Raw genomic sequence first — 135,166 nt, forward strand, 5'->3', positions numbered from 1 at the left:
TCACCACCGAGGTCAGGAAAGGTGGTTACATCATGAGAAGATGCATAGTTAGGACGAACTCAAGCACCCTGCTCATTACCACCAAGGCCACAGAAAAGCGATTACAGCATGTGGAAAAACATCTCTTCTCAGTAACTAAGCCACTTTAGTTCAACATACAGAAACACAGAGAATAATAATGTTCGTCCATCAATTTTCCTTCACACAGACAAAATTAGATAGAGGTAGTTCATGACAACAGATACATCATTGCCTGGAATTCAAGACGATTCAACCAGGCCTTTCGTGAGGCATATCATGAGGAAATAATGTGAAACCCAATCTGGTTGGGGATACAAGTCAGGCTGGTCATTGTATGGGTCATAGTCACCTGAAGATGCATGCTTGTCAACTAAGAGGAGTTGTTCAGACTGCAATGATTTGTATGTCCAAAAGCTACGCATAACTGGTGGGCAATATCTAGGCATGTGGGGTCCACCTGCTAGTCACCATCCAGCCTATGGCAGTAGTCAGTCAATTAATTATGTGGTATTGGGTATTTTCTATAGAAGTCTTTTTATGCCAAAGGCACTTAGTCCTGTCGCCTAAATCAGCTAGGTATCGTATGCTACTGTATGTGTAGTCAGAATGTATTCTTTCAGCTGCCACCATGTGATTGGTATTATCAGTCAATATGTTATGAACCCAGGTGGCATGGTGGTGTAGTGGTTAGTGCTGTTGCCTCACAGCAAGAAGGTCCGGGTTCGAGCCCCGTGGCCGGCGAGGGCCTTTCTGTGTGGAGTTTGCATGTTCTCCCTGTGTCCGCGTGGGTTTCCTCCGGGTGCTCCGTTTTCCCCCACAGTCCAAAGACATGCAGGTTAGGTTAACTGGTGACTCTAAATTGACCGTAGGTGTGAATGTGAGTGTGAATGGTTGTCTGTGTCTATGTGTCAGCCCTGTGATGACCTGGCGACTTGTCCAGGGTGAACCCCGCCTTTCACCCGTAGTCAGCTGGGATAGGCTCCAGCTTGCCTGCGACCCTGTAGAACAGGATAAAGCAGCTAGAGATAATGAGATGAGATGTTATGAACTCAGTTAACAGTTTGATCTATCTTATCTTTCCAGCTGAGAAGTCTGCCACATAGAGTACCTGTGGTGCCAGACACTGCTCCTGTAATACATGTATTAATCTCTGTCACTGGACAAGCTACCAAATGCTACTTATATTGTATCACATGTGAGGTTCATAGTTAAGTACAGAATGAAGAATGTGTTGGAATGTACAGTCTGTCATGTGGCTGTGTGTGTGGATGTGTCGTTGCTCATGTTCGTTGGTCCCTCTAAGGGCCTCTTGATAGCAGAGGGTCCACTCACAGTGCGATGAGGCCCCCTGAGAGCTTCTTGAATGCTGTCTTAATCTCCTTCCTGTACCAGGCCCTCCTAGTGCTGCTTGTCTGTTGGTTCAGGTACTCTTCTGCAGTGGCTGGCATGTACCCACGTGGCTCTGTTGTCCACCTTTACAGCTGACTGTGTGGTGAGCAGCACTTGGGATGGTCCCATCCACCTGGGCTTGTTCCACTTCATCCTTCTGAAGTCCTTTATCACCACCCAGTCACCCAGCGCCGGAACTGGTAAGGCTGCCCTCACCTGTTTGTGAATATTTATTCAGAGCAGAAGAGAGGGTTGCACAGTAATTCAACGTCACATCATCACATAAGGACATGTCAGGGCATCCTGATGTAATGGGACCTATCCCTGTGTTTGGGGGTATTCCAAACAATATCTCAAAGGGGCTCAAACCATGCTTTGGTCTTTCTCTCATTCTCATCTGCATTAATACTATGGGTAGGACCTTTGTCCACCCTAGTCCTGTTTCAGCACAGCATTTGTTCAGTTTATTCTTCAATGTCCCATTCTCCCTTTCTACCGCTCCTCCACTAGCAGGGTGGTATGCATAATGTTGTCTTAAGTCTATTCCCAGATAGTTACCCCCAATTGTTTTAATGCCTGGCTTATAAATGGCATGCCATTATCACTGGAAATCTTCCTTGGAATGCCCCATTGGGGAAAGATATCTCATAGGATGGCCTTGGCTACCGCATCTGAGTCCTGTTTGCTGTACAAAAAACTTCTATCCACTTGGAGAACATATCAACCATCACCAAGCAATACCTTTTCCCCTCACTAGGTGAGAATTCAATGAAGTCTGTTTGTAGATGGTCAAAGGGGCTATCTAGGGTTGGGTGCATGGCCTGCTCTAATTTTAGCACTCATCCTACATTGTGTTGCACACAAACAAGACATTTTTGACAAAAATTTTGAGAGTCATTAGAGAATCCTTTAGTGAACCAATGCTTTGTTACTGCTGCTATCATTCTCCCTTTTGACACATGGTCTTTCCTGTGTGTCAACTTAGCATAATATGGAAACATGTATTTTGGGAAACAAGGTCAACCGTCTGGGCTTGCCCAAACCTCATCTTTAATACTACACCCTTCTTTCCACCACGCAGCCTTTTCCTCTGCTGTGGCCTGCTGCTGGAGGTCAGAAACCTGTAAGGGAGGTGTAGAAGGGTTAGTTGAAAGCATTAATGAAGTTGGGGTCCTTGTGGCTGCCTGTTTTGCTGCTGCCTCAGGTTGTGCATTACCTAGAGAGACTGGCTCAGATTTGTTAGTATGTGCATCGCACTTGCATATAACAAGAGCAGATGGGAGTAGGAAAGCATCCAGCAGGTCAAAAACAAGCTTGTGGTGGGCTATGTGTGTGCCTGAGCTGGTCAGGAAGTTTCTATGTTTCCAGATTGTGCCAAAGTCATGTACTACACCAAAGGCATATCTGCTATCTGTGTAGATAGTGGCCGATTTACCTGTTGCATGTTTACATGCTTCTATCAAGGCACATCGCTCTGCTGCTTGAGCTGACAAATGACCAGGTAATGCTCCCACTGTGATTAATACTTTATCTGTAACTACAGCATAGCCCACTTGATTTTTACCTGTTTCTGGGTGTCATGATGCTGGCCCATCCCCATACAGAATCATGTCTGGATTTATGAATGGTTCATCCTTGAGGTTCAACCTTGGGGAACATAATTGTAAGTTTAAAATAACAAAACATAATTGTAAAATTAAAACATAATTGTAAAACGCAAGTGCCACACAGTCATGTGGTTCACCGTCTTCCTCTGTAGGGAGCAAAGTAGCGGGCTTAAGGACAGTACAACATTCTACTGTTATGTTTGGCATGTCAAGCAGGACCGTGTTATATCTTAGCCACTATTGTGTTGACAAGTGTGAAGTTTTCTGCTTCTGCTAGAACATGGAGACTGACGGAGGGCAGAGCTCGGAGTGAGTACAAATGAGTCCAGGCTCTTTTTGAGCATTTGGTTGTAAATGTTGGGTGACTCACAATACCCTTGGCACAGACATGTGAAGGTGTAAGCCTTGCCATCAAATATAAATGCAAACCAGTATTGACTGTCTTTGTGTACTGGAATGCTGGAAAATGCATTTGCTAGGTCCACTACTGGAAACCATCTACTATCAGGTGGCACTTGACCTAGAATGGAGTAGGGGTTCAGAAAATCTGGTGCACGCTGTCTGACAGCTGTGTTCACTGCTTGTAAGTCTTGTACAAAATGACACTCAACAGGCTGGGGAGGTTTTCTGGCTTTCTTTACAAGAAATATAGGAGTGCGCACTGGTGAGTCTGGGCAAGGGATAATTACTCCTGTCTGCAACAGAGACTCAAAGACAGGCCTGACGCCTTGTATGGCCTCTGGATTTAATGGGTATTATGTCTGACTAGGTCTAAAATCTGACTTGGGATTTATCACAACTGGTTCAGCATGCTTCATTAAACCTATGGCCCAGAGCTCTGGTGGAATCTCTACCAGCCTAGGATGGACTTGGGCTAGGGAGATGTCTCCTGGAACACTTGCAAAAGCCTCCACTGTGTGCGTGGAGAGCTCTATGTTGCGCTGTACATGTACTAGCATAGAGAGAGATTGTTTACAGACATCCTTTTCTGGATTATAAAATACAGAAGGATCTGTTGTACTAACCCAATGGGAGGCTTTCTTACTCACACACCCTCAAAGCCAATGTCCCACCTCCTTCCATGGGACTGCCTCTCGTTTGGCTAAAGAAATGTGAGACGTGGACGATGGAATATCAAACAGCTCCTTTTGGCAGCACTTAGGGAATTTGGTTATGCCTTCCAATTGAATCCAGGCACAAATGTCTGTGCAGTGCTGTAATTCAACAGAACATGCACAATATTCTTTTGACCAGTATAATTATCTAAGGCAAATACATTCTTGCTCGCAGGTGCCTTTAAACCATACTCTCTCATATGCAGCATCCTTTCCATCATGCACGTGGGCTGTGCAGTGAAGGTCCATATGTTCCATATAGTCAACATCATGTGCTACAACTCTGTCATGAGCTTGCTGTACAAGGTATTGAGTTACATTAGTTAAAGTGTCTGTACAGATCTTCCACTCATATGCATAAACAGGGAGCATTTGTTCATGTAAAAAACACACATCAAAGTGGTATGTGTCACTGTAATGCCCTCTGGGGATGATGTAAGAACCAAGCCATACTTGCACATTAAGTCTCACCCTAGTAAATTAACTGGGCAGGAAGAGGAGATCAGCAATGAGTGCTCCACCTCCTGTTCATCTTCATCCTGACATGACACAGGTTTTGAGAACCTTTCTATGACTGAATGGCCTGTTGCCCCAATTGTGCAAATTGATCAAGAACTTAGTTCAAATGGTAAATGCAATTCTCCCTGTTTAATGACTGAATGGGTAGTTTCTGAATCTACCAGGAAATTAAACTTATTTCCCTTTATTGTCAATGGCATGCATGGAAGCTGAATAAATGTGAAAGCTGCATATTTAAGGAAAGATAAATTTTCATCACCTTGCTGCGTTTGGAGGTCATGCAGCTGTCTAATGTTGTCTGTGTGACTAGGCTGGGTTGTATGTTCCTGCATAATGTGAAACTACCTGATTGGTTTTGTGTTGTGGGTTACCTCCTCTGTTCTCAGCCACCTCTCCATCCCTGTCCCCCGCCCATCAGTCAGCTTTGGGTTGCTCTGCCATACATCCTCTCACAAAGTGTCCCATCTTCCCACAGTTGTAACACACCAGATCAGATCTGTTAACTCTTCCTCTGCCTCCTCCTCTACCAGGTCTGCCTCTAGGGATGTTTTGGCCTTGCCCTACACCGTGCATCGACATGTCAGGTTGCCCTCCTTGGAACATGGCCAGAGTTGCACAAAAGATCAACAGCTCTTCCCCAAACTTCCTTCCTCCCACTTCACGCATGTTGGTGAGGTGTGTCACGCTTTCCTTGATATCTGCCAGAGTCCATGGGTGGTGAACCAGCATAGGCCCATCTGTCCCTGCCACTTCCACCATCTGCATGTTCAACGCCTTGTCGCTATCATCCTCTGTATGTGACCCTGCTGTGTGCTCTTTAGCCTTTCTCTGTTTCCTTGTCATCAGTGGCAATGGCTTACTTTGATGAGGTGTTGTGGGGCGGTCCTTTTATCTGGGTGGTGGACCTGTGACCTTTGCCAGGTTTGGGTAGAGTGGGCACTGTGTTGGAGCCTGCGGGGGAGGTGCACTGGGCATAGGCAACATGAGGACTGGGGCTCCTCCCTTCGTTACTGGTGGTGTTGTACCAGTAAGTGTTGGGTACTTCTCATCTGGCTGTGGTGGTCATCCTTTTAGTGGGGCGGAGTTGAGGTCAGGATCAGCCTGCAACTTAGAACACTGAGATACAGAAGAAAGCCTTACCTGTCATTTTTCTCTCTGATGTGCCTCACTCTGCCACTCTCCAAACGCTTTCCAGTTCGCTAAAAATACCTGGTCTCCCCCCCCCCCCTTCTTATCGAAAGCCTTTTTTAAGCCTTCCAACTGCCTCACACCAAAACTTCCCTTTTTGGGAAACCCACATTCTTTTACCCAAAATATCAAACTGTGCTATAGAGTCTTCCCCATAAGAAACTCTCATGAACGTTATGCTAGGACTATCATATGAACAATCCGAGCACCTTATCGTGTGCCATGCTGTGTCTTCGGTGCCTTTGTTATAGCCTTTGTTGAACCCATTTTACTTCAAATTACTTGACTCTTTGTTACAGAGGGAAAATCTTATTACAACTGCATGCATCGAATAATGAAATGAAACTTGCATTCACAGTATATAAAACTTGCACCACCTATGCTACGTACACACACACAGGAAATCTCTCACTCTCGCAGTACAAATCGCGCACACACACACACACACACACACACACACACACACACACACCGGAAATCTCTCACTCTCATGGTGCAACTCACGTGCGTGCACACACACACACACACACACACACACACACACAGAGTGCCTTGCTACTGTGTGTGAGAAGAAAGCGAAGAGATCAGAGTAGACAAAGGAGAGCACACCGGTGTATATAGGACAAGCCTGGTTTTCTTATTATCTGTGTAGGAACAATTTAACATGTCATGGGCGATGTTCAGTGACCGGGAGTCAATGGCAGACCTGTCTTTTGCTGGCAACTACCCGTCACAAGTTACGCCATTACCCAGTACAGCCAAACTACCTCTTTCGTTAATTTGACCAACTTGCCGAACTCTCTCTTTCATTAGTTTAACCAACTTGTCGTAGTTCCATAAGATATACCCATTGGTATAAATCCTTAGTTTTCTCAAGAACTAAGGGAAACTTAATCCTCGGCTGTCGCGGAGGTCGAAGTTCCCAGAACTTCTATCTTAGAAACCCAGTTTCTAAATCATTGACTCCTCACTGATACATCTTTGCCATGACACAGACATTAAACTTCACTGATCAGTAATTTCAGTACTCCTTTAATTTTGTAAACTTTAAATAAGATCAAACAGAATTAGTGGTTCCTACCTATTTAATGGTGGACTGCAGCATTTCCTGTCTCTGGGCAGCAAAGGGCGCGCCGCCTCCTCTCTGAAGAATACGAGGTTAAGGGTAAAAGTTTATTTCTCCATGAGCGTCCTCCGGTCTGCTTGCCACCCAGAAGACTGCAGAAGTCGTGCAGCCCACCCAGGGATGCCAAGATTTGTCATGGAAAAATGACAAACAGCAACATTAGTGTATGGTTTTATTAAACTAACTACATTAATTTAATAACTCCCACCGTAAAGGGTGTTCTTAACTGATGAAACAGTGTCAAACTCAAGCTCGGACATCCGATGACTGTCTTCCACGTGTTTATTTTTCCATAAGCATACACCTGAACAGTAACCGTGCTGTTCGCCAGGTAATCAACTGAAATGACACAAAATGAATCAAAGCCACAATATTAATGACACGGACATATTATCTACTGTACAATCTGCATACATTAACATAACTATAGTATTCAACATAAATTGTAATCACATTGTATACATCTCTTAACTCACCAGCTTAGCTTCACCAGTCAAAACAATGGCATACTTTCAAAAGAAGATCTGGCAGGTTACTACATCCGCCCCAAATAACCTATAGGGGGGATTGCTACCACAAGAGGTCACTATGAAATTAAACAAATGTGGGATAACTTCACACCTCCCACTTGGGCTACTTGTCCTTTACCAAGTAGGCCACAATAACTATTATTAATACAACAATGTAATACACAGAATATGCAAAACCTCTCGGGTGACAAAATAAAGAAACAGCATATAACTGTTCAGTAAAACAGATTCAGTGTAAGTCCCATATTCAAGTGTCCATAGTTCTAGCACCTCTTCTGTATCCAGGGGAGCAAGTGAACCCCCCTCCTGCTCCTCTACTGGCAGTAACACCACCAGCCTCCTGATGTCCCTGTGTAGGATCGTGGAAGGACACGGCTCCTTGTCCTTCCTTGCTTGGGACAGGCCAATGGGGCGGCTATGACAAATCCTCACTTGGACGTCTCGGACAACACCCTTATCATCTGGACATGACTCCTCAACACGCCCCAGCCTGAATTGACCCCGGAGGACGTTTTGGTCCGCAACCCATACCAGGTCTCCGATGGTTACATTCCTGGCAGGGGCATGCCACTTCTGCTGAATGAACAGGTGAGGTCCAGCCAACTGGCTCCAACGTCTCCAAAACTTATCCACCTCCACCTGGACTGCTCGCAGTTGACTGAACGGGTAGGTAGGGAATTCAAAACCCTGGGTGTCACCTCTGGGCCCCACTCGACCCAACAGCAACGAGTTTGGTGTCACAATGTCCACAGTCTCCTCCTGAACCTGAGCTCTGGCTCCGATCGGCCTCTCATTGGAAAGGTTTGCGGCCAGGTAGAGGAGGGTTTGGAACTCCAGGATGGTCAAGTCACCCTCCTCACCAACACTGCTCAAAGATCTCTTCAACACGCGTACAGCTGCCTCCGCTGCCCCATTCCGATGTGGTGACTCCGCTGGATTAAACTCCCACACCCAGTCAGTCCCAGCCACAACCGCTCTCCTCTGGACTTTCCTTTTGTTGATATCTGCCAGGAAGCTGTAGAGATCCTCCAGCGCAGGTCTGGCCCCCATGAAGTTGGTGCCCTGGTCAGACCAGAGCTTTTTTGGATGACCCCTGAGGGCAGTAAATCGCTGGCAAGTTTTGAGAAAGCCCTCAGTCGACAGGTCCTCAACCAAATCTGCATGGATCGTTCTCGAGGCCATACAACTAAAGACCACACCCCAGACCTTCTTCTTTGTGCGCCGCCTCACAATGTCCCTGACTGTGTATGGACCGAACAGGTCCAGCGTTGTATACTCAAAAGGAGCTGCTGGCCCGGTGCAAACAGAAGGGAGATCACTCATTACTTGAGAGCATAACTTGGCTCTGCACTTCCGACAATGTATACATGAGTCCATGACTTTGCGAGCGACTCTAGGGCCTTGCATCACCCAGGCTCTTTTCCTCATCTGAAGGAGGGTGCCGTCTCCCTCATGGCCACCTGGGCGATACAACCTTATCGCCCATGTTCACCTGTACCACAGCGTAGTCCTCAATATCATCCGCCAGAGAGTCTCTCCACAGGAAGCGATGGACATGCACCTCCTCATCCTCTAACCACACCGAGTTGTACATCTTGGACACATCTCCAACCGCCGTGTGCTCCCCCTCCCGGAAACGGAGCAGGACCGCCTGGATGGGGTTCAAGACGTCTGGGCCCTCCAGAAGGATGCCATTCAGGCTAACACCCCTGAATTCCCAACTGCTGTCCCAAACTAGTCTTACTGGAGTGGAGACAGAATGTGGGTTGGGTGCTGTTAGGTGATTCACCCACCACACAGCTCCGTTCCAACTGTCCATCGCAGCCCTGAAAAGTTTGATCGCAGCCCCCCTGGCTACCATGTCATGCACCTGCCTCGCATAAGCCTCCTTCCACCTTGGATCCCTCTCAAGGTGCTTCTCTGATTTCAGAAATGCCGCCTTGACAGCTTCGCGGTTGTTTGGCAGGGTAGCAGCGTTCTCTTTCCAGGGGTACTGGGCATCCCAGTGGGGTTTGTCACTGTGGTTGTCATTTAACTTGAAGGTCAAACCTCCCCTGATGATCTCTAACTCTCGCTCGTCAGCAAGTGACATCTCCTTCCCCCCAGGGGTGCACTTTCTGCAATGTCACCCACCGCACTTAGGGTCACAGGTGACTGGAGGGTGGAGTCAGGGAAGGTAAATGGCAGAATCACTGCACCTGATGTTGATTAACGTGTGTTTGCATGTCTTCCCCAGTGACTGCGCCCTATTTAAGGAGAGAGCGAGAGCAGAGGAGGAGCTCTCTCCCCAACCAGACACCTGATGTGTGTGTGTGTGTGTGTGTGTGTGTGTGTGTGTGTGTGTGTGTGTATGAGAAAGTGCAAAAGACAACTGAAAAGTATCAAAATAAACAAGAGTTACAAAACTCAGTTCTGGCCTGCTGTCTTCTGTGCTCCTCCCACTCCTACAAGCTGCTACAGTGGTGCTGAAACCCAGGACTGGAGCACAGAACAGCCCCATGGAGTCCTCCCCTTTCACCGACCTGGTCCACGCCCTCGCCACGGCCCAGCAGAGCTAGCACCAGGCACTAGTCACCCTCTGGAAGGAGCAAGAGCAACAGTTCGAGGCCCTGGTGTTGGCACAGCAGGAAGATCGACAGGCGTTCCGGCACCTCCTCACGTCGGCAGGGTCCACCACCTCCACCGCCGCGGGCCCTTCCCCCCCCACCCTAACAAAGATGGGCCCACATGATGACCCTGAGGCCTTCCTCACGCTCTTCAAGCAGGTAGCAGAGGCCTCGGGCTGGCTGGTGGAACAGCGCGTGGCACGCCTCCTCCCCCTGCTAACAAGTGAGGCACAGCTGGCCGCGCTACAGCTCCCCTCTGACCGCCGGCTGATCTACGCGGACCTCCGCCGGGCCGTCCTCCAGCATGTGGGGTGCACCCCTGAACAGCAGCAACAGCACTTCCGTGCTCTGTGCTTGGAGGAAGTCGGCCAGCCATTTGCATTTGGCCAGCAACTCCGGGACGCCTGCTGGTGGTGGTTGAGGGCCGACAACCGCGACGCCGAGGGAATCGATCAGGTGGTACTGGAGCAGTTCATCGCTCGCCTACCAGCAGGAACTGCAGAGTGGGTCCAGTGCCACTGCCCGGCGTCGCTGGATCACGCCATTGAGCTGGCAGAGGACCATTTGGCAGCTGTCCTGATGGCAGGACAGCAGCAATTGCGGCCTGCCCGAGGCCCAAGACCAAAAAGGGGGTGAGACAGTTCCTGGGGCTGGCTGGCTATTATCGTAGGTTTATACCTAATTGTTCGGACGTCACCAGCCCGCTGACTGATCTCACTAAAAAGGGGGCACCAGATCCAGTCCAGTGGATGGAGCAATGCCAGTGGGCTTTCTCTGAGGTGAAGGCTGCACGGTGTGGGAGGCCATTGTTACACTCCCCTGACTTTTCTCTCCCTTTTATGTTACAGACAGATGCGTCAGACAGAGGGCTGGGGGCTGTTTTGCCCCAGAAGGTGGAGGGGGAGGACCGCCCAGTGCTGTACATCAGTAGGAAGCACATTGTATACATCTCTTAACTCACCAGCTCAGCTTCACCAGTCAAAACAATGGCATACTTTCAAAAGAAGATCCGGCAGGTTACTACATCTGCCCCAAATAACCTACAGGGGGGATTGCTACCACAAGAGGTCGCTATGAAATTAAACAAATGTGGGATAACTTCACAATTAGTCTCATCCTTTTGCAAGTGAAAGAAGGTTTATTGCAGAAATGGATATGTAGTGATGAGGGTTCAGCACACCACTCATACTGTCCCTTTGTTCTCAAATCTATATACACACTCTTTACTACATAAAAAGGAGACATCTATTGCATTACATGCCCTGATCATGCTCAGGGAGTGTGATCAGCTCTCAAGCTGATTGGTTCTCCTCTAATCACTGGCTTGCATGCACATCTGCTATGCACATCTGCTACGCACGTAATGAGCATGATAAGATGAACATGTTTCAGTACAGAATGTTCTAAGCCATTAGTCCTTGAAGAGGCAACACTCAGTGAAAAGGAAAATTACAAAACAGTATGACACTAAAATTTACTCAATTCCTCCTTTTATCATGTAAATGAGAACACAATATTAAATCTATAATACTGTCATATAGGGTTCACCTACTGGTTAAAGCAGTATGACACTAAAATTTACTCTACAATGTGCAGAGGAGAGTGGGTGCAGACTGACAATGAAAGCCAAGACGAGAGACTGGAATCAGAGTCGATAAACAAGCAAGGGTTGGGCGATCTGCGAATAACACAGGGAAGATAAGGCAAAGAGTGAACATGTGAGAGAGGAAGCAAAAGGGTCAGAAATACAAGAAGCAGTCAGAAGAACCAAGGCTTGGTATGTACTGAGCAGGCAGAATAATACTTTGCACTGGAGTGTTTGTTTGGGGAGCTTAAATAGAGGGACAGGTGATTAAGGAAATGAGATACAGCTGAGTTTCAGTAAGCTGGAGACAGAACGCACTGTGTGTCTTGGGAGATGTAGTTTGGAGTGTCCATGTTCGTAGTTTGTTCTTTCTCAGCGGGTTTACTGACAGTCTGAAAGACTGAAAGTGCATGTGGTGTAAATCAAATGGTGCTAACCCTCCAAAAATCCATTTTAATTCCATCTTGTAATGCAACAAAACAGGACAAACACCAAGGGGGATGAATACTTTTGCAAGACACTGTAGACAGCCAGTAATTTGGCACAGGTGCACCTCATCATACATTACCTACTGGTTCAACCTGACTCCTCACTGTTCACAGCCAATGCTTGACCACACCCTCACTGCCACATGGTTCCACTGCCCGACTCCAGCTGGGGAGCCAGCTGGCTTGCAGCTGACTCCTCCCCAGCAGGAGAGGTAATCTGCCACCATCATCTGTGGCCCCAGCCTGTGAAGCACCTCAAATTTAAAGGGTTGAAGGCCCAGATACCAACGAGTGATCCACGCATTGGCATCCTTCATGTGGTGGAGCCACTGGAGTGGGGCATGCTTGGAACAGAGACCGAATGGGCATCCAAGCAGGTAGTACCAGAGAGTGAGGACCACCCACTTGATTGCCAGACACCCCTTTTCCACAGTGCTGTACTTTGACTCTCGAATGGAGAGCTTGCAGCTGATGTACAGCACAGGGTGCTCCTCCCTCTCCACTACCTGGGACAAAATGGCCCCCAGCCCTCTGTCCCACTCGTTGCCCCCTTTTTAGTGAGGTCAGTCAGCAGGCTGGTGATGTCCCATAAGTTAAGCACAAACTGCTGATAATAGCCAGCCAGCCCCAGGAACTGCCTCACCCTCTATTTGGTCTTAGGTCTTGGGCAGGCCGCAATCACTGCAAGCTTATCAATTTGGAGCTGTACCTGCCCATGACCTAAGTGGAAGCCCAGATACCATAATTCCACCCATCCAATTGCGCACGCTTTTGGGTTTGCTGTGAGCCCAGCATGCCTCAGCAACCTCAGGACTGCCCTGATATGTTGTAAAGGCCACTCCCAATCATTACTATAAGCTCCTACTGGCATAGGAGTTATGGGGTTCATGTTGACACAGGGAGCAGGAGGTAGTTGTAATGAGTCAAGTCAAGTTTATTTGTATAGCGCTTTTAACAATAAACATTGTCGCAAAGCAGCTTTACAGAATTTGAACGACTTAAAACATGAGCTAATTTTATCCCTAATCTATCCCCAATGATGAAGCCTGTGGCGACGGTGGCAAGGAAAAACTCCCTCAGACGACATGAGGAAGAAACCTCGAGAGGAACCAGACTCAAAAGGGAACCCATCCTCATTTGGGCAAAAACAGACAGCATGACTATAACATTAACAGTTTTAACATGAAGTCAGTTTCGTTGATGTAACTCTTCATTGATGGAAACTTGAGTGCAAAACTGTTCATGACAACTGCAATCCTAAAGGTTAGCAAGTCAACTGTAGTCCTCAGCCATAAAAGCATTATTGTAAGAGTCCAGAGTGTTCTCCAAGTGTGACTTTCAACTGTCTTCATGGGGCCATCCTCCACAGGAGCAATGCGATGAGACTCCAACCAGACACAGGGCACCAGGATGGATCAAGCAGGTCCAAGGAGCAGAAGAGGTCAGCATCTCGATCCCAGGACCGACATGTAACTCAGAGGGACAGATTTTTTGGGGGGGGGAGACGGAGAGAAAACACAGGTTGTTAGATATGCCCAATGTCACCTGAATAAGTGTAGGCAATGTCTAAAAATAACAAGTATTAAGTCTGTGTCATAGGCTTGCAGAGACGAGAGTCCTGACATCAGGCATAATACACAACAATGGCATGTTAATATGGTTAAAAAATATCATGACCTGCTCTGGCTGGATGCTTGAATGGGTGATGGGTGCACACTCCTCAGCAATGAGACAGTTGGAATTATAGATCAGAGCGAGTGCAGGCAGATGCAGATGGGACCCTTAGGGCTAGCCAAGACAATTCAGTTACATTTCACCGGGTCTGGGACATGCGACAGAATGTCTGACGGCCGATTCCCTGCAGGCTATGATAGCCAGTCGAGGTCTCCACCCTCTCCACCAAAAGATTTCCTGTTGACTCCATGTAACTCAGAGGGACAGATTTGGGGGGAGGGGGGAGAGAGGGAGAGAAAACACAGATTGTTAGGTATGCCCAATGTAACCTTGTAACGGTGTTACCCAAGGTTCAAGTATAAATTTAGTTTGGGTGCCAGGCAGGCCCAAAATCCTGCCACTTAACTAAAAGTAACCATCGCCAGCAATAATAAGACAATAACAAAAAGTAGGTTTTAAACATGCATATTCTGTTTACTTATTCACAAAAAAAATAATGGCATCAATACAACTCCATAATGTTCAACACACTTATACTCCCAATATGGCAAAAGGGGCATGAAAAACAAACAAAAATGTCATGTAAACCCAGTGTTCGTGTGTGTGTGTGTTTGGGCTTGTATGTTTGTGAATGTTAGTGTGTGTAGAGGGAGAGAGAGTGTTTGTAGTTCCAGTAGTGCTTGGTAAACGAGCAGCAAGGGGCGTGTGGGTTTAACTCACAGTTCTGGAGCTGGCTGTGTAAACAGGACTGTCCTGGATCCGAAGCTTCAACAGACCTTAGCCATCTGCTTCCCGCATCAGCTTGAAGTAGCTATTAGCCCCTCTCACCTGTGGCTTGCGATGTTCCTCCGTCACGGAAATCTTGCTTGGGTCGGCTTGCAATCTCGGCCGCAAATTTCGTCATCGGCAACAATGTACAAGTATTCCACTTGGTTTAGCTTCCACTCCAGAATCGCACCTTCATGCTTTGCTTGCACAGGAACCAAACGGAGCTCTGCACTGCTCTGCTGCGCTACACTCCCTCCCTAGCTACGGATGCAGCATAGTGACATTTTAAAGCAAGCGCTTCGTCAACCACGCGTGACCACTCCCCCAATCAGCGTTCACAGGTGTTGCATGTTGTGTGATGAAACAATGTTAATGAGGTGAGTGCTGTGTCGTGTTAGTGTGCTTTGAAGGTGACAGTCACAGGGAAAAATGTTATGTCTCAGGGGCAGAATGTATTTCGCCACATTCCCCCCCTCCATGGGAAGACAACCCATGGTTGGCAAGAGACAGGAGACTAAGTGAAGCAGAGAAAGTCTTCATCATCGGAGTCATCCTCAAAGACTTTAGACAGTGCCTCCATTTCCTGTCTCTCAATCTCAGCTGCTGTGGGAAAGCAGGGTTTGAGGTTGTTGACATGGACATTGCTCAGGTCTTCCCCAGAGTCTTCCCGTACCACCTCAAAGTTCACAGGGGCCAACTGCCGCAAGACTCTGTCGGGTCCCTTCCACTTTGGTGCCAGCTTTGCAGAAAAGTGTTTGGCCTTAGATGACTGAGCATGGTTGCACACCCACACTCTGTCCTTAGGTACGTACTGAACTTCTTTTCTGTTCTTGTTGTAGTTCCTAAGTTGTCTTGCCTTTGCTTTCTTACTGCTAATGTGTGCTTTCTTTTGCAGGTCTTTAGGTGTCGCACAACATCATATCCGGCGTCGTCGGGGTAAGGTTTTGTCCTCTGAGGAGGAGTTTGTCCATGGGACTACACAGCTTTCTCCCAAGGTGCAGCTCAGCAGGAGTAGTCCCAGTTATCTCAAGAACAGCGGAGTTGAGGGCAAATCGGAATTCAGGTAAGTATTGGTCCCATTTTCGATGGTTATCTGAGACAATAATCGACGAGGACAAGTAGATATTCATGTCTGTCTGGACTGCGGGGTAGAGGTCCCATGAGGTCAACTCCAAGCATCTCACTGGGATAGCTCACAGTGGTTTGTTGGAGTTTCCCACATGGCTTCTGGTTGTCTCCTTTGCGTGTCTGGCAAACTGTACAGGCACGAACATAGCTCCGCACTTCTTCCCACATCTTAGGCCAGAAAGCCACGTTGTGAATACGTTTGCAGGTCTTGAACATACCTTGGTGTCCACACCAGGGGGAGTCATGGTATGCTGCCAGGAGTGGAGGTATTAGTGTCTTTGGTATCCACACATGAAAGTGATGCTTCTTGTCATCGTCATCCAGCTTGATCATTCTGTAAAGCAGGTCATCAACCACGGCGTAGTTCTCTCCGACGTCTTCACAGCCTTCAGCCAGATCTTTCATGATTTTCTCTATCTGGGGGTCTTTGTGCTGTTCCTCCCACAAGGTCATGGTGGAGAAGGGAAAATCTTGTGGTTCCTTTTGGCTCACAGCCAACAGGCATGAAGGCCCCACAGGACATCGAGAAAGGGCATCCGGTGCTACATTGAGTTTCCCTTTGCGGTATTCAATGATAAAGTTGAACTTCTGGAGGTGAAGGGCCCAACGGAGATGACTGGAGGTCTTGGTGCTGCTGAATACCCACTGCAAGGAGGCATGGTCAGTCACTACTGTGAACAGTTTGGGTTCCAGGTAGTGCTGCCATTTTTCCAGCGCCCAGATGACCGCGAGACATTCCTTCTCCATCACAGAGTAGTTCCTTTCAGCCTTGTTTAAACTTCTGCTTGCAAAAGCAATGACCTCTTCATGGCCGATCCCCTTCTTTTGTGCCAAGATGGCACCAAGCCCCAAGTCACTGGCGTCTGTGTAGATGAAGAAAGGAAGTTCTAGGTCAGGATGACCAAGGACAGGAGGAGACATAAGGTGGTCTTTTTAAGGTTTGAAAAGCTTTCTCACACTTCTCATCCCACTGGAAGACACGGCCTTTCTTCTTGAGAGTGCTGAGTGGTTCTGCGATTTGAGAGAATCCAAGTACAAACCGGTGGTACCATCCTGCAAGGCCAAGGAATCTCTGCACCTCCTTGATCGTTGTTGGAGCCAGGTAAGCCTTGATGGCCTCCACCTTCATGGGGTCTGCAGTGGTGCCTTGGGCGGAGATGACATGGCCCAGGTACTTTATCTCCTTCATGCAGAACTTGGACTTTTTCAGGTTCAAGGTGAGTCCTGCTGCTTGAAGCTTTTCCAGAATGGCATGAAGGTCTTGGAAATGACATTGGATGGATGGTGAGTAGATCACAATATCATCTAGGTACACTAGACACACTTTTCCTTTAAGCTCAGCCAACACCAGATCCATTAAGCATTGGAAACTGTCTGGGGTGTTTTTGAGTCCAAAAGGCATGACTCTGAACTGGAAAATGCCCATGTGGGTCACAAAAGCTGTCTTGGCCACACTTGTGGTGTCCATGGTGACCTGCCAATAGACACTGTTTAGGTCTAGAGTGGAGAAGACAGTGGAGCCGGCAAGTGACTCTAGAAGTTCATTGATGTTGGGCAGTGGGTATGCGTCGGTGTGGCAGCGGGGGCGTGGTCAAGCGCCGGTCTGTGACAGGAGGGTGGAGCCGGGGAAGGTGAGTGGCAGAATCGCGACACCTGAGGATAATTAACCTGTGTTTGTGTGTGTGTTTTCCCAGTAACCGCTCCCTATTTAAGGAGGCAGAGAGAGAGGAGAGGGAGCGCAACCCGGGACCAGACGAGTGTGTGTGTGTGTGTGAATGAATAAACGTATAACTAAGATTTTGAGACTGAAAAGTTATAAGAATAAATCACCTTGTCTGCCTCCAAACGCTGTCCTGCCGTCCTCTGTGCTCCACCCACACTCAATACGCGCTACAGTGGTGCCGAAACCCGGGAACAGGTGGAGCACCAACACAGCAGCCCCATGGAATCCTCCCCGTTCACGGACTTGGTCCACGCCCTCGCCACGGCTCAGCAGAGCCAGCACCAGGCACTTGTCACGCTCCGAAAGGAGCAGGAGCGCCGCTTCGAAGCCCTGGTGCTGGCCCAGCAGGAAGATCGAGAGGCGTTCCGGCGTCTCCTCGCGTCGGCGGGGTCCACCAGCGCCCCGGCCGCGGGCCCGTCTCCCCTCACCGTGACCAAGATGGGCCCGCAGGACGACCCCGAGGCTTTCATCACATTGTTCGAACAGGTCGCCGAAGCCTCGGGGTGGCCGATGGAGCAGCGCGCGGCGCGCCTCCTCCCCATCCTGACGGGAGAGGCGCAGCTGGCCGCGCTACAGCTCCCCGCCGATCGCAGGCTGGCCTACGCCGACCTTCGCCGGGCTGTCCTCCAGCGCGTGGGGCGCACGCCGGAGCAGCAGCGCCAGCGCTTCCGCGCGCTGCGGATGGAGGAAGTCGGCAGCCCGTTCGCGTTCGGCCAGCAGCTCCGGGACGCCTGCTGGCGGTGGCTGAGGGCCGAAGATCGCGACGCCGAGGGAATCATCGACCAGGTGGCGCTGGAACAGTTCATCGCCCGCTTACCAGCTGGAACCGCGGAGTGGGTCCAGTGCCACCGCCCGGCGTCGCTGGATCAGGCCGTGGGACTGGCGGAGGATCATCTGGCGGCTGTTCCTGCAGCAGGACAGCGGACGACAGCATCTTCTTTCTCCTCTTCTCTCTCTCTTTCTCCCCCCCCTCCTCCCGTGTCCCGTCCTCGCCCCATTCCCCCACCGCGGAGGCGGGGGCCGGCTCCACCTCAGCCGGCCCGCCGCACCCGTGGTGCCCTCCCGTTTCTCCCTTCTGTGTCTGTCTCTCCCCCCCCTCAGGTGAGTGAGCCCCAGAACACAGCTGCAGAGGGAAGGCCCGGGCCGGTTTGCTGGTGCTGCGGGGATCCGGGCCACCTGCAGCAACAGTGTGCAGCGATGGAAGTGGGGGCGGTGGTGCGGATCCCCGACGCGCCAGAGGCTGCCCTCGATCGGGCCGGAGCGTATCGCATACCGGTAAGTGTACAAGGGGCTACATATCAGGCGTTGGTGGATTCAGGTTGCAATCAGACCTCAATCCGCCAAAGCCTGGTGCAAGGCGAGGCATTGGGGGGAGCACAAGGGGTGAAGGTGTTGTGTGTGCACGGGGATATTCACAGCTACCCGTTGGTGTTGGTCCACATACATTTCAGAGGGGAGAAATCGATAGTGAAGGCGGCGGTTAATCCTCGCCTTACCCACTCTTTGATCTTGGGGACTGATTGGCCGGGATTTCGGGGTTTAATGGCACGCCTAATAAAGAGTGGGTCCTGCCGGTTAACAGGGGAGGGTCCCGGTGTCGCTTTGGCTGGAGCTGCGGTCGCAGAGCCGTCTACGTCATCTCCGCGACAGAGTGAGGAGCCACCGGCCCCTCCTCTTTCTATTGGGGAATCCCTCGCGGATTTCCCACTGGAACAATCGCGAGACGAGACTCTGCGACACGCGTTTGACCAAGTGAGAGTAATCGATGGTCAGACGCTCCCGCCGGGCGCCACCCCGTCCTTCCCCTATTTTGCCATTTTGAAGGATAGGTTATACCGAGTGACGCAGGACACTCAGACGAAAGAGCGAGTCACCCAATTGCTAATTCCAAAGAGCCGCCGGGAATTGGTATTTCAGGCGGCTCACTTTAATCCCATGGCTGGACACCTCGGGCAAGATAAGACACTCGCCCGGATAATGGCCCGGTTCTATTGGCCGGGGATTCGCGGCGACGTCCGTAAGTGGTGTACGGCGTGCCGCGAATGCCAGTTAGTAAATCCAGCGGCCATTCCAAAAGCGCCCTTGCGCCCCCTACCATTAATCGAGACCCCGTTCGAAAGGATTGGGATGGATCTCGTCGGGCCATTAGATCGGTCAACATGAGGGTACCGCTTTATATTGGTTCTGGTGGACTATGCAACGCGATACCCGGAAGCGGTGCCTCTTCGCAATATCTCAGCACGCAGTATTGCGGAGGCCCTCTTCCACGTTATCTCCCGGGTTGGAATCCCGAAAGAGATTCTGACTGACCAGGGCACCTCGTTTATGTCACGAACACTGAGCGAACTGTATGGGCTACTGGGTATTAAGCCGATCCGCACCAGCGTTTATCACCCACAGACGGACGGTTTAGTTGAACGGTTCAACCGCACCCTCAAGAATATTATCAAAAAATTCGTAAGTGAGGACGCACGTAACTGGGATAAGTGGCTCGAACCCTTGTTGTTTGCAGTGCGAGAGGTCCCCCAAGCCTCCACGGGGTTCTCCCCGTTTGAATTATTATATGGGTGTAAGCCGCGCGGCATCTTAGATGTACTGCGGGAAAATTGGGAGGAGGGACCTTCACCGAGCAAAAACGAAATTCAGTACGTTATGGATCTGCGCGCAAAACTCCACACTCTCACCCACCTAACTCAGGAGAATTTGCGGCAGGCCCAGGAACGGCAAGCCCGCCTGTACAACAAGGGCACGCGCCTTAGAGAGTTCACTCCGGGAGATAAGGTACTCGTCCTGTTGCCCACGTCGAGCTCCAAATTAATCGCCAAGTGGCAAGGACCCTTTGAGGTAACACGGCGAGTCGGGGACGTCGACTATGAGGTTAGGCGAACGGACAGGGAGGGGGCGCTACAGATCTACCACCTCAATCTGCTGAAACTTTGGAACGAGGAGGTCCCCGTGGCGTTGGTGTCGGTAGTTCCGGAGAAGGCGGAGCTGGGGCCGGAGGTCCAAAAAGGGTCATTGGCATCGCGTACCTCTCCGGTCCCCTGTGGAGACCACCTCTCCCCGACCCAACTCACGGAGGTCGCCCAGTTGCAGGCCGAGTTTTCGGATGTGTTCTCGCCCCTGCCCGGTCGCACTAACCTCATAGAACACCACATAGAGACGCCCCCGGGGGTGGTAGTGCGGAGCCGTCCTTATAGATTACCCGAACACAAAAAAAAGGTGGTTCGGGAAGAACTTCAGGCCATGCTCGAAATGGGCATCGTCGAGGAGTCCCACAGTGACTGGAGCAGCCCGGTGGTCTTGGTTCCCAAGGCCGACGGCTCGGTCCGGTTCTGTGTGGACTATAGAAAAGTCAACGCGGTGTCTAAATTTGATGCGTACCCAATGCCTCGTATTGATGAGCTGCTCGATCGACTAGGCACGGCTCGCTTTTACTCGACACTGGATTTGACGAAGGGATATTGGCAGATCCCCTTGACTCCATTATCCCGGGAAAAAACGGCCTTTTCCACACCGTTCGGCTTACACCAGTTCGTCACACTTCCTTTTGGGCTGTTTGGGGCGCCCGCTACGTTTCAGCGGCTGATGGACAGGGTCCTCCGGCCCCATGCCACCTATGCCGCCGCTTACCTAGATGATATCATCATTTATAGTAATGATTGGCAGCGGCACCTACAACACCTGAGGGCCGTCCTTAGGTCGCTGAGGCGGGCGGGACTCACTGCCAACCCGAAGAAGTGTGCGATTGGGCGGGTGGAAGTACGGTATCTGGGCTTCCACTTGGGCAACGGGCAGGTGCGTCCCCAAATTAATAAGACGGCAGCGATTGCGGCCTGCCCGAGGCCCAAGACCAAAAAGGGGGTGAGGCAGTTCCTGGGGCTGGCTGGCTACTATCGTAGGTTTATACCTAATTATTCGGACGTCACCAGCCCGCTGACTGACCTCACTAAAAAGGGGGCGCCAGATCCGGTCCAGTGGACGGAGCAGTGCCAGCGGGCTTTCTCTGAGGTAAAGGCTGCACTGTGTGGGGGGCCACTTTTACACTCCCCTGACTTCTCTCTCCCTTTTGTGTTGCAGACCGATGCGTCGGACAGAGGGCTGGGGGCCGTTTTGTCCCAGCAGGTGGAGGGGGAGGACCGCCCAGTCCTGTATATCAGCCGGAAGCTGTCGGTGCGTGAGGGGCGCTACAGCACCATTGAAAAAGAGTGCCTGGCGATTAAGTGGGCGGTCCTCGCCCTCCGTTACTACCTGCTGGGGCGCTCTTTCACTCTCTGTTCGGACCACGCGCCCCTCCAGTGGCTCCACCGCATGAAGGATGCCAACGCGCGGATCACCCGTTGGTATCTGGCACTCCAACCCTTCAACTTCAAGGTGGTCCACAGGCCGGGGGCGCAGATGGTCGTGGCGGACTTCCTCTCCCGTCGAGGGGGGGGGGGAGTCGGCTGCCGGCCGGACGAGCGCCCGGCCTGAGTCGGGCGGTGGGGGTATGTGGCAGCGGGGGCGTGGTCAAGCGCCGGTCTGTGACAGGAGGGTGGAGCCGGGGAAGGTGAGTGGCAGAATCGCGACACCTGAGGATAATTAACCTGTGTTTGTGTGTGTGTTTTCCCAGTAACCGCTCCCTATTTAAGGAGGCAGAGAGAGAGGAGAGGGAGCGCAACCCGGGACCAGACGAGTGTGTGTGTGTGTGTGTGTGTGAATGAATAAACGTATAACTAAGATTTTGAGACTGAAAAGTTATAAGAATAAATCACCTTGTCTGCCTCCAAACGCTGTCCTGCCGTCCTCTGTGCTCCACCCACACTCAATACGCGCTACAGTCGGTTTCTGTGACTGCATTTAACTTTCTGTAATCAACACAGAACCTAAATGTTCCACATTTCTTTGGGACAAGGATGACTGGTGAGGTCCACCTGGAGTAAGATTGTTCGATCACACCTTGATCAAGCATGTCCTTCAGATGCTGCTCCATGACTTGACGTTTTTGCGCAGACATCCTGTAGGGTTTTTGCTTGATTGGCACTCCACTGGTGGTATGGATGTGGTGCTTTAACACGTCAGTCCTTCCTGGCTTCAAAGAACATAGATCTGGTTTGGACTCCAGAAGCTGTCTAAGACCAGCCTTCTCCCACTCTTTCACCTCAGCATTCTCTACTGCAAGATCAATGTAGTCTTGAGCAGTGAGTGCCACAGGCTGTGGGGGCAAGCAAGGAGGGGATATGCAATTAAGAGTAGCCCCGAGTGGTGCAGTGTAAAGGGTGGTTTGTTGATCATTCTGCTGGAACAGATATCTCTCTGGTCTCCCCTTGAAACTGTACTGACAGTCAGCTGCATGGATTTGCAGTCTGCTGTGAAATAAGTAATTGAGGCCAAGAACTGCTTTGTAGGCCAAAGCTTTTGGGGACAGGACTGCCACCTCATACGTGCATGAAACCTCACCCAAGTTGACGGTTACTTCAGCCTTTCCAAAGGGTGTCTCAGTCTCTCCATTAGCGAGGAAGAGAGGTCCACTTGTCCAAGGCTCCAGGTCTTCCTTGGGCCTTTTGAGAGCTTTCCAGACCTGTTTGTGGATGAGTGTGTATCTTGCCCCAGTATCAATGATAGCCCTGCCATTCCAAGGTCCGATGTTGACTGTGACTACCAGCTGTTGGGGAATATTGAAGGTGCTTCCTGGTGTTGTGGTAGACATACCTTTGATCTGGTTCTTTGAACTCTTTGTAGTGGTAAGGTTGATGTTGCCATTGCCCTGCTGTGCTGGCTTAGATGGTTGAGACGTGTTCTTGGGATGGTGTTGTGTGGACTGACGGCCTCCAGGAGATGGTTGGTATTGAGGGCAAGAGCCAGGTGGATGTTGACCTTTACAGCGGCAGCACATAATAGAAGGCGTGTCCAAGTCTGTAGATTTGGGAGTGTTTCTCTGTGCACTTTTGTCATGTGTACCATGCTGCGTTTCATACAAGGACTGTTATTCTAAGTCTTTTTCCATCTGATGGCCGAGCTTCACCAACTCTTCAACATTCTGAGCCCGACCCCGTAGGTAGGTAGCCAGCCGTGGTTTATTATTTTTTAGAATGAGCTTCACTATCTCAGCCTCAGTGATAGTGGGTTTCCATTGTTTACAAAGGGCACGGTGAGAGAAGGCAAAATCACGGATGGACTTATTTTCTTTCTGCCATCGGTTTCGTACTTGGTCCGTGAGCTCCTCTTCGTAATCATCAGACAGGAACGCTGACAGAAACTTTTTCTGGAACTGGGCCCAGGTAAGGACCTCAGTCATGGCAATCTCCCACCAATCTCTAGCTGTGCCGTGCAGGACAGTTCAGAAGGTAGCCAGAATCTCTGCATCAGACAGAGGGTGAATGGCTAGAAAGTCACGGCACTTAGAGAGGTAAAGGACAGGGTCTGGATCGTCGCTTGCCTTGCCAAAGGTAGGAAATGACAGTTTTAGAACTTTTAGATGACCAGACTTTGTTCCAGTAGGTGGCATGGTGGGCATGAAGCTGGAGTGGCTGGGCAGTGAAGCTGGAGTGGCTGTAGCTGTAGTGTATGGGGTTACTGATGGCCTCATGCCAGTAAGAGGAGATGTGGTTGCGATGTGTTGCTCAATCTTTTTCTCTAACTCTGTTCTCTTGTTGGTAAGTATGTTGTACTCATTTGTTGTGTGTGCTGGTAGATGTCCTAAAGATGTGTTTATTTGGTTGGTAATTCTAACACAGCTGTCCATGTTCTGTGACAGGTGTCCACAGTCTGCTGCAACAGCCCTCCTCTGGGACAAGATCTCCTGCTGTACCTCTGCCTGTAACTGTTCGACCATGAAACGGATTTCTTCCAGTTGTGTAATACTTTGGTTTTTAACTTCTTCTGTGATAATGGTTTTAATGGCCTTCGGCAACTTATCGCATTCATTCTCTGTTTTCTGTGTACTAGCTGTGAGTGCTGCACTGAGTTTTGCGAATTCTGTTTTTGCCGTTTCAGACATTACCTCCAACTTGGCCTCCAAGTGAAAGCGGCTCCTGGCCACTAGTTTATTGACCTTGCCAAGTTGAGCGTCCTGTTGTTCCAGTTTCTGAAATATCAGGGCCCAGTTGTCAGGAGTTTTTAGCGCCAGTGCGCCGAGCTTTCGTGCTGGTGTTGGGAGCTCCATAGGCAAGTCACGCTGCACTGAGGTGTCTGAAGACCATGATGGAGAAGTTTCCAAATCCATATCTAATGGAGAGGCAGCTGCGGCCTGAGTGTAGTCCGAACCAGTAGTCTGTAGTGCAGCTGTTAGCAGGTTGGACGGCTCAGCAGTCAATGAAGTGGGCACTGTAGACACAGTAGGCAGCTGGTCTGCAGTAGCAGTACCAAGAAGTCCAGGGCTAGTGAGAATGAAAGAGGCATCGCTATGCCAAGGAGGATGGAGGAACACCCGATGCTCAACTTGAGGTGTGCTTATGTCAGGTGGTGAGGTCTGTGTGGCTCTCACATTCTGACATTGCAGCTTTAGACAGCTCACCATGCACTAAAGGTTGTGTTATTGATTATTAAATGATGTAAAAAATGATGTTGAAATGTTTGTGTTTTTGTGAGTCTGTATGTTTGTAGCAAAATGTGCCCCACTTGAAAAGTAACAAGTTACACAGCTACCAAAGAGACATGTAAACACAATAGGGAAATACCCAGGCAATTATCATACAAAGAAAATTCAGCAGTGTGATAAAAATTCAACACAGACCTGAGCACAGGTTCAAAACACCAATATCAGCACAGTATCAGTGATAACACAGCATAGCAGTGATGGCACAGCATAGCATACACACCATCAATACAGCGCTCAATTCAACAGTAGGGTTTTTTTTTTTCACTTTTTTAAGTGTCCCACAAGTCCAAAAAGTCCAAAGAGCAGTCACTAAGTGCTACTTAAGTCCACAACAGAGTTCGTGTTCCAAAGAATGTTATTTTTCTCCTTGTGTGTGTTTCTGTATGTGATGCAAGTATGTGCACGCGCTTGTGTGTGCACGAGTAGTGTATATGAATGTAGGAGTTCGCAGTAAGCGAGACAGGGGAATCAAATGCTCATTTCAGTTAAATTACAGTTCATGTCCCTGTTTGGGTGCCAATTCTGTAACGGTGTTACCCAAGGTTTAAGTATAAATTTAGTTCGGGTGCCAGGCAGGCCCAAAATCCTGCCACTTAACTAAAAGTAACCACCGCCAGCAATAATAAGACAATAACAAAAAGTAGGTTTTAAACGTGCATATTCTGTTTACTTATTCACAAAAAAAATAATGGCATCAATACAACTCCATAATGTTCAACACACTTATGCTCCCAATACGGTGAAAGGGGCATGAAAAACAAACAAAAATGTCATGTAAACCCAGTGTTCATGTGTGGGTGTGTGTGTTTGGGCTTGTATGTTTGTGAATGTTAGTGTGTGTAGAGGGAGAGAGAGCGTTTGTAGTTCCAGTAGTGCTTGGTAAACAAGCAGCAAGGGCCGTGTGGATTTAACTCACAGTTCTGGAGCTGGCTGTGTAAACAGGACTGTCCTGGATCCGAAGCTTCAACAGACCTTAGCCATCTGCTTCCCACATCGGCTTGAAGTAGCTATTAGTCCCTCTCACCTGTGGCTTGTGATGTTCCTCCGACACAAAAATCTTGCTTGGGTCGGCTTGCAATCTCGTTTCCCTCTACCACTGTAGGAATGTTCTGAGCCCTGTGTTGCAAGGTCCTAATGACCCCCAATTTGTGTTCCAGTGGGTGGTGTGAGTCAAAAAGTAGGTACTAGTCTGTGTGTGTGGGTTTCCAGTAGACCTCGATGCTAAGGCTTCTGTCTTGTCTAACGTGTACACCACAATCCAAGAAGGTTAGATCATTCCCACTGACGTCCTCCCGAGTGAAATCTTTTCACCTGCATTCCCACCATAGAAGCAGTCGAATCTGTTAGAAAATGACTCCTTCAAGACTGCACCTTACTGGATAGAATGAACCTCACCACGGACCAGATTTGCACCCTGCTTGACCTCTGCCTGACCACCACCTATTTCCAGTTTAATGAAAGTTTCTACAGACAGAAGCATGGATGCGCCATGGGCTCACTGCTGTCCCCTATTGTGGCCAATCTATACATGGAGAAAGTGGAACATAAAGCTTTGACCACTTTTTCAGGAGTTGCTCCCAGCCACTGGTTCAGATATGTGGCAGATCACAGAATCCAGGGACACATGTCTGCCCGGGGGCATTTTGAGTTATTGACAGATTCAGAAAGTACAGTTTCTAAGCTTTCCAATGATGCCTTCCATGTGGAGATCTGACAATATTTGAATAATGTGTGGCCTTTTGAAAGTGTATACTTCTTAAAACAGAAAAGGGAGAAAATCGCCCTCAAAGTTTTCCATCTCAGTTACTCTGGGTGTAGGGCGGGCACATAATGCTGCTCATTTGCATGATATTAAGGAAAGCCCTACCCACTATGAGCTAGCACGATACTACTTTCATGTAAACAAAGATCACCACGTCAATTTTCCTTCCATGCAAAGTATGCCCAACACAATTATGAAGTACAAAAATAAGTCCTAAAGTATACTTTAACGTTTTGTGGTTGAAAAATTACTCACACCGTAAGAAAGAAAGATAGCATGATGATGACACAACTAACACAACACTAGTTTCATGTAAAGCCTCGGTCACAACCGGCCGTACAGTACGCGCTCCTACGGCCGGTCTACATGCAAAAAATGCAAGAAATGCACGGAGAGCGAGCAAGAAACGCATGAGAGCGCGCGTGTGATGTGTTGATTTTCAAGCCGCAGACCAGCCGCAGAGGTTCTTTGTCATGTCAAACAAACTCTATGGGCGCTTACATTTTTTTCAGGTTGCAAGACAAACTTACAGCCAACGGGCGTCTTTCTCCGTGAACAAAAAAAAAAAAAAAAACGCAGCGATTTGGGAAACGCCAAAAATCACACGGCCAAAAAATCGTACGTCCGGTTGTGACCTAGGCTTAACCAAACCACAACACTCTCCGTTACATGCAAAAATAACCACACAGCCTTAGATTAATAAACTCACCCCATCAGAAAGAGAAACGGCGCCTTGCACACACCAATGCCTCCGATGGAATGTAATCCTAGAACGGTCCGTGTATCATCCAATCATTCAAGTATTCCATTCAATCTGGAAAACGAGGTTGCGTTTTTTTTGTTAGAAATGGTTATCTCCGATGTAAATACCAAGTGTCTGTTTGCTTCGCGGTGTTTGCTCCTCTGCGCTCTGTTTAGCTTCCGCATTCCATAGTGAAATCACACGCCTGTATGCAGGTTAAGTAGCCATGCGCTCAACTCGGATCATACAGCTGATTCGCGGAAAAACAAAAAAAAACAAATGACTTTAAATCATCATGTGAATGGCCCATATGGTAATTTACCCACACCCCCTAGCAGGCTACAGTCCTGACAAAAAAGAGACAATTTGCAACAAAAAATTTATGCTCTTCCAACAAAACAATCTATTATTTGAAATACTGATTGCATTCTTCAAGATCTCAACTTGCACATGATGGAAAAAAACAAAAATCACAAATTTCGAACAAAAATGCTTCTTTTGCGATTATCTCGGATTCGTTTCGGCCGACATGTGTCCCTGGATTTGGTGAGCGGTCGTATATGTGGATGACACCTGGGTTAAAATCAAAACCCATGAGGTGGAAGCCTTCTCTAAGCACATCAATGCAGTGGATATCAACATCAATTTCACTCGGGAGGACGTCAGTGGGAATAATCTAGCCTTCTTGGATTGTGATGCACACATTAGACAAGACAGAAGCCTTAGCATCGAGGTCTACCGGAAACCCACACACACAGACCAGTACCTACTTTTTGACTCGCACCACTCACTGGAACACAAATTGGGGGTCATTAGGACCTTGCAACACAGGGCTCAGAACATTCCTACAATGGTAGAGGGAAAAGAGAAGGAGCAGAATCACATCAAGAAAGCACTTCAGAACTGTGGGTATCCCAACTGGGCTTTCTTCAAGAGCAGAAAAACATAACGGACAAGGAGGATAACAGGAACAAACTGTTAGGGTTTTGCTGGGGATCGAACCCAGGTCGCTGGTGTAGTGATCCAGCAAACCCGCACTAGGCCACCAGGGGAATGACTCAAGTGCAGAGTAGTGAGGTGAAAGTAGAGTAGAAAAACAGTTTACTTACGATATTTACAATCCAGGGCAAAAACAAAAGTATAATCCAAATGCTCAGAAGATAACCGGGAAATAACCAAAAGTTCAAAGAAACAAAGAGCCCAAAAACCAGAAAAGAAGAGGCAAAAATACAAACGCTCAGAGGATCCAAAAATGGTAAACACAAAGTCCAAAAAAAGTCCAAAAGAAAGCAAAGTACAAAAACCACAAAGGCACAGGCGAAGAACACGGAACAGAGGTTACTGGAGCTAAACATAACAGCACAAAGACTCCGTGACTAGGGACCAAACTGAGGGAGTATTTATACACAAACTAAATAGGACACAGGTGACAATAATGAGGACTAGGCGGGGCACAAAACAAAGGCACATGGCTGTCAAAACAAAAACACAAAACACAGAAACAGTGGCGGCCTCTAGAAGCCAAAACAAACATGACAAGATAAGGAAAAAACAGCGGCCTCTAGAGGCCAAAACAGTTCCAGTCCTAACACAAACACAAGGAGGATAACAGGAACAAATACAAGAACATTGTCATTCCCTACATTTCTGGTCTATCTGAGAAACTCAGGAGGATCTTCTACAAACACAACATTCCGGTACATTTCAGACCCAGTAACACCCTGAAGCAGAAACTGGTCCATCCTAAGGATAGAATAGCCAGACACAAACAGGACAATGTAGTGTATGCAAGTCAGTGCAGTGAGGAATGCACGGCCTCATATATTGTGGAAACAAAACAACTGCTTCACAGGCGCATGGCTCAACACAGGAGAGCCAGTTCCTCAGGCCAGGACTCTGCTGTCTATCTTCAGCTTAACAACAAAGGACACTCATTTCAGGATTGCAACGTACGCCTTTTAGCCAGAGAAGGCCGTTGGTATGAGCAAGGAGTTAAAGAAGCCATTTTTGTCAACCTGGAATGGCCATCACTGAACAGAGGTGGTGGTCGAAGACATCATTTATCAGCCACCTACAATGCAGTCCTTAGCACACTTCCCAGCTGACTATGGATGAAAGGCAGGGTACACCCTGGACAGGTCACCAGGTCATCACAGGGCTGACACATAGACACAGACAACCATTCACACTCACATCTATGGTCAATTTAGAATCACCAGTTAACCTAACCTGCATATCTTTGGACTGTGGGGGAAACCGGAGCACCCAGAGGAAACCCATGCGGTCACGGGGAGAACATGCAAACTCCGCACAGAACGGCCCTCGCCGGCCACAGGGCTCGAACCTGGACCTTCTTGCTGTGAGGCGACAGCGCTAACCACTACACCACCGTGCCGCCCACTTTACATGTAAGAGATCTAATATTTAATCGCCCCACCTTTAGATCAAAAGTGCTGGCAGCTGTACAGTTAGCATGACCTAATTTAATATTGATTAAGTTACTGGAACAAACTCTCTGAGTATTTCTATAGTTCAGGGAACAGACACAGTCTCGATGTAGTGGACCCTGAGTGACGACTCTGTGCCGCTAGCAGACAATTGGTTTAGCCTGTTCATCTGCTCCCTGTCCTTGGCTCTGGATTGTCAGAAATTAACTAGACCTGTTCTGAGACTACTGTATGACCTATGCTGCAAGAAATGAGAGCAGCACCTTCCCAAGTGGGATGGATACCATCCCGCCCTAACAGGCCAGCAGTCCCCTCAAAATTAGCCCAATTATCTATAAAGCCCACACTGTTTTCAGAGCACTACCTGGACAACCAGCAGTTTAGCGACCATAACCTGCTGTAAGCTACATCACCACGCCGCACTGGGATGGGGCCAGAGCATACTACAGCATCGGGCATCGCTTTTGCTAATTTAAACACCTCTACAAAGTTACTTTTAGTAACTTTAGACTGACAGTGTATATATCATTAGCTCCTGCATGGATAACTATCTTTGAGAACCTGTGCTTGCCTAGGACCCTAAGATTACCTGCTATGTCTGGAGCTCTGGCTCCCAGTATACACCTGACTAAAGCTGCTGGTGTCCCTAAAGGCTGAGCTAATTTCACGTGCCGTATGATAGAGTCCCCTATAACCAGAGCTCTTTCAGGTTTCTCAGTGGGTGCATCACTAAGGAGAGCAAACCTGTTTGACACATGAAGTGGAGAGGAGTGGTGCTCCCGTGGGCAAGCCTCAGCAGTAGCTTTGGCTCGACACTTATGCCGCTGAGTCGTCACCCATTCATCCTGCTGTGAGGGTTCTAATGCCGGAGTTGGGGGATTACTAACTCCACCTAGGGCATCCAGACTTTCCCCTACAGAAACTACACTGTTCTCATTCTCACTGGCCTTCTCTATAGCTGGGATACGAGCTTCTAAAACTGCAATCTTCTTTGTCAGAGAGCTAACTAATCTGCACTTTTCACAAATAAAGCTGTCACTAGCGACAGAGGAAGAATGACTAAACATCCTGCACTCAGCACACTGAACAAGCTGAAGGTGTGCCATGATGAAGAGATTCACATACCTTAATCAAAGATCTGTTGATATTAAAGCAGATCTGATGTGGATGGCCTCCGCTTGTGGTCTTTATGCAGGAGCAGAAAAAAGAAAGCTTCCAGTCTTGGTGTTCTTCCGAAATAAAAAAAACACAGAAAAACGAAAGCGAAAGTGCCATCCATCCATCTTCTACCGCTTATTCAGATCTGGGTCGTGGGGGCAGCAGCCTAAGCAGAGCAGCCCAGACTTCCCTCTCACCAGCCACCTCCACCAGCTCTTCCGGGGGAATACTGAGGCATTCCCAGGCCAGCCAAAAGATGTAATCTCTCCAGTGTGTCCTGGGTCTGCCCCGGGGTCTCCTCCTGGTGGGGCATGCCCAGAAAACCTCCCTTGGGAGGCATCCAGGGGGCATCCTAACAAGGTGCCCGCACCACCTCAACTGACTCCTTTCGATGTGGAAGAACAGCAGTTCTACTCCGAGTCTCTCCCAAATGACCAAGCTTCTCACCCTGTCTCTAAGGGAGAGCCCAGCCACCCTGCGGAGAAAACTCATTTCTACCGCTTGTATCCGCGATCTCATTCTTTTGGTCACTACCCATAACTTGTGACCATAGGTGAGAGTGGGAACGTAGATGGACCAGTAAATTGAGAGCTTTGCCTTTTGGCTCAGCTCTCTCTTTACCACAACAGACTGGTTTAGTGTCTGCATCACTGCTGACACTGCCCCGATCCGTCTGTCCAACTCCCACTCCCCCTTACCCTCACTCGTGAACAAAACCCTGAGATACTTAAACTCCTCCACTTTAGGTAGCAACTCCCCCCTGACCTGGAGTAGGCACTCCACCCATTTCCAGCTAAGCGCTATGGCCACGGACTTGGAGGTGCTGATCCTCATCCCAGCTGCTTCACACTCAGCTGCAAACCATCCCAGCGCATGCTGTAAGTCACAGATTGATGAAGCCAACAGGACTACATCACCTGCAAAAAGCAGAGACATGATCCTGATGCGGGGCGGCACGGTGGTGTAGTGGTTAGCGCTGTCGCCTCACAGCAAGAAGGTCTGGGTTCCAGCCCCATGGCTGGTGAGGGCCTTTCTGTGTGGAGTTTGCATGTTCTCCCCATGTCTGCGTGGGTTTCCTCTGGGTGCTCCGGTTTCCCCCACAGTCCAAAGACATGCAGGTTAGGTTAACTGGTGACTCTAAATTGACCGTAGGTGTGAATGTGAGTGTGAATGGTTGTCTGTGTCTATGTGTCAGCCCTGTGATGGCCTGGCAACTTGTCCAGGGTGTATACCACCTTTGGCCCATAGTCAGCTGGGATAGGCTCCAGCTTGCCTGTGACCCTGTAGAACAGGATAAAGTGGCTAGAGATAATGAGATGAGATGAGATGAGATGAGATGAGATGAGATGATCCTGATACCACCAAACCAGACACCCTCCACCCCTTGGCTGTGCCTACAAATTCTGTCCATAAATGTTATGAACAGAACTGGTGACAAAGGACAGCCCTGGCAGAGTCCAACATGCACCAGGAACGAGTCCGACTTACTGCCAGCAATGTGAACCAAACTCCTGCTCCAGTTATACAGGGACCGAATGGCCTGCAGTAATGGGCCCTGAACCCCATACTCCCGAAGCACCCCCCACAGGGCACCACGAGGGACACAGTCATAAGCCTTCTCCAGGTCTACAAAACACATGTAGACCAATTGGGCAAACTCCCATGCACCCTCCAGTACCCTTGCAAGGGTAAAGAGCTGGTCCAGTGTTCCACGACCAGGATGAAAACTGCATTGTTCCTCCTAATCCGAGGTTCGACTATCGACTGGACTCTCCTCTCCAGCACCCCAGCATAGGCTTTCCCAGGGAGGCTGAGAAGTGTGATCCCCCTATAGTTGGAACACAGTCTCTGGTCCCCCTTTTTAAAAAGGGTGACCACCACCCCAGTCTGCTAATCCAGAGGCACTGTCCTTGACCTCCACGCAAAGTTGAAAAGGCATGCCAGCCAAGACAGCCCAACAACATCCAGTGCCTTCAGGAACTCAGGACGAATCTCATCCACCCCGGAGCCCGGCCAGCGAGGAGCATTTTAACCACCTCGGCAACCTCAGCCCCTGTGATGGGCGAGTCCTTCCAAGTACCTTCAGACTCTACGTCCTCCTCAGACAACATGAAGATGGGATTTAGGAGATCCTCAAAGTATTCCTTCCACTGTTGGATGATGTCCTCGGTTGAGATCAACAGCACTCCATCCTTGCTGTAACAGTAGGGACAGAGCACTGTTTTCCTTTCCTGAGCCACCAGATGGTTTGCCAGAATCTCTTCGAGGCTGACCGAAAGTCACTTTCCATGGCCTCACCAAACTCCTCCCACACCCGAGTTTTTGCTTCAGTGACTGCCAGAGCCGCATTCTGCTTGGCCCATCGGTATCAGTCAGCTGCCTCTGGAGACCCACAGGCTAAACAAGCCCTATAGGACTCCTTCTTCAGCTTGATGGCTCCCCTCACTACAGGTGTCCACCAGTGGGTTCGGGGATTACCACTACGACAGGCACCAACAACCTTGCAGCCACAGCTCTGCATGGCTGCCTCAGCAATGGAAGTGTGGAACATGGTCCACTCGGACTCAATGTCCCCATCCTCTCCTGGTATGCAGTTGAAGCTCTGCCAGATGTGACAGTTGAAGATCCGACAGACAGGAGCCTCCGCCAGATGTTCCCAGCATATCCTCACTACTTGTTTGGGCCTGCCCAGCCTGTCTGGCCTCCTGCCCTGCCATCTGATCCAGCTCGCCACCAGGTAGTGATCAGTTGACAGCTCTGCTCCTTTCTTCACCCAAGTGTCCAAGGTATATGGTAGTAGATCAGGTGAAACAACTCCAAAGTCAATCATTGATCTGCGGCCTAGGGTGTCCTTGTGCCACGTGCACTTATGGACACGCTTATGCTCGAACATGGTGTTTGTTATGGCCAAACTGTGCATGGCACAAAAGTCCAACACCTGAACACCACTCAGGTTCAGATCAGGCAGACCGTTCCTCCCAATCACACCCCTCCAGGTCTCACTGTCATTGCCCACGTGAGCATTGAAGTCCCCCAGTAAAACAATGGAGTCCCCTCATGGTGCACTGTCTAGCACCCCACTCAAGGACTCCAAGAAGGCCGGGTACTCCGAACTACCATTTGGCACATAAGCGCAAATGATAGTCAGAGTCCATTCCCCGACCTGAAGGTGCAGGGAAACAACCCTCTCATTCACTGGGGAGAACTCCGATGTTAGCGCCCCAAACTGGGGGGCTACCAATAGCCCCACCCCTGCCCGGCGCTGCTCACCCTTGGCAACTCCAGCATAGAAGAGAATCCAACCCCTCTCCAGGAAATTGGTTCCAGAGCCCAAGCTATGCACTGAGGTGAGCCCAACTACAGTATATCTATTCGTACCGCTCAACCTCAAACACAAGCTCAGGCTCCTTTCCACCAGAGAGGTGACATTCCATGTCCCAAAAGCCAGTTTTGTCAGCTGGGGATAAGTACGCCAGGGCCTCCGCCTTTGGCTGCCACCTGATCTACAGTGCACTGGACCCTTATGGCATGTTCTGCAGGTGGTGGGTCCACAGGAGGGTGGTTCCATGTTGCTCATTTGGGCTGGGCCCAGCCAGGCCCCACAGATATAGGCCTGGCCACCAGGCATTCGCTGACGAGCCTCTTCCCCAGGTCTGCCTCCAGGGTGGTCCCTGGTCTGGGCGAGGGTACTCAGATACCTGTTTTTTCTTTAATAAGGGCCCTTTTTGAACCACTCTTCATCTGACCTCTCATCTAGGACCTGTTTGCCTTGGGAGACCCTACCAGGGGCAATTGCCCTGACAACATAGCTCCTAGAATCCCTGAGGCACTCAAACCCCTCCACCACATTAAGGTGGCAATTCAAGGAGGGGAAACCCTTTCGCCCCCCTGTGAGGGAGTTTCACTGACTAGCTAGCTTAACTTTAAACCACTATGATGGCACAGCATATGTTCATTTTGTGAATTCACATTTCTATCTTTGGTAATGGCATTAGATATTGTCAGTGTTGGGGCAATAATACAACGATGCATTGAAGGAAAATGTACTTTTAATACTTAAGTATTTTTAAAAGCAAGTACTTCAGTACTTTAACTTTTTTATTTTATTTTTCAGTACTTTTACAATGCAATTATACAAACACCAACCCTAACCCTCCCACCCCCCAAGGGTACCTATACACACACAGACAAACAAAAACAAACAAACAAACAAACAAACAAACAATAAATAAATAAATAAATATAAAATAAAATTTAATTAAATAAAATAAAAAAGGGTGCTCGTTTATGAAACAAAATTTAACCTTCTATAACAAATCCTATATATTTTTGTTAATGAATGACTATAGTTGTGTAATCAAGAGAAGGATAAATTGTCTACAAATTGTAGAAAAAGAATTGTGAAATTTATCAGAGGATTTACCCCGGAATACCTTAGTTTTTCCAGGGGCAAAAAAGCAAGGACTTCTTTTACCCAACAAAAGAAAGATGGGGGACTGGCAGACTTCCATTGCTGCAGGATAAGTCTCCTAGCTAAAAGTGACGCAAATGCAATGGCACATGCTTGGGATGTGGAGATCTGAATATCACCAGCGGTTACACCAAACACAGCAGTGATCGGGTCCAGTGGGATGGACCTGCCATGTAAAAACCTCAAATATCTGAGTCCAGAAGTTTGTCAGTGCTGGATATGACCAAAACATATGCCCAGTAGTAGCTCTGCCCTGTTGACATCTCAGACAATTTGGGTCAGTATCTGGATAAATGGCAGCCAACCAATCCCTAGAGAGATGTAGCCTGTGTAGGATCTTAAATTGTATCAGACTATGTCTGAGACACAGAGATGTATGAATGAAATCTAGGCTTCCCTCCCAGGTCTGTGCTGAGATTTGGACACCAAGGTCCTGTTCCCAGGCACATCTAGTCTTCTCTGTTGAAGGCATCTCATCTCATCTCATTATCTCTAGCCGCTTTATCCTGTTCTACAGGGTCGCAGGCAAGCTGGAGCCTATCGCAGCTGACTACAGGCGAAAGGCGGGATACACCCTGGACAAATCGCCAGGTCATCACAGGGCTGACACATAGACACAGACAACCATTCACACTCACATTCACACCTACGGTCAATTTAGAGTCACCAGTTAACCTAACCTGCATGTCTTTGGACTGTGGGGGATACCGGAGCACCCGGAGGAAACCCACGCGGACACGGGGAGAACATACAACCTCCACACAGAAAGGCCCTTGCCAGCCACGGGGTTTGAACCCAGTCCTTCTTGCTGTGAGGCGACAGCGCAAACCACTACACCACCGTGCCGCCTGTTGAAGGCATACTGAAATTAAAAATGACATTGTATACAAAAGAAATATTGCCCTTAAGTGTTGGATCTTGCCCCAGTATTCTGTCAAGCAAATCATTATCAGACTAGAAAAGCGCTCAGAGGGCGCAGACCTCCACCAAGAATCCTTTCAAAAAAATCCGGGATCGAGAAGGTGATCCGGATCACTGCCAAAATTTAATGGATTGTTACTTGTGCCCAGTCACACCTCTGGAAAAAATTTCAGAGCAATCTGTTCATAACTTTTTCCGTAATGTTGCTAACAGACAAACCAACAAACAACCAAACCAACGCTACCTAAAACATAACCTCCTTGGCGGAGGTAATAAATGTGGGAATGGATAGTATTCTCTGGCAAAACTACGTGCCTGTACAGTGCCTTGCAAAAGTATTCATACTCCTTGAACTTTTTCACATTTTTCCACCTTACAACCATGAACTTAAAAGTTTTTTATTGAGATTTTATGTGATAGACCAACACAGAGTAGCACATAATTGTGAAATGAAACAAAAATGATAAATGGTCTTCAAAATTTTAAACAAATAAAAATCTGAAAAATGTGATGTGCATTAGTATTCAGCCCTTCTGCGTCAATACTTTGTAGAGCCACCTTTTGCTGCAATTACAGCTGCAAGTCTTTTGTGGTATGTCTCTACCAGCTTTGCACATCTAGACACTGAAATTTTTGCCCATTCTTCTTTGCAAAATAGCTCAAGCTCAGCCAGATTGGATGGAGAGCGTCTGTGAACAGCAATTTTCAAGTCTTGCCACAGATGCTCAATGGGATTTAGGTCTGGACTTTGACTGGGCCATTCTGACACATGAATATTCTTTGATCTAAACCATTCCATTGTAGCTCTGGCTGTATGTTTAGGGTCATTGTCTTGCTGGAAGGTGAATCTCCTTCCCAGTCTCAAGTCTTTTGTAGCCTCCAACAGGTTTTCTTCCAGGATTGTTCTGTATTTAGCGCCATCCATCTTCCCATCAACTTTGGCCAGCTTCCCTGTCCCTGCTGAAGAAAAGCATCCCCATAGCATGATGCTGCCACCACCATGTTTCACAGTGGGGATGGTGTGTGCAGGGTGATGGGCAGTGTAAGGCCCAATCCCAATTCTAATTTCTACCCCTCCCCCTTCCCCTCCCCCTCCCCCTTGGCCCTTCCCCTTGAAACTGAGCTACAAGGGATAGGGCTTGAAATTCAACCCCTACGTATTGGGATAGCCCTTCAACGATCGCATACGTCATCGCGTACCTCCGTCAGCGTTTACGTTAGCAAAACGCGACCAAATGCATCATTGGCTGCGACCAGCCGCTACAGTCAGAGCCAGAACCAGAAATCTCTGCTGGCAGGGTGTGATTTGTTAACTAACACCACTGAATGGGATATCTTTGGTGCTTCGTGCACCACATCCGACAGAATGAGGTGTCAGAACACTCATGTAAACAATAAAAGTGAGAATAACAGAACAAAACGTACGCAGTCAAGCAACCGAAAACAATACTCACTCCCAAAGCTTTTTAGCAGCAGCTTGGATTTCAGAAATCGCTGCTCATTCTCAGCTCGAAAGCGAATCAAGCGGCGTGTTTCCTCTGGATAACAACTTAAAACACGTAAATAATGGAGAAAATACATTTATGACAATCTTTCGCCGCGGGAACCGCCATCTTTCTGAAATCCGCATGAAATCTCGCTGAAATCCACATGGCATTGTGGGAAATCACTCAAACCCCTTCGTTCTGAGTCAGCTCCAGGAAAATCTCTGTTTGGAGGGGTACAGAAGCCCTACCCCTTCCCCTACCCCTCCGCGTTAACTGGGATTGGGATACCCCTACCCCTTCATGTGAACACGCAAAATGGAGGGGAAGGGCCAAGGGGTTGGTCCAAGGGGTGAAATGGGATTCGGCCTTAGTTTTCCGCCACACATAGCACTTTGCATTTAGGCCAAGAAGTTCAACTTTGGTCTCATCTGACCAAAGCACCTTCTTCCACATGTTTGCTGTGTCCCCTACAGTACATGGCTTCTTATGCCTGTCTTTCAACAATGGCTTTCTTCTTGCCACTCTTCCAAAAAGGCCAGATTTGTGGAGTGTACAACTTATAGTTGTCCTGTGCACAGATTCTCCCACCTGAGCTGTGGATTTCTGCAGCTCCTCCAGAGTGATCATGGGCCTCTTGGCTGCTTCTCTGCCCAGTGCTCTCCTTGCTTGCTCTGTCAGTTTAGGTGGACGGCCATTTCTTGGTAGGTTTGCAGTTGTGCCATACTTTTTCCATTTTTGAATGATGGATTGAACAGTGTTTCTTGAGATGTTCAGAGCTTGGGATATTTTTTTATAACCTAACCCTGCTTTAAACTTCTCCAGAACTTTATCCCTGACCTGTCTGGTGAGTTCTTTGGTCTTCATGATGCTGTTTGTTCTTCAGTGTTCTCTAACAAACCACTGAGGCCTTCACAGAACAAGTGTATTTATGCTGAGAGTAAATTACACACAGTAGGACTCTATTAACTAATTAGACGACTTCTGAAGGCAATTGAATGCACTGGATTGTATTTAGAGGTATCAGAGTACAGGGGGCTGAATACTAATGCACACCACATTTTTCAGATTTTTATGTGTTTAAAATTTTGAAGACCATTTATCATTTTCGTTTCACTTCACAATTATGTGCTACTCTGTGTTGGTCTATCACATAAAATCTCAATAAAAAACTTTTAAGTTCGTGGTTGTAAGGTAGAAAAATGTGAAAAAGTTCAAGGGGTATGAATACTTTTGCAAGGCACTGTAGATAGCTGAAGAAGTGAGCCTGAGGTAATGTGAAATTTTTATGTAGAGTCTCAAATGAAATGAAGGTGTTGCTTATAAATAAGTCTTTGAAAAATACTATGCCTCTATCATACCAAGAGTGAAAAGCTGAACTGAATTGTGCAGCAGGGAAAATATCATTATGGATCAAGGGCATAAAGCCGCTTGTGTGAGTAAGATTAAAGTGTTTCCACATTGATGCCATATTCTGAGAGAATGTTTTGTCACAGGGTTGGAAAAAGAGTCATTCGATTTTTTCGAAAAAGAAGTACAAAGGCTAGGTATTGGTGAAAAGGAGGAATGGATTTATATTTCCATAGCAACCCAAGTAGGGCTTTGCCCTGATCTAAATGATGTAATCCAATAGGATAATTTAGAGAGATTGGCTGCCCAATAATATAACATGAAGTTGGGAAGTGCAAGTCCACCAACTGATGTATGCATCTCTAAAATAGACCTTCTTGCTCTCGGGACAGATTTGTTCCAAATAAATGAGGAAATATGTGAATTCAGATCTTTAAAAAAGGACATGGGGAGAAACAGTGGTAGCATTTGAAAAACATACAAAAAATTGAGGAAGAACTGTCATTTTCACAGTATTAACATGGCCTGCAAGAGAAATGGGCAAAGCAGACCACCGCTTCAGGTTAAGTTTCATATTTTCAAGGAGTTTTTTGAAGTTAGCCTCATATAAATTTTTGTAAGAGCGTGTGACAACAATACCAAGGTATGTGAAGGATTCTCTGTCTAATCTAAATGGACAAGTGCTATGATTAAGGTTATGCACCAAACAAGTAATGGGAAAAATGACACTTTTGGAAAAATTCAACTTGTAACCAGATAACTTTTTAACATCATTGAGTATATGAGCAATATAAGGTAAGGGTGTTGTAGGGTTAGAGAGATACAAAAGCAAATCATCAGTGTAGAGTGAGACCTTGTGAGCAAAGCCACCCCAACAATGCCAGGCACTTTGTCATCAGCTCTGAGTGCTATTGCCAGAGGTTCAATTGCTAAGTTAAACAAGAAAGGTGACAAACAGCAGCCCTGCTTCACCCCATGCTGAAGAAAAAAGAAATTCAAATTTATGAAGTTTGTGCACACAGCTGCCTGTGGAGTACTGTAAGTTAGGCTTATCCATGAAAGAAATGTCGGGCCAAAACCAAATCTATTAAGCACCTCAAAGAGGAATGACCATTCAATGTGGTCAAAAGCCTTTTCATCATCTAGGGAAAGAAGAACTTCTGGTGTATCTAAAGAATGATTAGAGTAAAGTATGCTGAGAAGACGCTGCCTGTTGAAAAAGGATTGCCTACCAGGTATGAAACCCGTTTGATCAGGAGAAATGAGATCAGAAATTATAGATTCCAGTCGGCGTGCCAAGACTTTAGTAAGGATTTTGTAGTCATAGCAAAGGAGGCTTATTGGACGGTATCCACTGCATTCTAGGGGGTCTTTTCCCTTCTTTAGTAGGACTGTTATAATAGCCTGATTCATTGTTTCTGGCATTCTCTTTTGGGATAAGATGTCTGTGTATAGAAGACATAGAATAGGTGATAATTTGTTGGAAAAACCTTTGTAAAATTCAATTTAAATCCCATCAGGGCTTGCTGCTTTACCGCTTTGTAAAGAGCTCATGGCTTGTAAGATTTCCTGGCATGTTATGGGGGCATCAATTAAAGCTTGTACTTCTGAGCTTATCTGTGGGATATCAAGTTTTCCCAAGAACTCTTGAATCTCTCTGGCATTAGCAGCAGCCTCTGATGTATAAATATCTGCATAATAGTTTCTGAATTGGTCATTAATAGTTTGTGGATGGGTAGAAGTTTTATCTGGTGCAATATGGATTTCAGGTATAGCTGCCTTAGCTGTTTTCTGACATAGCTGGTGAGCAAGGAGTCTGCCCGCTTTATCACCATGTTCATAATGCATTTGCTTAGATTTAAAAAGAAGGTGTTCTGTGTCTCTAATGGATAAGCAGTCATACTCTGATTGTAGCAGCCAACGCTCTTTGTGCAGATTAAGGCTTGGGTCAGATGCAGCCCTACAATCCAGGTCTTTTATTTGTCTGGATAAATCAGAAAGTTGCCTATTACGAGTTGATTGTAAGTGGGCTGAGTAAGAAATTATTTGCCCTCTTATATATGCTTTAAAAGCCTCCCAGATTGTGCTGTATGAAATATCTGAGGTGGAATTGGTCTCAAAAAAAAGTCTATTTGATTATTAATGAAATTAGTGAAATCCTTATCCTCTAGTAGCAGTGGGTCAAAGGCCACGTTCGGTGTCTTGTGCTACCATTAGGCATAAGGAGGTCTAACTGGAGGGGGCAGTGATCTGATATACAGTAATGATACTGTGATATTTTGAATGTTTATCAAAAGAAAGTGACCCATCATCAACAAGAAAATAATCAATTCTTGAGTAAGACCTGTGTACTGGAGAATAAAAGGAGTATTGCCTGGATGTTGGATTAGAGCTTCTCCATGGGTCCTGCAGCCTGTAGTCATTTAGGAATGATAGAATAACCTCCCCAGACTTAGAGATATCAGCTTTGGGCTCGATCCTGGACCTATCCAAAAGAGGGTAAAGTACGCTATTGAAATCCCCTCCCATTACCAGATGATGGGAGTTGATATCAGGGAGCTTGCCTATAAGGCGTGAGAAAAACTGCAGGTTATCCCAGTTTGGACCATATACGTTGGCTAGTATAATAGGAGTGCCAAAGAGTTTCCCTGAGACTATGACATATCAGCCGTTTGTATCAGAAATAACTTGAGATGGAACAAAAGGGGTCCCCCTTTTAATCAATATTGCCACACCTCTGGCTCTGGCCCCATAGGCTGAACAGAATATTTGGTCAATACAGCCTCTCTCTAGCCTAGCACATTCAGTAGCCAGCAGATGCGTCTCTTGTAGGAAAACTATGTCTGGACCTAAAGATTTTAAATGTGTAAAGTAGGGTTATGACTGTGAAAGTGTTTTCAAAATTTCTACTTTTCTGATGTTGCATTTGGTGAACTTTTACTCATATATTACTTTTTTGAAGTTATTTTTATTGGGTCATGAAAAAACCTCCCACACCCAACATCACCTCACTTTTGAAAAATACATGTATATTAAATAAATAAATCATGATTATAAAATAAATTCATTGAAAGATGTGTAAAGTACTTTTATATAACAATAAATTGCTTAACAATTGTAATAATAATTATAATTGTTAAAAAATTTGTATTAATTAACAATTATAATTATTATTACAACAATTGTTAAGCAATTTATTGTTATATAAAAGTACTTTATACATCTTTCAATGAATTTATTTTATAATCATGATTTATTTATTTAATATACATGTATTTTTCAAAAGTGAGGTGATGTTGGGTGCGGGAGGTTTTTGCATGACCCAATAAAAGTAACTTCAAAAAAGTAATATATGAGTAAAAGTTCACCAAATGCAACATCAGAAAAGTAGAAATTTTGAAAACACTTTCACAGTCATAACCCTAGTGTAAAGACACGGGTGTGTTTAATTGGTGGTTCATCCCTTTTATATTCCAGCTGATAAGACGTGTGGCACAGGGCGCAGAGCTACTTTGAGAAGTCATATATCTTAAATAAAAACTTTGGTGATTCAGTAGTGCAAAAAGGCCCCAATGGTGAGCAAACCAAGAACATCTCATCTCATTATCTCTAGCCGCTTTATCCTTCTACAGGGTCGCAGGCAAGCTGGAGCCTATCCCAGCTGACTATGGGCAAAAGGCGGGGTACACCCTGGACAAGTCGCCAGGTCATCACAGGGCTGACACATAGACACAGACAACCATTCACACTCACATTCACACCTACGGTCAATTTAGAGTCACCAGTTAACCTAACCTGCATGTCTTTGGACTGTGGGGGAAACCGGAGCACCCGGAGGAAACCCACGCGGACACGGGGAGAACATGCAAACTCCGCACAGAAAGGCCCTCACCGACCCCGGGGCTCGAACCCAGGACCTTCTTGCTGTGAGGCGACAGCGCTAACCACTACACCACCGTGCCGCCCCAACCAAGAACATAAATATAAGAAAATCTAAAGTGTACTGAGTAGGACAAAAACACAAAAACGTACTGTAAATATGTACCCTATATCCCTATACCGATCTCCCCCTGAACTGGAGATCGCATAAACAACCATACAGAGGTAGTAGCACAGGGAGCCTGGCTGCTAAACTTGTCTGCAGTCTGCAGGGAGATAGTAATGCTACTTAACAGAGATAAATGACATTGGTGTATATATCACATTGACAATTTTAACAAGGGTGACAAACTGCTATGTATTAAATTAACCATTAATCAGATAGCCTTCACCCATACTATAGCAAGACTAATTGGTTAGTCTAGGAACAAATGAAATAGGTTATAAAAAGAAAAATGAGGAAGATGTAAAGGGAAAAAAGTCACCTTTAAAGTCCTCTAGAATTGTTATGTGGCTATAACAGTCCTTAGTCCTCTTCTTGCTGGGCAATGCGCTGGGAAACATACGTACGAGCAGCTTCAGGATCAGTGAAAATCAACTTGGCCCCATTGTATGTAATGCAAAGCCGGGCTGGGAAGAGAATCCCAAACCGAAATCCTGGGCGATCCTTCAGCATTCGTCTGACCTCGTTGAATGCCGCACGCGCTTTGGCCACTCGTGCAGTGAAATCCGGAAAGACAGAGATCGTCTTGTAGCCAACCTGAATCTTCTGTTTGGTTCTTGCTAAGCGCAGGATATTGTTACAGTCCTTATAGTAGTGAAGGCGTGCTATGACAGCCCTGGGTGGTTGCCCTTGTTGAGGAACTGGCTGTAGTGATCAATGTGATCTGTCAACCAGGGGTGCTTCATCCAAGTTGAATGCATCTTTGAGCAAATCTGAAATTGCTGATGTGGAACAACTGCCAGGGGATTCGGGTATCCCAACAATTCTAAAGTTATTTCTTCGTGATCTTCCTTCTAAGTCTTCACATTTGTTTTGAAGAGATTCAGCCAACTCTGTCAAGTGCTTCACATCGCGTTGTAATGTAGTTACATCATCACTACATGTGGACAGGCTTTGCTCTGTGCTAGTTAGAGTGCTGCATAACTCGGCTATGTCAGAGTTCGTCGTGTTTTTGAATTCTTCCAAATCTGATTTCAGAGCTAGAATTTCTGATTTAAAAAAATCCCAGTTCACTCTCAAGTACAGATCGGACTTCCTTTTTCATAGCATCGACTAGATCCTTGCATAATTCACGTTTAAATCCATCGAAATCGAAAGGCATAGCTAAAGAGCTGTCTTCCTCCACGTTTTTGGTCTGGCCCATCATAGAAGGCTTCAACTGAGATATGGTCGTTTGTCATGTTTTGTTAGGTCTGGTCGACATCTCATTCATCTTAGCAGTTGCAAAAGGCAAAATGCCCTTGTTTAAGTTACTGTTTAAAGAGATTACCTCTGGAAATAATAATTTAACCGAGTAGTTTTCCCTCAGAGTGACAAACACACTTCTTACTCCATGCTTGCTCAGCAGCGCCCCCCAGTACTTTAACTTAAGTAAAAATTTGACTGTACAACTTTCACTTGTATCGGAGTAACATTTGACCAGTGGGATCTGTACTTTGACTTAAGTAATGAAGTTGGGTACTTTATCCACCTCTGATTAATGCCAACACTTGCAGAAAAAAGACTTGTCGCAAAAAACTCGGAAACCAGGAAGTGCGTAGCACAAAATTCGCATGTGCCAACTCAACTCTCTGTCTCGCCTCATTTAGCTTGCCTCATAACAGTGCATGATGCCAATTCGGGACTGGAACGCCCTGACCAGCTGTCCACAGACAAAACCCCGACAACTGCCTAGGAGGCCCACCTCAGGAACAGCTTTCTTAACAGTACAAAGCCTGAGATAGCAGCAGTAAAATGCCAATGCATAACATGGGACACTGGCATGATCAGCACTATTGAGCGATATGCTGTCCATGTAAAAAAAAGTCTTTGAGAAGGAGAAAGAAGGAAGACAGAGAAAAGGAAGAAGGACTTACATACTGCGATAATGACCATGTTCCATGTCGACGCACGGTGCAGGGCAAGGCCAGAACAACCCTAGAGGCGGACCTGGTAGAGGAAGAGGCAGAGGAAGAGTTAAAAGATCTGATCTGGTGTGTTACAACTGTGGGAAGATAGGACACTTTGTGAGAGAGTGTATGGCAGAGCAACCATAAGCTGACTGATGGGCGGGGGAGAGGGACGGAGAGGCGGCTGAGAACAGAGGAGGTAACACACAACACAAAGCCAATCAGGTAGTTTCACATTATACAGGAACATACACCCAAGCCTAATTGCACAGACAACAGTAGGCAGATACATGACCTCCAAACACAGCAAGGTGATGAAAATTTATCTTTCCTTAAATATGCAGCCTTCACATTTACTCAGCTTCCAAGCATTAACAATACAGGGAAATTAACAATCATTAACAATACAGTCATTAACAATACAGGGAAAGAAGTTTAATTTCCTGGTAGATTCAGGAACTACCCATTCAGTCATAAAACAGGGAGAATTGCATTTACCATTTGAACTAAGTTCTCGATCAATTTGCACAATTGGGGCAACAGGCCATTCAGTCGTAGAAAGGTTCTCAAAACCTGTGTCATGTCAGGATGAAGATGAACAGGAGGTGGATCACTCATTGCTGATCTTCTCTTCCTGCCCAGTTAATTTACTAGAGCGAGATTGAGTGTGCAAGTTTGGCTTGGTTCTTACATCGTCCCCAGAGGGCATTACAGTGACAAATACCACTTTGATGTGTGTTTTACATGAATAAATGCTCCCTGTTTATGTATATGAGTGGAAGATCTGTACAGACACTTTAACTAATGTAACTCAATACCTCGTACAGCAAGCACATGACAGAGTTGTAGCACATGATGTTGACTATATGGAGCATATGGACCTTCACTTCATGGCCCACGTGCATGATGGAAAGGATGCTGCATATGAGAGAGTATGGTTTAATGGCACCTGCGAGTGAGAACATACTTGCCTTAGAGATTTATACTGGTCAAAAGAATATTGTGCATGTTCTGTTGAATTACAGCACTGCACAGACATTTGTGCCTGGATTCAATCGGAGTGCATAACCAAATTCCCTAGGTGCTGCCAAAAGGAGCTGTTTGATGTTCCATCATCCACGCCACACATTTCTTTAGCCAAACGAGAGGCAGTCCCATGGAAGGAGGTGGGACGTTGGCTTCGAGGGCGTGTGAGTAAGAAAGCCTCTGATTGGGTTAGTACAACGGATTCTTCTGTATTTTATAATCCAGAAAAGGATGTCTTTAAACAATCTCTCTATGCTAGTACATGTACAGCACAGTGTAGAGCTCTCCACGTGCTCAGTGGGGGCTTTTGCAAGCGTTCCAAGAGACATCTCCCCAGCCCAAGTCAATCCTAGGCTGGTAGAGATGCCACCAGAGCTGTGGGCCACAGGTAAACATGATGTGGGTTTCATGAAGCATGTTGAACTGGTTGTGATAACTCCCAAGTCAGATTTTAGACCTCGTCAGACATAGTACCCACTAAAGCCAGAGGCCATAGAAGGCATTAGGCCTGTCTTTGAGTCTCTGTTGCAGGCAGGAGTAATTGTCCCTTACCTGGACTCACCAGTGCACACTCCTATATTTCCTGTAAAGAAAGCCAGAAAAGCTCCCGAACCTGATGAGTGGCATTTTGTACAAGACTTACAAGCAGTGAACGCAGCTGTCAGACAGTGTGCACCAGATGTTCCGAACCCCTACACCATTCTAAGTCAAGTGCCACCTGATAGTCGATGGTTCTCAGTAGTGGACCTAGCAAATGCATTCTTCAGCATTCCAGTACACAAAGACAGTCAATACTGGTTTGCATTTACATTTGATGGCAAGCCTTACACCTTCACATGTCTGTGCCAAGAGTATTGTGAGTCACCCACCATTTACAACCAAATGCTCAAACAGAGCCTGGACTCATTTGTACTCACTCCAGGCTCTGCCCTCCTTCAGCCTCCATGCTTCTGCTAGAACAGAAAACTTCACACTTGTCAACACAACGGTGGCTAAGATATAACACTGTCCTGCTTGACATGCTGAACATAACAGTAAAACGTTGTACTGTCCTTAACCCCACTACTTTGCTCCCTACAGAGGAGGATGGTGAACCACATGACTGTGTGGCACTTACTAACCAATTATGTTCCCCTAGGTTGAACCTCAAGGATGAACCATTCATGAATCCAGACATGATTCTGTATGGGGATGGGCCAGCATCATGACACCCAGAAACAGGTAAAAAATCAAGTGGGCTGTGCTGTAGTTTCAGAAAAAGAATTAATCACAGTGGGAGCATTACCTGGTCATTTGTCAGCTCAAGCAACAGAGCTATATGCCTTGATAGAAGCATGTCATCATGCAACAGGTAAATTGGCCACTGTCTATACAGACAGCAGATATGTCTTTGGTGTACAATACTTTGGCACAATCTGGAAACATAAAAACTTCCTGACCAGCTCAGGCACACACATAGCCCACCACAAGCTTGTTTCTGACCTGCTGGTTGCTGTCCTACTCCCATCTGCTCTTGTTATATGCAAGTGCGATGCATATAATTACTCTCAAAATTTTTGTCAAAAATGTCTTGTTTGTGTGCAACACAATGTAGGATGAGTGCTAAAATTAGAGCAGACCACACACCCAACCTCAAATAGCCCTTTTGACCATCTACAAATGGACTTCATTGAATTCTCACCTAGTGAGGGGAAAAGGTATTGCCTGTTGATTGTTGTTATGTTCTCCAAGTGGATAGAAGTTTTCCCTACAGCAAAACAGGACTCAGACATGGTGGCCAATAAGGCCCTCCTACAAGATATAATTTCCCAATGAGGCATTCCAAGGAAGATTTCCAGTGATAATGGCATGCCATTTATAAGCCAGGCATTAAAACAATTGGGTAACTATCTGGGAATAGACTTAAGACAACATTGTCCATACCACCCTGCCAGTGGAGGAGTGGTAGAAAGGGAGAATGGGACATTTAAGAATAAACTAAACAAATGCTGTGCTGAAACAGGACTAGGGTGGACAAAGGTCCTACCCATAGTATTAACGCAGATGAGAATGAGAGAAAGACCAAAGCATGGTTTGAGCCCCTTTGAGATATTGTTTCGAAGGCCGCTGTAGGTATCATGCCGCCATCTTGGTCTAAGAACTACAACTACCAGGCAACTTCCACGTTGACTACGTCACACCTGGGCAGAATCATGGACATCACATTCCTCAGGTTTCACATAAGAGACTTGGAAAACTTCATTTTTCTTTGTCTCTAAGTTCTGATCCCGAACGGAACGGACCTAAGAAGAGACACTCACCATCAGACGTCTGAACCGCGCATTTCCTCCTTTATCTAACTTTGATTAAGTTAGATTTCAGAAACACGCGATCATCAACTCAAGTGAGTTATTAACCGGTTCGCAAGTATGACTTGTCTTTTAAACGCGTACGCGGCTGCGAGCAAAAGGCAGTTTCTAAAGAGCTCTTCTCTTTTCTTTCTTTTAAATCTGTGCACGGTGTTGAACAAAGACTTTTCGTCTTATCAACTGTGAAGCTTCTCCAAAGAACCTCTCCAAGCTCCAGTGAACATCTGATTCGTCAGAGACTCTTCTCTCTCACCGAAGCACAATCTTCCGCCTCGAAGTTCTGCAGACAAAGGCGAGACTTTTTGCAGTAAGAAAGGCACTGGGAGAATAATATTAGTCTTAGTAATTAATTCACTAAGTGTGAAGTTAGTCAGGAATAAGTGTGCACACTGTGTATTGTTGATTTTCTATTATTTGGTACTATTGATTTTAATTTGGTTAATCAATAAGTCTTGCACTTTTTCTCTCTCCTAACATTCTGATTTCATCTAACTCACTCATATTGTGACCTCATTAAGATTTCAGAATGTTTTGCCTCTAAAAAGGGCCTTTGCATGCCTAGGAAGAGCCCCTCCTCCTTCCCCTTTGTTCCAAGGGGTCCTGTATCTCATCTTAGAATTAAATATCATAAGTTCTAAGGTTAATTCAACCTTGATAGCAATTCTCCTGTTTACATTTAAAGCCATATAAACTACAGATGACTGTTTGAATGTATTTTAACCATTAATCTCTGGTTTTTGACACACATAGTTTACTAGGCCTGAAGATAGCACATGGTGTAGCTAGCCTTTCTTTGTCTAGTCAGCATACCTAGCTAATCACTGGGCTATTGAGGTATTTCACTCACGTGACCAAGTCATGTGATGCTGCCATTTTGGACGGCACGGCTCGAATCAGTTTGAATGCGAGGAAGGCGACAAACGAAAAACATAAAAGAAAAAGGAGCGAGATGCAGAAAACACCTTCACTATCCAGCGACGTAGGGCATTTACAGGGTGAGCAGAGGGAGAGGTATTTGCAAAAATTGAGGTTAGCAGGCTTAGAGAACGACGTTTACCTGCTTCCACCAGGATTGCTCACTGACAGCTAAGATTTGTTCACATTTTCATTTACTTTCGGTCCTCAGGATAAACAAAATGTTATGAAATGTCATTGAAATAACTTCTTAGTCTGTTGAGACATGGCCCGTTATAAGTTTTTCCTTTACTGTATTTACTAGTTTACTGAGCGCGCTCCAGGGCTGGCTGGCGCTAGCTAGCTAGCGTTCCGGGGCTGGCTGGCTGGCTGGCGCTAGCTAGCTAGCGCTCCGGGGCTGGCTGGCGCTAGCTAGCTAGCTAGCGTTCCGGGGCTGGCTGGCTGGCGCTAGCTAGCTAGCGCTCCAGGGCTGGCTGGCTGGCTGGCTAGCTAGCTAGCGCTCCGGGACTGACTGGCTGGCTGGCTGGCGCTAGCTAGCTAGCGCTCCGGGGCTGGCTGGCTGGCTGGCTGGCGCTAGCTAGCTAGCGCTCCGGGGCTGGCTGGCTGGCTGGTGCTAGCTAGCTAGCTAGCGCTCCGGGGCTGGCTGGCTGGCTGGCGCTCCAGGGCTGGCTGGCTGGTGCTAGCTAGCTAGCTAGCGCTCCAGGGCTGGCTGGCTCAGTAAACTAGTAAATACAGTAAAGGAAAAACTTGAGACTGAAAGATTTTAACAGTCATCCCAATGACTGAACGTAAACGTTGCTACAGTAACATACTAGCTACTATGATGTTGACATTAGCTAGCTTGCCGTCCAAAATGGCGGACACCGGGGCGTCACGTGACCCTGTGACATCAGGTGAAAAACCTCAATACACACACACATGCTCACTAAACTTTGAGGATCCCCTCCTCCAGATTGCAGATAAGAGACCCTGGTCCGTCCTGGCACAGACGGACACACACACACACACACACACACACACACACACACATACCAAGATTGCAGATAACAACATAGCTCACAAGTTAAACTGCTTACACACACACACACACACACACACACACACACACACACACAGACCTACTCTGTTATAAAGATTTCATTCTGTTGCCATTCAATTATTAAATTCTTACTTTCCTTTTTTTATTGATTTCCCCTTTTTTTAATCTTTTTAATAACAAACTCCATTATTGAAACTGTGTCATTGCCTGTTTCCAATACCTCTGAAGTCGCACACATCGTCAAAGAATTCTTAAGGTGTATGAATAATTAATTAGATGCAGTTTGGTAAGTGATAAACTTTGAATTATCAAATTTTAAACGATTCTTCAATTGATTCACTAAATGATTCATTGAACGATTCACTGAATGATTCACTTCAACCAATTCAAATGAGACTGATTCTATGGTATGAATCAATTCAAATGAGTCAAATTAAACGATTCAATAGGATTGATTCATTTTAACTATTAACCTTCAAATTTAATGAGACTGATTTCATTTAATTATTAAAGATTGATCATTTGATACCAATCTACATATTCATAATCATTAATTACACCTACACCCCCAAACACAGGGATAGGTCCCATTACACCAGGATGCCCTGACATGTCCTTATGTGATGATGTGATGTTGAATTACTCTGCAACCCTCTCTTCTGCTCTGGGTAATATTCACAAACAGGTGAGGGCAGCCTTTCCAGTTTCAGTGCTGGGACCACTGCATGACCTGAAACCTGGTGACTGGGTGGTGATAAAGGACTTCAGAAGGACAAAGTGGAACAAGCCCAGGTGGACGGGACCATCCCAAGTGCTGCTCACCACACAGTCAGCTGTAAAGGTGGACAACAGAGCCATGTGGGTACACGCCAGCCACTGCAGAAGAGTACCTGAACCAACGGACAAGCAGCACAAGGAGGGCCTGGTACAGGAAGGAGATTAAGACAGCATTCAAGAAGCCCTCAGGGGGCCTCATTGCACCATGACTGGACCCTTCGCTATCAAGAGGCCCTTAGCCCATGTTTACATTAGACCGTATCAGCGGATCATCAGATTAACGTTTTTAAAACGATTAGTGTGCACACAGCAACACCAATACACGATTTGCGTGCACACAACAATACCAATACACGGATACGCTCGGCTCCGCAGGCATCCTGCGCTCCAAATCACTCCGCCCTGAACAGCGAGTGCCCTCTGGAGGGTGCGCACTCCGGCCCTGCGCAGCTCACAGAGCGCGCGAGTGAAGCACACTAGCAGTGTTTTCGGGACTGAGCCGCTGTGTGTGTGATTCCAGCGCATATCACTTACCACTTGCAAGTGGAAGGATGGCAAGCCTAAAGACAATCATAACTACACAATGGGCAGTATTTGCATCAGTATTTGCAGTATTTTCATACTTTTATACTCTTTAATGAAAGGTGATACAAGGCGGAAGTCCGCGCCGTTTTTCAGCAGTCGCGTCACATGACCAACGCCAGCGAATCAGGAAGGTGGATGTCACAGTGACGTTGTCCAATGAGACGCCAGCTAGAGCTCAGCACAGCGTATCCGCGTATTCTGAATGTTTACACAGCACCGGATCAGGCACGATCTGGATTGAATACGTGGACGCTGGCGGATTCCCGTTTCCTGGCGTTTCCAGGCGGTTTAATGTAAACGGACAGTGCATCCGCGAAGAAAACGAGACAGATACGGTCTAATGTAAACGTAGCCTTAGAGAGACCAGCGAACACAAGCAATGACACATCCACACACACGGCCACATGACAGACTGTGCATTCCAACACATTCTTCATTCTGTACCTAATTGTGAACCTCAAACATGGTATATGTAGCATTTGGTAGCTTGTCCAGTGACAGAGATTAATACATGTATTACAAGAGCAGTGTCTGACACCACAGGTAATCCAGGTGGCAGACTTCTCAGCTGGAAAGATAAGATAGAAAGAGATCAAACTGTTAACTGGGTTCATGACATATTGACTGATTATACCAATCACCAGGGGCGGTTCTAGCCATTTTGGGGCCCTAGGCAAAATACAGACATGGGGCCCTCAAAAGTCAGTCTTGAAACACACATACAGAATAATGGTCATCCCTGCTTGGCACATGCCATATCTCCTTGCTGTAAATTCAGAAAAAAAGATAACAAACTGCCACTAACAATGTTGACCAAATAAGCTCCACAGTGAAGCAGGTTTGAGATTACTCCAGCATTTACCAAAATTCTAACAGTGTTTATTGCTCAGATCAAACCAGAAAGAGAGAGAGAGACAAGGCAAACAATAAAAGAAGAGACAGTAGAGAGAGAGAGAATTTTAAGTCAATCTTCATATTTTAATAAAACAAGGATATCTGAAATCCAATTATTATTTTTACTCCACAGATACATATTACCAGATATAAAATGATCTTATTCTTATCAGAACTACAACACAAATGGATATTACTCTATCGAAACCTCTACATTTCAATGGGATAAGACTGATGCCAAGATAAATGTACGAGAGAGAGAGAGAGAGAGAGAGAGAGAGAGAGAGAGAGAGTTTGTGTGTGTGAGAGACTGAGTGAGGGAGGGAGGGAGTGAGAGAGAGAACCATTTAGTGACAGGCAATCCAGTGGTTGAGAGACAGATACAGAAGGATTGTGAGTTTGTAAAGGATGCAGCCAGTACATTATTGAAATGTCCTTAATCTTCAAAATTCCATTGTTCATGTATTCCATCACCATTCCATAATGGGGTGTAGGTGGGTGGGTGAGTGTGTGTGTGTGTGTGTGTGTGTGTGTGAGAGAGAGAGATAGCGTTTGTGTGTGTGCGGGGGGGAGAAAAAGAGAGAGGTATGAGTTTTTAAAGGTTGCAGCCAGTACATTACTGAGAAGTCCTTAATCTCCAAATGTCCATTATTCATCATAATCATATGAGAAAGAAAGTCCTACTTGTTGCTGGCTTCTCCAAAGTCTTCATAGAAAGGTGGTGTGCAGAGGTATGGAACCCAAACTACAATAAACAACACAGCATTATAACAAAACAACTCAATACACGTTTTTCTTTGATGATATGATCTATGAACACAAGTAATCCTTTGTCAAATCACAAACCTTGTTCAGCAAGGGCTCACTGGCAGAAGTTGGTGTTGTCCATCCGTCTTGTCTCGTATTATCTTTCACTACTGTGACACAAGACAACAGCAAATCAATCATGGAACAGTAGAAATAAATACCCAAAATGCATTGTTAAAATGAATACCTTCTCTTTGTCCCCGTCTTCCATTTCTTTGTCTGTACCCCTGTTTTTCTTCATCTGTGTGTCTGTTTTGCCTTTATGTTTCAGGTCTCCCTCTCTCCTTTGTGCCTTTCTTGCTTGTCTCTTCTCCATGTACAGTACTTCTCCTGGCCTTCATCATCTATATAATCCTATTGTTATTGTCTTTCTGGTCTCCAGAAAAGAGTGTAAAAGTGGTAGAAAGTCAACTGCTGCCACGATGCTGCTGCAACTAAAACCGTCAAGCTATGACTGATACCTTTCTCCCCCTCAGTCACAATTTGAATCAATATCCACTTATGCTCTAACTTGCAACAATAAAAAGATTGCTTTAAAGTTGCTTCTTGAAAAAGGTTGCATATTTGACCGACAGCTATAATAATTAGATTGATTTGAATAAATAAATAAACAGGCTACTTCAGCTACTACTCTTGATATTCCAGATTATGCATAAAAAAAATGTAATTTGAAAAATGTAGTTAGTTTCAGAAGTGCAGCTGCATTCTTTTTGCTTTGTGCCCTTTTTTTCCGTTTAGCACAACCACTCTCATAACTGCGCTTCATCTTGTTTACAGTTCCCTCTGCTTTGGTTTGAATTTCCATCGCGCACCTGTCTACGTCGTCAGATCATGGACTAGTCCAATGTAAAACAACCCGGGTGTGTGTGTGTGCTGGGACAAATACTATATACACATGAATTCAATATTCTGATGCTATTTTGCTGTGTTTTTCCATTTATATCATTGACTACTTAATATCAGAGACAAATTAAGATTACATATATATTGTTTGGTGTTTACCGTGACGGGGCTCACTGTTGGGGGCCCCCAAATTTTGGGGGCCCTAGGCAACCGCCTTGGTTTGCCTAATGGTAAGTCCGCCCCTGCCAATCACATGGTGGTAGCTGAAAGAATACATTCTGACTACACATACACTAGCGTACGATACCTAACTGATACTCTACGCCTAAGGCACTTAGTCCTGTCACCTAAATCAGAATCAGAAAGTAATTCTGATTTAGGTGACAAGACTAAGTGCCTTAGGCGTAGAGACTTCTATTGAAAACACCCAATACCACATAGTTCGTAGACTGACTATTGCCACAGACTGGACAGTAACCAGTAGGTGAACCCTATATGACAGTATTATAGATTTAATATTGTGTTATCATTTACATGATAAAAGGAGGAATTGTTGAGTAAATTTTAGTGTCATACTGTTTTGTAATTTTCCTTTTCACTGAGTGTTGCCTCTTCAAGGACTAATGACTTTGAACATTCTGTCCCGAAACATGTTCATCTTATCATGCTCATTACGTGTGTAGCAGACGTGCATAGCAGATGTGTGTGCAAGCCCGTGATTAGAGAAGAACCAATCAGCACGAGAGCTGGTCACACTCCCAGAGCGTGATTAGGGCATGTAATGCAACAGATGTAATGCAATAGATGTCTCCTTTTTATCTAATAAAGAGTATGTATAGATTTGAGAACAAAGGGACAGTATGAGTGGTGTGCCGAACCCTCATCACTATGTGTCCGTTTCTGCAGTAAACCTTCTTTAACTTGCAAAGGATGAGACTGGTGTTGGTGTTTGCCATTTTTCCACGACAGTGCACAGGTTTAATTTATTTTGGGTTTTCTGAAGTCAACTGCTGAACCTGATTCAGGCTTCAGCCAAGCCATGTTTGGTTGACTTGACCAGAATTGTAGCATTTTAGTTTCTTTCTGTGCACTCATACACACCTATGGTCAATTTAGAGTAGCCAGTTAACCTAACTGTATGTCTTTGGAGGAAACCAGAGCACCCGGAGGAGACCCACCCAGACAGAACATACAAACTCCACACAGAAAGGCCCCTCCCACCAGCTAATGGGCTTGAACCCAGAACCTTCTTGCTGTGAGGCAACAGCACTAACCACCACACCACCAAACTGCCTTACAATTACACCTACAGGATAATAAATATACCTCCAGCATACCTAATATTTGATTAAATATCACCTTGGACAGACACTTTTTATAGACATCACCAAGAGTTTGACAGAAAGCTGATCAGGCAGGGGCTCCTCAATGGTGTGACAGAAAAGCATTCACCCTGTCATTTGGAGATTGTGAGTTTAAAGTGCATATCACGGGTAAATTCAGGAACAAGATCAATGTAATTCTATTTTGTATTAAACTTTGGTCAAATATCTGTAACATTTTGCATTTTGTGCAATTTCTTTACCTTGCGCAATACCAGAAAAATTCAGTTGAAATCAAGCCATTTGAGGCAAATTGGTCCGCCTCTGAAAAAACTTGGCATTTGGATTTCCTGGCAAACACTGATTTTCATGACGTCACGTGCGGGACGCCTCCTTCTGAATTCTACGTCAGTGCTGGTTTGTTTATGAGAAAACAACCTGGTGGTTTTCTGCAAATTTCTTCAATGTTATCACGTAATTATTAAAATGGTTAACAGATGTATCGTAGGAGGGTGTAGCAACACCAATCTTGATGGGATTAGTACTCATCGTTTTCCAAAAGACTGGACAATGAGAGAGAAATGGGAGTGTTTCATGTGAGGCTCCCAGAAGCCGAGGACCAAAGCAGAGCCAAGAAAAAGACCAAGAAAATCGGCGATTCACAAGTTGACTGTTGCCAGGGTAAGAAATAAGAGAGACTGTACTCTAAATTAGGTGTTCCTGTGTTTGTGTGGTACATGGATAATGTTATTTATTGACACACACAAAAGTAAACAACATGAAAGCGCTGGGCGATAATACACTTACTTCACATGTATCAAGGGATATGCGTGTCAGGGCTTGAGATCTTGGAACCTGTCAAACACATTAAACGCATATACAACCCTGCTTAGCCGATTCCATGTGTGTAGCTTATGAAATCTTTCTCCTACAGTAGCCAGTACTCTTCTAAATGAAGAAATATATAAATACATAATAGTCATTAGAAAAAAATATGATTTTTGTAACAATAGATAGATGAGCATTGATACATGAATCCATGGGCTTAGAAGCTCAGGTGACAATTCCATATTTCAATGCAAAATCGCTAGCTGCTAAACTTGGTCTACACAGACTGTGCACTGAATCCATGCAAGCTCTCACAGCCTGCTGACAGTTCCGCATGTGACGTCACGAATCTGGCTCCAGATTTTCCAGACGTGTTTTGTTATTTTATTTTTTTCTGCTGTAGACAGATGGCCTTGTGCAAAATTACCCTTCTGGATGAGTGTGTAAAGGGACATACTTTCATATAAAAAAACACGAAATTGGTCCAGAATATGCACTATCCTGATGTTGTCAAAACCCAAAAATCAGGAAGGGAGGGGTGTCAATCACAAGTAACACTAGTCAAAAGTCTGTGAGTTCATACATATGGAAGTCAGTAGACAGCAGGTGTGTTATGCTGCATGAGCAGCAGTTCAAATATATGCAGTCAGCTGGTTTTACCGGTATGTGCCTGAGGAGTCATCTTTATTATTCCACCCAATTTGTGCTATGCACCAGTTCCACTGGAAGCAAACTAGCCCCAGAGAATTTTAGCCTCTAACGGCAAAAAAAAAAAAGCACTGACATGATCAGAACAACCAAATGGGACCAGGCATGTAACATTAATCCATACATCCATTATGTGTAGCCACTTATCCTGTACAGGGTCACAGGCAAGCTGGAGCTTATCCCAGCTGACTATGGGCAAGAGGCAGGTTACACCCTGGACAAGTTGCCAGGTCATCGTAGGGCTAACATATCGGGACAAACAGCCATTCACATCTATGGTCAATTTAGAGCCATCAATTAGCCTAACCTGCATGTCTTTGGACTGTGGGGGAAACCAGAGCACCCAGAGGAAACCCACACAGATATGGGGAGAACATGCAAACTCCACACAGAAAGGCTCCCGTCAGCCACTGTGCTCAAACCCAGGCCCTTCTTGCTGTGAGGCGACATTGCTAACCATTACACCACCGTGCTGTCCAGGTAATATTACACTTTTTTAAAATGACATTTTAATTACCTTGCCCATGACGGAGTAAGTGGGGTGAGGTATTGTAATCAGTTTGTTTGTTTGTTTGTTTGTGTGTCTGTCTGTCTGTCTGTTAACAATCTAGTGTCTAAACGGTTGCACCGAATGACTTCAAATTTTCAGGGTAGGTGGGCAATGGTCTGTAGATTACCTGAATAAATTTTGGGGGTAATTGGGTCAAAGTGAAAGTTAAGGTCACCGGAAAGGTCAACCTTTTGTTCAAAATAACATATTTTCCATTATAACTCAAAAACGGTTGCCGATAGACAGATGTTCTCTATTATGAGCATATAGGAACTCCCATATGGCCTTTCATTTGGCACCATGATCTCTGACCTTGAGTGACCCTGAAATGTCAAACTCAAGGTCAAGGATTTTCAGAGGGCTGTAACTTGAAAATGGTTGATGGTAGACAGATGTTTACCATTATCAACTTACAGGAAGTGCCATATGGGCTTTCATTTGGCAGCATGATATTTGACCTTGAGTGATCTTCAAAGGTCAAACTGAAGGTCATGGGTTTTCAAAGGGCTATAACTTTAAAATGGTTCATGATAGCCAGATGTTGACCATTTCTGTCTGTACTATGAAAGCTAAGTCGAACCGGAGTCAAATTCCTCGTGTGTGTAACATACCTGGCAATAAAGTGCTTCTGATTCTGATTATCAACATATAAGAAATCCCATATGGGCTTTCAGTTGCCGCCATGACCTTTGACCTTGAATGACTTTGAAATGTCAAACTCAAAGTCATGGATTTTCATAGGACTATAACCTGACAGCTGGTGATTGAGAAATATTACCATTATCAACATATTGGTATAAAATAAGTGCTGCTGGGCAAGGTTTGTTTTGCCTGGCAACACTTCTTCTTCTTTAAGGTTTTATGGCAGTTGGCAAACCAACTTAAAGGTGTATTACTGCCACCTACTGGGCTGGAGTGTGGAACAGCTGATATTAGGGAGGAAAAAACTAAAAACAAACAACCCCCCCCCCCCCATATTCTTTTAGCTAATTCTGACTCTTTCAGAAATTTGATAATGTAACAATACATCTGACTTGATGCTCTCCCTAATAAACCAGGTAAAGTGAAATTGTGATGATTAACCATTCTGAGAGATTTATAAAACTCATTTCTCTCACTTTCATATTTCTTACAGTGAAGTATTACATGCTCTACTGATTCCGGATGGTTCACAGTTTCTGGTTGGGTGTTTGCCTATTTTGTTAAGAGAATAGTTGAGTCCTGTATGCCCAGTTCTTAAAAAGGTGATCATGATGTCTTCTCTCTGACTCCTGCTCCTATCCTTCCAGTATTCACCTGTTTTTCAATGTAGTATAGATGTCTTCCTGTTTCACTGCCATCCCAATACTCCTGCCAGACTGACTTTGCATAGGACTTGATGTAAATCTTAGCCTCTGCCTTACTAATTGTGATTTGCAATTCTATTTCTGTATTATTTAGTGATTGCTTAGCCAGCTTGTCAACCTGTTCATTTCCCTCCATGCCAACATGCATAGGTACCCAAAGAAAACTAGCTATAAAGCCCTTGGAATCTATTTTACACAAAGTTATAAAGATTTAATTGATTATATCTGTTCTAAATGATTTACCTGATTGAATACTTTCCAATGCTGAATAACTATCTGAGATTATGACTGTTTTGTTTATTGCATTTTCATTAACCCATTCCAGGGCCAATAATATTGCCACCAATTCTGTTGTATACACCGTCACATTGTTGGTCACTCTTTCCTTAATACTTACTACTTTCTTTGGGATATACACTGCTGATCCAGCACATCCTTTTTTGGGGGGTCTTTAGAACCATCTGTAAATATACATGTATATTTAGAAAAATAAAAATCCAAATAATTTTGTACAATTTCCCCTCACTGATATATCCTTTAATTTCTTTCTTATTACCTGATGAATATTTAAATCTACAACTGGTAATGGGAATAACCATGGTGGGACTGGTGATAATGGGACTGTTGGGCAGTACTGTAGCTGATGTAGACCAATATTCTCTGCTTTAGTATCACTTATCCATCCAAAACTTAGGAAATTAGATTCATGATGTTCCCAACAATCTTTTGTTATACTTTTGGCAGGATGGTTGTCATAATGCCCCTGAAGATTGACCCAATATGCCATCATCAATCGTAGCCTTCTGATCCTTAATGGCATTTCCCTCATTTCCACCTGCATTGAAGGCCTGGCAACACTTATTAGTCGTAGGAGTGTGTGAGGGTTAGGGTGAGGCAGGGGCGATTCTCGCATCTGATCTTTGGGGGTGCTTAGCCCACAGAGCTGACAGAGGCACCTGGCTTGAACGACAGTGTTTCCACGTTTATTCCGCATTTAGACTAGACTTAACTAGACAAGAAGACTAGACTAGACAAGACTAGACTTATGCAATGTTTTAACAGAAGCTGACCCAATAAACTATGATATCTACACATTTACAACCACAAAGTATCTCGATATGGATGATAAATGTCGTTTTTATCATTCTGTTCATAGACCAGGGAACATCAATATTGCATTATGCATATTATTGTGTTGTGTTTAACAATTGTAACTCCAGTCCGTACCTTCACATCTCGCTATGCCAGTAATACTCAGGTGCTACTTCGAGTTCCTCATCGGCGTGGAATCCAGTTAAAAAAACACCATGTCGTAGCAAGCACTTGCGCGGACAGGCAACCCAGTCAGAGGGGACACAAGGAGGAGAGGGATTTTACTGCTCATAGAACTATCACGTAACAGGTGAATTCAAGAACACACACACGCCCGCGCACACATTCATTGAGCAGTGTGCAAGGGCACTTATTTCTGAAAATTACATCCAAAAGCAGTGTTTTTGAGGGTGCTGAGCTCGTTTTTGGGGGTGCTTGAGCACCCCCAAAAATAGGCTAAACACGCCCCTGGGGTGAGGTTGGGAAAGGTGTCTTCCACCCTGAAACTCCACTCCAGTCCAGGCGGTGGCAGTAACGCGTTCAGGACCTGCTTCTCCAACCGCCAGTAAACACTGGAGAAGAAGTTGACGCTCGGCTGGGCAGCTTCAGCGCCTCGATTTCTAAAAATAAAAGCAGGTTATTGTGTCTCGCTTTGAAGAGTTAAAACCTCGAGGTAAGTTAAACTGAAGGTGTGTGGTCGAATCCCAAACACATCTCCACTTCACTGTTTAAGTGAACTCCTGTTTTCAGCTCGTTAGCAACATGGCAGGAGCCAAGCTGCATCGGCTCTCCATTGAGAGAGTTGTTTTCTTGTTTCACAGTGCTTAGTGTTTGTTTTGGTCAATCAAAGGCGATTTATAACATTTATACAGGCATAACCCCTCCAACTACTGACCCAGACCGCCACTGGCGTCTCAGCCGCTCATTTGGAGGAGAAACCGAGAGCCGCAGCGACAGAGCTGAGCGCGTTTTCACCATCAGAGTCCAGATTGCAGGAGCGAGTCCGAGCCCGAACTAATGCTTTATTTATTTTATAAAGTTCAGTCTGGCGTGTTTGTGGTAAAGTGTAATCTCATCAGCGCGAGACCGGCCCAAAGAAAACAGCGCTGTTCTGATGATAAGGGTTGTGATAAACCTCCATTCGGCGCTGAGACACTCCCAGCAAATCAAAGGTGGATTTTCATGGTTTTAAAAAAAACAAACTTTGTTGCTTGCTGCACTCAACCAATATGGTGTACGGTCGTTTTCCGACAATTCTCCTGCTAGTTATAGTCAATCTATTGGCTTTATATACAAAAATATCAGCTGAAACGCGTTACAAGATTTATAGAGTCTAAAGAGAAGACCTGGAGAGAAGATGCTGACCGATCTGTTGCTTTATCCTGGATGAAAAAGTGGTTGGTAGGAACGCTATTTACAGCCGGAAGTGACCTTCGCCCTGGCCCTCGCTCTAACTGTAAACAAAAAGGGTGGAAACGAACTGTTAAACCTGGACACCCTGTTTGTTTAAACTCCTGATCCTCATGTCGGGAGATGTCCAGATACAATCAGGTCCACCAAAGGTAACTGATAAACCTGCTTATCGGTGTGAATTTAATGTCAGGAGTAATCAAGCTGCTCTTCAGTGCGACAGTTGTGACACCAGGTCCCATCGCAAATGTCTGAACATGTCCTTGACAGAATATCGCCGTCTTGGGAACTGTGACGACCAGTGGTTCTGCAATAGCTGTATTCTATCTCAGTTCACTGGTTCTTTTTTGTCACTACAAGACAACAGCAGCCAAGCAGCAGGTCATGTTGACCTCCCTCGAAGTGATGATGCAGTGAGGCTAAACGACATGCAGCAGTCTGGATATCTGCGATCTAAGGGAGCCAACCTCGTTCACCTGAATGCACGTAGTCGTCTTCTGAAACTAGACAAGATCCAATCCCTGGCCATCCACAGCAGGGTAGCTGTGATTGGAATAACTGAGACTTGGCTCGACTCAACTGTGTTGGACTCTGAAGTGGAAACACCAGGATACCTCATAGTTCGCAAGGACTGAAATCGTGAAGATGGTGGCAGTGTTCGAAATACCCGTCTGCTTTTTCAAGATTGCAGAAGAAAAATTAAACAACTTGCAATTTTGCAGAATGAAAAAATCAGGCTCGGGATTTAATGGTTCTCGATTTAGCAATCTAGCAGCGCTGTAAATAAACTGAAACCTGTGCCACACGAACCTGACGGCGTTTTCCAGGTCAAAGTTGAGCAATATTTACGTAATACCGACGAAAGGCGACAACGACCAAGTAAGGGCAGTTGCCATTTTCCGATGTAAGATTTCGTCACTTTTTTAATACCCGCCGGGAGGACCCGACAACTACCTCGGCAGTGTTCGGCAGTTTCCGCCATGCATCTCCCAGAATTCAATGCGGCACAACAAACATGGCTCCCAAGAAGAGGATTGTTTCTTCAGGGCAAGAGTCCGACAAAAACGTCAAGAAATCAAGGACGATTTTGTCGTATCTCGGCAAAACCGGCAGCCGGCGTGACTCCAACAACAGCGACAGGTTGCACGTCCGCGAGGGGGACAAAAATGAAGGCGGTCGCTGTTATAGTTGCATACATATACTGTATATTGGTAAATTGTATAGGTTTGTATATATTGTATTGTTGAATCATGCAAAATTATACTGATATTATATCCCTTCTGAAGACAGCGACAGTATTTTACCTTTATTCATCGATACTTTTGAATATTTTGTTTTCTCATACCAAGCTACACTAATACATGTTTTGTGTGCATGTTCTATTTTTTTTTTTTTTACTAGTGCTGTGTTGCCTGTGGTGCAGACGAGCACAAAGTAAAACAGTTGCCCTGTAAGACAAAGCTCATCGGTTCAGTTCTGTAGCTCTCAGTAGTTCTGTAGCTCTCAGTAGTTCTGTAGCTCTCAGCAGTTCTGTAGCTCTCAGTTGTGCCATGATTAGTTTGTACCCAGTTCTCTGTTGTTAGTTTAGAGCAGTGAAGCCCCTGCAGTAGTTCTCAGTTCAGTTCATGACCTTGCACTTTAGAAGCCAGGCAAACACCATGAACCCAAACGTCTTTCCATTTGCCAGTTGGGTTTTATTCCTTAATAGCATCAGTTCTTTGCATCATCGTAAGATGTAACAGAGTGTAGAATTGAAACCTTTCTTTCAATTTAAAACTTCAGGTTGCAGATGCAAACACTGTGAATGAAGTGCATTTTGGGTAACAATCTATTGTTCAAGCTAAACTTAATCTTGATAAAATGCAGGGCTCGACATTAGCACTTGCCCGATGGCCCGCCGGTGTTTTTTATGTAGTTCGGGCCACTAAATTTGGCCAAACAGTGGCCCGGGTGGGCCAGTACGTTTTCGATACAAATTAAATTTAATTACTCATTTTACCCAGAATTGTGAAAAAACTGTTCGTAAAGTGCACCTTTTCGATACGAGGTCCGCCGTCTTTGTTTACGTCACGCTCCGCTCTGCGGCAGGAGTGTGTCGTCTTCGTGCATTGTCGGAGATGTTCGGCGCTGTTCGGAAGCGTCATTTTGGTCGAGTGCCAGATCGAGGAGAGAAGGGCTGAGTTTACCAAAGTCTCAGATGACCATCGGGACACACTTAGTGACACCATGGCAGCAGGATGTGCACACATGCAGGGCGCAACATTAACGGTTGTCTGGTTGTCTGGGACAAGTGATATGTCGGACAAGTTCATCGTCTCAGTTACTTGTACGATCGGACAAGTGCCAAAATACGCCGATATTCGGGTTGCATATTAAATTTAATCAGTTTATTCACATGATTTCCGAAGCATCTCACTCGACATATTGTTTTGATGAATCACCGGATGTTTCTATTCGGAAAGAGTGATGTGCGCATGCGCAATATTCCACTTGCGAAACCGGCCAATGCCGCTTCGTGTATTTGAGCTGAAAAGTAAACGGTCGTTTATGATTGGTTTTAATCGCGTCATACACGTGGATTTGTTGACATTTCTGTTGGCGGGATCATTATTCAACTGTATATTTACGTTGAGTGTGTGGTAATTTCCAAATCTTTGAATTGTTGTTGATGGTGTTGATTATATAGCCGAGCGTGTGTGGAGGGGAATGTGCGCCTGCATGTGTGTGGATTGACGGAGTGAGGGAGGAGTGGGGAAAGTTATCTATGAAATACCAAGCTGTCAAATGGCTGCTAATTAGGTTACCGGCTGTATTAATTAACTAATTAGTAATGGAGCAATTCCAGCGTTATGGACGTGACACTTGAACTCAGAATGGCAACAAATGACCCAGTGCATGTTTTATTGTCTCCCAGTATTTAAACAGGTGTTGCATATTTTAAGGCTGTACCATACTGGAGAAGTGATAGAACAAGAACAATTCCCATAGTACATCTAGGGCATGCCAGAAAACGCCAATAAAAGATGCGTTATGGATGTGACAGAAAAAGTATCACTTTTCTTGGGTGACTGTACATTTTTATCAAACTCTGTGAAATTGTAAACCTAATGTCGAAATGGAGATATCCATTTGATAGAGGGGTCCAAGGTGAATATTAAAAAATCTTTGTTTAAAATATTTTGTATTTCATGCAGAGTTTCGGAAGGAAAAGTCAGCGTTATGGATGTGACGAAATTCCGTTATGGATGTGACGCGTCTGAAATAGACATGGCATACGTTTAGAAAATCAGCAATTTAACCACCATAACCCTTTGAAAAACTCTCTAAATATCAGCTAAAACTATCAAAGTTCTTAAATAATATTTAGGATGGCTATTGTTTTGCTGTTTTGTGGATTTTAGCATACATTTCTGTGGCTTGTGGCAATAATATAGAATTGTACATGATCAAAGTTGATTGTAGCTTGGGTTTTACATTATAAGAAAGAAAGACTGACATATTAAGGCGAAGGGAACAATTCTTGTGACAAATTGGTTCAACTTATTCACATCTGTAAAATACAGGCCTGGGTGATATCTCTGGGAGTGGTTTTGATGTATTACATGTTGCTTTATTCTTGCATGGTGAGGTTGACATTTACATGGAATTGCCCAATGGGAGTTTAGGGATTTGAAACAGGGCTCTATAATTTAGATATAAATTATGGATTATTTGAAATTATATATTTTTTGACCATTTAAATACCATACAGGAGCCACACTGAATAATTAGACAACAACAATCAGTGGAGGATATATATTCAAAATTAATAATTTAAAAAAGAAAAAAAAAAAAAAAAATATATATATATATATATATATATATATATATATATAAATATATATATATATATATATATATATATATATATATATAATATATATATATATATATATATATATATATATATATATTATATATATATATATATATATTATATATATATTATATATATATATATATATATATATATGAGTGATTCCACGCTTATGGGTAATATGGCGATATGCAGACATGGGTATATACAACGTGTTAACAATTAAATTTTACTCACAGTAGTGATGAATGATTTATTGCTAGTTATTAATTGTAACTTTGAGAGATAATTAAGATAAAATTAATGCTCAATCCATATTAAATCAAAAGTTATTAAATAATAATTTTGAAAAAATCGTCAGATTCGTAAGAGCTGTTGGGGACATTCTCAGATGCATTATTTCACATGGCTCTCACATGGCTCTAATGCCTACTATCATTGAGTTTTGCATTTATAAATTCAATAAGGGCACGTACCTTTTGAATTTTATATATTGTGTTATATATATATATATATATTTAAGTGTGTATATATATCGATTTAGAAACATTTGAAAATACGTTGAACAGACGTATCCGTCCCGTCAAAAATACACACGAAATGGGTAGATAATTAATTTTACCATACAAAGTTTGGATAATGGATATTTTCGAAAAATGGTAGAAAACACTATTAGGCCCAATCCCAATTCTAATTTCTACCCCTCCCCCTTCCCCTTGGCCCTTCCCCTTGAAACTGAGCTACAAGGGATAGGGCTTGAAATTCAACCCCTACGTATTGGGATAGCCCTTCAACGATCGCATACGTCATCGCATACCTCCGTCAGCGTTTACGTTAGCAAAATGCGACCAAATGCGTCATTGGCTGCGACCAGCCGCTACAGTCAGAGCCAGAGGCAGAAATCTCTGCTGGCAGGGTGTGATTTGTTAACTAACACCACTGAATGGGATATCTTTGGCGCTTCGTGCACCACATCCGACAGAATGAGGTGTCAGAACACTCATGTAAACAATAAAAGCGAGAATAACAGAACAAAACGTACGCAGTCAAGCAACCGAAAACAATACTCACTCCCAAAGCTTTTTAGCAGCAGCTTGGATTTCAGAAATCGCTGCTCATTCTCAGCTCGAAAGCGAATCAAGCGGCGTGTTTCCTCTGGATAACAACTTAAAACACGTAAATAATGGAGAAAATACATTTATGACAATCTTTCGCTGCGGGAACCGCCATCTTTCTGAAATCCGCATGAAATCTCGCTGAAATCCGCATGGCATTGTGGGAAATCACTCAAACCCCTTCGTTTGGAGTCAGCTCCAGGAAAATCTCCGTTTGGAGGGGTACAGAAGCCCTACCCCTTCCCCTACCCCTCCGCGTTAACTGGGATTGGGATACCCCTACCCCTTCACGTGAACGCGCAAAATGGAGGGGAAGGGCCAAGGGGTTGGTCCAAGGGGTGAAATGGGATTCGGCCTTAGTTTTCTTATATAATGAACAGAGAACGTCTGCGTTATTTTTTTTTTTTTATCAATTGTAATCGCTTTCAATGCGAGTGTTCGTAAATCTATCAAACATTACGTTCTGTTCAATTACCGATTAAAAAAAAAAATTGCCCGGCTATTTAAGATATTGCTGTTTAGAGAGTATTAGTCCAGGAGCCAAAGGCCCAAATTTGGCTGAACCTGGCTTCGTCGGTTAAAGTTTTTTTTTTTGCTGTTTGTTGTTGTCCAAGGTCTACTCATTAAGATAAGAGAGGGTGCCCGGTGATATCCCTTGGGCAATTCCGGATATTGGCCCTTTATTGTTGGATGTGCTGCAGTCATAGCCTAAATTCTGACATTTTGACATTCTTCACTTTATGTTCACCAAAGTCTATATATCATACTTATTTTTGTGTTTGTTAACATAATAGGATGAGTTTAAGGCCTGGGGGTGGGGTTCCAGCCATGGTTGGGGGTGTGGCCATGCAATTGGGGGCGGGGCTTATACCAAAAAGCCCTTTATTACTCTATTACTTTGGTTGTTAATGCGAGCCTTAAATTATTAGGCATACACTCCATTGTCATCCTTGTGTTTACTTCTGCAGGGGCATATGAGGGACACAATTAGCTAATTCAAGCCAACTTGTGTAGCTATCTTGCTAACTCTGTCAATCACACTGCCCCCAAAAGATCACAGCACGCATAAGCTAAGCAGAGAAACTATTTGACTGTAATCATGAAAGAGCAGTGACATGTACTCACTGCTCACCAGTGAACTAGACCCATAGTTTCACAACACTGGCTAGCACACCCAACTCTCACCTAGTAAATGCTAGTCACTGATTTTTTTAAGCTAATACATTAAGCTAATAGATTGCTTATTTTAACGATATAGACTGTTGAAATAGTAATGTTCCTGGTTCCCTAGTAAAATTCAGGGCATTGTCCCCGATTCACCCCCACTCCAAACCACACTGCTCTTCCACTGACTAGCACGACTTTTAAAATGTTGGGGAGTAAGGTTTACTTAACATTCTCCTCTGTACTAGCTGGCATCCAGTACATAAGCATATTTTTACAGACACTAAGCAATGGCAAAGGGTTTAGAGGGTTTTTTTTTTTTTCATCTGAACTCTTAGTTCTTTCCTTAAATAGTTTTTGTGTTTTGTGTGCGTGTTTGCATACTGTATGTAATTATTTTACATAATTATTGCTCATTAGTGTGTGTGCATGTGTGTGCGTGTGCATGCATGCATGCACGTACATGCTTTATGTACTGTAGTTCTTGTATCAAAATTGTTAATTTTGCAAATTTCTGAAAGGGTCAATTACACGTTTGACTAATTTGAATGACAGTAAAGCGTGAATACTGTACAGCCAATTTGGTTAATTGAAAATCAGTATCTTTTGCTATTCTTGTGTGTGTGTGCGCATGCTGTATATGCCATTTTGCATGCTTGATATATTGCATACTGTAGTTTTACATAGTGGATCACTGGTGTGAGTGTATATGCATGCTGTATATAGTTCTACTGCATGCTGTATATAGTTCTTTTACATAGTGGATCACTGGTGTGAATGTATATGCATGCTGTATATATTTCTATTTCATGCTGTATATACAGTAGTTCTTTTACATAGTGGATCACTGGTGTGAGTGTATGCATGCTGTATATAGTTCTATTGCATAGTGGATCACTGGTGTGAGTGTATGCATGCTGTATATAGTTCTATTGCATAGTGGATCACTGGTGTGAGTGTATGCATGCTGTATATAGTTCTATTGCATGCTGTAGTTCTTTTACATAGTGGATCACTGGTGTGTGTGTGTGTGCATGCTGTATATAGTTCTTTTACATAGTTATTGGTCATTAGTGTGTGTGTGTGTGTGTGTGTGTGTGTGCATGCTGTATATAGTTCTTTTACATAGTTATTGGTCATTAGTGTGTGTGTGTGTGTGTGTGTGTGTGTGTGTGTGTGCATGCTGTATATAGTTCTTTTACATAGTTATTGGTCATTAGTGTGTGGGTGTGTGTGTGTGTGTGGGTGTGTGTGTGTGTGTGTGCGCGCGCATGCTGTATATAGTTCTTTTGCATGCTGTATAGTTCTTACATAGATATTGATCATTATTTTGTATTAACTGTAGAGTTTATGTAATACTTGTATAAAAATCGCTAATTTGGAAAAGTTATGAAAGGGTTAATTAATCCACATTTGATGTATTTGAATGACAAATATAGAGAAAAATGTGAATACCTATCAGATACAGCCAACTTGGTGCATTTAATATCAGTATTTACACTGATATTATTTTTGTATTTTCTTCCATTATTTGGGCATATAGGGCATTAAAGGGTTAATATATTAAATTGCCCAAGGGATATCACCGGGCACCCTCTTAAATCTTGAAGAGCTACCTCAAATCTATAAGATAAAGCAAAAAAAAAAACTTTAACCAAAAATTCCGGGTCCGACCCCATGGCTCCCGGACTAAAGGGTTAATGACGCGACAACACCGGGCAGCAACAGCGCGAGGTTTAACTGTGTTACCAGCAACATCAAACAGTACAGGCATATGGTCCGAAAACACTGCGTCACAGATCTCCAAGTTAAAAACAGGCATCTGTTTTACCAGCTCTTTTACCTCACTGTGTGAGGGCGAAATTTTATCTGGAACGAGATGAAGAATTTCTCCTGTCGTCCAGGGATCTGTACGTTGTTTAACACAAATGTACTTGAGTGGGGCTATTTGCTATTTGGTCTATGACTGAAAGGAACTTGGTTTGGAACACATACCATGCCTGTTCGACCACGTAACAGTTTTTTACCTCCTGCCAGTCCACCTCAGATAGTAAATGTTTAAAAGCAGTTTTGTTAATTTTTCAGTGATCTTATATTTATACCATGATGCTTGTAAACAAGATTTTTTTTTTTCTACATTTTCGAGTACAGGTAGTCGTCGACTTACGACTGCGTTTGGTTACGACTGACCGGTCGTAAACTGATCTGGTCGTAAGTCGGCCTATGTTAAATGAACGCAAGTATATTGTGATGTGTAATGATATTGTAATCATCTTAAAGTCTTATTTTAATCAACATTTTCTTATTTCATTACCTTGGCTCATTATTTGGTTTAAGTCAAACACTGCATACTACACTGCGTACAGTACAATTCATTTAATATGTGCAAAACAAAAAATACGAAATACAGGTGTGAAAAATAGAAAACATTTTAGTTTGAAACATACCAAAATACAAATGTAAAACATAGCAAAATATAAAACTTAGCGACCGCTAGCATCACTGGTGCTTGGCTGTGGGTCGTCTACATCATCATCAGCTGTTGCAGCGCTCGGGCTGGCGTGAGGATTTGCTCACTTCATAAACCAGGAGCTGGGGAGGAAGCTGTATGACGGAGCGCGAGAGAGATTGCTCATGTGCCTGGAGCTGGGGCGGAAACTGTATGACGGAGTGCGTGAGGGCGCGCGAGAGAGAGACTGCGCATGTGCCTGGAGCTGGGGCGGAAACTGTTGTACGCGGCAAGAGGCGCTGCCAGGAGCTGGAGCGGAAACTGTCGTACACTCAGCTAGGAAACACTTGCCAGTCATAACCAGACGGTCGTAAAGTCAATCGGTCATAAGTCGCATCGGTCGTAAGTCGAGGACTACCTGTACAATATACTAGTTGATGATCACTTACTGAGAAGTTAGATTCACCCAAGTTGGAGATTTTGACAGGATCAGATACATAGTCCGGGAGCCATGGGGTCGGACCCGGAATTTTTGGTTAAAGTTTTTTTTTTTTTTGCTTTATCTTATAGATTTGAGGTAGCTCTTCAAGATTTAAGAGGGTGCCCGGTGATATCCCTTGGGCAATTTAATATATTAACCCTTTAATGCCCTATATGCCCAAATAATGGAAGAAAATACAAAAAAAATATCAGTGTAAATACTGATATTAAATGCACCAAGTTGGCTGTATCTGATAGGTATTCACATTTTTCTCTATATTTGTCATTCAAATACATCAAATGTGGATTAATTAACCCTTTCATAACTTTTCCAAATTAGCGATTTTTATACAAGTATTACATAAACTCTACAGTTAATACAAAATAATGATCAATATCTATGTAAGAACTATACAGCATGCAAAAGAACTATATACAGCATGCGCGCGCGCACACACACACACACACACACACACACACACACTAATGACCAATAACTATGTAAAAGAACTATATACAGCATGCATACACTCACACCAGTGATCCACTATGCAATAGAACTATATACAGCATGCATACACTCACACCAGTGATCCACTATGTAAAAGAACTACTGTATATACAGCATGAAATAGAAATATATACAGCATGCATATACATTCACACCAGTGATCCACTATGTAAAAGAACTATATACAGCATGCATACACTCACACCAGTGATCTACTATGTAAAAGAACTACTGTATATACAGCATGAAATAGAAATATATACAGCATGCATATACATTCACACCAGTGATCCACTATGTAAAAGAACTATATACAGCATGCAGTAGAACTATATACAGCATGTATACACTCACACCAGTGATCCACTATGTAAAACTACAGTATGCAATATATCAAGCATGCAAAATGGCATATACAGCATGCGCACACACACACAAGAATAGCAAAAGATACTGATTTTCAATTAACCAAATTGGCTGTACAGTATTCACGCTTTACTGTCATTCAAATTAGTCAAACGTGTAATTGACCCTTTCAGAAATTTGCAAAATTAACAATTTTGATACAAGAACTACAGTACATAAAGCATGTACGTGCATGCATGCATGCACACGCACACACATGCACACACACTAATGAGCAATAATTATGTAAAATAATTACATACAGTATGCAAACACACACACAAAACACAAAAACTATTTAAGGAAAGAACTAAGAGTTCAGATGAAAAAAAAAAAAACCCTCTAAACCCTTTGCCATTGCTTAGTGTCTGTAAAAATATGCTTATGTACTGGATGCCAGCTAGTACAGAGGAGAATGTTAAGTAAACCTTACTCCCCAACATTTTAAAAGTCGTGCTAGTCAGTGGAAGAGCAGTGTGGTTTGGAGTGGGGGTGAATCGGGGACAATGCCCTGAATTTTACTAGGGAACCAGGAACATTACTATTTCAACAGTCTATATCGTTAAAATAAGCAATCTATTAGCTTAATGTATTAGCTTAAAAAAATCAGTGACTAGCATTTACTAGGTGAGAGTTGGGTGTGCTAGCCAGTGTTGTGAAACTATGGGTCTAGTTCACTGGTGAGCAGTGAGTACATGTCACTGCTCTTTCATGATTACAGTCAAATAGTTTCTCTGCTTAGCTTATGCGTGCTGTGATCTTTTGGGGGCAGTGTGATTGACAGAGTTAGCAAGATAGCTACACAAGTTGGCTTGAATTAGCTAATTGTGTCCCTCATATGCCCCTGCAGAAGTAAACACAAGGATGACAATGGAGTGTATGCCTAATAATTTAAGGCTCGCATTAACAACCAAAGTAATAGAGTAATAAAGGGCTTTTTGGTATAAGCCCCGCCCCCAATTGCATGGCCACACCCCCAACCATGGCTGGAACCCCACCCCCAGGCCTTAAACTCATCCTATTATGTTAACAAACACAAAAATAAGTATGATATATAGACTTTGGTGAACATAAAGTGAAGAATGTCAAAATGTCAGAATTTAGGCTATGACTGCAGCACATCCAACAATAAAGGGCCAATATCCGGAATTGCCCAAGGGATATCACCGGGCACCCTCTCTTATCTTAATGAGTAGACCTTGGACAACAACAAACAGCAAAAAAAAAACAACTTTAACCGACGAAGCCAGGTTCAGCCAAATTTGGGCCTTTGGCTCCCGGACTAACAGACTCATTTGGCTTAATCCATGTTTCTGTTTAAACACAGTACATTAAACTCCTGATCAGTAATAAGTTCATTAACAGTTGGTGCTTCAGATGTAAGAGATCGAATATTTAAGAGTCCTACCTTTAGATCAAAGGCGCGTTCAGTGGCTGGGCAGTCAGTATGATCCAATTTTATATTAATTGGATTACGAGAACAAACTTGGGGAACAGATGCAGTCTTGATATAGTGGAACTTGAGTGATGACTCTGTGCAGCTAGCAGACGGCCAGTTTAGCCTGTTCGTCTGCTCCCTGGCCTTGGCTCTAGTGAAACTATGAGCTATGCTTTGAGAAATGAGAGCAGCACCTTCCCGAGTGGGATGGATACCATCCCACCCTAAAGGCCTCTGCATGCTCTTGCGACAAGGCTTTCGCAGACAGCTTTTCGCAGACAGTTGTAATTTATCGTTAAGCAGGGAGTAATAGGTGTGCGCGATGTTATTCACCACCACAACGCAAGGGGGCGCGAAGTCGCGAAATCGCTAGGAGTAGTTGGTGGGTATGGTTAGTGGAGTGTTTTATCCTCCGGTTACTTATAATGACTAGAACTGGAGTCGTATAGATGTACGTACTTCCTCACTTCCTCGATCAACCGCTCTTCGTGCTGCTCCATCTTCACTCGTGTTTTTAAAAATGGCAGTCGTGAAAACAAACCAAACTGGGAAAGTAGGGAAGCGGAAGTGCGTATTCAGCGGATGTAGAGTGGACCAATCCGAGCCCTCTTGTCTGCGACGCTGTCTGCGAGGCTTCTGTGGTGGTCACAATTTTTGGGAGGTGCGTGCAGAGCGTCTGCGAAGATGGGGGGGCTACGCAGACACTGTCTGCAACGCTATCTGCGAGGACTGGGTTGTCAGCATAAATTGGCCTTAACAGGTTTGTTGTTTGATCTTTAGCTGTGTGAAGACATGAAGACGGAGACCTCAACGGATGGAGGGACGTCAGAAGTCCGTGTGAAGAAAGAGGAGACGCTGGAGCTGAAAATCTACAACCATGGAGACGACCTCGACAACCCACCTGAAGGTCTCTTTGTTAAAGTGGAAGATCCTGACAATAAAGACCATCTCTGTAAGACATCAGGCCACTCTGGTGCTCAGTAACACTCGCTGCTTATTCTGCCCTGCACACTATCTGGTGCACTAAAAGTGCAATACAGTACATTTGGGATGTAGCTTCAGTCTCTAATAATTTAATCAACAAATTGATATTTTTATTGATAAAGTAGGAACTTTGTTTACCGAGAGTGTAGGGCTGAACGATCTATCGTTTTCGACCGAAAATCGCGATCTCAGACAACACGATTTTGGGATCGTCAAAGCTGCGGTTTTTCTCAGTGCTCCTAAACTGACCCATGTTTTGTTTCGTCAATAAATTGTCCTCATTTTTTACACTACAGACAAAAAATTACGTTCAGGAAAGCCTTGTGGCACTCAGTGTGAAAGAATTTTGTGAATATCTCCTTCCGTTTTCGTGTAAATCCCCGTTGTTTGGAGGGAGCACTGTGAGGAGAAACTGCGCTTTCTCTGTCTGTGTCTGAGCGCGCGGGTGGGGGAGGGGCTGCTCGCTCTCTCTCGCACAGGAGGGAGGGGCCCTGCAATAGCGACTGCTACAGCCACTGCATCACTCTTATTTCCCACAGGGGAATTGTCGTCTCTAGTTATAATTTATAATGCTTATCTACATTCTTTTACAAAAGTGCAATATTTTGATGCTGCTGAGCCATTGATCAACCTTTTTTTTATGTCTGATATGTTGTAGATGGGAAAAGTAAAAGAAGCAAAAGTTTACTTAAGAAAGATGGCTCTCTTTTTATTTTTATTTTAAGTTATTATAACTTGTTCCTCAGGCACTCAATGTTAATAAACAGGCCTACATTTGAAATCTGTTGACCTCAGTTTTCATTCTTGCATTAGCTTTATGGAATTCATTGTATTAATTAATTTGCACTGAAACTCGATTTAAAGAAAAAAAAATCGTGGTTGAAATCGAAATCACAATATCTGCCAGAAAAATCGCAATTCAATTTTTTCTTAAAATCGTTCAGCCCTACGAGAGTGTAATATGGTAGCAAGGAGTGAGAAAAACTTTATTTCCTTAAAATACGTTAGTTGTTATAAAAATATGTTAACCTGAACCAAATTAGTATGGAATATCACATGATGGGTCATGGTGTTGTATAAAAATCTGTGCCGGGTGATTTATTTTCATATAACAGCATGGCTCAAAGTATATTATTTCCCTCATACCGCAGTGATTTGACTACGATTAACATTTTTAACTTAATGAATAACGCATTGCATGTTTTATTTGTTTGTTTACATTTAATGTTACAGAATGTCTGTCATTCTCTCCAGCCACTCCTGTGTTTTATTCTGAGACAAAAACAAATGCAGGTGGTTGTGACTGAGAAACCAGAAAGCACAAAGTCTTCTGTCCTGAAGACTCTCATCTTGGGAAGCTTACTGACTGATACCTGGGTCTCCTTCCGTAAATGTTAAACATGTCAAGTCAAGTTTATTTGTATCGCGCTTTTAACAATAAACATTGTCGCAAAGCAGCTTTACAGAATTTGAACGGCTTAAAACATGAGCTAATTTTATCCCTAATCTATCCCCGATGAGCAAGCCTGTGGCGACGGTGGCAAGGAAAAACTCCCTCAGACGACATGAGGAAGAAACCTCGAGAGGAACCAGACTCAAAAGGGAACCCATCCTCATTTGGGCAACAACCAATAAACATGTCCTATAAACATGTCCTAACGTCTTCACCACATTAGAAGATTATAGTTTTTTTTGTTTTTGTTTGTCCCCACCCAATGTGGTCACCTGCTAGTATCCACCCACCAGCCAGGTCTCTTTAACCATATGAGTGAAGGTGTGTGCTTCCTCCAAGACATGTAAAGCCATCAACCTCCTCTTTTCCAAATGCAGCTCATGCTGTGTCACAGGATGGCAAAACCTGGAGGAAAGTGCTATGTGCTCTCTTCCCCACATGCATGAGCTCTCAGAAGACCCCAACCAGCTGTGATTTTAATAGGGGACAGAGAGCATGCCCCTCAGTATGCCCGGAATGGGATGCTCAATAAGCACGAGTGTGAGACAAGAGTCCAAATATCTGTGTACGGATTTAGGGGCGTCACAGTGGCGCAGCTCCAGGGTCCTGGATTCGATTCTAAGCTCAGGTTGCTGTCTGTGTGAAGTTTTGCAAGTTCTCCCCCTGACAGTGTGGGTTTCCTCTGGCTCTACTGGTTTCTTCTTCAGCAAATTGGTTATGCTTAAATTGCCACTAGGTGTGAATTTTAATTAAAAAAAAAAAAGATTCCTAGATCTAGAAATGCCAGAATTGTCAGCAAGCTCAAATAGAGATGTGCATTGGACTATCTATTTATTTACTTACTTACTGTGTGGACAGTTAATTTTGTTTGTACCTGCATGTGATTTCATAACAAATTTGGGATATTCAGTTTCTCAAAAGATGAGCAAACAAGTAGCTGAATTTAAAATGACCCTGACCAGGCAGGTCCTAAGAATGCTGTAAATACATCACACAGTGTCACACACTTGTGTTAATGAACATTGTTTTATTTTGCCCTGCAAGTTTCATATCTGACCACTTGTTTACTCCCACAAGGAAGTAAAAAAATTCGTAGTCATGTACCTTGTGTTTTGTGAGATCTCAGTCCTGATGGATAACTCTAGTCTCAACCAGATGCTCAGTGAACCTTACTGGCAAGCTTTCTTAGACTAATCTTTATACAGTACTATGGTCTTAGATAGACACACAGATTGCACACACATTTGGGCCTCATTTCTTCCTGTTGTGTTTTCTCTACTCCCAGACTGTGAAGTTTGCAAATCCTTCTTCCTCAACAAATGTGAGGTTCATGGACCACCTGTCTTCATCCCAGATACTCCTGTTCCCATGGGAGTCCCTGACCGAGCCAGACAAACTCTTCCTCCTGGGCTAGAAATCCAGAAGTCCAGTATTCCTGATGCAGGCCTGGGAGTGTTTAATAAGGGGGAGATTATTCCAGTAGGTGCACACTTCGGACCCTACCAGGGAGAGCTGGGAAACAGAGAGGAAGCCAGGAACAGTGGTGATTCCTTGGTTGTGAGTTTGTCATCAATTTATTATAAAGATTGTATGTTTTTAAGTAACAAAATATGATGACTAGATGAAGGTAACTCCAATTAATATCAGTTTCTTCTTGCCAGTGATGCGTGGAGTAGTGGTGTAAATCGCAAGTTTGATCACAGTGCGATCCGACATCGATTCTTGTAGCCAGTGTGGTGGAAATTCACCTGTTAATAATAGAAATGCTAGTAACACCTGAATAATGCTCAAGCAAATATTTCTTTATTGTATAATTTAATGAAAGTCCCATAAAATCACAAGCCCAGGTCGTCACTAACATAGGTTCTCCCATAGCTACTTCTAAGCATTGGTCAGCTTCCTGTCTTTCCAAGAGATTATTTATCATCATAGTTTCCATCATTTCATAATGATCTGTTTTCCCAAATGCTGCTGAGAAAAACGGTACGGTACCAAGTTTTCCTTGTGTCTGCTGTATCCACAACACTGGTAGCTACACACACACACACACACACACACACACACACACACACAAAAAAAAAAAAAAAAAAAAAAAACAGCTGTCAAGGCTAAACAGAGAAGCATGACACTACAGGATTTGAACAGATACTATTCAGTATAATTAATGCTAAAGTTAATATAAAATTTGTTACCACACCAACGATTCAGTGCCGCAAAATTTGATGCCACAAACTTTGCCGTGATGCGAGGTGGTTTGATGCTGGGGTATCCAGTTGGTATGACATTTTGCACAATCTGTTTCATTTCCATGAATTCACAAATGCAAACAAAATATAATTTGAACATCAGTTCGGTGAGGGTTGATTTTAGATATGTACAGTATATACCTGGTGTGCTGTGAGACAAAGTGAAGTATGCGGTGGAATTTTGAGCAACCCCGTGTGGGTTTTTTTTTTAGTTTTTATACAGGCTCATGAAATGGTATTTATTTAAATAAATAAATACAACTGTGACTCTGCTTTTTAATTAAAAACGTTTGTAGGGAGTTATTTATTTGGAACTTTTTTTTTTTAAACTAAATGGCCTTTAATCCCATTTTCAGTTTGATTTTGAAAATAAATTTAGGTCCAGGGAGGAGGATTATTGTTGCCGCGACCAGAAAAGGCAGTCACTCTAGTTGTTGCCAGTTCCACGGAGCCTTGCCAGAGTGCAAAGGCTCATAGGGCTGTTAATGTTAAAGCTTGGAGAGCATTGGGGACTAAATAGCAGTGAGCCACCTTGACTAAGCCCATGTTTACATTAGACCGTATCAGCGGATCATCAGATTAACGTTTTTAAAACGATTTGCGTGCACACAGCAACACCAATACACGGATACGCTCGGCTCCGCAGGCATCCTGCACTCCAAATCACTCCGCCCTGAACAGCGAGTGCCCTCTGGAGGGTGCGCACTCCGGCCCTGCGCAGCTCACAGAGCGCGCGAGTGAAGTGAACAAGCAGTGATTCGGGACTGAGCCGCTGTGTGTGTGATCCCAGCGCATATCACTTACCACTCGCAAGTGGAAGGATGGCAAGCCTAAAGACAATCATAACTACACAATGGGCAGTATTTGTGTCAGTAATTGCAGTATTTTCATACTTTTATACTCTTTAATGAAAGGTGATACAAGGCGGAAGTCCGCGCTGTTTTTCAGCAGTCACGTCACATGACCAACGCCAGCGAATCAGGAAGGTGGATGTCACAGTGACGTTGTCCAATGAGACGCCAGCTAGAGCTCAGCACAGCGTATCCGCGTATTCTCAATGTTTACACAGCACCGGACCAGACACGATCTGGATTGAATACGTGGACACTGGCGGATTCCCGTTTCCCGGCGTTTCCAGGCGGTTTAATGTAAATGGACAGTGCATCCGCGAAGAAAACGAGACAGATACGGTCTAATGTAAACGTAGCCTAAGACTCCTGCAGTAATTGATCATCTCTGGCCAGTATTTCTGATGGTCATGCATCCTGGAGTAAAATAAAACATCTTTTAGAGCCATGTCAGGCCTTTCAATTACATGAAACCTGCAACGGATAAAGTTGTAGGTACCCAAATTAAGGTCAAGTGCCCAAAATATGTGACCAAAAGTTAAAAAAAAAAAAAACGAAATGTTGATTAAATAAACTTGGTTGCATAAAACCCAGTGTCTTGACTTCTTTAAAAACACAGAAATTAGCGAGAATTAGCATGTATTTCTCTTAATTGACATGAAATCCGCACCATTCCCATGTTGTTCCGGGTTTGTCGAGCTAGCCGTAAGCCTCGCGCAGAGCACGAATTCTCCATCAATGACAATCGGCATGCCATGATTTCGTGGAGGAGTGAGACTCGTGTACCAATGACCAGAGCGGGATTTCCACATTAGGTAAAGTTTCTTCCATGTTTTATGGCAGTTGGCAAACAGCTTTTAGGTGCATTACCGCCACCTTCTGGACTGGAGTGTGAACCAGAATGTTTACTACTCTATTGTGCTAAATTCTCCTAATAATTCCTGTATCATTTAAAAACCTAAAAATGGCCCTATGTCCCACATTATCTGACCTCAACTGCAATATCTCTCTGATACTGAGTGTCATATGATTTAAATCGGGTAAAAGACTGAATAAAAGAGAGCTATTCAGGACACAACTGTGTGTATTTAAGATACAGCTTGCATCATAAATGCACACAGTTGTGCAAGTGTGGGTGGAATCAGTGACTTGGAGCTTGGTCCTCTTGTTGATGATAGTCTTCGACACTGGCCTTTCATTTAAGCTAAGGTCTTTTACCTGACTACAGACTGTGAATTGAACTGCCAATTGTTGTGATGTGACCGAAAAACCTTTTGTGTCACAGGTCTGCTACAGGTTTGTCTCTTTGATGGCAACAGTGCAGAACTTGCTTTTTCATTCCCAGGCTCCTTTCCTCCAGGCTTTCCTCAGGGCCCAACACATCTTTTAAATACTAACTGTATTCTAATTATTTTCATCATGTACATCAAGAGGGATTAATGCTGTAGACATTTTGCAATAAAGGTAAAAATAACATTCATAGATTTCTTTATTTATTCATAACTTTGTAGCTAAAAAAGCAGCAGCAGGTTTAAACACAGAGCCCTGGGAAAACAGCACTTTGCGTGTGCAGAAAAGCCTAAATTACCCTGTATCTCAATGGAAAAAGCCCAAATTCAGAAATAAAGGGTGTAGCCCAAATTATGTCATTGAAAGGCCTGCATGTTGTGTACAGACAACAGGATATCACATGAGAAGTCAACCAGTCCCAATCCCAGTCCACCATCCCACCCTGCCTGAAGTCCTCTCCCATAGTTCCAGTGCCAAAAAAAGACCATCAGCAGCAGCCTGAATGACCACTGTCCAGTGGCACTTACTCCCGTCATCATGAAGTGTTTTGAGAAACTGGTCCGGACTCACATCATTGCAAGCCTCCCACTCATGTTAGACACCAGTATGCTTACAGAGCTAACAGGTCCAGAGGATGCCATAGCCACAACTCTCCACACTGCCCTCACTCACCTTGTGCAGCAGGAGAGCTACACTAGTCTGTTCTTTGTGAACTTTAGCTCAGCATTCAACACCATTCTCCCTCACAGACTGGTGTCCAAACTGACAGACCTGGGACTGTCTCAATCCATCTGCCTCTGGATAAAGGACTTCCTGTCTGATTGCACCCAGAGGGTGAGAGTAGGCACCCCACATCTCCTCAGCCTCAGCACTGGCTCCCCACAGGGCTGTGTGCTGAGCCCCCTTCACCTGCTACACTTAGGATTGCACCCTGCCTACTCCAGTAATGGCATCGTCAAATTTGCGAATGACGCTATTGGATGCCCTCTCCCCTTCCTGGAAGAGCTTTTACAGTTCCTGCTGCCTCAAAAGAACCCAGGGTGTATATTAAAAGATCCATCCCACCCCAGACATTCTCTGTTTGAACTGCTGCCCTTGGGCAGACAGTTCAGTTCAAATCGGAGATGGACAAATAGACCTCTTGCACATGGCATCACGTGATAATTTCACCTGGGGGTCAAACAAACACACCGTCTTTCATGTAAGCAAGACTTAACCTGTCTTCAATATGGTTCATTTTTGCTTTGTTTTTGGTTGTTCCAGTCTTTCAAGTAGAGAACGAGATAAAAGGTACTACTGTCTCTCTGCTATTGACAAATATGTTAACAAAGAGAAGCAAATGCTTCAAGAACAATGAAGTAAGTGGTTAAAGAGAATACGACAATAAGGCTGAAAACTCCAGAGAAATTTGTGATTTGTATTTAAAAAAAAAAAAAGAGACTATATATATCAGAAGTGAGTATGGAAGAGTTTGCTTAAGAATCTCGTTTTAATTTTTTTTGCTTACATTCGAGTTGGCTTCTTCATGGAAGTGTTTGATTTTCTTACAGGTGAAGCAGCTTCCTTATTTGACATGGAAAAACCAGATTGGGCATCAAACAAACAACGTGGACGTAATTCAGTAAAAAAAAATCCAACAAGGAGCGACGTGCACGATATATCCTGAAAGAACAGGTTAAGAGCAGAGAGCACTGAAGCTTTGCTTCTGTTATCAAAGGAACCCAGTCTTGTGCAAAATGTCAACATGGAGGGCCGAGTGTTGGAATGAACCTACAGTTCGAGAGAGTTTTACACACGCGCACAGACACAGACTGAACTTTACAATAGCTGCATGCATGTGAAATGGAAATAAATCGACTAAGGAAGGAAAAACTATTCAGGATAAAATTGTTACTGTCCGTTACACACTTATCAACCTGTGTGACTGACTCAGTTGTGCCTTTTGAATAGAGAATAAATGAAGAGGGAACTGAACATTAACTGTTTATTGAAATTATTATTATTATTACTACAAGAGTGATTATAGTTACTATATAATATAGCTACAACTGAAATGTGCTGATTCTGTTAGTGTTGTAATTTATTGTACCATCCACTATTACAACCCCGATTCCAAAAAAGTTGGGACAATGTACAAATTGTAAATAAAAACGGAATGCAATAATTTACAAATCTCAAAAGCTGATATTGTATTCACAATAGAACATAGACAACATATCAAATGTCAAAAGTGAGACATTTTGAAATTTCATGCCAAATATTGGCTCATTTGAAATTTCATGACAGCAACACATCGCAAAAAAGTTGGGACAGGGGCAATAAGAGGCTGGAAACGTTAAAGGTACAAAAAAGGAACAGCTGGAGGACCAAGTTGCAACTCATTAGGTCGATTGGCAATAGGTCATTAACATGACTGGGTATAAAAAGAGCATCTTGGAGTGGCAGCGGCTCTCAGAAGTAAAGATGGGAAGAGGATCACCAATCCCCCTAATTCTGCGCCGACAAATAGTGGAGCAATATCAGAAAGGAGTTCGACAGTGTAAAATTGCAAAGAGTTTGAACATATCATCATCTACAGTGCATAATATCATCAAAAGATTCAGAGAATCTGGAAGAATCTCTGTGCGTAAGGGTCAAGGCCGGAAAACCATACTGGGTGCCCGTGATCTTCAGGCCCTTAGACGGCACTGCATCACATACAGGCATGCTTCTGTATTGGAAATCACAAAATGGGCTCAGGAATATTTCCAGAGAACATTATCTGTGAACACAATTCACCGTGCCATCCGCCGTTGCCAGCTAAAACTCTATAGTTCAAAGAAGAAGCCGTATCTAAACATGATCCAGAAGCGCAGACGTCTTCTCTGGGCCAAGGCTCATTTAAAATGGACTGTGGCAAAGTGGAAAACTGTTCTGTGGTCAGACGAATCAAAATTTGAAGTTTTTTATGGAAATCAGGGACGCCGTGTCATTTGGACTAAAGAGGAGAAGGACGACCCAAGTTGTTATCAGCGCTCAGTTCAGAAGCCTGCATCTGTGATGGTATGGGGTCACATTAGTGCGTGTGGCATGGGCAGCTTACACATCTGGAAAGACACCATCAATGCTGAAAGGTATATCCAGGTTCTAGAGCAACATATGCTCCCATCCAGACGACGTCTCTTTCAGGGAAGACCTTGCATTTTCCAACATGACAATGCCAAACCACATACTGCATCAATTACAGCATCATGGCTGCGTAGAAGAAGGGTCCGGGTACTGAACTGACCAGCCTGCAGTCCAGATCTTTCACCCATAGAAAACATTTGGTGCGTCATAAAACGGAAGATATGACAAAAAAGACCTAAGACAGTTGAGCAACTAGAATCCTACATTAGACAAGAATGGGTTAACATTCCTATCCCTAAACTTGAGCAACTTGTCTCCTCAGTCCCCAGACGTTTACAGACTGTTGTAAAGAGAAAAGGGGATGTCTCACAGTGGGAAACATGGCCTTGTCCCAACTTTTTTGAGATGTGTTGTTGTCATGAAATTTAAAATCACCTAATTTTTCTCTTTAAATGATACATTTTCTCAGTTTAAACATTTGATATGTCATCTATGTTCTATTCTGAATAAAATATGGAATTTTGAAACTTCCACATCATTGCATTCCGTTTTTATTTACAATTTGTACTTTGTCCCAACTTTTTTGGAATCGGGGTTGTAGATAAAATTAAAATAAAATGTTACAATATTGTGTGAAAATCTAGAGCAAGATATTTTATTTTACAAATAACACTTCAGATATTGTTTTAACAATAACTATCAATGTGTAAATGATGGCGTGCAAATGGGTAGCTCTATACCTAGATGTCCTTTGGCTTGTTGAGACATGGAGGGCCGGGAACACCATCTCTAGCCCACAGTTCAGGTAGAAGTCCTTTGAGAGTCAGTGCTTTTGGCTTTCGCAACATTCTGTTCCCAAAAGCTGATTTCGGGAAAAAATTCTTTACACAAAGAAGGATTTCTTGCTTTTGTAGTTTTTATAACTGTTCTTCCATGTTGGGACTTTTCGGGAAAAAGAAAGCATGTTCCAACATGCAGGTAATGCTAGGCCACAAATCTACACCGTTAACAGTCGTTTCAAGGAATTTTGTAAGGATCATAACCACTGATAAACTCTAATTTCCACGTATATCTATCCTTCGCTTCTTTTTGACGAAGATTATCCAAGTAAGCCGGTAGTCAAGCTTTTTTTTTTTGCTGTAGTTTTCTTTGGACATCAGCAACAGATGCTGGACATCTTCACTTGGTTTCAGTATGTGAATAGTATGTAAACGAAGTTCGCTTGTCCCCCAGGTATAGGGTAGTGATGGCTGCTAGCGTAAATGTGACATCAGTGCAAGGGGTCTATAGACTGAAAAACTGCTTCTACCCAAGAGCCAGAACTGCACTAAATGCTTCCTGTTTTAAAGGGACTGTGCAATGCAGGGTGTGTGAAGGTCTTGTGTTTGTGTGTATGCCTTTTTAGAGCTTTAGAGTTCTTAAAATATATATTGTGTGTGCAAGAGATATACTGTGTATATACAGTGGTGCTTGAAAGTTTGTGAACCCTTTAGAATTTTTCTATATTTCTGCATATGACCAAAAGCAACATCAGATTTTCACACACATCCTAAAAGTAGATAAAGATAACCCAGTTAAACAAATGAGACAAAAATATTATACTTGGCAGGGCTCTACATTAACTTTTGAACCCACTTGTCCTGTCAGGCAGGTTGAAAGGAAATTTTCTTGTCCGAGTGTGAAGTTGACTTGTCCAAAGAAATATTTGAGAAAAAAAAACACAAATAAACTATTTGTAACCACAGGCGATTGCTCTAAGACAACGAGGGAGGCTCAGCCTCCTCTAAAAATGACGAACATCGTGTAGGATGAATTGCGCTAGGCTTATGTTATAGCCGACCTTATAACATTGCTATTTCAGATCCAGAATCATAGAAATATATGTGCTCAACCCAACTACAGTGCGAAATCATTCCGTTATAACTTTCCCCAGTTCGCCTAATATGTGCGTGAGTTTTTCCCCCTCGTGACAGCGCGATGCAGCCCAGCCTCAGTGCACTTCAATGGCATTTGGGAGCTCTGCGCTTTTCAATCTCAAAATGCAAGACTATTATTGGACAAATACTGCGATAATGCCCGCCCACTGGACTCCCAGCCTCACAGTGGGAGGGACATGGCAGTTTCCGCGAGGAGACTGGTGATTGGTGAAAGCGGCCGGATATTTTCTTTGATTGACAGCTCGTTTCAAATATAGACAGGCAGCGTTGAATCTCAGTTCAGTCCCATGCGGATTCGCAAGTGCTGTGGTGTATTGTAAGAGATCAGCTTACATTTCGATTTCATTCATTACATACGGTTTCTACCAGCTTTTTTAGTTTGTATATATTTTCATTGTAAATAAAGTGTAAATATAGTGTTAAGTTTGTACGGAAGCGTATTAGGGCCTCTTGGAGAAAATATTTTTTTTCAAAATTCCGAGATTAAAAGTTGGAAATTTCAAGACAAAACTCGAAATTCCGAGATTAAAAGTCGGAATTTTCGAGAAAAAAAGTCAAAATTATGACATACAAAGAACGCATGCTCTAACTGCTGCCATGGCAACGAATGGCCACCGGAAAGGGAAGTCGTGGAAAGTGGCTGCCAACCGGGCTGGCCCTGAACATGTGAACTTTGCGACGTTGACTCTGAATGCAAGACACAAGGGATGCAGTTGAAAGGTAAGATTATCATTCTGTTCTGTTTGATGTTACATTGCATTGCGGATATGGTTAAGGGTACGCAATATCAATTAGGATCAGAAGTGACACTTACTACCATGCAGGCTGCATGCTACAACCACAAGGCGTACTGCTAGTTTAGAAACCTGGAAATGACACTACCCTTAGTAGCCTATCATGTCCGAGTGCTAAACGTTTGTGCGTACAGTGAAACGACACAATTGGTGTCCGTATAATGACTGCAGAAACCCATTTCATCTAGCTAGTATTGCTAATATTATGCTAACGCCACTACAGTGGGCCTGAGCCTCGTCTGTAGAGCAGAAGGGTTTCCAAGTCACCTCTAATATTTCAGTCTAGAGACATCAAACATATAATTTGCCTCGGCAGGCTAGATTAATAATTCCACTTGTACCTACCTGAAGTGTCATGAGTCCAGGAGTTAAATTCCTATTAAACGTTTTCTGGTGAGATTAGCCCACTGAATTGTTTTCGATTTGGATTAATTGGCTATGAAAGTAGTTTAATCAAGGAAGATAACGTTAGCCTAAATTTGGGCTCAGCATGGGATGACTTTTGATGTTATCAGGGAAGCCTGTGGGGATAAGATGGAACAGGCATATCTGTCCATACAATGTGAGAGTAAAATATTGTGATTTCTACAGAAAGTATCATATGTGAACGTTCTGTTATGACTTTTCTCAGTTTAACGCACTGATTTTCATATTTTCCTGTATGAAGTAGTGTTATCACACATGAAAATTAAATACATGATATCAGAAGCACTTTGCAGATATTATCTGGTGCTACTCAAATTCTTCAGTGTTATAATTTAATATGACTGACTACTAAAATAGACACAGCATTGACTGTCACAGCTTTTCCCATAAATATTAAGCCAAATTCACTAGGCATGTGCAATCTTGAAGTCATCAAATTCACAATAAATTTTGGGTGCTGCCATATAGCTTCTTATCACGGAGAATCCAGAGAGTAGCCCAAGTCTACACTACCCTTATAGAAGCCTTGTCCTTTATCAAATAAGCGCTTTGTTACACATGGCATTACACAATAGTGCCTAGGCCTAAAAACGGCCCCTACTACTGGGTCCTGGATAATGAATCCCACTTTGCCTCCCACTTCAACACCCCTGCTCCTGGTTTGTTTGTATTGTGCCCACCCCCTCTCCCACCCAAATGAAACCATTTCAACCACTCCATCTTAAATAATCAGGATACTGTTACTGAAACTGTAATACAGAATTTATATACTGAATATTATGTCTGATCTCTAGGAAGAAGTTAATGGGGTTGTATCGACTTGGAATGACCACAGAGTCCGTCAAGTCCACAACTCTCGTTCACCTCATGGACGTCCCTCCATATTACATGCAGTCCCTCAGCTGTACGGAGGCAGAGACGATTTGCAGAATGTGGACCTGGAGAAAGTTGAAGTCTGCCTTGAAGAGTGTATGTTCAAAGACTTTCCATGTGATGAGGATGTGTTTCACATTTGTGTGGACCTAATGTCAGAGCATAATCTGTCATTAACAAATGTGTTTGAAACAGTTAACCTGTATCTCACACTCAGACAGCTGATAAACAATGATCTTGGTGTAAATCATTAATTTTATTGGACCCAGTCTTGTGTCACCTGTTGTAAGATGAGAGAGTACTGTATTCAAGCATCCCGTAACATCCACAACAAGATACACATGATGTCAAGGTTGCCATGGTCGTGGACACCTCAACAGGCACAGGCCATTTCAGAGATGTCTTTTTGTTTTTTCCTTTGCCCATTTTATTCACAATTTGAAATATTGCAGTTTAACTGATTTGCCAATTAAAATGTTTTTTTTTTACTTGTAATACCTGCTTTAAAAGATGTAGCTTTTTATTTTCACATCAAATGTATTAGCAGTCAAGTTATTTTGTTCTACTACCATTCAACATTTGCAAATATGAATAAAAATGCAAAATCCTAACAAGTTAACTGAATTATTTATTCAGATATTTAAAAGATCACAATACAAAGAATGCAAAACTATATAATTTCATTGGAACTGTAATGCCACCTTAAAATCTTTACAGAAGGAAGCCTTCAAAAGTAAGATGCTTTTTTTTTGTAAACAGCAACTGTATGGAGTAAAACAGTGGTTGCCATGAGAAATGTAAACAAGTAGTCATACATTGGTAATTCCGACTAAAATCCATGACATCTCATCTGAAATTATTTATAAAGATAACTGGAATTTTCTGCTGATAATAACTCTTCCCAGGCAGACAAAACAACAACAGTACAACAGTAGGCCTAATCCATTATTAGAAGGCATTTTGTTGTCCTTAAAGCACACAATTCACAATTTCACAATTCTCTCAATATTCACAATTCTCTGCAGCATACCACTTAAAGTTCATGCCACTTAAAGTGCGTAAAGTAAACTCAAAAACAAAATACAAAAAAAAAAGTGGTCAACAAGGCGGTGACACTAACATCTAGTGAATGCTGCTGAAAGTCAGTTAACTCAGTCAAAATCATCGAGCTTCCCCTCTGCATTTCTTCCACCTGGAAAAAACAACTGCACAGCTTTATCAATCAAGTCTGATTTTTTACTTTCCTTCTGAACACTCATTTTTCTGGTTCCACCTCCTTTTTTGGTTCGTACCTGCACAAATTCGCCTTTCCTAAAATGCAACCATCCCAATTCAATTTCTCTCATTCTTCTGAGCATTTCTTGCTGTGGTTTGACACTCACTCTCAGACACACGATCAGCTTTTTTCCCTGCAATCTTTGCTTTAAGCCGCTCAAAGACCTTTGACTTGTGACTTCTGGGTTCTTTTTCCTTCCGTCTGCAGTATCCAAAAACAGCCAGTCGGTCACCATAGGAAGGCAGATATTCCCTTAGCTGGTCATCTGTCATTAGGTTTATGATGCTGGAATCAATCTACAATAAATATATACATTATGAATTCTCAGATCAAGTGCATTAAATTATAACACTGAAGAATTTGAGTAGCACCAGATAATATTTGCAAAGTGCTTCTGACATCATGTACAACCCTGATTCCAAAAAAGTTGGGACAAAGTACAAATTGTAAATAAAAACGGAATGCAGTGATGTGAAAGTTTCAAAATTCCATATTTTATTCAGAATAGAACCTAGATGACATATCAAATGTTTAAACTGAGAAAATGTATCATTTAAAGAGAAAAATTAGGTGATTTTAAATTTCATGACGACAACACATCTCAAAGTTGGGACAAGGCCATGTTTCCCACTGTGAGACATCCCCTTTTCTCTTTACAACAGTCTGTAAACGTCTGGGGACTGAGGAGACAAGTTGCTCAAGTTTAGGGATAGGAATGTTAACCCATTCTTGTCTAATGTAGGATTCTAGTTGCTCAACTGTCTTAGGTCTTTTTTGTCGTATCTTCCGTTTTATGATGCGCCAAATGTTTTCTATGGGTGAAAGATCTGGACTGCAGGCTGGCCAGTTCAGTACCCGGACCCTTCTTCTACGCAGCCATGATGCTGTAATTGATGCAGTATGTGGTTTGGCATTGTCATGTTGGAAAATGCAAGGTCTTCCCTGAAAGAGACGTCGTCTGGATGGGAGCATATGTTGCTCTAGAACCTGGATATACCTTTCAGCATTGATGGTGTCTTTCCAGATGTGTAAGCTGCCCATGCCACATGCACTAATGCAACCCCATACCATCAGAGATGCAGGCTTCTGAACTGAGCGCTGATAACAACTCGGGTCATCCTTCTCCTCTTTAGTCCGAATGACACGGCGTCCCTGATTTCCATAAAGAACTTCACATTTTGATTCGTCTGACCACAGAACAGTTTTCCACTTTGCCACAGTCCATTTTAAATGAGCCTTGGCCCAGAGAAGACGTCTGCGCTTCTGGATCATGTTTAGATACAGCTTCTTCTTTGAACTATAGAGTTTTAGCTGGCAACGGCGGATGGCACGGTGAATTGTGTTCACAGATAATGTTCTCTGGAAATATTCCTGAACTCATTTTGTGATTTCCAATACAGAAGCATGCCTGTATGTGATGCAGTGCCGTCTAAGGGCCCGAAGATCACGGGCACCCAGTATGGTTTTCCGGCCTTGACCCTTACACACAGAGATTCTTCCAGATTCTCTGAATCTTTTGATGATATTATGCACTGTAGATGATGATATGTTCAAACTCTTTGCAATTTTACACTGTCGAACTCCTTTCTGATATTGCTCCACTATTTGTGGGCACAGAATTAGGGGGATTGGTGATCCTCTTCCCATCTTTACTTCTGAGAGCCGCTGCCACTCCAAGATGCTCTTTTTATACCCAGTCATGTTAATGACCTATTGCCAATTGACATAATGAGTTGCAATTTGGTCCTCCAGCTGTTCCTTTTTTGTACCTTTAACTTTTCCAGCCTCTTATTGCCCCTGTCCCAACTTTTTTGAGATGTGTTGCTGTTATGAAATTTCAAATGAGCCAATATTTGACATGAAATTTAAAAATGTCTCACTTTTGACATTTGATATGTTGTCTATGTTCTATTGTGAATACAATATCAATTTTTGAAATTTGTAAATTATTGCATTCCATTTTTATTTACAATTTGTACTTTGTCCCAACTTTTTTGGAATCGGGGTTGTATTTAATTTTCATGTGTGATAACACTACTTCATACAGGAAAATATGAAAATCAGTGCGTTAAACTGAGAAAAGTCATAAAAGAATGTTCACATATGATACTTTCTGTAGAAATCACAATATTTTACTATCACATTGTATGGACAGATATGCCTGTTCCATCTTATCCCCACAGGTTTCCCTGATAACATCAAAAGTCATCCCATGCTGAGCCCAAATTTAGGCTAACGTTATCTTCCTTGATTAAACTACTTTCATAGCCAATTAATCCAAAACGAAAACAATTCAGTGGGCTAATCTCACCAGAAGACGTTTAATAGGAATTTAACTCCTGGACTCATGACACTTCAGGTAGGTACAAGTGGAATTATTCATCTAGCCTGCCGAGGCAAATTATATGTTTGATGTCTCTAGATTGAAATATTAGAGGTGACTTGGAAACCCTTCTGCTCTACAGACGAGGCTTAGGCCTACTGTAGTGGCGTTAGCATAATATTAGCAATACTAGCTAGATGAAATGGGTTTGTGCAGTCATTATACGGACACCAATTGTGTCGTTTCACTGTACGCACAAACGTTTAGCACTCGGACATGATAGGCTACTAAGGGTAGAGTCATTTCCAGGTTTCTAAACTAGCAGTACGCCTTGTGGTTGTAGCATGCAGCCTGCATGGTAGTAAGTGTCACTTCTGATCCTAATTGATATTGCGTACCCTTAACCATATCCGCAATGCAATGTAACATCAAACAGAACAGAATGATAATCTTACCTTTCAACTGCATCCCTTGTGTCTTGCATTCAGAGTCAACGTCGCAAAGTTCACATGTTCAGGGCCAGGCCAGTTGGCAGCCACTTTCCACGGCTTCCCTTTCCGGTGGCCATTTGTTGCCATGGCAGCAGTTAGAGCATGCGTTCTTTGTATGTCATAATTTCAACTTTTTTTTTCTCAAATTTCTACTTTTTTTCCTCAAATTCCGATTTTTAATCTCAGAATTTCGAGTTTTTTCTTGAAATTTCCGACTTTTAATCTCGGAATTTTGAAAAAAATATTTTCTCCAAGTGGCCCTAATACGCTTCCGTAAGTTTGCTATCTTAGTTCCAGAAATTTCGTTTATTTGAGTGACTGAACTTGAACTTGAGGGGGCTAGTCAGCTAGCAAGAAAGCTGCGCACGGATGCCGAGCATTGCTGATTTAATTTTGGCGAAGCCATTTGCCAGTCTTCCTTTTGAGGAAAAAATTAAAATTAAAGAGCAGGGTAGACCAATGCCTCAAATTGACTTGGTGAAAAAGGTAGGGAATAATACTCGTTCCTTTCAGCTCTCCTGGTACGAGAAAGTGAATTGGCTAACAGCAAGTGACCCACATCAACAACAGTAAATCGGCTACTTTAGTAATATGTCATGGATGGACCAAAAATATAGAATCTATTTAAAATGTTTATGCTGAGTATATTATATTGGAATATATATTTTTCTGGATATGAATTAAACACAGCTACAATTTGGAAAACATTTTTAAACAAAAACACAGCCGAGAACATTTCACACTACAGACCTGGATTAAAAGTGAAGGGTTATCAAAATTGTCAATAAAACATTTCTCAGTCAAAATAAGTAAAATATAGGGAAAGTGTCATTGAATGAAATGTGTGGCACCCAGCTCTATGTTTGGCTCCCCAAGGTCAGTGCTTGTGCCTATTCCAGAACACTCTGCTGTTACTGCTGAGGTTCCTGACAAAGAGCTGCTTTCAATAATGATCAATTTTTAAACAACATGCCACAATTTTAAAATATAAAATGTTAAAATATCCCCCTCCCCCCAACACCACCATCATGTATATTGGACAGTAGGCTAATGGGCCAAAAGAACCTGTTATTTCACAGTTTGTGATGCTGCCAACAATCAGCCAGATCAGAGGCAAGAGTATGGGCAAAACTGATGTGTTTTTTCTTTTTTCTTTTAAAATCTGGAAATATCGTAACCGACCAGCCTCCCCTGTTTGAAAGACTACCAGCCGCCACTGTTTGTAACCCAACAATCTTTATGGCATTTGTTTCCGAATTCACAACATATGCATAATATCTATGAATAAAAAGTAATCAATACTTGATATACTGAGGCAAAAGTTAAAAAATATAGTAAAACAGACTGATTGATACCATAATTCACCAATTATTATGCTGAAGTTCAGAAGCAATATATTCCAATAGAATAGAAATTATGAACATAAAATTTTAAGAACAAAATAACTATACTATGAGATCCAGAAACACTAACCATTATCCTCCTAAGGCCCAAGCTGTTTTTTTACATGCATTTTTTTATTTCTCTTTGCTATTTGGGCTTATTAGAACCTGATTAGAATAAAAACTAAGCATCATCTTTTGATAAGATGTACTTTTAGAGAAAAAGTATGTCCACATATGTGGATTCTTGTTCCGAATTTCCATAAAGTGCTGTCCACGCATGTGACCGCTAAGCCCTAGGAGGTTAAATATACACAGATCAGTACTCTGCAGTTCAGTAACAAATATCACAAAAAGGAACATTATCATAAAATGTATGACTTGATGAGAGATCACGAGTTTGGACAAGAGAAACAAATAACAATGCTACAAATAAAAACAACTGATAACAAAATTGACTAATATTGTAAATCACTGATTATTATACACTGAAATCTAGTTATCAAATGACAAGATAATATATCTTATGAAAACCTCCACACCCCTACTGACTCACAGATGAATGGATACAAATAAAGTTTCTCTTCATCTTCATCTATCAGCCCTTGAGTTCTGCTCCATCAATTGGACTCCATCAATCATTAATTTATGAGAAATTGAAAACCAGAATATTAAAATTATATATATTTTCATTTTTAAATTATTAATTTTGAATATACATCCTCCACTGATTAATTGTTGTTGTCTAATTATTCAGTGTGGCTCCTGTATGGTATTTAATGGTCAAAAAAAAAAAAAGATGATTTCAAATAATCCATAATTATATCTAAATTATAGAGCCCTATGTTTCAAATCCCTAAACTCCCATTACTAATTAGTTAATTAATACAGCCGGTAACCTAATTAGCAGCCATTTGACAGCTTGGTATTTCATAGATAACTTTCCCCACTCCTCCCTCACTCCGTCAATCCACACGCATGCAGGCGCACATTCCCCTCCACACACGCTCGGCTATATAATGAACACCATCAACAACAATTCAAAGATTTGGAAATTACCACACACTCAACGTAAATATACAGTTGAATAATGATCCCGCCAACAGAAATGTCAACAAATCCACGTGTATGAGACAGTTAAAACCAATCATAAACGACCGTTTACTTTTCAGCTCAAATACACGAAGCGGCATTGGCCGGTTTTGCAAGTGGAATATTGCGCATGCGCACATCACTCTTTCCAAATAGAAACATCCGGTGATTCATCAAAACAATGTCGAGTGAGATGCTTCGGAAATCATGTGAATAAACTGATTAAATTTGATACGTAACCCAAATATTGGCGTATTTTATCACTTGTCCGATTGGACAAGTAACGGAGATGATGAACTTGTCCGACATTAAGTATCACTTGTCCCGGACAAGCGGACAACCGTTAATGTCGAGCCCTGCTTGGTCATGTATTTATTGAGGAAAATAATCCAATATTACATATCTGTGAGCCGCAAAAGTATGTGAACCTCTAGGATTAGCAGTTAATTTGAAAGTGAAATTAGAGTCCGGTGTTTTCAATCAATGCGACAACAATCAGGTGTGAGTGGGCACTCTGTTTTATTTAAAGAACAGGGATCTGTCACAGTCTGATCTTACACTTCCACAAACGTGTTGTGATCCTGGCACGAACAAAGGAGATTTCTGAGGACCTCAGAAAAAATGTTGATTATGCTCATCAGGCTGGAAAAGGTTACAAAACCACCTCTAAAGAGTTTGGACTCCACCAATCCACAGTCAGACAGATCGTGTACAAATGGAGGAAATTCAAGACCATTGTTACCCTCCCCAAAAGTGGTCAACCAACAAAGATCACTCCAAGAGCAAGGCATGTAATAGTCAGCGAGGTCACAAAGGACCCCAGGGTAACTTCTAAGCAACTGAAGGCCTCTCTCACATTGCCTAATGTTAATGTTCATGAGTCCACCATCAGAAGAACACTGAACAACAATGGTGTGCATGGCAGGGTTGCAAGGAGAAAGCCACTCCTCTCCAAAAAGAACATTGCTGCTCATCTGCAGTTTGCTGAAAATCATGTGGACAAGCCAGAAGGCTATTGGAAAAATGTTTTGTGGACAGATGAGACCAAAATAGAACTTTTTGGTTTAAATGAGAAGCGTTATGTTTGGAGAAAGGAAAATACTGCATTCCAGCATAAGACCCTTATCCCATCTGTGAAACATGGTGGTGGTAGTATCATGGTTTGGGCCTGTTTTGCTGCATCTGGGCCAGGACGGCTTGCCATCACTGATGGAACAATGAATTCTGAATTATACCAGCGAATTCTAAAGGGAAATGTCAAGACATCTGTCCATGAACTGAATCTCAAGAGAAGGTGGGTCATGCAGCAAGACAACGACCCTAAGCACACAAGTCGTTCTACCAAAGAATGGTTAAAGAAGAATAAAGTTAATGTTTTGGAATGGCCAAGTCAAAGTCCTGACCTTAATCCAATGGAAATGTTGTGGAAGGACCTGAAGCGAGCAGTTCATGTGAGGAAACCCACCAACATCCCAGAGTTGAAGCTGTTCTGTACGGAGGAACGGGCTAAAATTCCTCCAAGCCGGTGTGCAGGACTGATCAACAGTTACCGCAAACGTTTAATTGCAGTTATTGCTGCACAAGGGGGTCACACCAGATACTGAAAGCAAAGGTTCACATACTTTTGCCACTCAGATATGTAATATTGGATCATTTTGCTCAATAAATAAATGACCAAGTATTATTTTGTCTCATTTGTTTAACTCGGTTTTCTTTATCTACTTTTAGGACTTGTGTGAAAATCTGTGGAAGTTTTAGAGCATATTAATACAGAAATATAGAAAATTCTAAAGGGTTCACAAACTTTCAAGCACCACTGTGTGTGTGTGTGTTTATTTATTTATTTATTTTTAATTGCACTTGTGTGTGTGTGTGTGTGTGTGTGTGTGTGTAAAATTTTATTATGGAAGTTACATCGCTTGCGAAGAAGATGGTTGGTGGCTCATATAGCCCAGGTGATGAAGGCGAAGGTGTGTGGCAAGCCCAGCCTTGTTTGCACAGGGTCTTGCACACAGGTGACACACCAACCCTGTTGGGGCTGCATTTAAAGGATTCTTTCTGCAGAGCTTCCGCGGAGTGATGTGATTAGAGCGTTCTGCTTCAAAGTGTTTGATGCCATCATGGACACTCCAACGCCATAGACGACGATCATGTGCCTTTGACTCCCAAGTTTCTAGGTCGATTCCACAGTCTTTAAGTGACGCTTTCCAGCAGACTTTGAATTGTTTTCTTGGTCTTCCAATCCTTTGCTGACCTCCTACAAGCTCACCATAGAACAGTTGTTTGGGTGACCTGTTGTCAACCATTCTTACCAAGTGGCCTGCCCATCATAGCTGCCGTTTTTTAATCATACCCTCCACAGAGGGGCAGCCTGATTTAGAGAGGATGTCTAGATTTATTACTCTATCTTGCTATGTCACATGTAAGATTTTGCGTAAGCAATGTTGGTGGAAGGACTCTAGGTGCTTGATATGCCAAGCGTATGTAGGCCAACTTTGAGTGATATAGCAAGGTGTTAATTGACTACAGCTTGGTAGACAGCTACCTTAGTTGATAGTGATGTCGTGGCTGTTCCACACACGGGTGTATAGTGGTGCTTGAAAGTTTATGAACCCTTTAGAATTTTCTATATTTCTGCATAAATATGACCTAAAACAACAGACTTTCCCATAAGTCCTAAAAGTAGATAAAGAGAACCCAATTAAACGAGATGAAAAATATTATACTTGGTCATTTATCCATTGATGAAAATGATCCAATATTACATATCTGTGAGTGGCAAAAGTATGTGAACCTCGAGGATTAGCAGTTAATTTGAAGGTGAAATTAGTCAGGTGTTTGTCATCCCATTGATTGAAATTAGGTGAAAGTGGGCACCCTGTTTTATTTAAAAAATGGGGATCTATCGAAGTCTGATCTTCACAACACATGTTTGTGGAAGTGTATCATGGCATGAACAAAGGAGATTTCTGAGGACCTCAGAAAAAGCACTGATGCTCATCAGGCTGGAAAAGGTAACAAAACCATTTCTAAAGAGTTTGGACTCCAATCCACAGTCAGACAGATTGTGTACAAACGGAGGAAATTCAAAACCATTGTTACTCTCCCCAGGAATGGTTGACCAACAAAGATCACTCCAAGAGCAAGGCGTGTAATAGTTGGCGAGGTCACAAATGACCCCTGGGAAACTTCTAAGCAACTGAAGGCCTCTTTTGCATCGGCGAATGTTCATGAGTCCACCATCAGGAGAACATTGAATGACAATGGTGTGCATGGCAGGGTTGCAAGGAGAAAGCCACTGCTCTCCAAAAAGAACATTGCTGTTCGTCTGCAGTTTGCTAAAGATCACATGGACAAGCCAGAAGGCTATTGGAAAAATGTTTTGTGGACGGATGAGACCAAAATAGAACTTTTTGGTTGAAATGAGAAGCGTTCTGTTTGGAGAAAGGAAAACACTGCATTCCAGCATAAGAACCTTATCCCATCTGTGAAACATGGTGGTAGTAGTATCATGGTTTGGGCCTGTTTTGCTGCATCTGGGCCAGGATGGCTTGCCATCATTGATGGAACAATGAATTCAGAATTATACCAGTGAATTCTCAAGGAAAATGTCAGGACATCTGTCCATGAACTGAATCTCAAGAGAAGGTGGGTCATGCAGCAAGACAACGACCCTAAGCACACAAGTTGTTCTACCAAAGAATGGTTAAAGAAGAATAAAGTTAATGTTTTGGAATGGCCAAGTCAAAGTCCTGACCTTAATCCAATGGAAATGTTGTGGAAGGACCTGAAGCGAGCAGTTCATGTGAGGAAACCCACCAACATCCCAGAGTTGAAGCTGTTCTGTATGGAGGAATGGGCTAAAATTCCTCCAAGCCGGTGTGCAGGACTGATCAACAGTTACCCCAAACGTTTAATTGCAGTTATTGTTGCACAAGGGGGTCACACCAGATACTGAAAGCAAAGGTTCACATACTTTTGCCACTCACAGATATGTAATATTGGATCACTTTGCTCAATAAATAAATGACCAAGTATAATATTTTTGTCTCATTTGTTTAACTGGGTTCTCTTTATCTACTTTTAGGACTTGTGTGAAAATCTGATTGTTTTAGGTCATATTTCTGCATAAATATAGAAAATTCTAAAGGGTTCAAAAACTTTCAAGCACCACTGTCCAACCGCCTGAAGGAGGCACTTGCCTTGGAAATACGATTTGAGAGCTCACTATCTAATTGCCCATCCTCGGAGAGGACGCTCCCGAGATATGTAAAGGTATCAGTGTGTTTCAGCTTGGAATCCTCTACAAAGACACTTGGGGCAGTACCCTGCTGGCATGGAGGTAGTTGACACATTACTTCTGTGTTTTTGGTGCTTATGGTAAGACCAAAATTCTTTCTTGCAGAAATAAAATGACTCCGTAGTCTTTGCAGATGGTTCAGTGTGCACAAAGACACCACAGTCATCAGCAAAAAGCAGATCACACACAAGCTGAAGATTAACTTTGGTTTTGGCTTGATGTCACCTGACGAAGATACCACCATCTGTTCTAAAATGAATGAGAATCCCTTCATCCGAGTTTGCAAAAGCCTCATCTAACATTGCTGCAGAAAACAGTGTAAAAATATAGGGGCAATTGCGCATCCTTGTTTAACACCAGTAGTTACACAGAAGCGCTTGGAAAAATTCCCACTGATGCACACACGGGCATGCATACCTGTCTGTAGTTGCTTTAAGATGTTTATGAACTTGGATGGTATGCCTTGCTTTGCACGGATGTTCCACAGAGCATCCCTTGGTACACTATCAAAGGCCTTTTGTTAAATCAATAGAAGCAGCAGACAGCCCAATGTTTTGCTCAATGCACTTCTCTTGCAACTGACGAGCAGAGAATATCATATCGGTAGTACCATGATTGCTCCTGAAGCCACACTGAGACTCAGATACCATGTTTACAATGTTTGTGACTAGGTGGGACTGCATAACTTTTGCAAGGATTTTGCCAGTAGTGGAAAGTAGAGATATGCCATGATAATTACTGCAGTCATTCTGGTTCCCTTTTCCTTTGTATAAGGTCACTATTTGAGCATCTTTAAGTTGGTCCGGTATAACGTCGACTCTCCAAATGTGCATCAACAGGCTATGTAGTCTATCAAGCAGCAGTTGACCTCTGTGCTTTAGAATCTCAATAGGAATGCCATCTTCGCCAGTAGCTTTTCCATTTTGAAGAGCGTTTACTGCTTTTTGGACTTCCTCCTTGGTAGGTGGAGCAGAAAGGCGATTGAGAGTAGGTTTTTGAGCAATGGATTCTATGCTATCAACACTAGCTGTAGATGGGCGATTCAGTAACACACTGAAGTGTTCTAACCAGCGTTTGAGGATGTCTTCATGACTGGTAACCAGGGTTTGGCCATCAGAAGATAGCAAAGGTGATGCACCGTGACTGGAGGGGCCATAAAGTTCATTTATTGCATGATAGAAATTTCTCAAGTCCTTCCCTTCAGCATAGGACTGGATTTGATGTGCTTTGTTTATCAGCCAGTCATTTTTGAGCTGCTGTGTCTGTCTTTGACGTGAAGATCGTGAAGATGCGGACTCTGACATGGTAGCCCTAGTGTTTCAGCTTAGCATCTTATGAAGTGCTGTGTTTTTGTGATCTATAAGGTGCTGTAGCCCTTCGATGTTTTCCACAAACCAGTCAGGTTGCTTCCTGTTTGCGGGTCCAAGGATGTTGTAAGCTGTGTTGAACACTGTAGCTTGCAGAGAAGACCATTCTTCATTTACTTCTTCAGGCACTTGTTCACTCTCGAGAGCCTCATTCATAGCGTGTGCAAGTGCCTCTCTTTGAGCTGCTTTTTTTTTTTAAAGCTTTCCAATGTCAAGTTTTTGGCAGGCTTAAAGCTTCTCTTTCTAATAGGTGATTTTATTCTAAGCTTCAAGAAAGTGCGAACTAATCGATAATCAATGCTGCACTCTGCACCTCTCATTACTCTTGTCAGGGTGACGTCACTGCTTTTGGCAAGGCAAGGCAAGTTTATTTCTATAGCACATTTCATACACAGTGGCAGTTCAATGTGCTTTACAGAAGTAAAAGAACAGTAAACAAAAGAAAATAAAATTACATAAAATAAATGGGGAAGAAAAATAATAATAATTAAACAATAGTAGAAATAAAATAATAAAATGAAGTAAAAGTTCAGTAAAAAAACAGCAGAATAAAATAGAATAAAAGTTAAGTAAAGTTTAAAACATGCAGAGACTGTAAAAGTTAAGAAAGTTTAAAACATGTAAAGATGACAATATTAATAATTTAGCAGAAAGCATCTGAAAGCAGCTTGGTCTTTAGTCTAGATTTGAAGCTGGCAACAGCAGGAGCATTTTTGATGTCCTCTGGCAGTTGGTTCCATAGCTGTACTGCATAGTAGCTAAAAGCTGCTTCACCACACTTTGTTTTAACAACAGGTTTTAACAGTAAATTTTTCTGCTGCGATCTGGTAGATCTGATTGGGTTAGGCCGCTGCAACATATCAGAGAGGTAATTGGGCCCTGTACCATTTAGAGATTTGTACACCAGCAGCAATGCTTTAAAGCAGACCTGGGCATTTTACGGCCCGCGGGCCGCATCCGACCCTTTGGTTCATTCTGACCGGCCCGCGTAAGGTTAATTAGAAATTACAAAATAAACGTATTTTCTAATTTTACCTCATGCAAGGACTGAATGTGCATTGCTTTTATTTTGAAGTTGTGTTCAACAAAAACGCAATGCGCATGACATGAGCATGACATGAAATCCCACGAAACCTAATCCTGCGATAACTACTTCCGTAATTTGTCCAGACCAACCACAAACTTGTACGTCATCCTTCAAACGGTCCAGCCAATCACATAGTGTGACGTCACTAGCAGGCGCCGGAGCCGATCTGTAGATCTGATACCTACACTGAATCGAAGTTGTTGCGAGCAGATCACAAGAAGACTTTAGTCCCCAAAATGTCCGCAAAAAGAAGAAAGGTAGATGCCAAATGCAGGGCTTTCAACAAAACATGGACTGCTAAGTATTTATTTACTGAAGTCAGAGATGAAGCCGTGTGTTTAGTTTGCGGAGAGCAGATCGCAGTGTTCAAAGACTACAATTTGAGTCGGCATTACCAAATGAAAAACACCAAATGAGGTGATTAGACTACAAATGTGGGCATCATTATTATAATATGATGTATCTTGTTTGATATTTGGAGTAGAAAGACAATATTGTGATGTCTTTATTGTGTTTTGGGGTGAATGTGACTGAAAAAATGGTACGAACATTCACATTTTGTTAACCATTGTTTTGGGAAATTTGATTGAATAAATGACATTTTTTGTAAGGCAACCTCGTTTTTTCCATACTCTTACCAGTCTTAGCAGCTTGTAAAAACAATGTTATTTACTGCTTTATATAAAGAAATACAATTAATATTATGCAGAATTTAGTTCAGCCTTTTGGTCCGGCCCTCCACAAAATTTTCTGTTTTTCATGTGGCCCCATGGAAAAAATAATTGCCCACCCCTGATTTAAAGTCAATTCTGTAGCTTACTGGAAGCCAGTGAAGGGACCTTAGAATTGGAGTAATGTGCTCTGTTCTTTTTGTTCGTGTGAGAACCCTAGCCGCTGCATTTTGAATCACCTGAAATCGTTTGATGGTCTTTTTTGGCAGGCCTGTGAAAAGGCCATTGCAGTAAGGCCAAAAAAAAAAAGTGTGTTTCCGGTAACATGAAATACTAAAATAAGGTCGGTAGGTAGGAAAGTGTTTTTTTTTTTTTTGTTCGAAAAAATTAACACAAGTAAACATCTTACAAAATAGTATTTTGGCACAGAATCCTTTATACCACACATCATAATAAAATAAGTGTTTTAAATCTTTAAACGAATAAAAAAAAATATTGCGAGAGTTCGAGTTATGATCTACGGAAGCGATATTTCATGATATTTTCATGTAATAACGTGAAAATAACGTCCTAGGCTAGGCTACTTCCATTAAAAGCAGACGGCCTAGCCTAGCCTACTGTAGAACTTGGGTCGAGCAAAAACATGGCTGAATCCTGAATGACTCCTATTTGTATAAATAGGGGACTACATACAGTAGGCGGCAAAATGTAGTGTTTTTCCCTGCCATGGAAGTGCACTTGTATACTGAAAAGGAAGCAATTTGCATTACAGCCTTGAATGAGGATTCAAAATGGCGGCTCAGCTCAGTTTATGCAGGAGGGCTGATAGAAGTGGCGAAACATTTTACTTTTTATCGTTTCTTTCACAACTTGAATGCGTTGAAACAAAAAATTATGACAAACTAACGCCGCTTACACTAAAATATCGAGGGAAATTTGTAATAAAAAGTTTACGGTCGGCAATTTCGACGCGGAAATTCTCGATCGGTCGGGTTACCGGAAACACACTATTTTTTTTATTTGGCCTCATCAACCCTACTAGAGATGAAGGCATGTACAAGTTTTTCCAGATCATTTTTTGACACAAGTCCTCTTAGTTTGGAAATGTTTTTTAGGTGATAAAATGCCGTTTTAGTGATTGCTTTCATGTGACTGTCAAAGTTTAGCTCGCTGTCAATGAAAACACCAAGATTTTTAACCATTTCTTTAGTTTTAATCCCCTTTGTGTCAAGAATAGTGGTAATCCTGAGTCTTTCATCTTTTTTCCCCAAATAGAATTACTTCTGTTTTATCTGTGTTCAGCTGAAGAAAATTTTGTGACATCCAGTTGTTGATTTGGTCGATACACTGGTAGAGACATTCAAGGGGGGCATAATCATTAGGTGATAGAGCAAAATAAATTTGGGTGTCATCTGCATAGCAGTGATACAAAATTGAGTTGTTTTTGATAATTTGTCCAAGTGGGAGCATATAAAGGTTGAATAGTAATGGTCCAAGAATCGACCCCTGGGGGACACCACAGGTCAAGGACATTGATGTTGAGGTCCAATTTCCAATGGTAACAAAGAAGCTTCTATCTTTTAAGTATGATTTTAACCAATTGATAACTTTACCAGTCAACCCAACCCAGTGTTCAAGTCGATATAGCAGTATGTTGTGATCAACAGTATCAAAAGCTGCTCTGAGGTCCAGTAACACCAGGACCGATGTTTTGCCTGCATCAGTATTAAGACGTATGTCATTTATAACTTTAATCAGCGCTGTTTCAGTGCTATGATTGGCACGAAATCCTGACTGAAAGTTATCAAAACAGCTGTTTGATATCAAGAAGGCAGTTAATTGATTGAAGACAATTTTTTCAAGGATTTTCCCGATGAATGGTAGATTTGATATTGGCCTGTAGTTGTTTAATACTGAAGCATCCAGATTATTCTTTTTAAGTAGGGGCTTTACAACGGCTTTTTTCAGGGACACAGGAACAATGCCAGTCTCTAGGGATGTATTTATGATCTGAAGCACATCTGTAATTATAAGATGTAGAACAGACTTAAAAAAGTTGGTGGGCAGAATGTCCAATTCAGATGTTGAGGAACTGAAATTTTGTACAGTTTTTTCAAGAGTCTCGTAATCAATTAAACAAAATTCTGACATTGTGTTGAAGTTATCTATCTGTGTCATTGGTGATTGCAGCTTTTCAATTAATTGCAACTGAGATATATTATGAGCAATATTCTGCTGTATTTTATCAATTTTACCTTTGAAGAGGGATGCAAACTCATTGCATTTATTAACTAAGAGAAGTTCAGGTGCTAATTGTGGTGGGGGATTAGTTAGCTTCTTTGCTGTTGAAAATAGCACATGGGCATTGTTCATATTCCTGTTGATGTTGGAGAAGAAAGACTGTCTTGCTTTATGAATTTCATAATTATATTTACAAAGCATCTCTTTATGGATTTGATAATGGATGTGAAGTTTAGATTTGCGCCATTTTCTTTCAGTCTTTCTACATTCTCTCTTTAGCAATTTAACAGCTGGGTACTGCTTCCATGGTGCTTTCTGCTTGTCATTGACTCTTTTGATTTTGAATGGAGCAATATCCATAATTTGGGTCATATTTAAATTAAAAATTTCCAGTAAATCATCTACAGAGTCTGACATTTTGGTTAAGATCCGAGAGAGAGCTTGCTCAAAGAGAACACGTGTTGTCTTTTATGACTCTCCTACCCATAGTCGTTGAGCTGTTCTGAATGTGAGGAGACATAGAAACATCAGAGAAAACACAGAAATGATCAGATAAGGCCAGGTCAACAGCAGTAGTAGAAACAGTAAGACCCTTTGTGATGACGAGGTCAAGGGTATGACCACGAGAGTGGGTCGGCCCCTGTACATGTTGTACTAGGTGGAAGTTGTCAATAAGTGCAAGTAGTTCTCTGGCATAAGTGTTTTCAGGATTATCTACATGCAAGTTAAAATCCCCAGATATAATAAGACAGTCAGACTCTAAGCAAATGACTGACAACAGTTCACCAAACTCTTCCAGAAAAACTTTGGCTGAATGTCTCGGAGGTCTGTAAATAGTTAATAACAATATGTTAGGAGAGCATGTAACAAGTGCACATAAGTGTTCAAAGGATGTAAAATCACCAAGTGAGGATTGTTTACATTGAAAAGAGGCTTTGAATATATTTGCGATCCCTCCACCTTTCCCCTGTCGGGTAACATTCATGAAATTAAAATTTGGGGGAGTTGCTTCAATAAGGGTGGTAGCACTATTTGCTTGATCCAGCCAAGTTTCAGTTAAAAGCAAAAAATCAAGATTGTGTTTGCAGATAAGATCATTAATTAAAAATGACTTGTTTGAAAGTGATCTAACATTCAGAAGAGCTAGCTTTACAGAAAGTCTAGAAGTAATATCCGCTTGGGCACTCTGATGTTGTTTTGAAACAGGAAGGAGATTAGACTGGTTTACCCCCTGGGTTAAATATGCTCTATGTTTTCTATTTCTTATCAACACAGGAATAGAGAATGGCATAGGCATACTGGGTCCAAGCTTGTTTTCAAAACTACACCCAATGCAGGGACCCCCAGCACATCATGCAAGACTTTCTGTATGTTCCATGAGGTTGGGAGGAGGAAGGATTGGAGATGTCATGTATTTTTTTTAGATGGTGAAAAAGATTGGTAGGCAGCTGAAAGTCCTGGGCGAGCACAATTCAGTCTGTTAGTTGATTTTTGATGAACTGGGTACACTGCTTGTCGTGAATGATTTGGGCTGGAAAAAGAGAGTGCAGCTATTGGCAGCAGTCTCTGCATACTTTTAGGGAAATCCATGCAGGGGGGAGACGGAGATGGTACAATAAAGTCAGAAGAGCGAGACTGAGATTGGGACTTTGGTGAGGTCTTTGTGAGTGTCTCCATGACTGTCTCTGTGGTGACTGTCTCCCTGACAGTCTCTGTGATACTTGCATGGGGTCGAGATGTGGATGATGCAGCCTTGGCATGATTGTCTTTGGTCAGGTCCTCAATCTGGATGGAATCGCATGCTCACATTCTCCATGTGATTGTTGATGTCCTTGGCAGTCTGCCCCAGATGGTTCTTGGCAGTCTGCCCCAGATGGCTGTGTGTCCTTGGTGAAGACTTGCATGGATGATTGTTTTGGCTTTGCAGAGGTATTGTTGATATTTGTAACTAGGTCAGTCTGCGATATCTTATCAACTGTTTTCCTCAATGTTGGCTGAGAGAAAATTGCATGTTGTAGAGCGAGGCTATAGTGATCAGCTAAAACTTTGGTCCCAATCCAGCTGAGTTCAGTGCTATTTGGCTTGAAGAATTCTCTGCGATTCCAGAAAAGGTTAAAATTGTCTATGAAGTTCATACCAAATAAAAAACAAGTTTTTCCAAGCCAGGTGTTAAGACTGAAGAGTCGAGTAAATGCCAAGCTTCCCCTTGCAGGGAGTGGGCCACTGATAAAAGATTGTATTCCAGTCTTATAGAAATCAGAAAAAAGTTTTCTGAAATCATCTTGGACAAACAGCTGTTCTCTGAAAACATCATTTACTCCCACATGCACAACAATATGTTTGATAGTTTTATGCTCGGACATGAGTTTCAAAATGCTGTCTTTGGTGTCAGAGATGGATGCATTTGGAAGGCAGCAAATAATCATCCCATGTCCTTTTAAATGTCTTACAGTGGAATCACCAAGAACAAGGGTTGTGGGATCAGGTGGTGTTACGAGCTGCTTTTTGCCTCTTCCCACAGCTCTTCGGTTGTGGTGCGATCTCTTTCTATGGTGTGTTTGTCCGCCTGAAAATTCCATTTCCACATCCCTGAGGCATTCAAATTTGTTCTGAAGCCTTATGGGCTGTGGATTTTCCATAGGATTGTAAATCCTATTGTAGTTTGTAGACCTGGCTCTATTTCTAATAGCATGGCTGTGGAGCATGGGTTGCATAGTACCAGAACGAACTGGTGTTGAGGTAATTACTCTTCTGTTTTTATTTTTGGGCCTGCCACCCATCATGTGCCAGTTTTCTGTACTCACATTTTGCCCTGTTAGATCGATGAATTCATCCACTCGATCTGCAGTGCCATCGGCCTGTCGGGGTGCAATCGCTGCATTCTCAGCCACTGTTTCTGTACTCCTTTCCTGAGATATCGCTCTTAATTCATCCGTCTTTGGCAGGGCATCAATCTTTGATTCCAGGATAGAAATCCACTGTTCTAGTTCTCTGCATTTTCTGCAGGAGCTCCTGGATTTTTTGCCTCCTGGCATTTTGTTTTAAAAGCTAACTTATAAAGATGAAAAATAAAATGAAAAAATAGTGGAAATTAAATGAGAAAGTAAAGTAAAATAAAGATCAAGCAGGAGCAAAGCAAAGAAGCAATTACGTGATTGATCTGGTGCCAGTGTTTGCTACGAGGGTGCATCCAGGTCATTTTATATTTGTCCGGTAATTGGAAGAGAGTGTTAGAGATGGTAAGATTGTTTGTGGCATAAGGAGAGCAAGAGCGTGGCGTTTGAGTTGCATTTTCCAACTCCATGCCAATCAATAGTATTTGGCCAGGCTAGATAATGAGTTCCAACGCGTGCATTAAAATCATCTAAGACTACTAGCTTGTCTTCGACTGGTGTTTTGATGATTTAAATTGCTAAGATTTGCATAAAACTGTTATTTTGTTGCCACATTGTTTGTCATAGTTGGCGCATATGCCCCAGTCAAGGTGAGGAAGCACTTATTTTCCAGAGGCAAACAAAATGTGATCAAACACTCATTTACAGCTTGTGGTAGAGATAGAAGGTTACAGGCAATGGATGTCTTTATAGCGATGGATGCTCCATGGAGCTGCTTCATGCTAGCTGGAAGACCACTCCAAAAGAAGGTGTAGCCTGAGGTATCCTCTGTTAGTTGACCACTTTCTGCAAGCCGAGTTTCACAAAGCACAGCAAGATCTATGGAGTCGCGCTGGAGTTCCAAGCCTACCAAGGCTGTGTGATGGATTGGTGTCTGTGTATTATCAAGTGTGTGTACATTCCAAGTCGCAAGTGTAAGATTGGTTTGACCGCAAATTGGGATAACCCATCAACTGCAGTATGCTGACCGGGTTTAATGGGAGCAACCAATTTTTTAGGGTACCTTTTCTAGCCCCTTCCCCGGACTCGGGAGAGCAGTGACCTCTCTAAACAGAGCTGCTCTGACACCTGGAGTGCTGCTGAATTGTCATGTTGCTCCATATGGTGTAGACAAAGCAACCAATATTCCAGACCGCCAGTGTACAGGCTTATGACTGACTCCCAGCATTATCCGATGTCTGTCGCTTTGCCAAATTATCCATCGCCACTAGGCTTTCAAGCCACAAAACTCCTGTGCACAGGCTTGTTTTAATGGTTAGGGTTAGCTGTTGCGCACCAGCTAATGCACCCTCTCTTCTTCCCCACCTGGATCCAGTGGCAAGCAGTGCAAGACAACTGGAGGTGAGTCAGACGCAGTGGAAAAATACCATATGCTTGCTTGATTGATTGACTGCAAATGGGACCCAATGTTCCACATGTGTTAGGTACTTTCATACCATCTGGATGGCAAGATGGTGGGTTTGTATTTCGGGGTTCCCTCTCCTAGATCCGCCATGTTCTCTGATGGTAACGGGGGCACCACGAGTCGGACACATGGTCGATCTTCACCATGGAGAGGCTAATGTGGTCAGCTCATGAGTGACTATGTATTACGCTTCACAAGGTGCTGGATGTGGGGAGACCAGTCTAGGACACCTATTAAGGCCACTAGGAAAGGTGCTACTCCTCCAGTGATCCTTTACCGCTATGGATCCTTTTCATGTGATGTCACGACAAACGCGGCCGCCATTTTGGACATGTACTACCAGTAGTTTACCACAGCCAACATTGAGGAACGGCAGCAAAGAAAGTTTTTACTTTCAGCAAGACTTCCATCATGCCACTATATTGTTGTGCACCTGGATGTAGTAACCATCAACAAACAAGGCAAGGTTTATCATTTTATTGGATCCCGACGGAGAAGATGGATAGCGGCCATTAACAGGAAAGATTGGCAGCCCTTAGCATACCAACGCTTGTGTAGTGACCATTTTGTTGGAGGTAAGACGAATAAAATTAGCCAGAAAAGGCATTACATTGCTGTTAACATTCTGTGGCGGCGAGTGTGTAACCAAATAGGTTAAAATAACCCATTGTAACCTCTTTGTTCTTCTGTAGTAGCTATTGTTGACTAGCTAATGTCAACAAGTAGCTAGTATGTTACTGTAGTAATGTTTACGTTCAGTCATTTGGATGACTGTTAAAACCTTTCAGTCTCAAGTTTTTCCTTTACTGTATTTACTAGTTTACTGTAATTATGATCCGGCAGCTATTTACACCAGATCCAGTGTAAATAGCTGCCGGAGCCAACGTCCGAGGTTCCGGAGCGCACTCCGGCTTGCTCCCCCTCAAATTAAGCAGCGCGCTCCGGCTTGCTCCCGGAGTGCTCCGGCCGAGGTTCCGGAGCGCGCTCCGGCTTGCTCCCGGAGTGCTCCGGCCGAGGTTCCGGAGCGTGCTCCGGCTTGCTCCCCCTCAAATTAAGCAGCGCGCTCCGGCTTGCTCCCAGAGTGCTCCGGCCGAGGTTCCGGAGCGCGCTCCGGCTTGCTCCCGGAGTGCTCCGGCCGAGGTTCCGGAGCGCGCTCCGGCTTGCTCCCCCTCAAATTAAGCAGCGCGCTCCGGCTTGCTCCCGGAGTGCTCCGGCCGAGGTTCCGGAGCGTGCTCCGGCTTGCTCCCCCTCAAATTAAGCAGCGCGCTCCGGCTTGCTCCGAGCGCGCTGCTTAATTTGAGGGGGAGCAGGCCGGAGCGCGCTCCGGAACCTCGGCCGGAGCACTCCGGGAGCAAGCCGGAGCGCGCTCCGGAACCTCGGACATTGGCGTGTATGTATATGGCGATGGGTTTTTAACGACATGGTATACAGATCATGTGGGCCGAAGTCAGGTAAAGACGAGGGCTTCGTGTACTTCCGTACGTCAGTGAACAATCCTGGTGGAAGCAGGTAAACGTCGTTCTCTAAGTCTGCTAACCTCAATTTTTGCAAATACCTCTCCCTCTGCTCACCCTGTAAATGCCCTACGTCGCTGGATAGTGAAGGTGTTTTCTGCATCTCGCTCCTTTTTCTTTTATGTTTTTCGTTTGTCGCCTTCCTCGCATTCAAACTGATTCGAGCCGAAGTCCACTACATGTCCAAAATGGCGGTCGCGTTTACGAAGGTCACATGACTGAAAAGGGTATATATATATATATATATATATAAAATGTGTGTGAAAGGAATCTGCCAGTAACCTTTAAGTAAGTCCAGTTTTGTGACAAATTTGGCTGAGCCTACTCAGTCTGTACAATCCTCCATCCTAGGAAGTGGAAAGGAGTCAGGTTTAGTGATTGCATTAACTTGGCGATAGTCTTTACATAAACAAGTATTGTCAGGCTTTGGGACCAGCACACAGGGGGAGCTCCACAGACAGCGACTGGGGAGACACTGGGAACAGCTAAGCCATGTTCCATGAGGCAACTCACCTCTTGTTGCATCATGGCCCGTTTGGTTGGATTCACCCGATTTGGATTTTGTTGGATTTTGTTTCACTGCTGCATACAGCTTTAGCTCACATGGTTGTGATTAACCAATGAGAACACGTACACGGCATGCTGTCATGTGAACCTGAAATGACAGGCCCACATCTGGCAATACCCCTGCTGTAACAGTCCAATAACCTTAAAAATTATGACTAAAACATTTGACTAGAATTGGACTAAAATTAAAATTTAGTTCCTCTGATTAAATCTTGGGGAAAAAAAAGATTAAAATGTAACTACAATTTTCAGTACATGTCTAAGACTGGCGGCACGGTGGTGTAGTGGTTAGCGCTGTCGCCTCACAACAAGAAGGTCTGGGTTCGAGCCCCGTGGCCGGCGAGGGCCTTTCTGTGTGGAGTTTGCATGTTCTCCCCGTGTCTGCGTGGGTTTCGTCCGGGTGCTCCGGTTTCCCCCACAGTCCAAAGACATGCAGGTTAGGTTAACTGGTGACTCTAAATTGAGCGTAGGTGTGAATGTGAGTGTGAATGGTTGTCTGTGTCTATGTGTCAGCCCTGTGATGACCTGGCGACTTGTCCAGGGTGTACCCCGCCTTTCGCCCGTAGTCAGCTGGGATAGGCTCCAGCTCGCCTGTGACCCTGTAGAAGGATAAAGCGGCTAGAGATAATGAGATGAGATGAGATGTCTAAGACTAAAAGTAAATTTAAAATTATTTAAATTAAAAAGGAATACTGCTACACTGAACTAAACCAACATTTAGCTCCCAAACATTTATGGCAAATATTACTTGTACAAATCCAAAATATTTTATATAAAATCAATTTAGGGACAGGACTGACTTTGAAGTTGTGCATTTTTGTAGCTGTCTGTTTAGAGACCAAAACGTAAGGGACAGATATTTATCAGAGAGGTCTGATTCACAGCACAGCTTTACCATGTCAGACGTAAAGCCTTTTATGAGAAACCTTTCCTTTGCTTAAATTCTGATAAAGCCTTGCCTGCATTTTCCTATAGATAAGATAAGACGACCAAGTAAAATTACTAAATTCATCTTAGAGCTTGGGTGGCATGGTGGTGTAGTGGTTAGCGCTGTCGCCTCACAGCAAGAAGGTCTGGGTTCAAGCCCCGTGGCCGGCGAGGGCCTTTCTGTGCGGAGTTTGCATGTTCTCCCTGTGTCCGCGTGGGTTTTCTCCAGGTGCTCCGGTTTCCCCCACAGTCCAAAGACATGCAGGTTAGGTTAACTGGTGACTCTAAATTGAGCGTAGGTGTGAATGTGAGTGTGAATGGTTGTCTGTGTCTATGTGTCAGCCCTGTGATGACCTGGCGACTTGTCCAGGGTGTACCCCGCCTTTCACCCGTAGTCAGCTGGGATAGGCTCCAGCTTGCCTGCGACCCTGTGGAACAGGATAAAGCGGCTAGAGATAATGAGATAAGATCTTAGAGCTTGTCGTCTATTTTGTGAATCTTAAATACAGTCAAGAACCTTTAATTCCGGGATCCATCAGTATTTTTCCGTTTCGGGTTGAGAGTATGCTGTGCGCATTCTGGCTGCCGGTTCTCACTGGAGCACTTTAATTTTTTTTCTTATTTTCCCTTTTGTTTTTCTTTTTTGTTTGTGTAGTTTGTTTTTTGTTTTTGTTTCAGTGTTTTGTCTGCCAGTTGTGGTGTACCTCCGAACCCAGTTTTAGGCGTTGGTTCCCTCCAGGCCTTGGTTTGCCGTGGGTGATGCCTGTGTTCCTCGCTATGGACTGCAGTGAGCTCATTGTTCTTTTTAACAACAGGGTTGTCCAGCGCTCTGTGTGGCAGTGCTTTTGTGCTTGGCGTGGTGTTCCGAGCGATGTTGCTCAGTGGCATCGCAGCGACTGTGCAGGTGGTGTGAGACATACCAGCACTCTGCGTAGCGGTGCTTCTGTGCTCGCTTTGTGGATCTATGGTGCGGTGTTCCGGGTGGTGTTGCCCAGCGACTGTGCAGGCGGTATGAGACTTGTTTTCGTGCACCTTTTAGTGGGACTGTGGCTGCTACACCATTGGAATGACATCCTGACCACCTTTTGGTGGACACCCCCCAAAAAAAAAAAAATTGTAAAGCGACCTTGGGTATGAGAAAGGCGCAATATAAATGTAATAATAATAATAATAATAATAATATTATTATTATTAATTCAGCCTTCATGAGGCTTAATATAATATTGGCATGAGCCATCATTCTCATTTCTGTACACCTTATTTTAAGGCATAGATTGATTTAGTGAAGAAAATGTAAATATGGTATTTTTTTACAGGTATACAGGAGCATGCAGTGTGAAGAATACATTGATGCCAAAAGAGAGATGGATGTGAATTGGATGAGGTGAGGAATGTACCAGTTGTTGGGTCATTTTAATGATTTGATTTTACAGCTTCTCATTTGTTGGAAGAACTTTATCTTCATGTCACTGATATCTCTGCCATGCTTTCTCCAAGTCTGTGACTGTGATCTGATTTTAGCCCTTTCTGGAACGTTGCCTCACTCTTTTAGGTATGTGAATTGTGCCCGTAATGATGAAGAACAGAATCTTGTGGCATTTCAGTATCGAGGGGGAATTCTGTATCGTTGCTGTCGACCCATTAACCCAGGACAGGAGCTCTTGGTGTGGTATGAAGAGGAGTACACCAAAGAACTCAGTCCTGCACCTACAGGAACATCCAGACAGCAAGGTGTTACTTTTGTCTAAGAGGTTATAGAGGTTATTTTCTGCATCATCTTGTGACACACTTCTGAGCTGAACACTGTTTCTGGGATGAAAGCTGTTGTACAATGCAGTCTGCAATAACCAGAACACACTTCCAGAGAATTCATTTTGGCCTGTTCCACCAACCAGATAGGTCTTCTCTATCATATGACAGTGACCAACAAGAGAGGGTGAAGTCTATTGGCTTCCTTTGAGACACGTGGAGTCAGCCCACTGCATCTCTTGCTATTGCGAAACTGACTCTATCGTAAACCCCAAAATATTTGTTGTAGTTTTATTCATCATGCCCAATTTAACCAGAAGTAGCGTAAAATGCATGGCCTATGGATCCCAAGTGTCACAGCAGAAAAGTGTTTTCCCCATCATCCAGATATTGCCGCTTTTAAATTCTGATGATGCCACAGTCATCTGTGGTTGGGAGCTCAAGAGATCAAAATTGTCTGGGCTCTCTGGGAGGGAGAGATGGCATGCTCTCTCTTCCCTGTCCTGTCACTTACACCAGCCAGTCATGGGTGTGTGAGAGCACATTAATAAGAAGTGAGTGGATTGGACTTTCCTCTGAGTGTGCTTTGCCGCTCCCTGACATCGTATGAGTAAAAGATGTCGTCAGCTGGTGTTACTTGTCTCGGAGGAAGCACGTGATTGCCCTTTCTGGTTGGTAGCTGTTTTGTGATAGTGGAGAGCAGTCTGATGGGTGGGAATTGGCCATGGCTAAATTAGGGAGAAAACTGGGGAGAAATCGGGGGTTGAAACACATGCCCTGTCACATTTAAACACACAATGTCAGATAATGCTGTCAGACCTCCCCATATTACAGAAGCATTGGGGGATGCAACCATTTGGTTGGAGAGAAGTTAGTTGAAAACACGCATGCAGTGTGCCTGAACCAAGTGAAGTTGTTAATTGGCAAAGACAGATGTCAGTCAAACCCATTAACCATTATACAAGTCAATTGGAACACATTTGCTTTATTTCAGGAGCATATGTGATGGTTATTATCCAGTAATTTAACAAGCAATAACATTTTAGTATTTTTATGGAATTCAATAATTCCACAAATCATGCCATGGAGAAATGATCTTTTTAATTATATTTATTTTTAACTCCTTAAACTCTTGCAGCTGAAGAACTTCAACATGTTAAGGAACAAATAGCGTCTGATGAATTAATCATTAAAAACATGGAGGTTTGGTTTGCTTTAGTACGACAAACCACACCATGACATTCTTCAAATACTGCAGTAAGGAAATTCCTATACTGCTGCAGACCTACTTGAATGCTGTCTGAACCGTTGCGGTGTGTCCCTTTTTGATACGCCTACATTTTTTAAAATTAAATGACCATTCTTATGTCTTAATTTATGGATGTTGGCTTTCTTTCTTTCTTTCTTTCTTTCTTTCTTTCTTTCTTTCATCAGTTACATTAATAGAAATCAACTGGGTTTCACAAAATCCCACAAAACTTAATTTCATTAAATTTGTGTATACTTGGAATTAAGTGTTTTAAACTTGACAACCTAAGCCATATATAAAATCCATATAGGAAAAAAAATACAGACTTGTTTGTGGAAATGCTACTAGAAACTATTTGCAAATATCTGTTCCTGTCCAGTTTGATGAATAAGGCCCATTGTTGTATCTTTCAGAACCTTGAATGCTAGGTCTGAGTTTCCTTCTCAATCCTGGATGAGATGTAAATAAGGCTAGGCTTGCCATTACATAGACTTGACATGATGTCCAACAGGAACCAACAACTCCCTTTTGGTTGCTTAGACCCATGGGACTGTGCGTAGCTGCTATTCCAGCACCTCATTGAATCTCCCAGTATTCCAAGCTAGAGGCTGCTATATCTTAGTCCTCAAACTTTTTTTTTTTTTGGTCTGTCTTCATGCATGTAGAATCTTGAATGTTTGAGGTTCAGTAAAAACACTCCTTACATTGGGTTAGTATTGTTACATTTTATAATCTTGCTGCATTTCATTTCAGTTTGATATTTTTGTCCTTTCATTTCTCCAGAAGTAAAGAACGCTCTGCTTCAAGTCTTTTCCTGCTCTACATGTCCTCGTTCCTGTGCATCTCAAATTTACCTCAACAAACAGATCCAGAGATGCCACAATGAAGAGTATGTGAGACTTTGGGAATCAGGAGATATTAAATATGAGCTTCAGATCCCCTCTAAATGCTCCAGTCATCAGCCAACATCAACTGATACTCTCAGTTCTGACACTTCTCATGATCTACAGAAGGAAATTCGCCACTGCTCGGACTGTGGAAAGAGTTTTGGTCATCAGAATGCACTCAAGACACACCAGCACATTCACACAGGAGAGAAGCCGTATCACTGCTCACAGCGTGGGAAGAATTTTACTAAACAGAGTGCTCTCCAACGACACCAGCGCATTCGCACAGGAGAGAAGCCGTATCACTGCTCACAGTGTGGGAAGAGTTTTACTTATCAGAGTACTCTCAAACAACACCAGCGCATTCACACAGGAGAGAAGCCGTATCTCTGCTCAGAGTGTGGGAAGAGTTTTACTGAACAGAGTGATCTCCAACGACACCAGCGCATTCACACAGGAGAGAAGCCGTATCACTGCTCACAGTGTGGGAAGAGTTTTACTCATCAGAGTACTCTCCAACGACACCAGCGCATTCACACAGGAGAGAAGCCGTATCACTGCTCACAGTGTGGGAAGAGTTTTACTCAGCAGAGTACTCTCCAACGACACAAGCTCATTCACACAGGAGAGAAGCTGCATCACTGCTTACAGTGTGGGAAGAGTTTTATTCATCGGAGTCATCTCCAACGACACCAGCGCATTCACACAGGAGAGAAGCCGTATCACTGCTCACAGTGTGGGAAGAGTTTTACTCATCAGAGTACTCTCCAACGACACCAGCGCATTCACACAGGAGCGAAGCCGTATCACTGCTCACAGTGTGGGAAGAGTTTTACTCAGCAGAGTGCTCTCCAACAACACCAGCGCATTCACACAGGAGCGAAGCTGTATCACTGCTCACAGTGTGGGAAGAGTTTTACTCAGCAGAGTGATCTCCAAAAGCACCAGCGTATTCACACAGGGGAGAAGCCATATCACTGCTTACAGTGTGGAAAGAGTTTTACTCAACAGAGTACTGTCCAAATACACCAGCGCATTCATACAGGAGAGAAGCCGTATCACTGCTCACAGTGTGGACAGAGTTTTACTCAGCAGAGTCATCTCCAACGACACCAGTGTGTTCACACAGGAGAGAAGCTGTATCGCTGATCAGTGTGGGAAGATCTTTACTTATTCAGTTACATTTAAGACCTACAAGTGCACTAACTCTGAGACATTGCATGATTTTAAAGTTGTCAAATATGGTAGTTATTACAGTTTTGACGAAACATGACCTGTACTTTGAACTTTATTGGTCATGTTATATGACTGTTTTAAAATATGTATCCTTATAGTGATGTTTGAAACAAGATGATTAATTTTTTTTCTTTTGACCTTAAGTAGTCATTAATTACCACCATACAAGTAACGATTTACAGTGGATATAAAAAGGGTACACACCCCGTTAAAATGATGGGGCTTTCTGATGTAAAAAAAAAAAAGAGACCACAATAAATAATTTCAAAACTTTTCCCACCTTTAATGTGACCTATAACCTGTACAATTCAATTGAAAATCAAACAAATCTGTAAAAGGGAAAAACAAAGAATAAAAAACATAAAATAAGCTGGTTGCATAAGTGTGCACACCCTTAAACTAATACTTTGTTGAAGCACCTTTTGATTTAATTACAGCATTCAATCTTTGGGTTCACACCTGCCATCAATTAAAAGTACTCTGATTAACCCCAAATAAAGTTCAGACATTTACTCAGTTGCATCCTCCAGCAAAAGCCATGGTTCACAGAGAGCTTACAAAGCATCAAAGGTATCAGTCAGAAGAAGGGTACAAAAACATTTCCATGGCATTAGATATACCATGGAGCACAGTGAAGACACTCATCAAGAAGTGGAGAAAATATGGGACAACAGTGACATTACTGAGAACTGGACGTCCCTCCAAAATTGATGGAAACGACAAGACGAAAACTGGTCAGGGAGGCTGCCAAGAGGCCTACAGCAACACTGAAGGAGCTGCAGGAATTTCTGACAAGTACTGGTTGTGTACGACATGTGACAACAATCTCCTGTATTCTCCATATGTCTGGACTATGAGGTAGGGTCAAAGAAAAACATCCAGGCCTGGCTAAATTTTGCAAAAAAAACAAAAGTAACCCTCTCCCAAAAGCATGTGGGGAAAATGTGTTATGGTTTGATGAAACCAAGGTTTAACTTCTCATCTCATCTTCATCCGCTTATCCAGAACCGGGTCGCGGAGGCAGCAGTCTGAGCATGGAAGCCCAAGCTTCCCTCTCCCCAGACACCTTGGCCAGCTCCTCGGGAAGAACACCAAGGCGTTCCCAGGCCAGCCGAGAGACATAGTCCCTCCAGTGTGTCCTGGGTCTTCCCCAGGGCCGTCTCCCAGGGGGACATGCCTGGAACACCTCCCCAGGGAGGTGTCCAGGAGGCATCCGAAAGAGATGCCCGAGCCACTTCAGCTGATTCCTCTCAATGTGGAGGAGCAGCGGCTCTACTCCGAGCTCCTCCCGAGTGACTGTGCTTCTCACCCTATCTCTAAGGGAGCACCCAGCCACCCTGCGAAGGAAACTCATTTTGGCTGCTTGTATCTGTGATCTTGTTCTTTCGGTCATTACCCAAAGCTCATGACCATAGGTGAGAGTCGGAATGTAGATCGACCGGTAAATTGAGAGCTTTGCCTTTTGGCTCAGCTCCTTCACCACGACAGACCGGTAAAGCGACCGCATCACTGCAGAGGCTGCACTGATCCGCCTATCGATCTCACGCTCCATCCTTCCCTCACTTGTGAACAAGATCCCGAGATACTTAAACTCCTCCATTTGAGGCAGGACTTCTCCACCAACCTGGAGAGGGTAAGCCACCCTTTTCCGGTCGAGAACCATGGCCTCGGACTTGGAGGTGCTGATTCTCATCCCAGCCGCTTCACACTTGACTGCAAACCGCCCCATTGCATGCTCAAGGTCCTGGTTTGAAGAAGCCAACAGGACGACACCATCCGCAAAAAGCAGAGATGAAATCCTGTGGTTCCCAAACAGGATTCCTTCCGGCCCCTGGCTGCGCCTAGAAATTCTATCCATAAAAATTATGAACAGAACCGGTGACAAAGGGCAGCCCTGCCAGAGTCCAACATGCACTGGGAACAGGTCTGACTTACTGCCGGCAATGCGGACCAGACTCCTGCTCTGTTCGTACAGGGACCGGACAGCCCTTAGCAAAGAGCCCTGAACCCCATACTCCCAAAGCACCCCCCACAGAATACCACGAGGGACACGGTCGAATGCCTTTTCCAGATCCACAAAGCACATGTGGACTGGTTGGGCAAACTCCCATGAACCCTCGATCACCCTATGAAGAGTATAGAGCTGGTCCAGTGTTCCACGACCAGGACGAAAACTGCATTGTTCCTCCTGGATCCGAGGCTCAACTATTGGCCGAATTCTCCTCTCAGTAACCTGGAGTAAACCTTCCCGGGGAGGCTAAGAAGTGTGATTCCCCTATAATTGGTGCACACGCTCCGGTCCCCTTTCTTGAAAAGAGGGACCACCACCCCAGTCTGCCACTCCAGAGGCACTGTCCCCAATTGCCACGCGATGTTGCAGAGGCGCGTCAGCCAAGACAGCCCCACAACATCCAGCGACTTGAGATACTCAGGGGGGGATCTCATCCACCCCCGGTGCCTTGCCACCGAGGAGCTTGCAAACCACCTCAGTGACTTTGGCTTGGGTAATGGATGAGTCCACCTTTGAGTCATCAGCCTCCGCTTCCTCACTGGAAGATGTGGCAGTGGGATTGAGGAGATCCTCGAAGTATTCCTTCCACCACCTGACAATATCCCCAGTTGAGGTCAACAGCTCCCCACCTGCACTTTAAACAGTGTTGGCAGAGTACTGCTTCCCCCTCCTGAGGCGCTGGACGGTTTGCCAGAATTTCTTCGAGGCCAACCGATAGTCCTCCTCCATGGCCTCACCGAACTCCTCCCAGTTCCAAGTTTTTGCCTCCGCAACTGCCCGAGCTGCGGCACGCCTGGCCTGCCGATACCTGTCAGCTGCCTCAGGAGTCCCGGAAGCCAACATGGCCCGATAGGACTCCAGCTTGACGGCATCCCTTACTTCCGGTGTCCACCACCAGGTTTGGGGATTGCCGCCACGACAGGCACTGGAGACCTTGCGGCCACAGCTCCGAACAGCTGCGTCAGCAATGGAGACAGAGAACATGGTCCACTCAGATTCAATGTCCCTGCCTCCCTCGGGAGCTGGGAGAAGCTCTCCCGGAGGTGGGAGTTAAAGACCTCCCCGACAGAGTGCTCGGACAGACGTTCCCAGCAGACCCTCACCGTACGTTTGGGCCTGCCAGGTCTGTCCAGCTTCCTCCTCCGCCAGCAGATCCAACTCACCACCAGGTGGTGATCAGTTGACAGCTCAGCCCCTCTCTTCACCCGAGTGTCCAAGACATAGGGCCGGAGATCAGACGAAACTACAAAGTCGATCATTGACCTCCGACCTAAAGTGTCCTGGTGCCACATGCACTTATGGACACCCCTATGCTCGAACATGGTGTTTGTTATGGACAGACCATGACTAGCACAGAAGTCGAATAACAAAACACCACTCGGGTTCAGATCAGGGAGGCCGTTCCTCCAAATCGCGCCCCTCCAGATGTCACTGTCATCACCCACGTGAGCATTGAAGTCCCCCAGTAGAACAATGGAGTCCCCAGTCTCGTTCACTGGGGTAAACTCCAACACATAGCTGCTAAGCTATGGAGCTATAAGCAAGCCCACACCAGCCCACCGCCGTTCACCGTGGGCGACTCCAGAGAAGTGGAGATTCCAGCCCCTCTCTCGGAGCTGGGTTCCAGAGCCCAAGCTGTGCGTGGAAGTGAGCCCAACTATCTCTAGCCGGTACCTCTCAACCTCCCGCACAAGCTCAGGCTCCCCCCCCCCCCCCCCCAATGAATTGACATTCCATGTCCCAACAGCTAGTCGCTGTGTTCGGGGATCAGGTCATCGAGGCCCCTGCCTTCGACTGCCGCCCAATCCACATTGCACTGGCCCCCTACTACTACCTCTGTGGGTGGTGAACCCACAGGAGGTCAGACTCATGTCACCGCTTCGGGCTGAGCCTGGCCGGGCCCCGTGGGCAAAGGCCCAGCCACCAGGCACTCGCATACGAGCCCCAACCCTGGGCCTGGCTCCAGGGTGGGGCCCCGGCTGTGCCATACCAGGCAACGTCACGGTCCTTGTTTTGTTAATTTCCATAAGGGGTTTGGTGAACTGCTCTTGGTCTGGCCTGTCACCTCGGACCTGTTTGCCTTGGGAGACCCTAACAGGGGCGTAATGCCCCGACAACATAGCTCCTAGGATCATTCAAGCGCACAAACCCCTCCACCACAATAAGGTGGCAGTTCTAGGAGGGGAAGGTCCTAAGGCAAGCTCGGGGAGGACAGAAACCTCCCGTGGAGCAGAAGGTTTAACCTTTTGGCCACAATTCCAAAAGGCATGTTTGGTGCAAAAACAACACTGCACATCACCAAAAGAACACCATACCCACAGTGAAGCATGGTGGTGGCAGCATCATGTTTTGGGGGTTTTCTTCAGCTGGAACAGGGGCTTTAGTCAAGGTGGAGGGAATTATAAACCGTTCTAAATACCACTCAATTTTGGCCCAAAACCTTCAGGTGTCTGCTAGAAAGCTGAAGATGAAGAGGAATTTCATCTTTCAGCATGACCATGACCCCAAAAAAGTTTTTGAATGGCCCAGCCAGAGCTCAGACCTAAATCCAATTGAAAATCTGTGGAGTGACCTGAAGTGGGCTGTGCACAAGAGATGCCCCCGCAATCTGATAAATTTGGAGCGCTTTTGCAAGAAAGAGTGGGCAAATGTTGCCAAGTCTAGATGTGGCAGGCTGATAGACTCCTTCCCAAAAAGACTGAATGCTGTAATTAAATCAAAAGGTGCTTCAACAAAGTATGTTTAAGGGTGTGCACACTTATGCAGCCAGCTTATTGTACGTATTTTTATTTTTCCCGCCTAACAGATTTGTTTTTTAATTGAATTTTACAGGTTGTAGGTCACATTAAAGGCGGGAAAAGTTTTGAAATTATTTATCGTCATCATCAGGTTTTTCTGATGTGGAAAAAATCATTTTAATGGGGTGTGTACACTTTATTTTTTTTATTTTTTTATTTTTATATCCACTGTAACGGCAGCACTATCAGTGTAGTACTGCAGCATGAGACTAATTGTTAATGGAATTATTACTGATCATGAATAATCAATCAGAATAATCTCCAACAACACCAGCACATTCACACAGGAGAGAAGCCATATCACTGCTCACAGTGTGGGAAGAGTTTTACTGAACAGAGTGATCTCCAACAACACCAGCGCATTCACACAGGAGAGAAGCTGCATCACTGCTCACAGTGTGGAAAGACATTTACTTATTCGGTTGCATTTAAGACCTACAAATGCATGAACTTGGAGTTGTTGCATGATTTAAAGTTGTCAAATTAAACATGGTTATTAATGTTTTTGCTGAAAATTACCTGTACTTTGATCCTTATTGTTCATATTATATGACTACATATTTTAAAACAATCTTATAGTGGTGATTAAAACAAGACTATTCATGTTTTCTTGCAGTTAGGTTAACATGGGGCATCCATGGCCTAAGATTGGACTGAAATGCCCTTGAGCAAGGGCACCGAACCCACAACTGCTCCCCGGGCACTGTAGCATAGCTGCCCACTACTCTGGGTATGTGTGTGCACTCATTGCTCACCTGTGTGTGCCTGTGTGTGTTCACTGCTTCACATGGGTTAAATGCAGAGGTTAAATTTCACTGTGTGCTTGAGTCTATGTATAACAAATAAAGGCTTCTTGGCTTAGCTTCTTATGTAGTTATTAAGTAGTCATGAATTACCACTATTCAAATAATGATTTAACTGCAACGCTATCAGTGTAATACTGCAGCATGAGACTAATTGTGAATGGAATTATTACTGATCAGGAGTTTAATGTACTTTGTTGAACAGAAATGTGGATCAAACCAAATGAGTCTGGAGCGTTTAAATGAAGCTCATCCAGCTCTTTGCATCAGCCTTGTCTCACTGGTAGAGGAGAAGGCATCACAGTTCTCTATAATGATAATCTAGGAATCGTACAAAAACCTGAACAAAAATTCAGTATTTTTGAAGTTCTTTATACCATAACACATGTAGCCAAAAATTTAAGTCTACCCAGTTGATTCAGCTAATTATTATTTACAGACCTGTGGTCTATATTCTGAATTTGCAGATTTCATCTCAAACCTGGCTGTTTCTTCAGACAAAGAATTAATTGTTGGAGACATTGTTATTCATTTTGATCACCTGGTAGACTCCGAGAACAGCAAATGTGTTTATTTTAGATTCAGTAGGGGTTAATCAGAATGTCATAGGACCTAACCCTATTTTTGTTCAGGTTTTTGTGGGGAGTGGTCACACTCTTGATCTAATAGTTACATTTGTATTAAATATAGAAAATATAGTCACACTTCCACAGTCTGAAGCTCCCTCAGATCATTATTTTCTCTCTTTTGAAATGTCTTTGCAATACTATATGCACCTTGCCATGTCATCACATCAAAGTACATTCACATCAACTACTGCATAAAGTTTTATCAGTCATCTCCCAGAGTTATCAACTTTGACTGGATCACCGTCAGACCCCACAGAACGTGATCAGCCAACTGACAGCTTAGAGTCAATATTCTGCTTTACTTTAGATAACGTAACGCCACTTAAAAGAAAACAATTCAGGAGAAAAAAGCCTAACACCCTGGTATAACAATCACACATGCACCTTAAATAATAAAATTAGAAAATGGCATCAAACAAAACTGATAGTATTCCAATTAGCATGGAAGGAGAGCCTCTGGGACTACATAGACCAGCTTTTAATGCTGCTAGATCAACACTTCTCTCCACCTTAATAGAAGATGACAAAATAATCTTACATTTTTATCTAATACTTGAGCAAAATGAACTAGGAATAAAACCACCACAGAAACATGCACACCTTCAATATGTAGTCGGGATGAGTTGTTCAATGGCAAAATTGAAAATATCGGGGGGGATATGAAACTGTTAATTTAAAACTAGACAATTTGATAAGTATCCCTGTAGACAACACTATAACTACATCAGAGCAATGATTTGTGTTTTACACCCTTTAGAGAGACCAAACTAATTTCACTCATTTCCCCATCAAAATCTTCAACTTGTGTACTTACCTATATGATTTTTCCCCCAACCCTTACCTATACAGTTCTTCAAACAGATAACACCAGAAACAATCCAACCTCTTTGAAAAGCAATCAATTATCTCCCGCCCAAATGAAGTTTGTTGGGGGATATAGAAACAGGTTCCATCTGTCCGTCCAGCTGTCTGTCTGTCCGTCCGGTCACATTTTTGTTTCTGGGCCATATCTTTAATACTATTGAAGATATCTTCAGGGAACTTTGTATACACATCAAGCAACATGTGAACTGGTGCCTCTTGCTATTTTGGATTTTTGAAAAAAGTATTTTTCAAATTTTTACATAAATAGATTTTGACAGTTTCTAAGAGCAATGTTCATTTCCAGAGCATATAGCTAAAACTATTCATGATATGGATTTGAAACTTGGTATACATGTTAACAAGATGATGTAAATGCACCTTTTCATACTAAGAAATTTGAGAAATTTTCATTTTTCATGTTTCCATGGAAACAATTTCAGACTTGGTCTCTCAGGTTAGTCTTGGGGTAGATTTTGTTTCCGGAGCAGAACTTGAAAACTATGAGTGGCATGGTCTTGAAAGCTGGTATATGTGTTTATTTAATAATGTATATGTGTCTTTTGATACTAAGAAATGTGAGAAATTTAAATTTTTAGCTCACCTGAACCAAAGTTCTAGTGGGCTTATACCATGGGCTGCTGAGGTCAGTGTAAAGAAGTAGGGTTGGTTTCCTAGATCAGAACTTGAAAAATGTGAAACATCATACCTTGAAACTTGGTATATAGTTGGTACATAGGGTGGGGGATATAGATGACTTTGTCGTCTTGTTCTTTTAACAATGGCTACTTAACAATGGCTTATATACCTAAATCCTTTAACCTAGCAATGGTCAGACCCTTGATTAAAAAAAAAAAATAACATCAACCCTTGTCAGCTGTCCAATTATAGGCCAATATCAAACCTCCCTTTTATCCAAAAGCCTAGGGGGAAAAAAAACTGTGGCATAACAGTTATGCTCATATCAACATGGCAATAATATCCATGAAGGGTATCAATCAGGATTTAGACCTCAACGTAGCACAGTGACAGCAGTGGTTAAAGTTGTAAATTACAGACTACTGGCTCCTGATCAGGGTTGTGTCTCCTTGCTTGTGCTGCTTGACCCTAGTGCAGCTTTTGACACCACTGACGATATTCTCCTTGATGGACTAGAAAATGTCATTGGAGTTAAAGGAATGGTCCTCTGCTGGCTCAGGTCTTATTTAACTGATCATTGTCTATTTGTATATGTAAATGGTGACTTCTGTATACATGCTAAAGTAAAGTTTGGTGTTCCACAAGGTGCTGTCTTTGGCCCACTGCTTTTTTTTTTCTTAAAATATGCTACCTCAGGGTAATCTTATTTGTAAGCGTGGTATTACTTTCCACTGTTATGCTGGGGACACAGTTGTATGTTTCAGCAAAGTCAGATGAGAGACACCAACTTGTACTTCGTTTGCACGTAGCCGGGTATTTATGAAAACGGGTATCTTCTCCTCCCCATACTAGAAAATAATTCTGTTTACACAATGCTCAAAAACAGCTAGGGAAGGCTGTCAAAAACATGTCAAACAAATAGAAAGTCAAGGAGGAGGGACCGTCAGATCACAATGCTAAAACTCCGTGTTCCCCATAACATGGAGAAAACTCCATTTTCCACTATTTACACGCAGGCATGAAAACGGAGTTTTCACAAATCTCCACTTTGCCCGGAGTTTTCGAAAGCAGCCGTTTTCAGTGACTGAAACCTCCGTTTACGTGTAAATGATGGGTGCAACCACATAGATAAATATCCGTTTTTATAGATACCCGGCTACATGTAAACGGGGTCTTGATAAAACTCAGGGACGTGTAAAGGACATTCGACACTGAATGCTTATTAACTTCCTTCTACTTAATTCTGACACGACATTAATAGTACTAGTACTTTTACTAAAACCATATGCAGATAGAAGTAAATTTTCTGATTTAAATAGTAACTCTAGATGGCCCTTCTGTTTCTCTGTGGGCAGCAGTAAAAGACTTGTGTGATTATTGGCTCCAGTCTTTCATTTGAAACTCATGTAGATATTACCCGGATAGCTTTCTTTCAGCTCAGAAATATTGCAAAGATAAATACTGTAACTACATGATGCAGAAAAACTAGTTCATGCTTTTGTTACCTCTAGGTTGGATTATTGTAATGCCTTACTGTCTGGATGTTCCAGTAGCTGCATAAACATGCTCCAGTTAGTTAAAAATGCAGCAGCAAGAGTCCTTACTATAACTAGAAGATATGACCATATCACTCCTATCTTATCCACATTGCATTGGCTCCCAATCAAATTTCATATTGATTATAAAATGCTACTCTTGACCTCTAAAGCAATGAATGGTCTTGAGCCACAGTACCTGAGTGAATACCTGCCACACCTACTAAGATCAATAGGTATAGGCTATTTTTTGGCACATCACATAGTAAAGGCTACGTCAGGGGCAGAGTGTTCACTTACAAAGCCCCATGTTTATGGATCAGCCTTCTAAGTAGTGTTTGCAACTCAGACATAGTCTCAGTGTTTAAGTCTAGGGTTAAGGGTTATATTTGGGTTTCATGGAGGCTGTGTTGTGCACTGTCCTTCCAGGGCCTCTCCTCAATGCCAAGCAGTCATCCCCATGTTGCATTTGGGTTTTTCTTGGGGGAGGGTTTAAAATTAGGGCTGGGGGTAAGGCTTATTTTAAATTTGTTGGTAGGGAAAGGGGAAATGGTGAAGGTTAGGTGCTAAGGTGATGGCTTATGGCAAGGTTTCAGGGGTTGAGGAAGGGGTTAGGAGTTTGGAAGTGGGTGACCAGGTAAGTGTTTTTGTTTTTGTGTATATTGTGTAGGTGGTGTTTGAGATGTGTGCATAGTGTTCTCAGTTTCTTCCATGTAAATCAGGTAGCAGAGTGAACAGATGATGGCATAGACCACGTTGGGGGTATCCAGATTTAGTGGATTAATAATTAAGTCGTCCTCAGACGAGCTTGATAGCGGAGTCTCCAGTCGTCTCGATCCTCTATACATCCGGCCAGTTCCCCAGAACTCTTCACTCCTCCGTCTCTCCTCACAACGTCCACGTATGTTGGGGTGGGATGTCCTCATGCCCGCTGCCCATGTGTTGGCTCCCATAGCACCAGTCTACTGGCTGGGAGCTCTTGATGTCTATGGCAGTGGCCAGCAAGCTTCATCCTCCTTGATGCCACTTTCTTGCTGAGCTTTGGTAGCCCTCTATACAGCTGCTTGTTGGTGATATGCTGGTTCTGGTCGATGTTTAGCACAGCACGCAGCATTCTGGTGTAGCACCCATCCAGGGACTTCTGCATGGAGGGCTTCAGGGTCCAGCTCTCACAGCCGTACAAGAGGATAGACTCAACAGTTGCCTGGAAGAAGCTCAGCTTGATGTGTCGGGGGAGTTTGGAGTTCCACACACTATTCATGCCATTCAGGGCCCTCCACACCAGTGCCTTTCTCACCTTAAGGTCTTGTTCAGAGGAATTAACCCAGGAGCCCAGGTAATTGAAGTCACCGACTTCTGCCAGTGCACTGCCCCCTGCTGTCTCGAGAGGCGGGTGGTCCAGGGGGATGTTGTAAGTGATGACCTCTGTCTCTTTGGCATTCAGCCTGAGGCCCACCCTGGTGCACTCTGCCTCCACTCTACTCAGGAGCTCCTGTGCCTGCTCCACATGGTCAGACATCAGACAGATGTTGTCTGCGTAATCCAGGTCTGTCAGGACAACAGCAGGGTTTCTTTTAGACTTATTAGGTGTAATTGTGAAGCCAAGCTCCTGCTCCCACCCACTGATTGCTTTCCTTAGCATGTAATCCAGAGCTATGATGAAGAGGAAGGGGGCAAGGGTGTCTCCCAGCAGCACCCCTGCCAGGATGTTGAACTCCTTGCTTTCACCATCTGGAGTGACTACTTTGGCTCTTGTGCCCATGTACATGGCCTCTATGGCCAGGAGTAGATTGGGGGGGACTCCGTAGGCCTTAAGGATTTTCATCATCATGCCTCTGTGTATTGAGTCAAATGCTTTTTTGAAATCAATGAAGCACAGGACCACTGTTAGGTTGTTCTTTTTCACCTCCTCAATGATTCTCCTTAGGGCCAGGATCTGGGATACGGTGGACCTTCCCTTTCTAAACCTGTTCTGGTTGTCCCTCAGGTGGGGGTCAATGGCCTCCCGGATCCGGTATAGTATCATGCGGTTGTACATTTTCGCTATGACACAGTTCAGGCTAATGCCACGATAGTTGTCTGGCTTAGACAGATCTCTAGACTTGGGCACTGGGATGATGTTGGAGAGGGACCATATATCAGGTTTGATATTCTCTATCAGAGCCTGGTTGCAGATTTCCAATACAATGTTGTTGAGATCACAGTTCTTGAGGACCTCTGGGGGGATGCCGTCTGGCCCAGCTCTTTTCCCCTGCTTCAGAGTGGACTTCACTGTGGCAAACTTCGTAGTTGTAAAGGGGCCATCACCAATTTTGAGATTTGCAAGGACTGCAAGCGTCTCTTCCTCGTCTCCTGCCATTGTCGGGGTGTGCCGAGGAGATCCTGGAAGCGGGTAAACCAGCAGGTCACTCTCTCCGCTGGACTGCAGCCTGCGAGTTGTCCCTCCCTCGACCTCTTGTGCCCGCTTGTCTCGTTGATGACCTTCTGTGACTCCTTATATTGCCGCTCACCATGCACAGCCTCCACTTTCCGCACTTTCTCCATCAGTTCCTCCCCTTTGATCCTGTCGTAGGTGCTGAACAGTCATTGTTTTGGCCTCATTCAACACCTCCCGGCTCTCTGTGGTCCCTTCTCTCTCGAAGTTCCTATGTGCCTCCTCTGCCCGTGCCCTCATGACCTCCAGATGCTTGGATCTAGGGAAAGCTCTGTTTCCCTCCTTTGTCGGCACCCACCTCCTTGTTGCCTCCTCGATTGCGGTGAGAACCCGCCCGCATGTTGTATGAGGCTCATCCACCTCGGCCAGCAGGTGTAAGCGGTTTCTCACCTCCGCTGTGTAACTGGCCTGGAGGTCGGGGCTTCTTGCGAAGGCCTCCCGATCAGGCTGGGCCCTCGGAGTGTGTTTGGGGACCCTCAGACTCAGGCACACCCTCATAGAGATCACATGGTGATCGGAGCCCACAGAGTCGAACGTGCTGTACACCTCTGCATTCAGGACGGACATCCTCCACTTCCTCCTTACCAGTATGTAGCCCAGCTGATATAGCAAACCAGTAGCTCGGTCCTGGAGCGTCCATCTCTTGCCCATTTTCTGATGGAACATGGTGTTTGCATCCAGAAGCTCATGTTTTGGAGGGGGTCAAAAGGTGAATGTGTGGATTAGTGACAAATTGTAGGGATTGGAAATGTATTGCTTCTATTGGATTGGGAGGAGGGAGGTACCGGGTGAAAGAGGTAAGGACTAGAACAGGGCTTCTCAACCTTTTCTGCTTTGAGGCTCAGCTATTCATACTTGTAACAAGTCAAGGCTCATTAAAAAATTCCCAATTATTTTGGCTCATCTAGTCTATTAGAATCTAATAATCTATTGTAAAGTGTATTAATGGGATGCAGCATCATTCCCTGTTGCAGATGGGAGCCCAGGAATTAAATAAATACAATAAAAACAGTTTTTAATTATAGATTGTATTTAAAACTGTATGGATGTGCCAGAAGCCAACATAAAACCATGCCTGCAGGGCATTCTCAGTCAAAAGGGATCAATGATCCTAAAGTGGAGTCTAGTCAATTAACACAATAACTTATTGCCATGTTTGTACACAGCAAACAAGTAAGTTGTTAAAACCAAGAAATTCACTCAAAAGAAGTGGATATAGAAACCAATCAATGGGATAGATCCTTACACATTAACAAAGAAGGGTCTTTAAATGCATGTGCGATGCGTCTAGTGTGTAGTCGAAACATCTGTGTACTTGCCACCTCTCGCTTTCAGCCTTCGCTGGATAGTGGCCCTATACAGTGCCGTGAAAAGGGAGCAGAGTGCACAAGTCTCTCCTGCCAGTACATAGCCTCTCTACAGTAAGTCCTATGCAGTGCCTCCTCGTGGCTACAGATGGAAACTGGGCACTGCAAGGCTCCAGGCTAAACTGCAGGGAGCTCGGAAGAGGTCTGGCCCCCAGACATGTGGCATGCATGGCCCACCGGCATGTGGACACGCCCTGATGCCCATGAACTGGACCCCCAGCTATGGGTAAATAGCACGGGTAGACCGAGCTCATCAGCCTTGGAAGGCAGTCTGTCTAGGGGAAGGTAAACCCCGAAATCAAACCTGCGATGACACTAGTGCCAAGCTGCATTTGGCTCCTGCCTCTCCCTTGGACCACACTGGTGTTGTGGAGAGAGGGGTCTTTCTACATGGGCAACAGCCTGTCCCCTAATCACTTAAACACCTTTGCCCGGGCCTGTGCCCTGGAGAGGACATTCCGGCACTGCTGGCAAGTGGCAACACAACACGGGAAGTGGCGGTTACCGGTTATAAGTCTGAGCACTCTACTGGCGATAAGTGAGATGCCAGGGGTTACTTCTGACAGTGGGAGGGGCTATCGTGCCTCATTGGATAGCTACCGCTCGCTAAAACTGGGCAGCCCCAGTCAGTTAGGTGCTTTCCCGCCACAGTTCGCCTGCTTTACTGGGTGTGTGAGGCTTGGCTGTAATAAGCCTGATGAGCGGACTGTAAAACCAAAGCACCTGACAAGAAAACAGACAAAAGAAACAAGGCAGCTCTAAAGGTTGGTACCTGGAATGTAAGGACTATGACAACAGGCCTGTCGGCAGACCTACAGGACAGGAGTGACATGAAAGACAGCAGTGATAAACAATTAATTGCTCAGGTTACAAGTAGATATTGCAGCACCATGAGACCTGCCTCGCCGACTCTGGCTCTCTCTCAGAAAAGGACTACACCACCTTCTGGAGTGGAAAAGCTGCAGATGAGACTAGAGAGTACAATGTTGGATTCGCCGTGAACAACTCCCTGATGAACACAATAGAGCCTGCCTGGGAGGGGACAGAGGATACTCACCCTACGTCTGCACACAACAGATGGACCCATCACAACCTAATCAGCGCCTACACCCCCACCCTCACTTCAACCCAAGATGCAAAAGAAGAGTTTTATGAAAAACTACATGACACCATTCAAAAAATTCCAACCACTGAAAGCCTGCTTCTACTTGGTGACTTTAACACACATGTTGGTGCTGACCATATCTCCTGGCCACGATGCCTGGGATGTTTTGGAATCCTCAGTATGAATGAAAATGGGCAACGATTACTTGAGTTATACACACTTCATGAGCTTTGCATCACCAATACCTTCTTTGAAACAAAACCACAGCACAAAGTGTCATGGCGACATCCCCGTTTGAAACTATGGCACTAGCTGGAGCTAGTCTTCACCCGGCACTGCCAGCTGAGAAACATCCTTGTTACTCGTTCCTTCCACAGTGTGCATTGCAACACAGACCACTCACTGGTCTGCTGCAAAATCAGGATCCAGCCAAAGAAGCATCATCATGCTGAGCCTTGCATTGACATCAGCGAGGTGAAGGATCCGGAGATGGTAGAGACACTTGCCAGGAGCCTAGAAGATGACCTGCAAGCAAAGCCTCCTAAGGGGAACTCAACACAGAGATGGGACCATCTTAGAGACACAATCCATAGAACAGTATTCTCTGTGTTTGGCAGGAAACAGGGGCATAGGACTGGTTTGAGGCAAATGCCTCAATTCTCAACACCATAATTGAATGAAAACATGCTGCACTATTGGAATATAAATGACAGCAGCCAACACAGTTGACGCTGCAAGCTCTTAGAACAGCGAGGAGCAAAGTGCAGTGCATGGTCAGAAGATGCGCCAACATCAATTCAACTTTGTGAAAGCATCCAGTTGGCAGCAGACATGGGAAGCTTAAGGGGTGTCTACAATGGTATAAAGAAGGCTGTTGGACTAATACTTCCTAAAATAGCCCCATTTAGAGCAACCACTGGCAAAACTATCACAGATAAGAGCAAGCAAATGGAGAGGTGGGTGGAGCATTACTCAGACCTTTACAACCAGGAAAGCACCATCTCAGACACCACATCGGAAGCAGTGGCGCGCTTGCCTGTGATGGAGGAGCTCGTTGAGATGCCTAGTCTAGAAGAGCTTAGTAAAGCCATTGACAGACTGCCCACAGGAAAAACACCAGGGCTGGATGGAATCCCAGCAGAAGTCATAAAAAGCGTAAACGGTCCACTCCTTGAACACCTCCATGTACTCCTGTCAGTGTTGGGAGAAGGGTGAAGTTCCTCAGGACATGTGTGACTTCATCACCCTTTACAAGAACAAAGGAGACCGCAGCAACTGCAGTAACTACCGGGGGATCTCCCTGCTGAGTACTGTTGGGAAAGTTTTCACCTGTGTAGTTCTAAACAGACTCCAAATGCTAGCCAACAGAGTGTACCCAGAATCACAATGTGGATTCGGGTCAGAACGCTCCACAATCGACATGATCTTTTCCTAAGACAAATCCAGGAGAAATGTAGAGTACAGAAGCAACCGCTCTACACAGCTTTCATAGACCTGACTAAGGCTTTCAACCTTGTGAGCCGCAACGGCCTATTCAAAGTCCTCAAAAGGATTGGATGTCCAGAAAAGCTACTGAAGGTGATCCAGTCTTTCCATACAGGCATGAAGGGAGTAGTCCAGTTTGATGGGTCAACACAAGCGCATTCGGTGTCATGAGTGGAGTCAAGCAGGGGTGCGTACTTGCTCCCACCCTCTTTGGCATCTACTTTGCAGTCATGCTAAAGCAGGCCTTTAGAACATCGATTGAAGGACTCTACCTCCACACCAGATCAGATAAAAAACTCTATAGTTTGTCTAGACTGAAAGCAATGACCAAGATCCGAAAGGTTCTTATCGGAGACATGTTATTTGCAGATGATGCTGCCCCTGCAGCTCACAAGGAAGAGCATCTTCAGAACCTCCTTAACTGTTTCTCCTAAGCCTGTGAAGACTTTAAACTGATAATCAGCCTAAAGAAAACACACATCATGAGTCAGGATACTGAAAGCCCCCCAATCATCACTATAAGTAATTATCAGTTGGATCTGGTGAAGGAGTTCACATATCTTGGTTCAACAGCAACTGATGACCTCTCAATGGACTCCAAAGTCAGTAGACGGATTGGCTGAGCAGCATCAACATTTGCCAGGCTCACAAAATGAGTTTGGAACAACACCAAGCTGACCTTGAAGACACAGATGACTGTCTACAAAACTTGTGTCCTCAGTGCCCTCCTTTACAGCAGCAAGTCATGGACCCTGTACTCCAGGCAAGAAAGGAGGCTAAACACCTTCCACATGCACAGCCTAAGGTGGATTCTGGGTATCAGATGGTCCAACCATATAACAAACAACGAGGTCCTCAGACATGTTGTCACACCCAGCATCTACACTCTTCTGTGCCAACATCGCCTTCGATGGCTAGGGCATGTCTGCAGAATGCAGGATGGGAGAATCACCAAGGACTTACTGTATGGAGAGCTTGCAACAGGCAAGAGAGCTCGAGGCCACCCTCAACTTCGCTTCAGGAATGTCTGTAAAAAAGACATGAAGGCCCTCAATCTGGACATTGATGGATGGGAAAGCCTTGCCCAGGATTGCTGCCACTGGACACAAGAACTCAACCACTGCCTAAGGAGGGGCGAGGAGAGACTCTGGCTTGAGGCAGAAGCCAAAAGAGAATGCTGAAAGAACAAACAAGCTGTACCTACTGACCCTGTCTATACAGTAAGTGCAGTAACTGTGGCAGAGTATGTTTGTCCCATATGGGCCTGTACAGCCATAACAGGAGCTGCACCGGTGCTGACAATTAGCCACTACTCCAGGAACAGACCATGGTCACCCATGACTGATGGTGCTGACAACGAACAAAATGATTTTTCCTATTATTTGGAAAATTATCCATCCAATGAGTTCCCCAACATTCCAAACTACCTGGTGCTGCAGACATCGTTCTACATGTACAAACAGATAAAAACCTGGAAGAACATGGAGGCGTACAACTTTTTAGATGTGGCTGGGTTAAAGATCTGGGGATCAAGACACAAGATAGATGGCGGTAGACTGAGCTAAGTGCAGAAAGAATGTTCATTAGCAGGTGTGATATTTATAAAAATGAAAGCAAAGCAGAATTATAAAGCAGAGTATTTAAACAGCATTATAAACACGGCTAGAGACAAACATGACAGTCATGATACTTTGCAAAATCTCTGTGAAAACAGCGTCCGTATCGACGTGTTGATTGTGCTTAAATCACTATCGGGTGTTTCCCATAATGACCGGGTCCCAAGTGCACACACAGTTTTGTGAGCAAGCGTGGCTCAAGTGTGCGAAGGCATGACAGTCAAGTGTTCACCTGCTGTGTGATCACAACTTTTAGCTCACTTGTATATTGCCATGCATCACCACCAAAATGCCTCATTTTCATTGATAACCCATCACAAAGCATCGCGAGCTGTGGTGTGATCGTAGCTTAATGAGGCAGATGTGACATTGGATGTGACTCTGCAACTGTATCCTACTATGAGTAAAAATGAGCTTCAACTTGGAAAAATATTCACAGCCCACTAGATGGCACTTCGCGGGCCACTAATGGGTTGTGGCCCAGTGGTTGAGAAACACTGAACTAGAAGATCTTTGAGCTTTTTATTACATTCGTAGGTGGATATGAGAGTGTGGTTATAGAAAATTGGGTGTTGTGTAGAGAAGTGGGTGAAGTTCTAAGTTATTTATGTAGGAATGGTATATCTTGAGAGACTCTGGTGATGAGGGGGCTCAGAGGGGATTTGGGGAGCTGTACTGGTGAGTGAGTGGGAACAAGCCTTTCCAGGGTTTGATTTTTAATGTGGCAGAGGAAGCGTTTGGAATGATGTCTGGTGTGTAGAGATTTTAAAAGTATGGAAATGGTGTGGTGAAAGTCTGAAAAGGAGAATTTATGGTGGAACTGGATGATTTGCAATTTAATAATTCCTTTGAATGTATGTTCCAGATGGTTACTCCGAAGAAGGGAATGTGTATCGGTGGGTTTGAAGAAAACTTTAGTGCTAAATTTCTTGTGAGTTAGGGAAATGAGTGTGAAGAAAACTGTTGTGTCTAAGAATTTGACTGATTCAGGATGGATGGTGGCTTTAAGTTGAACAGAAGGATGGTGAGAGTCAAAGGTCCAAAAAGTTATAGAAATCCAGTAGGGAATATGGCCAAGCTCCAATAATGTCATCTAGGAAACAGAAGAAGAAAGTGGGTTGTAGTGGGCATTTGGATAAGCTTGTTCCCACTCACTCGTATATGTTGGCATATGAAGGTGCAAATTTCTGACCCCTGGCAGTCCTGTAAATTTGTAAGTAATATTTGTCAAACAGGAAGTAGTTGTGTGTGAGACACATTTCTATTACTTGAATGAGTATGTGATTTAGTCTGGTGGGGTGTGGATATTTATGGAATGTGTTGTGTAGGGCTTGTAGGACCATGGGTATATGGATGGTAGTGTATAAGCTGTCTACATCAAGGGTGACGAGGAGAGTGTGGTTGGGGACTGCCGTGGGTCGGGTTCTGTTCAGGGAGTGATAGGCGTCTTTAAAGTAGGAAGGGTGTTTGGTGGAGAGGGGGTTGAGATAGTAGTCAATGAATATTGATATGTAATAGTACCACCTACAACTACAGTTGGAAACAATAGGTCTTCCAGGGGGAATTACAAAGGGAAAAGTCCATGTTTCTGGGGGTTTGAGTTTTAGGAAGGAGGTAAAAACTGGCATGAGCAGGGTTGATGTGGGCCAAATAGGAATATTTTCTGTCTTGAATTCAGGGTTCTAACTAGGCCTTTTCAGCGTATAGGGCCAATACCCAATGTTTCCTTATCGCTATGCCCGCAGTATTGCTGAGACTGCTGCAAAAGTTGCTGCTACACTAATAAAGAGACTTGTTAATGTTGAAAATGTGATCTTTTGTTTAATTTTCTCTTATCCCCACACAATGGCGGCAGCACACTGCCATGCGAATGTTCTACATCCGGACATGCTCCACTCCCCGTCCACGTAAGCACCCAGTGTATAGCTGCCTGAGTAGTTCTGTATGGATATTGTCACTGATCATGCTAGTCTGGTTTACCTCCTT

At 44.0% G+C, this 135,166-nt stretch overlaps 1 protein-coding gene and 1 long non-coding RNA gene across 3 annotated transcripts; one reads left to right on the plus strand and one right to left on the minus strand.

The window, feature by feature from the left end:
* Window positions 1-53,353: 53,353 nt before the first annotated feature.
* LOC132871028 (uncharacterized) lies at window positions 53,354-53,857 on the minus strand. The gene is made up of 3 exons (XR_009651244.1): window positions 53,803-53,857; window positions 53,641-53,701; window positions 53,354-53,397 (listed from the first exon to the last, which is right to left on the minus strand). It is a non-coding gene; the product is annotated as an uncharacterized LOC132871028 (long non-coding RNA).
* A 7,138-nt stretch (window positions 53,858-60,995) lies between these two features.
* On the plus strand, window positions 60,996-121,567 carry LOC132871007 (histone-lysine N-methyltransferase PRDM9-like). 2 transcript variants are annotated; one of them, XM_060905156.1, is made up of 6 exons: window positions 60,996-61,125; window positions 74,061-74,232; window positions 77,003-77,274; window positions 112,093-112,160; window positions 112,329-112,507; window positions 114,558-121,567. In XM_060905156.1, the coding sequence occupies exons 2-6, from the start codon at window positions 74,073-74,075 to the stop codon at window positions 115,808-115,810; spliced, it is 1,932 nt and encodes a 643-aa protein (XP_060761139.1). In that variant the 5' UTR covers window positions 60,996-61,125; window positions 74,061-74,072; the 3' UTR covers window positions 115,811-121,567. The 2 variants fall into 2 exon arrangements, with proteins under 2 accessions (XP_060761139.1, XP_060761140.1); XM_060905157.1 differs by lacking the exon at window positions 74,061-74,232.
* Window positions 121,568-135,166: the final 13,599 nt, after the last annotated feature.

This window comes from Neoarius graeffei, chromosome 22, assembly GCF_027579695.1.
Source record: "Neoarius graeffei isolate fNeoGra1 chromosome 22, fNeoGra1.pri, whole genome shotgun sequence".
NCBI lineage: Eukaryota > Metazoa > Chordata > Actinopteri > Siluriformes > Ariidae > Neoarius > Neoarius graeffei.

What these genes read in the sequence shown, in the direction of transcription:
- LOC132871007 (XM_060905156.1), top strand. Translation starts at nt 74,073, where the DNA reads ATGAAGACGGAGACCTCAACGGATGGAGGGACGTCAGAAGTCCGTGTG. An exon ending in ATGGATGTGAATTGGATGAG is followed by an intron (nt 112,161 to 112,328) that starts GTGAGGAATGTA and finishes TCACTCTTTTAG; the next exon opens with GTATGTGAATTGTGCCCGTA. An exon ending in AGGAACATCCAGACAGCAAG is followed by an intron (nt 112,508 to 114,557) that starts GTGTTACTTTTG and finishes TCATTTCTCCAG; the next exon opens with AAGTAAAGAACGCTCTGCTT.